Consider the following 144179-nt stretch of genomic DNA (forward strand, 5'->3'; position numbering starts at 1 on the left):
CTGGTTCACGACTGCCACCCTCTGGTTCATCACAGCACCTCTGGTTCACCACTGCCACCCTCTGTTTAACCACTGTCACCCTCTGGTTCAGCACTGCCACCCTCTGGTTTACCACTGCCACTCTCTGGTTCACCACTGCCACCCTCTGGTTCACCCATGCCACCCTCTGGTTCACCACTGCCACCCTCGGGTTCACCCCTGCCACCATCTGGTTCATCACTGCCACCCTCTGGTTCACCCCTGCCACCCTCTGGTTCACCCCTGTCACCCTCTGGTTCAGCACTGCCACCCACTGGTTCAGCACTGTCACCCTCTGGTTCACCCCTGCCACCCTCTGGTTCATCACTGTCACCCTCTGGTTCATCACTGCCACCCTCTGGTTCACCACTGCCACCCTCTACCGAGACCTTTTGTGACGCAGCGGCAGCACAAAAGATGCGCCATGGTGCTGGGTATTAACAACGTGACGCATCTGAGAGATGCGTCACGTTGTAAAGCCCTGCGCCATCAGGAGGCGTTCCGGCACAGGGGAGGGCGTTCCTGCACAGGAACGTCTCCTAAAAGTGGCTGAGTGAAATCTACAAGATTTCACTCAGTCACTTTTAGCCAATGCTGCGTCAAAACCCTGCGCCTGCTTGAAGCAGGCGCATGGCTTGATGCAGCATTGGGGAGATAGGGTCCCCCAGAGAATTGCTGGAGCTGCGTCGCAAGCGCAACGCAGCTCCAGCAATGTGCTGCTTTTACGGCACAGATGCGTGACGCATCTGTGCGGTTTTTGCCACATGGTGCGCCGCATTGTAAATGCGGCGCACTATGGGTGGCGGAGCTGCGGCGCACAATAACTGGCCCATCCCTGGGGATGTGCCAGTTATTGTAAATCTGCCCCTATACATTTAGTCAACGAGGGAGTACTTACTGATTAGACAGTAGAAAGTACTCCAGTTGAGTAGAGGTATTGCACAAAAAGGTGGCATCTTCGTGGACAAACACGCAGAGCGGGATTCATTCTGCCCCCTGTTAGACTCGTTTTTTGTACCCTTCTGCCCTCCGTTAGACTCGTTTTCCCTTGTTTTTCTGCCCTTCTGCCCTCTGTTAGACTAGTTTTTCCCTTGTTTTTCTGCCCTTCTGCCCCCTGTTAGACTCGTTTTTTGTGCCCCTGTGCCCTCTGTTAGACTCATTTTTTCCTTGTTTTTCTGCCCTTCTGCCCTCTGTTAGACTCGTTTTTTGTGCCCTTCTGCCCTCTGTTATTCCCTTGTTTGTGTGCCCTTCTGCCCTCTGTTAGACTCGTTTTTGTGCCTTTCTGCCCTGTTAGACTAGTTTTTTTGCCCTTCTGCCCTCTGTTAGACTCGTTTTTCTCTTGTTTTTCTGCCCTTCTTTCCTCTGTTAGACTGTTTTTTGTGCCCTTCTGCCCTCTGTTAGACTCGTTTTCCCCTTGTTTTTCTGCCCTTCTGCCCTTTGTTAGACTGCTTTTTGTGCCTTTCTGCCCTCTGCATCACCACATCATCACTCAGCGCTACCCCAGCTTCACTCAGCACCACCACATTATCACTCAGCACCACCACATTATCACTCAGCACCACCACAGCACCACTCAGCACCACCACAGCATCACTCAGCACCACCACAGCATCACTCAGCACCACCACAGCACTACTCAGCACCACCACAGCACCATTCAGTGCCACCACAACATCACTCAGCACCACCACAGCATCACTCAGCACCACCACATTATCTCTCAGCACCACCACAGCACCACTCAGCACCACCACAGCATCACTCAGCACCACCACAGCATCACTCAGCACCACCACAGCACCACTCAGCACCACCACAGCATCACTCAGCACCACCACAGCACCACTCAGCACCACCACAGCACCACTCAGCGCCACCACAGCATCACTCAGCGCCACCACATTATCACTCAGCACCACCACAGCACCACTCAGCACCACCACAGCATCACTCAGCACCACCACAGCACCAATCAGCACCACCACAGCACCACTCAGCACCACCACAGCATCACTCAGCAGCACCACAGCAGCACTCAGCACCACCACATTATCACTCAGCACCACCACAGCATCACTCAGCACCACCACAGCACCACTCAGCACCACCCCAGCATCAGTCAGCACCATCCCAGTATCACTCAGCACCACCACAGCACCACTCAGCATCACCACAGCACCACTCAGCACCACCACAGCACCACTCAGCGCCACCCCAGCATCAATCTGCGCAACCATTCAACAACTCGTTCAAATATGTTCTCTCAATGTTTTAAACTTTATTACAAATGTCACAAAATATGTTAATATTTCACTTCTGTTCTTGGATTTTCGTCACAATAAAATACACTGAACATAATCTTCACAAAAGCTATTTACAAAAGTTTAAGCTATTGCCATTATAAATTAAAATCACCTTTATTTAAGTATTAATTATTTAAAAAAATTAAAAGCCATTGTAATTTGTAATATCAATACAGCTAAGTCATGTAAATACAAAACATGTTGCATTACAAATGCTATAGGTGTCACATTTGCGAAAGTTATAACTATTGGCATTGTAAATGACAAAGCTATTAATTTAGCTATTTTTAAAACCAACACATAAATAAAAAAATTGTCATTTACAAGACCAATAGCTCAAACTTTCCTAATGCGAGACCTATTGCATTGCAAATGCTTGTTTTTATATCTGTCAGTGCTTCCTGTTGAGGTTTAATTTTCGTGACAGTCGCCTCATTGCCTACTTGTAACTATTCTCAGACCCTGCTTCAAGGGTCAGAGCAGGGTCAGAGAATAGTTGCAAGTAGGCAACGAGGCGCCAGAAAGCACTTACAGGCTTACAGCAGCAGGTGCCCAAGTTGAAGTTAATTTCTTTGAAACCCTTTTGTAAAAGGTTACAAAAAATTAGCTTCAACTTTTGCACCTGCTGCTGTAACCCTGTATGTGCTTGGCTGAAAATTCCTCCCCGCTGATTTGCAGGTTTTACCTCGATTTCACGAGATTCGCGGATCGCGAAATCACGGAAAATCCGCAAATTCCACAAGCGGAACAAATTTTCAGCCCATGCTTAGTCGCAACACTAGTGGACCATTCTGTATTTTCTGGCCATGAGAGGTGAGGAAACCCCGTTCCTTCCAAAGCCGCCCAAAACTGTGGGCCAAGCCGAAGGCGTAATTGGCTGTCTGTGTAAATGTTGACCGCTAACCCTTCACTCAGTTCACAGGCTCGCAGTAACGCCACCAGTTCAGCAGCTTGAGCTGACCGATAGAGAACTCGAGAAGTCTCAACTACTGTTTTCAACGTAGTGATTGCATATGCAGCTGTTGTTGTGCCATCTGCTAGTATGCTTTATAATCACAATGATAAACTCAGCTTTGTCATTTAAAACCTATAATTAGGAAGCAACTAATATATAAAAATAATGACATAAAACAGCATTGTTTTAATTAGTTTCCTTTATTTTCTTTTTCTATCTTTTCCTTTCAACAGAACCCCTGACGAAGGAACATAGTTCCGAAATGCATTGGGTTATGATGTAAATGTATTTTGCCATGTAAATGTATTTTGCATATCGTTTGAAACACAAAGTAATGCAATAAAAAAATGTAAATGTAAAACTGATTATCGAAAGCTTATTGTTTGAAATTCCTTGTATACATGATTAAAATGTTTTAAAAGGAACAACACTACTTGTAGTTGCATGTCAGAGTCCTAGCTGCCCTCTGGGGCTAGGCCACTTACACATCTGCTAGTTTGAAGCAAGACCCATCCACATATACTTCCCCTTAGGGGTCAGATAGAGGAATGTCTGTGAGGTCAACTCTACCCTTCGTTTCTTCTTCCGTTCGAAATATGCAATCATGTACATCACTTATGTTTTCATTCGAAGGGAGTGGTAGCAATGTGGGAGTATTTAGGGTGCACATCGCATAATCTTAATATGTGGGGCGAAGAGCGTTAGTTCATAACCAGTGAGGCGCGCACTCGTAAGGTGCTGTGTCTTAGTTCTGTTTAGCAATACATCCACAGCATGCGGCACCATCACCGTTAGGCTAGAATTCAAGACGAGTCCTTCTGACTGTCGGATGGCCACCGCAACAGCTGCCGTGGCCCTCAGACAGCTTGGAATTGCTCTGGCCACATTATCCAATGTGGCCGACAAGTAAGCGCAAGGTCTTTGCTTACCACCGAATTCTTGGGTCAGCACAGAGAGTGAACAGCCAGGAGTACCCAAGACGGGTGCAGAACAAAGAGCAGATTTCAGAGAAGTAAAAGAATACTGACATTCATCGGTCCAGGGGAGGGGTTCATGCACATTCTTAGTTGTTAGGTGTAACAAAGGTTTAGCAAGAAGAGAAAAATTAGGTATCCATTGGCGACAGTAAGAGGTTATGCCAAGAAAAGCATGAACATCTCGTTGGGTGCAAGGAACAGACATGTTAGAGATAGTGTTAATACGTTCAGGAGTCAATAGCCTACCCTCCTTCGACAGTAGATGACCTAAGTAGGTCACCTCCTGTCGACAGTATTGAAACTTAGACAAGGACACCTTATTACCCTACACTGCCAAGTGATGCAACAATTTAACAGTAGCCTCCTTACACCCGTCTTCCGTGTTGGACGCTGTCAACAAGTCGTCCACGTACTGTAAGAGCACGTTACCATCAGGTAGGACTAGGTCGTCCAACAGAGCTTTAAGGGCTTGACTATAAATGCTCAGACTCTCTGTATAGCCTTGGGGAGCACGACAGAATCTAAAGCTTTGCCCAGATAATGAGAATCCGAAGATCTGCCTGCTGTCAGGATGAATAGGAATGCTAAAGAAGGCGTTCTTTAGATCGATGACCGAAAAATACTGCGCAGTGGGCGGGATCATGGTAAGGATGGTGGTGATGTCAGTCACTACGGGGTACTGTGGTACTACGATCTTGTTGACTTCTCCCAAATCGATCACAAAACAATATGCATCACCAGCTCCTTGCGGTCCCGATTCAGGTGATTTTTTTCAAGATCGGAAGAATCGGGCTGTTACACACATTCGCAGCTGTCTCTTCAACCACCCCTTTATCAATCAAATCCTGTATGATAGAAAGCAAAGCTCGCTCGCCTGCCGGTGAAATTTTATACTGCGGTATATGGGGAAATTTAGCTCCCTGCTTCAGTGTAATATGGACGGGTGGGATGTCCAACTTACTGACATGCGCATCCCCTGTTGCCCATAACGAGGCAGGGATGCCATTGAACTCAGGCGGGAGGCGCTCATTTTTAGCAAAACATTGTTTCATACCGTCTGCATAGGGCTGTATAGTTAAATAAGCACCATCTGGGGAGCAATAGATTTTTGCATTCAACCTTTTCAACATATCCAAGCCTAATAAGTTCTCCCCACAATGCGAAGATAACAGGAAAGGGGTATCAATGGTAGCAGAACCAATCGTGAAGTGAAGAGGTTTAGAGATGGGACTTACCACTGGGACTCCTGAAAATCCCACTGATACATTATTTTGCCCGGACAGAGCCGCCCCTGGAACCAATGATCGAGCAACCGAACTATTCATTGCCCCTGTGCCAATTAGAAAATTCACAGAAGTCCCCAGCAGCTTTCCCTTCACATAGGGTCCTTGCTGATTAACTGGGATCGACACCTGGCCCCTGCTCTGTCCCTGACTGTCCTATGGGTGGTCATAGCCACCGTGCTCACCTAAAGCATAATCCTCATTGTAGTACTGTCTTCCCTGGTTGTTATCAAAATGGTTTCTTTCAGACTTACCTTGAGCCGCCTCCTCCCTGTGCATGTCACTCATATCCGGGCCGCTTCGTCCTCAGCCTCGTCCCCTCACCGCTCCGTTCTGGGCAAGTAGTAACGGACACTGAGCTTTCCAATGTCCTTCCTGTTTACAATACGCACACCGATTTATTCCCAGCGACTGGCCCGAGCCTGCGCCTGAGCCTTGGCCTGTGCCTCGGCCTGCCCCCTCTCCCCTGGATACTGGCCCTCTTACTCCTCTCCCTCCTTGTCCCCGAACGACTTGCTGTAACAATACCCGAGTCTTGAGGTCTTTTGCCTTCTTTTCAACTTTATCTTTACTTTCATTTTCCCTGTGCTCATAGTATTGGGCCATACTCAGTATCACAGAAGGAGTAGATGTGGTCCAAGTACTCTCGGCTGCCTGCAAGCGACAGAAACTTCGGGAGCCAAATTGGTTACAAACCTATTTACAAACAACCGTACTCCACCTTCTGTTGCCAAATCCTGTCCGCTGAAATCAATGAAAACCCCCTCGAACCGGATAAAGAAGTCAGAGACACTCTCGTCCTTCTTTTGTCTGCAAGCGGTCAATTTATCCCAGTCAACTTTTCGAGGGGGAATGAGTGTGTGCATATAGGCAATGATTTTTGCTGGCAGAGTGATTATTTCGTTTCTAGGTTTATCTCCGGGTTTTCGATCCCGGTCCCAACCCTTTAATTCATCCCAGGTCCCCCCTAGTTCAACAGAGTGATCAGTGTCGTGCACCTGTCGCCATATATCAACCGGTACCAGCAACTCGAAGAATAGTACTATGTCTGCTAAGGTCATTACTGCCGAGGCCGCAGCCTCAGTCAGTTCTTTGTAATAGGCCGTTGGGTTTTTCCGGGGATTGGGTAATTGCGATTTCAAGGCAAGAACCTCTCTCTCTTCCAAGGGGTATACACCCATTGTTCTTGAAAACGAGCATCTGCACGAGCTCGTACAACTTGATTAGCATTATCACGTAGTTCAGGGATCTCAGGATGAAAAATAGGATGTACCTCTCTCATGGGGTGCTGAGATGTCCAATTGGGAATTTTAGTAAACATTCTGCCTCGATACTTTACCAAGGTCTCTACGTTTTTATATACCTTTGTAGGATCCATGTTGAACTTATGGGTCCAATCTCGAATATTATACAGTATTTGGGGAGCCATCCCATCCTGGAAGCACACTTCCCAGGCTTCATTCAAATAGCAAGACATTTGATATAGGGCATGCTGTTGCATAACTGGTTCAAGATCTTTTATGGTACTCCATAAATCAGCTACTGTATACATATTATCTCGCATCCATCTGGCTGCCTGATCCGCTACCGCTTCTTTCTCCCTATATTCTACGGAGGCCCTAGTAAATAACCGTCTCGCCTGCATACCACCATCTTCTTTTGATGACCGAGGCACCCCAGCCCCGGGAGTCGTACTAGCCGAGTCGGAGGTCCAAATGGGACTCGGGGCTGCTAGTACTATCTGAGACATGGTCGGGGGTGACCGTACATCTGGGATAAGAGTAGCCGTGGCTCTCGATGAGGTAGGAGTGGCACGGTTGGTACCTAGGGGAACGAGAGACACATCTGCCTCCAGGGCGGACGCCGTAGGAGCTGTGACCGGTTGAAGGGGCAGAGCAAGATACACCCGCTGGGGCGCCTACGGGGGTGGTGGTCGTACATCCAATAAATCCTTTATCTCATCCTCTGCCTCATTCCGAGTCACATAACTTCCATCCACTTGTAACCTAAACTGTCTATCTGCATACTCGATGTTTCGTTTGGTTCTATTTTTGTCATGAGCAATGGCTTTCTGGGTTACAGTTTGCCCTTGCTGCATCTTTATTAATTTCTCAGACCGGATGCGTCTTCGTTTTGCCTCTTTCTGCCATTTGTTAAGGGTGTCAAACATGGACTGCCTGCTTCGTTTGGCGAACAGGCGTTCCTGCAAATACTGAATCTTTTTCTCATCAAAAGACTCTGTCTTTGGCCACTGGAGTTCTACATTATCTTTAGTTTATTTATGCCATAATGTATTGAATAAGAGGGGTCCAATTCCATGCTTGCAGTACATATCATGGATAGAAGTTCCCTCTGGAGGAGCGGGCTGGCTTTCATCCAACCTGGTACCTCCCCGTCCAAAACAGCCGCAGCATAGCTTACTAAAGCACGGCATTGCTCTTGGCTTTTCTAAACCGTTTAGCTGAGAAGAAAGGGTATTAGAAATTACAGCATTATTGTTTACAATACTCTCATACACATGGCCATGTTATACACTCAAATCCACTCATACACTCATAGCATATTTATAGTTCCATATTAACATAAAACAATACAACCAACTTCGTTTTTTAAACAAGAGGTGGGGCCCGTCGACTCCCACCTATGGAGAACTCTTCCCAAATTCTCAAAAGGTCTCAAAGAGAAACAAACAGTCTTGTCCTTAGACTGCCTAGAGATTACCACACAAGTTCCTCTAAACCACAGACCGACCTACGGATCATCCGACGGCATTCATGGTTCACCTCCCTGACTATTCCGGCTAAGCCCGCTTTTTCAAGCGCTGCTTCAGATCTGTCAGAGTGCTACCCAATCTCAGCCGCCAGCGTTTCCGAGAGCAGTCCGGCCGGGTGTATACTTCTCCACAAGTTACACCAAGGCGTCCGGTCCAAATCTCTAGTTATTTCGAAATCCAAAACAGGAGCACTACTGCCCCGTCAGACCCCCTTATGCGAGTTCTCTGTGACTAAAAGTCACCAAATTCCAAATTCGAATCAAAAAGATATCCAACATGAAACAAGACGAATCACTCACCTGGTGCACTCAGGTCCAATTGGGCGCTCTCTACTGCCAACTCCTATGGACCAACGTGGTCCGTTTTCGGGTTACACCCAAAGGAGTCCGGCGTGGGGTCATGAGCAGCGGGGGCTCTCCCGATCGGGAGAGCGGAGCGGACCCCAATTCTTTGGTCGTTCCTTTCCCCTCAATCAAGATCACCCTTTTCAAAGTCCCTGATTACAGAGGGACGACCCCAACGCGGAGTCCCGGCGGAGTCGCCAACTGAAGACCCGAAAATATTATTACTACCCAACATATAACATACTTACAAATAACTCATATACCAATTACCAATAATTAGTCAGTCGGCAGTGTAGAAGGTCCAATCGTTTAATATAACAAACAAACTCTGCCAGAGGAGCTCCTTGCGACCTAACCGCACGAGGGCCGCCAAGAAGACTGCTGGCACATTATCAGCAACCCACATATATACTGTTGCAATTCGAAAACCGTTACCTAAGATGGAAAAATACAAGCTGTACAGGTTGGTGCAAAGGAAAGACCATATATGGAACACAATCCCTCCTCAGTATAGTTCAGCTCATTATAACAAGGTCGAGAGGGTAACTCCCTTCTGCTAACTTCGTTGGAGCCCATACAGCATTTCCTGGGAATGTGCTTGCCTTTGCTACCCCCACCTATAACCTTGACAGGCCTAACGTGCAGAAGCAGCCGATCGCTACAGTTGTACTATTTCACAGGGGAACATGTCTCATAGAGACGAAAAGGGGGGGGGGGTTGTGTCAATGCTGGAAGCAAACTAGGCTACAAAATGGCGCTGGTCTAGCCAAGCAGTATCTACGTGTTAATAGACAAACCGCGTTATGGGAATACACGGTCATACTTAAGCGATTATGTGTGCAGGAACTAATATTGGATAACCATATTAGTAAGACAGCTGCACCACGCTAATTACAAATGACAGTTATACGTTTAACTGGGCCCAGATCAATTTTTGGTTCCTAAGATATGTATAAAAAGCCAGAGTTGGATCCCTTCCCCTGAACCTTTAAGAGAACCCCAGGCAAGTCATGTAGTCGGGGGAATTTCCCATCCCCAACCAGCCTCCCAAGAAACCCTGGCCATATTCCCATGTAGTAACAGATTTACTAACCTTTCAGACCACCAAGACCCACCTGCCACTACCCCTAGCAATAGGACTCAGACACACAGTGTGGTCATGGAAGGCAGAGAGAGTGGTATATACTACAACACTCAGGGCCCAGACGAAGCAGGCGAAGCCAGTGAGAGCCGTAAAGCTCCAGGTGATAGTGCCAGGCAACCTAGTAGGCCCACTGAAGATTTTTTTTACCAAAGATCAGTGTCCACTCAGCTAATCGCCCTGATGAAAGACATTAGTGTCCTTAAAGTGTCTTTTGGTAGCCTTACTGACTCTCTAAGCAAGGTGTATTTAGCTGTGGAGCAGGTTAAATCCTCACTGGGAACCTACCCTAGACATAGTCCCTCTGTAAAACAGGACGTGGGTTCTAGTAATCAGCAAGCGCCATATAGCAAAGCTCAAACATCGCACAGCTCAAGTGCAAGTTGACTAACTAGTGTTCCAACCATGGGTAGTACTAGCAGGAGCCACCCGCAGCCTGCCAGGGAGTGTAGAATTGTGCCTATGCCAAGGCTTCTATCGTATCTTGCTATGGCACCCACACCCTCCGCAATCATTTACCTTTTCCGGAGGTGGTGGACAGAGAGTGGTAGGCTGTGCAAGTAGCATGCCAGGTGTGAACAATATTATGTGCATGATTAACGTTCCCAAGTATTCTGGAAAAATCTCTAGAGACGATGCGGGCTCCCTCCTAAACAAGTGCATTCAGTGGATTTACCACGGTAGGGGTTGTCGGTCCCTAATAAGGGGATGACATAATTACAGCTAAGAAAATTTCTCCCCCTCATACCTCCCTAGACTATATTGCCCTGACACTAACTCACCACCATTTGGTGAAAAACCTTGTAAATTTCGATATCCGTACCCAACACCTCAGCCGTTCCAACAACAGATTTAAATATAATCCCCCAGAGTTGGATATATATCCCAGTCCATCACCATTAAATGGAGGTAGATTGAAGGTTACCCTCACTCGCTGGTGCCCCCGGGAAGCACATAACACAAACATCTGCCAGCGAGTGCGAAAATCTTGTGGAACCAACCCTTCACCAACTGTGATAAGAAACATACCCACAACATCTCCCCCACTGTCAGGAAGGACAGAAATAAGATTTCACCTTGTCTCATCTCACCTAGGCTAGCTGTAATATCATGGAACATAGCGGGGCTGAGGTCAAAGGTCACATCTCTTGACGGGCACACCTGCATTGAGCAATAAGATATCTGCCTCTTTCAGGAATCATGGCTGGTGGACTCTCTTAGTTGCAAGGTTATTTAAACTACAATATTCCAGCTACCAGTGGGGGAAAAGTCACCCGTCTGGGGGATTAACAATCTTGGTTTGTCAAGCCATCAGTTTTAACATCCAGGAACTCCAGACTCAGAGCAATGATATTCTTGCCATTCTGTTGAAGACAGGTCCGCAATGTAACATTGACATCTACAATGTCAATGCGAGGGGACTCAGTGGGGGGAAGAGGTCTGAACCTTTAATGGCTCTTGACGATCTTCTAGACCTGCATTCCTGGGATTCCCTAGTGTTAGTTGCGGGTCATTTTAACTCGACCTTGGAGCCTCTTGGTAATGAGGAGCATGATCTTGCAAGGGAGAAAGATGCCCAGTTGTGTATCCCAAGACTGGAATTAGTCCCTATTAAAAAATGGTCAGACGTGGCCATTCAAACTAAATCCATTTGGTTAGAAAAAGGGCTATGAGCGCCGAATGGGAGAAATGTTTCAGGCAGACATGGGGCAAATATATTCAATAATGGCCATAGTGCAAGCCGTATAGATTATTTATTAATCAATCTAAAGCTATGGAATGCCCTTCAAGACAAGGTTTGTGAGGGAATGTCTAGAGAGTGATCATAACCCGCTATGCCCGACCCTAGAATTACAAGCACAGTGGGAACCTATACAGCCATTTAATGCACTTATAACTCTTGATTTGGTCCCCACAAATGACATATGGCGACTGAAATGGGCAAAGATATTAGAGAAGCCCGAATTGTTAGCCACTATTGCTAAGGACACTGATCTCAGGATATCTGAGCTAGAGACCTGTTCCATTAACCCCGATTTCTCTGAGGTTATAACCGCAACTCATAATACATTTTTTGCCCAGTTATGCTCTTATTTCTTCAAGTAATATAGGGCCAAGAGCTTCCAACAAAAGAAATCAAGCCAATGGTTTAACGAGGAATGTAGATTGGCACGTACAGTTCTGAGGGAAGCGATCAAAGCAGGGGATCCAGGCAGTGTACAGACAGCCAGGAGAAACTGCAGGAGGACCTAGGAAAATGCTAAGAATCAATGGGATGAAAATAGATTGCAGGACCTTAGAAAGGAATGCACTACTAACAGCTCCAACCAATTTTGGAATATAGTAAAATGGGACAAAGGAGGACAGCCATTACCACCACAAAATCAGGTAGCTCAGTACCAATGGGTTAATCACTTTGAACCCCAATATGCATGTAGCACAGATGAGGGAGACCCTCCTGAGCCTCCACATTTATTTTATTAGAACACAGCCTTTGTTTTGAGTGATGTCAATGCTGCCCTAGGTGCAGTAATGGGGGGAAGAGCTCCAGGCCTAGATGGCATCACCGCTGACATCTTCCTCTAAGATAAGCCCAAGTGGAGCCAGTAGATTGTGCTACTGGCAAATGCAATCCCTCTAGGTGCCCCAGTCCCTGGCTCCTTGAAAGGGGACGTGATGTTTCCCTTGTACAAAAAAAGGGGATAAATCCCTTCCAGGCAACTGTGGGCCCATCAGCCTAATAGACTCTATACAAAAGGTGATAGGCTGGCTGGTATTAAACAAGATCCAAGACTGGATAGATGAGCAGAATATTTTATCTCTACTACAGGCAGGTTTTCAGGATCACATCAGCACCATTGACCAGGTGTTTTGATTCATTCTAATACACTGGCGGATTGTGGTCTTAGGCAAGAGCAGCTTGAATGCTGCCTTTCTCGACCTCAAGTCAGCCTTTGACCTGATTTCTCACAGCAAACTTTGGGCAGTGCTGCAGGAGCTAGGGATGTCACCAGAGCTACTTTCCCTCATTGCTCGTCTCCACGAGGGTAATTTTGCCCAAATACTTTGGGGCTCTCAGGGGACTGTCACCAATCCTTTCCCATAGGGAAAGCAGTGTACCAAGGCTGTGTTATGACCCCTACAATTTTCTCCCTTTTTATCAATGGGATCGCCAAGTTTCTAATATCTGTTCCTACTGACGCCCCAGTTTTATCAGGTACAAAAATCCCTATTTTAATCTTCGCTGACGACACACTAATCATCTCACAAACCCCTAGCGGTCTTCAGCGTGCTCTGCTACTTTTTGAGGAGTTTCATCTCCTACGGGGTTTGGAAATTAATGTATCTAAAACTATATTAATGACCTTCAATCACCAAATGAACATTCAGAAGAGGCATACTTGTGAATAACCGACCCCTGGAACAAGTTAGCGCCTTCACTTATTTAGGTGTTATTTTGCAAAATGATATGAGGTGGAATCGCCAGCTCGATATGGCCACATTGAAACATCAGCAACTATCAGGCACCTTACAAACCAAGTTCATCATCTCTTTCACCAAGCCAGTTAACCCGGTGTTGTAGATCTACAGAGCGAAAGTTGTGAGCTTTGTTCTATACAGGGTGGAGCTCCGGGGGTACGAAATTCTTTCCCAGTTAACCATCGCTGAAAATAGAATATTACGAAAGATTACCAGTCTCCGGCAAAGCACCCTCGTCCGTCCACTGCTGCAGGCCTTAGTGATTTAATTAAGGCAGATTGCTTCCACAAAATCAGTTGGTTATGAGAGGTAAGAGCCTCCCTAGTTAGTATTGGCATGTGTACCTTGGGGGAAAAAACATCAAGTGCCCTATTTCCTTCAAAGGAGATCGTAAAGGAAAAATATTGGGAAGTGGTATCTCAAAACGTGTTAAAAAACACTGACATGTCAACACTGATGGGAGGGATCTTAGATGTCAAACCCCAGCCAAGTTTGGAGCATTATTGGTATCTAATATCTAAACTGCACGACCGGAAGCTGTACTTCCAATTCAGGGTGGGCTCACTGCCAATAAGATCATACACAGCAAAATGGGTCATAATAGGTAACAGCACATGTCCATCTTATCAGGCCCACACAGAGTCGCTGTCCCACCAACTGTTTGTCTGCCAGCATACGCAGCACTCCACCAAGTGTGCCTCATGCCAACCTGCAAGTCATTGGGTATCAGATGGAGCAGTGCTGCTTTAAGAATATTGCGCACAGATACAGCACCCTGTATTGCTATCGCAGTAGCCAAAGCTTTTAGCTGGTAGTGGGTTATTAGATCATATACACTCCCTGCAAATTGAAGTATCTAAAATATTTTTATTTGTGCCTGTGTTAATGAAATCGGCTATTTATTTAATACATACCATATTAATGACTAGAATAGTTTGTATTTATAAATCTCCCATAGGTCACTTTAGGTATCATCGTTTTATCATGTGCCATGAATTGCGATTGGTTTTTTTTTGTCTTATCTGTTTTAGTCTTGTTTATCACATCAATGTTTTACTATTGTTCATGGCAGTTTACACAAACCTCTAAGATGTTTTTAACGTCTTATATTTATTGTGTTTTATGTTTGAAAATTCTTAAATTTTTTAAGTAAATGTGTTTTTATGGCACAACTGTTGAATAAAGCTTTTTGGATTGGATTGTTCTTAAGTCCAGTGACCTCAGATATAAAGAAATGTATATCTGTCATAAGTGGTGCTAGCAAGAGCTTACACAGGCGGCAATGGCAGGCCTTTTGTCACAATTTGAATGGTCTCCCATGGGTGGCATAATACATGCTACAGCCCATTGGGTACCCTAGCGCACCTATGCCCTGGGTACCTTGGTACCATTTACTAAGGACTTACAAGGGTACACCAGTAGACAATCTGGAGTGTATCTAAGTACTCACCATGTCCAATTTAGGGAAGACCATTTAAGGGCGTGCAACAGAGGGACACTAAGTAATTTTACTCAGGGCTACTACAAACAGTATGAATCCACTCCCCATTGGCCAGAGGGAGATACCTCGTTAGCACCCACGGAGTTCAAATTTTCAGTCTAACAGTTTCAATTTGAATCTACCAGTGTGCCTCACTATCATCACTTTCTTGATCAATTTAGGGAAGAAGCACAGAGACTGGGGTCCTGATTAGCAGGATCCCAGTCAGGCTAGTCAGTACAACATTATGACACCAGCAAAAAGTTGGTATGAACATGAAATCAGATTCTACTTTCCTACACTAGGAGTTTTTAGAGATGGTTGCACTAGAGTGGTGGTGGGCTGACCAGACCGATGGCCACTGTAGGTACCGCACCTTTGCCCACGCAGAAGCTGGGGAACCTGCACAACTCTATGACTGTGCGGGAATGGGTGTGACTGGAAGCCCCTTCCGTAGCCGCGAAAGAAGCAAAAGGCTGATTGAAGCTGTGGCACGAGAATCCTTAAAGAGTTCAAGTGCTGAAACTACCTTATTGCCAAAGCGATGAGTGCCAACAAAGGGCATGTCCATCAGGGCAGATTGGACATCCCCCAAACAGTCAGTCGTCCTCAGACAGGCGTGGTGCCTAAGCACCACTGTCATGGAAACCTCTCTGCCTAGCAAGTCGGTCATGTCAAGTCCGCATCAAATAGTGAACTTTGCAGCATCTCTTTCACTGGGACTGCCTGAGAGAGTACAGACCAGGCCCCCTCTGGGACATGTGGCAGCACTTGCAAAAGCGTATCCCACAAAGTGTGTGAATATTGGCGGAAACGGTGCACAGTATTAAGGGTTCTATAAGTGTGTTTGTCAAGCGCCCTGGCTTCCCTCTCAGCCTTTAGTTGGGTTAAAATGTGTTCCTTAAAAAGCCTCCAATCTATCTCCTTTTTTTAAGAAATTGGGGCCTATATAAAAGGTACATGCAGTCTAGGGAGCAAGCAACAGTTTTATTGTTATTTAACCATGGTATCTTGTGGCCAGACATACACCTGAGGCAGTCCTCAATCATGTCCTTGTTAAAGTTCCATTTCTCATCACACCATACTGAAATGCATCTATTTTTTTCATTTTGCTTTCCATTTCACCACAGCCCCTTACAGGGCATAGGTGCACACAGCATTAATTTTCTAAGGATGATTCTACTGACACTTGTCCATCCCTGATCACCACATGTGTCTCCATAGATGATGCACATAAAGCAAACAGTTACATCTGTATGTGGATGTTTTCTTTCCTGATTGTAAATGTATATTGTGTAATATATCTTTATTGATTATGCATCATAATCATATAAGATAATGAATGAAAACCACATGAAGGCATTAAAACATGCAGGCCACCATATTGACCTCAGATCACACAATCTGAAAGTAGTAAGCAAACAATGTAAAGCAAAAACAGGACAACCTGTATATCAAGGCATTGCAAAATAAAAGCTTGTAATTAAATTCCAATGTAGAGCACCTTTTAAATAAGAAGAGACTACCAGCATCACAGCATAATCAGGTAGTAGATGTAGATGTAAAAAAAGGCAGGTTGGAATTAACTAAACCCCCCTGGATTTTAAAAGTGTTTTTAAATATATTTTGAGCCGACAATTCGTAAAAATCTGAAAAATAAAACCAAATGTATCAGGGTTTGAAGGTAACAACCATCACAGGGACAAACTAAAAGTGAATGGGGATTAAACTGACCCGGAGAACAGATCAGTGTGTGGATGGAGCCCAGGCAAAACTATGAAAGCAATAAACTGTCCAAAGAATGTCTAATAACTGTAAGATAGGGTTCAATGCCTGATACAGTTTTCAGAAGCAAAGGGGATCTATAAGGGTGTTTCTCAAGTGCCCTGGTTTCCCTCTCATCCTTTAGTTGGTTTAAAAAGTGTTCCCTAACAAAGCCTCCGATCTCCTTTTTCAAGGAATTGTGGCCTATAAAAAAGGTCCACGCAGTCTAGAGAGCAAGCAACAGTTTTAATGTTATTTAAAAAAAAAATCTTTTTATTAAGATATTCAAAACAAAGCATCAGGTGGCAAGTAATACAATCACAAAAGTTATTCATACACTTTCATATTTACGAATACACATCAAGGATTTTGCTCAGGGATCATTGAGATTCCAACACTACTGTATTTTCATTTACAGTTGGAGGAGTACATATTTACCCTCTGTAGCTATTCCACGCACCACAGATTATCTCCCACTTCCCAGGTCGACCCCATGCCACGTACACTGACCTGTCTCTGAACATGCCCCAGTCTAAATATTCCATCCATTTCCCCACCTGCGGCACTTGGTTGGCACCCCACAACTGTGCGATATTACGCTTAACTATCATGCATGCCAGAGTCACCCATTGCTTCCCATGAGCATTCAGATCAGTCGGCTCCCAGACATTCAGGACACAACGCCGGGTCTCCAACAACAATTTCACTCCCAACACCTCTCGAATCTTGTCATGTATCTTGACCCAGTAGTTCTGTATTTCAGTACAGTGCCATAAAACATGCATGAACGTTCCGTTCTCCTCACAACCTCTCCTACACATCCCATCTTCCGCCAAGCCCATCCGCACCATCCGAGGTCCTGTGATGTAAGACCGGTGTAGAATCTTCCATTGCACCAACCTAAGTCTCATTTGAATGGCGACTACTTTCAGAGAAGAGACCGCCTCCCTCCAGTCTTCATCATCCAGCACTAGACCATCAGCACCCCATTGCTCTCTAATTTTTACCTGCGTATCCTCAGTGTGGTTGATCAGTTTTTTATAACACAGCAAAATAGTTTTGTTTGGGGGATGGCCGTCTAGTACCCGGTCCTCCAGCGGGGAAGCCTCCGGGGGCACCGTACCTTGGGGAATATTTGCCTGCAAGTCATGTCTGACCTGGAGATACCGGTACCTCTCACTCTCTTGCAGCTTAGAACTTTTTTGCAGGGCTTCAAACGTGAGAACTCCGTCTTTCCCCCACATATCTTTGACCTGTGAGATCCCGATAAGATCCCACCTGTCAAAGCCCTTCGCCTTCCACAGGCTACCCAGACCCTCCGAACTCCACAACGGGGTAGCTAATGTAATTCTCCCGTCCCACTTAAGATATCGATTAGCCGCATTCCACACATGAACTGCGTTGGCTGCTGGCCTGACAAGGGGGGGGCGGTTCTTTCTGGCATAGACGGCTCTCATATAGTCTCCGCCAGGCATCTGACCTTGATCCATCGCATATCCAGGGTCCCTGGGTGATCCATAGACCGTATGGTTGATCACCGCCAACTGGGAGGCCCAATAGTATTTCCGGAGGTCTGGCCACCTGATCGCTCCATCATACCAGGGCAAGGTGAGTTTGGGAAATGCAATTTGCGGTCTGCCATCCCAGAGAAACTGCAGCTGGAGGGACTCTATTTCCTTGAAATATGAGGGGGGCACATGGTCCATTGTATTTTGAAGAGCGTACAGAAAACTGGGGACGGCCATCATTTTGAACAGTACTGCGCGACCCTAGAGGGAAAGCGGCAATGTTTCCATCTCGCCACATCCCTACGGAGTCTGGCTATCAGTGGCCCCAAATTATTATCGTATAATAGCTTTGGGTCCATGGTTACATATATTCCCAGATACCGAAATCCTACCGACGCTATCTGTAATGGGCAGGAGCTCGGAATAGTCGGGGGTTCACCGCTAATAATAAATAGCACTGACTTCCCCCAATTGATAGTGAAGCCCGAATATCTTCCAAATATGGCCAGGACGTCAAGAAAACTAATCAGGGACTCCCTAGGGGTCCTTAGATAGAGCAGAATGTCGTCCGCGTAAAGCGAGATTTTATCTTCCCATTCGGGCGTCCACCGCAACCCTAGAATCGTCCTGTCCCAATGGACCCACTCCGCCAGCGGCTCAAGTGCCAATGCAAACAGCAATGGGGAAAGGGGACATCCCTGTTGAGTGCCCCTTCCCAAAGGGAAGTCAGCGGATTTGGAGTTATTCCCCACTACTCTGGCGAGGGGACCTGTATACAAGAGGCGGACCCAATCGACAAACTCCTTTCCAATACCCATATTTCCCAAGACCGCAAACAGATAGGGCAACTCAACTCTATCAAAAGCAATGGTGGCATCCAATTATAACAGGACAGCCGGTTTGTGTATATGTGACGCACCAGCCAGAATCCCATGTAGCTCCGTATATTAAGGACTGTGTTACGACGGGGCATGAAGCCAGACTGATCCGGATGGATAAGGGTCGCAATGACCTTGACAAGTCTGGTCGCCAGCAATTTTGATAGCACCTTCGGCACAGCGTTCAAAAGTGAGATTGGCCGATAGGAAGAGCACATCGTCCGAGGCTTACCTTCCTTATGTATAACGATTATATTGGCTACCCGTTGATCATATGGAGCCGACTCCTCTGCTTGCTCACAATGAACATATCATGGAGAAACAGCGCTAGCTTATTTGCATTCAATTTATATAATTCTATGGGGATTCCGTTCGGGCCCGTGGCCTTCCCAGAATGTACCCCTCTAATAGCCTGTGCAACCTCTCGTTCGTGAAGGGGGAATCTAGATATGTACTGTCTTCCTCCGAGAGTGCAGGCATTTGAATATCTTGTATCATATCTGCATTATCGGCCTTAGTATACGCATCCGCAGCTGTATACACTGAGCTATAGTAAGCAGAGAATTCCTCTACTATCTGCTGCGGATCTGTAAGTCTACCTAAGCCCTCTGCCTGCAACTCTGGCGCCAGCCAAGATCCCCACTCCCCTTTCTCTAGCCACGCGATCAATTTTCCGGCTTTGTCGCCGTGTACATAAACCCTGCTCTGGGTGTCTGCTTGTTGCTCCTTAGCCCTATCTCTCGCCAGGTTCCTATATTCGTCTCGGAGGAGCCTCAGACGATGCAACCCCTCTGGGGTTTCATCCCTTGACTCCTCCCCCTCCAGGGCCGTCTGTTCTGCCTCTACTCTGTCTACCTCTGCCCGACCCCTTCTCCTCTTTCCTGAGATTAGTGATAACACTTCCCCTCGGACAATAGTTTTGTATGCCTCCCACAGGGACCACTTTGACTCCACCGTTCCCACAATATTCTGGAAATACTGTTCCGTGATCTGCATAATCTCCTTCTTGGTGGTGGGGTCTCTCAGGTGCCATGCACTTATGGGGGCAATCCTACCCACATCTCTCTGTCCCACCTCTACACTAAGCCAGATCTGTGAGTGATTGGGTATTCCTCTGCCCAAATGTCGCACCTCTCGGATCCCAGCCACTTGTGACGTCGGCACCAAAATATAGTCAATTCTTGAGAGAGAGTGGTGTGCAGCAGAAGCGTGTGTGTAATGTGTTTCCCCTGGGTTTCTCAGTCACCACCCATCCGCAAGCCCAGTGGTTTCTGCAAAATCTGATAACAACCTACGTGACGGTGGCAGGATGCGGGCGGGGTGTCTATCAACTTCGCCATTCATCATCGCATTGTAGTCACCTCCCACAATCAACATCCCCACAGGTAAAGTCAAAAAAATTCTGCACAGGTCACGTAAGGTGTCTGCCTGCAGGGCCGGCGGGACATATACAGACAAGCAGGTAACAGTTCTCCCTTTCCACAACACCGAAACGCCAATGTATCTGCCTCTATTATCCTCCCATGTGGCCTGAATGGTCAGAGGGAAGGAGTTCCTCACTAGGATCCCCACCACCCTGGACCCCGTGGTAAATCCAGCATGTGCTACTAACTTGTATCCCCCTTGTGCAGCGCCATACAGCGATTACCAATCAGATGTATCTCCGGCTAAAACCCCTCATCCGGGGAGTGCCTCCTGATCAACTGGCTGACCATCCCTCTTTTTATCTTATCCCCTAGGTCATTTCCATTCCAACTGAGCGTGGCAATCCCCAACCCCTGTCTACCAGAAGACATTGAAATGATATGTCATATCCAGGTCACCTGATGCAAGAAACAAACAACAAAAACAAAATGCTGAAAATGATGCACATATTAAATTCACACTTTCAAAAAAATGTTGAATTCTCAAACACCCCTTAACTTTCACTCCACCTCCCCCTCCCTGCACCCCTGCCTGTAGCTTGCGCTCATCCCCAACTAGCAGTGTGCCTGTCCTTCCCAACACCGCCCCTGCATAGTTCAGTCCCTAAAGGCATTTTTTCTCAACTAAACGGCATCGGGGAAGTGTTACTCACCCGCCCCACCACCCGCATAGCGCATACAATACTTCAGGCCCGCTCAGTCACCATGTTCAATAATTATTGTTCCTCCGCCTCCTCTCTAGGTTGGCTCTCTGTCTCTGTCTCATGTACACTATCCAACCATTCCACTGCCACTTCGGGATTGTCGAAAAACCAGGCCTTCCCATTATGCTCCACACGAAGGCGGGCCGGAAACGTCATGCCATACTTCATGCCCTTGTCTCGCAGTCTCCTCTTCACTGACAGGAAACCCTGTCTCTGTTTTTGCAGTGTTTGTGTAAAATCCGGAAAGAAAGTAAGAGTCGCGTTTTGAAAGCGCAGTGGGGGCCCCGATCTAGCCGCCTGAAGAATCACATCTCGGTCCCTAAAGTTCAGGACCCTGGCAACCATAGGACGGGGAGGCACCCCAGGCCTGGGGCTGCACCCCGGGACCCTGTGTGCGTGTTCAACTGTAAAAAAATTGCTGAGTCCTTTTGGTTTGAGGTGGTTGAGTTCAATATTTTCAACAAACAGCTCAGGCGTTTGGCCCTCTGACTTCTCAGGTAGGCCTAGAATGTGAACATTGTTCCTCCGTGCTCTACCTTCAAACTTGCCCAGCTTATGATCCGTGAGGGCTCACAGGGCCCGATGTAGGTGGCAAATACCGGTCGGAAACGGCCGAATTCAGCCGTTTCCGACCGGTATTTGGCATCTTGAGATGTAGGGGGCCAGATTTGACAGATTCTGTAAATTTACCGAATCGGTAAATTTACAGAATCTGTAAAATACCGAATCGGTATTTATACCGATTCGGTAAATCACAGATGTAGGTGGGACTCTTCTGAGTCCCAAAGGCCCTACAAATTCGGTATTTTACCACCCAATCCAATTGGGTGTTAAAATACCGAATACAGGTGTGCATGCACATGTGTGCATACACACCTAGCCATGTGACAGACAGACATGCCCTTAGGGCATGTCTGTGTGCCACATGGCGCACATGCCTATTTTTGGGGTGCCAGAGGGTGTCAAAGTGACACCCCCTGCACCCTTGCAAAATTCAGAATTTACCGATTCTGTAATTACAGAATCGGTATTGCCCATTGATTCCTATGGGCTTCAAGGCCCATAGGAATCAATGGGCAATACCGATTCGGTATTTACCGATTCAGTAAATACCGAATCTTAACGATTCGGTATTTACAGAATCTGTAATACCTACATCTCCCCCCTTCATATTTACCGACTCTTAAATACCGAATCGGTAAAATACGGTATTTAAGAGTCGGTAAATATGAATAACCTACATCTGGCCCTTAATTCCTTAAGTTCCCGCACTTCCTGCTGTAACAGATTCACATCATCAATGAGACTAACTGTCTTTACCTCCAATGACTTTACTTTCTCACTCGTCTTTGTGAGATCCGCTCTTATCAGCCCCACTTCAGTTGTGACAGTGTCAAGCTTGGTGTCCAGAGCATCCATTTTCTGGCCCAGGGAAGTTTGGACTCCATTAATGGCCACCATGAGATCCGTCAATGTTGGCTCTTCCAAAGCTGGAGCGCCCTCTTCACCCCCAACTTGCGTTCATTTCGACTCAACTGGGGATCCCTTAGGCAAGGTGTAACGATCTAACCTATTAGATTGTACATTCCTGGACCCTTTGGATGTTTGGGGCAGAGCTCTGTCCTGATCTGTTTTCGTCGCCATCTTGTCGCTTTCGCCCCTGCAACACCTCTACCATCTTGCGGGCCTTGCGTAGAGTCTCCACCCTGCTGCGACCCTCGGTAACAGGTCTTCACTAGACTCACCCCTCTGATTCTCCACCGGGCCTCACCACGTCACCCCGACCGCTACACGTCTTGCCAGCTATACAGCCACCGGGAACAGTGAGCAACCTCCCAGGGTCACTGCCTCGCCATCAACATCAGCTCTTTGGTCACAATACCCGGCTAGCCCCATTTCGGTTGCCCATCACGCAGGTCCACTGCTTCATTGCTCAAGATCTATTGCAGGCCTGGCCCTGGACCCCCACCAAAGTTTTGGCCAACCTTGCGGAAGCTTCTTTTTGGAGTCTCCTTATGCTTCCTGGCGTTTCACAGCTCTCTGTGCCACCGCACCTAGCCTCAGCCGTATTCACTCCCAGGTGTCCCTCAGGTATGGGATGCTTCCTAGGCACCTCCCGCTGCCTGTTGCAGCATACAGCAGCTCAGCCTTGTCAATGGATCCCCTCCTCAATAATCCGGCAGGCACCACTCATGTATGGCCCTTAGCTTTCACTTCTCCCAGCACTTGGAGATCTCCCCTGGGGCGACACTCTCTCGTCCTCCACCAACCTCGGGGGCTACTCCCCCCCCTGGCCGGCCTCACTACGTTCACGGAGGCGCTTCGTGTACCGCGTCGGCCAGAATAGCCCCACAGTTTTCTCTTGTGCGTCGCAGTTCTGGGGGCAGTTTCAATCTTCCGCAGCTTTATGTGCTGCGTTCCTGCACAGGGAGGCACATCTTCCTGGGCCACACAGGCGTTGCATCGTATTCCGGGATCCTCAGACACACGGCAAATGTCTCTCTGCCGATCGGGCCAGACCGGGACCTCTCAGCCCCACGTCCCCGTTGTTGACGCACTACTGGGCGGGTCACAATCTACTCAAGGCCCCGGCCTGGACACCCGACCAGGCCCCGAACTGTCCCATGACGCTGCTTTGCCGCCGAACCTCGGAGGTGTGTCGTTCCAGCACTACTGGGCACCGCTGCACCACCGACACACGGGAGTGGGGCGCAGGAGCAGGATAGTATTCAGGATATCGTGGCGGGAGAGGGAGATCGGCGGAGCCGACTCCCTAAGCGGCCATCTTGGTCGCTGGCGTGGCTCCTCCAGTTTTAATGTTACTTAACCATGGTATCTTCTGGCGATACATACATCTGAAGCAGTCCTCAAACACGTCCTTGTTAAAGTTACATTTCTCATCACACCATACTGAAATGCATAGTAGCAATGGGGCCAAGTTAAAATGATTCTCCATAAAATCAAATCCCAGTTCTTCGTGGATATAAAAAGGTGCACTTTTTATACCCAGGCCCTATAGTTTTCTACAGAATTGGTCTTCTTCCCCCTGCATAAACTTGCAGTTACGGTCCCCCAAATTGCAGCAAAGAGTGTCAATACTGGGAGGCATTTCATTCTGTAGATTTACAATAGGGGCAAAATGGGTTTACTACCTATCGAATAGGAGAGTCTATATAACATGATGTCTTTAGGGAGGCCCGATTTATATGCTAATCCCAGTACCATAGATTGCTCTGACCGCAAATGGGTTGTAGTGGCTTTTATGGATAAGATGGGAGCGGACCGTGAGGATTCTGCAATATCGAAACTCTCAGTGCGACATGCAATCTTAGTGAAAACTTCAGCAATTTACTCCCGCAATTAGATTTGTTTACTCATGGCTGGTTTAAGGATTCAGAATTGCCACTTTGTGACTGTTACAATGTCTCAGTTAATGACACCTTACACATTGTTATGACTTTTTTGAAATATAATAAACTACGACAGGTGTTTGTGACCATTTTTAAAATCAATGAATATTACTAAAGTTAGACTGGCTTTACTGTATCTACAGTTTTAAAAGTCCCTTACAGTTTGCTTTTTTCTTGTATGTTATCTCTCGGGGTTTTAAAGCAAGTGTGAATATGTGCATGTCAATTTTTGCTCCTTTTAACTGACTTGTTGTTATGTTGGTGTGGTTTAACTTTGGAATAGATACACTGTATTGTTATTAACTTTTTTTATTAATAACTTAACTAACCACACTAAATTATAATGACTTTCTTGGTACTAATTCAAACTGCAACAGTGCCAAGTTTCACTAATGTTTTCTAGTTTGTTTGCTTTTAGATGCACAAAAGGGCAGACCACTCACATTACTGCTAGACAGAAGGCCTGTGCATGTGGCTTGTGACCACACAGTAACACAAGACGTTAGTCCTCCAATTTATTCAGCTTGTGCAGCTTTGTGCCACTGCCAACTGACAGCTTCAAGATGGCCCCAAAGAAAGGTGCTGACAATAAAGTGGCCACTGAGAAGAGGCAGCTTCTCACCACTGGTGTGTCAGCCCAAACATTTTCCAGACAATACTGTGTGCCTGACATACCAGCCTCCTGGGAACAAACTGGGATCTGCACTCCAGCATCAACGGCCCCACCTCAACCTATGCCCAAGTCCATGTTTGGTATAGAGGCAGCCACTACAATCAGGGCAATGCTGACGAGCAGTGATGTTGAGTTGAATTTGTTTCTTTTACTAAGTAATACCCAATCCTTGCTGGAAACTCAGCTAAGTGGACAACAACAGCCACAGCCAGCAATAGTAGATCTTTCTGCAGTAGGAGCAGAACAGGAAACTGAGCTTCCTGCTCAGTAAGTAGAATCCCCTCTTTCAGAAGATCCATTGGTTTCCAGTTCTCCAGCAAGAAAAAGGAAGTGTATTCCAACATCTTCTCCAAGCCCTCTTCTAATAATCCGTATGTAGTTTAGAACCCGACTTAGTCTGAGACACGCCTCGATAGGCAAGAGAAAAGGAATGTTCCTTAAAGATTTAGGGACATATGTAGGTAAATATATTTTACCGTTTCCTAAATACCGAATTTTACCGATTTGGTATTACGGAATCGGTAAATGAGATGTAGCAAAAAATTCGGTAACATTTACCGATTCGGAAAAATTCGGAATTTTTTTCCGAATTGGTATTTACCGAATCGGTAAATACGGATTCGGTAAATACCAAATCGGAGATTCAAAATACAAGCAATTGAGGATTCAACCAAACATGTGCATCCACCCCACCCCACAAGCAGGAAGTGGCCACACCAATTCAGGTGCAGACAATTAGAACCTTCTGGAGAGCTGTGAGCAACTGAGCCACTGGCGGAACTGTGCTGAGCAGGACTGCAGGATGGCATCCCAAGAATCACAGAGGGAAGGAGCAGACAGGAAAAGAAAGATGAAGTTCAGTACAAGTGAGCTTCAGGTGCTTGTGGAGGAGGTGGTGAAACACCACACCCAGCTTTTTGGGAAACAGTCCCTGCAGGTAGCAGAGGCTGTGAAAAGGAAGACCTGACTGGCAATCCAGGGGGAGGAATGAGAAGGGCACTGCCCTCACTGACCTGGAGCAGCTGGTGGAGTCGATCCTGGAGACCGAGAGTGTGTCTGGGATCGGGGATGCAGACAGCTCAGCCAGAACTGCCACAAAACAAGGTAAGGAGCATGCCCAGCAATCCTCCGCCCTTCCCTGTTCCCCCTTCCCCAATGTGGCTGCGTGACTCGCACTCCAGTACAGGTTTTGGTATACACCAGCAATGCATCATGGGAGATGTAGTCATTGAAACACCCATCATGACAGTCATCACACAAAACAATAAGGCATGCCACACACATGAGCCAGAAGCAGTAGAGGATATTGAGATAGTGTGACAGGATTGTAATTTAATACTGAAATACAGGGTTGCAGGACCACTGAGTTAATGTCCATATCTGTCCACCGGAGAGTCATCGTGCAGGACTGCACAGAAGAAGGAGGGAAGGGCACCCTGTAAGGGAAGGACTGAGGATGCCTGCACGAATGCAGGCCATAGCACTCAAACACCACCCGCACCAACACCACAGGCAGCTGCACCACGAGAGCCAGCCACAATAGCAGAGCCAGCACTGCTGATTGAATCACCACAGCAGGACTCACAAGGACAGTCAGCCTCATCAGCTTCAATATGACTGGAAGTGGTAAGGCCCAGGAGGCATGCTGTACCCACTCTCCATGTCATGGAGTCATCCTCTGAGGACACAAGTGAGGGTGACACGCCAACTGCTCCACTGGAGGAAACCAATGCTGGGCTGCAGTTGACCTCCAAGGGTGTGCATACAGGTGCAAGGCGCCACAGGGTCCGGGAGCACAGCACAACTAGGCAGGGTGACGGGGTCTTCGGAGGGCTGGATGCACTATGGTTAAAGTGCAGCGCCTGCAGGGGAAGGCCATACAATCAGTGCAAAGACAAATGCGAAACTTAAACCAAAACATGGGCAATATTGACAGGGGCATCAGCTCTATGGCGGAGGGCATCAGGGAACTGGCAGAGGGAATGTGGGACATGTCCCAGTCTTTGATGGTACTCTGCGACAAACTGGATGAGAACAGGGCAAAAAGGCACAGGGAGAGGCAGTACATGCAGCAGCACACAAAGGCGGTGAACCGTCTGGCAACTGCCACTTCCCTGCTCTGCAGGCGCTCTGTGGCAATGCAGGAGGGGCTTGTGCACTGCTGCACTGATGTCTCCAGGGGGATGGGGAAGGTGACATCCGCAATGGAACTGCTGCTGACCACCCAGTCAGCCTACGCTGGTGCTCTAGGTGTGAGGGAGAGTGAAGAGACCACCAGAAGGAGCAGCAATACCCCACCTGTTCCAGACACCCAGAGGAGCAGCAGGCGGCATGCTGCCAGCCCAGGCTCAACTTCCAGTCAGGACAGCCAGCTGCAGGCATCCAGAACTGTTGTGCGTGGGCACAGACATTAATGCTGCACACACCTTAATGAACAAATTTAGGGTGAAGTAACCTATGACTACCTATTAAGGTTGTCACCAATTGGACTGGCATGGTGTGCCATTTGTTAATTGTCGGTGTGCCCAGTTATTAAACTATGTCATGCACATGCAACGCCTGGCTGTGTCTCCTTACTAACTTAAAAATAGATGCGTGTGATCTCTGCCAGCCCTTAGTCTCCCATCTGTTGCTGGCACTACTCCTGCTGCGTAGCGCTCTGGCTGTTCAGGTTCATCATCAATGTCCTCATGATAAGTTATATCAACTTCTGTACCTTTCTTTGTGGCAAGTTTGTGCAGCATAGCACAGGTTGCAATGATTTTACAGCATATGATGGGTGTGTACTGGCGTGCACCTCTACTTTTGTGGAGGCAGTGGAACCTGCTTTTCAAAAGTCCAAAGGTGCTCTCCACAACGTTGCATGTTGATTTGTGTGCTACATTGTAACGTCTCTCACTCCGGGTTGATGGGTTCAGGTAGGGAGTGAGGACAAAGGACCGCACAGCATAAGCGCTATCGCCTAGGTGGGAAAGAGAGTGCCATTAGTTACATACAAAAGAACACATTCAGCTGCAGTATCTATCAGGTTGTGTCACAGTGATTTACCTAGCAGGTATCCTTCCCCAAATTCTCCAGCAGCCAGATGTGTGTGTGGATCCCACTGTTCTGGAATATGTATTAGTCGTGGGTGTTCCCAGGAAATGTGGCCACTATGTCAGTGATTATTTTGCCAGCGTCGCAGAATACCTGCAATTTTATTGAGTGTGTGGACTTTCTGTTCCTGTAGATGTACTCAGTGGCTGCAGGAGGGCAGATTGGAATGTGTGTCCCATCAATACAGCCTATGACGTGCGGGAACTGTGCCATCTGATAAAAGTCTGTCTTGGTTTTCTGCAGTTCCGTCTGTGTGTTTGGGAAGTTTATGTAGTGGTGCATTCTCTGCATCATAACATCAAGGAACATTCTAAAGAAACAGGATAGGCAACTCTGAGACACCCCGCCTACCACAGCTATCACCCCCTGGTAACTGTCAGATGCAAGGAGATGTAGGCAACAGAGCACCTGCACATGCGGTGGTATGGCATGCACCCTTGGTGTTGGGTGATCCAGGAGTGGGTGCAGGTCCCTTATCAAGTCCAGGATGGTGTGGGGGAGTAGCCTGTACCTTTCATGGATCTCTGTCTCAGTAAGCTGGAAGAGTGTGATCCGCTGTCTGTAGCCTTGCTCCTCCCTTCTCCAGATCCTCTCTCCTGCTGCCTGTAGCCATAGCCGCCTTGCAATGACGTAGAAAGCCGCCATAGTGATCACACTGCTGCATTTTGGGATTGATTATATGCCATGTGGCTGATTACCACCTGCTTCCAGTTAGTGTTAATTACCGACTCTTAAATACCGAATTTCATGAAATTCGGTCTTTCAGATTTTACCTACGTATCTTTTCTCATTTTACCGTTTCTTATTTACCGACTCGGTAAATACCGATTCGGTAATTTTGAATTCGGTAATGATGAATCAGTATTTACCGATTCATATTTACCGAATTCTTATTTTTGCACTCCTACATCTCGAAGGCCTAAATACCGGTCGGTAATGGCTAATTTACCAATTTTAGGCCGTTACCGACCGGTATTGAGCTACCTACATATTGCCCTTAGAGCTATGGATAAAGAAGAGGATCATGACTAGCCAGTCATCATCATGGATGTTATCCCATCCCCAAAGGAGACTGGCATTACCCCTTCTCAACCTGCTCCGAGAGATGAGGCACTGATACCACCACCACTGCCAGCTTCCATGTTTGCAAGGCCCCTGTGACCTGCATCCACAACTGCCTCAGTAGAAGTACATACTTCAAACTGGCAGTCAGCAACATGCCCACCTTCCTCCCTTTTTTCGGGCATTAGCAATGGCACTGGTGGCCCAATGAGAAAATTCACCTCCCCCAGTTCGAGACTTCTTTACAGTTAGAAAGCAGGAAGATGACATTACCACATGGTCCATTTGACATGCAAGTATTTGAAGAAGTAAGCCTGGTACACACTATGGTACTGGATGCCAAACAACCAATATGAAAAAACATCACACAATCCGCTGGGAGACGCACCTTAAAAAATTGTTGCAGGTGGTGTTGGTGAAGGTGATGAATCTACTCCGATCATGGTGGGAGGTGAATGTGATGAGGAACAAGAGGTTGACATCCCTACACAAAGCAACCTTGTCTTCACCAGTTCACTAGTATTGCCCACATCAGTAACACCGAAATGGCACAAGACTCAGTCAGATGGAGACACCACAGCAACAGCATACAGTGACTGCCCCAAGACGAACATTGAGCCTACCAACTTCTTCTCTCCAGAGGTTGCCTACATAAATGTCACCAGAAAAGAAACAATACCAGGCTACTATTGCTTCCATGTTTAGGCAGGAGGGGCAGCAGAAACAGAACCACCCAACAGCACATTTGTACAACGGGAAGCTGGCTAAAATGTTAGCACTGGACCTCTTCCCTTTTTCTTTTGTGAAAGAAGTGGTTTTCTAGAATTTGTGGCAGCCGTCTGCCAGAAATGGAAGGTTTCCAGCCAGATCTATTTTGCCAGAGTTGCTTTTTGATTGCTCCAACACGATGTGTGATTTGGTTGGACAAGCTTTGCAGCAGAGTGCTGTTCTCATTATCCACCTAACAACAGACCTGTGGAACAGTTGCCAAGCCACTGATTACATGTGTATCTCTGCACATTGGATATTTTTCATGGGTGCTGGAGAAATGATATCTTCAGGTTTTGATGCTGATTACATTTTTACCGGCACTCAGAAGCATGCAACAGTAACCGTGTTCACCATGGTGAAATGCCATACAGCCGGTAATGTTGTGGAAGACATTAACAGCAAAACACACAAGATGATGGACGGAATGTTGCACAATGGCAAAACATTCACCCCACGTCACAGAAAAGGGTTTAATCCATCGTTATTTTGCTCACCAAGCCACCCCAGTTCAGACATGGCCATATGCAAATCAGTATTGGCCCTGTGCCTAATGGGAACAGTCCAGCCCGAACTGCCGAGCCATGTTTTCCCTGGACCGGAATCAAGCATTCTAGGACCAGTTTCTGGATTTCAGCTGTCTTCAGCCAGGATAGCTTGACTCCAGTGGCGTAGTGAGCATGGGACCCACGTCTGGGCATACCCTTCCGACATAGGGTGAATAGCAAAACACACAAGATGATGCACAGGGTCAAAACTGATTTGCATATGGCCATGTCTGAATTCCGTCCATCATCTTGTGTGTTTTGCTGTTCACCCTATGTGGGAAGGGTATGCCCAGACGTGGGTCCCTTGCTCACTACGCCCCTTGAGTCAAGCTATCCTGGCTGAAGACGACTGATAGCCAGAAACCGGTCCTAGGATGCTTGATTCCGGTCCAGGGAAGACATGGCTTGGCAGTTCGGGCTGGACTGCTCCCATGAAGCACAGGGTCAAGACTGATTTGCATATGGCCATGTCTGAACTGGGGTGGCTTGGTGAGCAAAATAACGATGGATTAAACACAGATCTGTGACTGGGGGGTGAACGTTTTGCCATTGTGCAACATTCCGTCCATCATCTTGTGTATTTTGTGGAAGACATTAACAGCATCGTTTTTGAATGTCTGCAACCCAGATGCCATCACATTAGATTTGTTGCAACGGACAATGGCAATGATATAGTTAAGGCCATGGCAGATGGTCCTGTATTTGATGCACTGCATCAATATCATTGTACTGAACTTTTTCTGTATTTTATTTAATATCAATAGTGAAGCAATTGTAGATAAATAGTTATGATAAAAGACTTACTTATTTATGCAGTCACATATATGTTAAACATAGAATAATGTAACTGTATGTTAAACATAGAATAATGTAACTGTAAGTAATATGTACATTTGTTAAGCAGAACTAACGAATATCTATATCTTTAAGAAATCTTAAGTCTGGAAGCAGTTGATGATTATTCAGCACGATCATAAAGTGCCGATTAAAGCCCTTATACAGGAGGTGCCAACACATTGGAAATCTCTCTATTACATGTTGCAACTCCTGTTTGAGTAGCACAGACTGATCAATGATATTGTCATTCAAAGAGGGGATGCAACTTGGAAAATCATGCTCATCATTGAGATGGATAAATGGGGCCTAGTCAAATGCCTGACAAAAAGGCTGCTTCCTTTTTGAGGTTTTCACATGGGAAGATAGCAAGGATGACAGTATGATGGGCCAATCTATTCTGTTATTGCTTCTGCTACAGGACCCGCTAAAGAATGTGTATGAAATGGACGCAGGTGTGGACGAAAAGAAAGATGTGTATGAGTTGGTTGTGAGAAGTTGTCCTGGTATATAATGTCCACCAGTGAAAGTGGGCACCCTGTACCAGTCCAAACAACCTTTATGGTGATTAGGTCAAAGACAACCTTTTAGAAAGCTTTCCTAGAGGTAGCTGTGGAGAGCAGCCTTCAGGCTAAGTCTCAAAGGAATGTAAAGCAGCTTGTTTTACCAGATCAGAAACGTCTCAATGACCAAATGAAAGGAGAACCACACAAGTGTTATATAAAATATATGTATTTATTACTAAACACTCTCTACTAACCTCTTTATGAGATTTGAGCACAAGGCACACAATATTGAATCAATAGAACAACAGTAAACAGCACAATGCACAGCGAGTTCCTGGGGGAGACCGAACCATATACTAAAAAATTGTATCACAACAACGACTTCACTAGACACAGTGCCTAGATAACGTAGAATCGCTGGGACCCCAGGAACCACCAAAAGTAGTGACACAGGGAATCCACGGAGGATGGGTGCAGTGTGAGAACACAGAAGCTAGCTCCGTACAACTCTATGGGAAAGTCCCACTTGGAAAATTACAGTTTTAGGACACTTCGGAGAGGACTTCAAGCAAACCCTTTGGAACATAGAATGTTCTAAGGCCAGCACCCTTTTGAGTATCGAATGCGAAGAAGTGCTGCTGCCGGGAAGATGAAAAGTTTAAAGTGGATTCTAAGCCTGGATCTGAGTTGAGAAGAACCAGAAAGCAGAGGGGATAGAGTCTGGGTCACTTCAGGGTGACCAGGGGCTCGGTAGACAAATGCCCACCAATGTTGGGTGCTTCAGGTGAGAAGATAGGATACTTGACTCTCCAGCCACGGGGATCAGGAGATATTGATGATGACCAAAGGTGAGCTGTCCCACAAAGGATGTCGGATGCTGGGGGGTCAGTGTCCGGATTGAACACCAACAAGCCTTAGCAACGGCAGCCCACGCAGGCAGGGGAAACAAGTTACGGTGAGTGCCAGCATGGTCCGGAGGACTCTCAAAGCTATGGAGAGTTCGGGCACATCTGGAGCAACCAGGGAAGCCCAACTAAATTGAAAGAGACCCTCCCTAGGACCCACAGGCCAGTGGACCAGGGATCGTGAAGGGACCTCAATGTAAATTATGAAGTACAAGCCCACGGAGCACTTGTAAAAAGGAGGCCAGAAATCTTTGGTGGAAATACTGCTCGGGTCAGGACTACATGTAGTCCAATGCACAGCCTCAGGAATCACCGAAAAGCATATGCGCTGCAAAAGTACATGGTGCACAGGGGTTCGGGTTGCACAGTCCCCACGAGGGATACTGGTCGCAGGATTGCTGAGAGAGCAGATTAACCTCAGATATGCTCGGGAACCCACCTCCTGTGTTGCAGAACTCTTCTGAGTGCTCAGGAGCTCGGGAGATGCAAACCGGTCAGATGCATTATGGTGCCTGCTTATGTAGGGGGGTAACTCCTTTACTCCAAGGGAGATTCTTCTGTCATCCAGCGAAGTGTAGACCGTCAAAGTAAGTAGTTTCTGCTTGCGGAGTTTGGTCCAGGTAAAATCCACAGTCCTGTAGTCAGGGTTTCTACTTTACCCAAGGAGGGGGTTGGGTAAACTCTGGGCACCCACCTATGGAAGGGTCAGGACAGAGGGGTGGCTACACCCATGTCCTTTGTCCAGTTTCACACCAGAGCAAGAGCAAATGGCTCCTGCAACCGATTTGACCTGGACTATGCACAGGGACACCAAATGTGCCCCCAGTGCAGACTATATGGCACTCTCAGAGTGCACCACTCAGCCCCAATACACTAAAGCCTGTTTGGGAGGTGGTCACACCTCCCTGTGACATGAAACCTATTGTCAGGCCTTCCTCTGCTCAAGCTTGGCTCAGCAGCAGGAGGGCAGACTCGTGTCTGTGGCTTGCAGCATCCATTTTGTGATGCCCAGGTCGAGAAAGCTGGTACGAGGTGTACCGGTGTTTCACATAAGTCCCTCTAGAAGGGTGAAATCATACCTCCCCCTCCAGTTACTGGCGGGGAGGTATGATTCCAAGGAGTTTGACATCAAACACAACATGTTTCTAAGCAGCCATTTTAAAGTTAGCATTTACCGCGAGGTTATAATGCACTTAAATATATATGGTTGGCTGCATCACAGAACACCCCGGAAAATAGGTTCCGAAGGCTGTAGATGGGCTAGGCTCATGCTGGGGCACCCTCTCACATAAAACCTAGCACCGTGCCTTCAGGATTGATAAGGCCTGCCATAGGAGGTGACTGATCGGTATATATGTGCAGTAATTATGAATAGATATAGGTAACCTATATCTAAGTAAGGGGTGCATGCACCACCTTACACAGGCTGCAGTAGCAGACCTGTGGTGTCATATTGAATGGCCTCTCAGGCATGGCACAATACATGCTTCAGCCACTAGGAGGCCTCTGTGGTACCTATGTCCTGGGTACATGATGCACCATAGACTAGGGACTGATAAGGGTACCCCAATACTCAACCTGGAGTGTACCTAAAGTACATTCAATTAATTTACAGGAGAAAACAAATTAACTGGGGTCCTGAATAGAAGGATCCCAGTCAGTTTAAGTCAAAAACAGTGATACCTCAGCAAAAAGTGGGGGTAACTATAAGAAGCAGATCCTACTCTCATACACAACCCCCCAAAAGTGGGACGTTAAACTAACCTTAACCAGTTGAGTCTTCATCTTCTAAGTGGAAATATCTTGAGAGTCCATATGCATTTGCATGGTTACTTCCGGGTCTTTGTTCCACTGTATAGTCCATCCCATGTAGGGAAATGAACCACCTCAAAAGTTTGGGGATTTTACCCTCATCTGTTTTAGCCATAAGAGGGCCTTATGGTCTGTCTGAACAATGAAGTGAGTGCCAAATAAGAATGGCCTCAGCTTCTCCAAGGCCCAAACCACAGTAAAGGCTTCCCTCTCAACAAATGACCAATATTTCTCTCTGGGAGTCAGTTTCTGATAATAAAAGCTACTGGCTGATCCTGACCCTCTTCATTAAGTTGTAATAACACAGCCCCTACCCCCAACTCAGATGCATCAGTTTGAACAATTAATTTTTGGAATAGTCAGGACTTTGCAGAATGGGAGCAGTGCACATATCCTGCTTCAGTTCATCAAATGCCTTTTGACAGCTAACTCTCCACGGACCTTTTTTAGGCATTCTTTTGGAAGTTAAGTCATTCAAAGGGGTCACTATGGATTCATATCCTTTGATAAACCTGTAATTACCAGTCAGGCCCAAGAAAGCTCTGACCTAAGTTTGGGCAGTTGGAGCAACCCAGTTCATGATGGTCTGCATTTTGCTCTGCAATGATTGAACCTGACCTCCAACCCACAAGGTGACCTAGGTATACAACCTTACTCTGCCCTATCTGTCACTTGGTGGCCTTGATAGTGAGGCCTGTTTTCTGCAGGGCCTCCAAAACATTTCTCAGGTAGACCACGTGATCCTTCCAGGTGGAGCTAACGACAGCAATATCATCTAGATAAGTTGCACTATAGGATTCCAGGCCTGTAAGATCTTTGTTCACAACCTTTGAAAAGTGTCAGGTGCATTCTTCAAGTCAAAGGGCATCACCACAAATTGGTAGTGCCCACTAGGGGTTGAGAATGTTGTTTTTGGCTTTGCATCCTTAGCTGTCAGGTCAAATGTACTCAGAAACTTGGCTGAGGCCAAAGTATCTATAAGTTCATCTGCCCTGGGTATTTGATGGGCATCAGTTCTTGTGATTGCATTGAGACCCATGTATTCAAAACAGAACCTCATCTCTCTCTTACCACCGTGGGTGTGAGGTTTTGGTACCAAGACTTCTGGACTAGCCCAAGGGCTATCTGAGAGCTCAATTACTCCCAGCTCCAACATTTTCTGGACTTCAGTCATGATGTAGTCGCTGACATGGTCAGGGTGCCTGTGAATCCTATTATTCACAGGCAGACTGTCACCTGTGTCCACTTCATGAGTGCACCTGGTATTCTGACTTGGAGTCAGTGAAAACATATGTCTGTACTGATTGAGGACTTTCCTACAATCAGTTTGCTGTCGGTCAGCGAGGCTGCCTGCCAAGGCTACACCATTAACCAAACCATCATCAGAGTTCTGTGAGAGCAGGTCAGGGAGTGGATCCCTCTCTTCCTCCTGACCCTCATCAGTAGCCATGAGCAAGCCCATGTCTGCCCTGTCAACATATGGTTGAGCCTGTTCACAAGGAGCATCCTATGGGGGCTCCTGGGAGTTCCAAGGTCCACCAGGTAGGTCACCACTCCCTTCTGGTCAATGATTGTATGAGGGCCACTCCACTTGTCTTGGAGGGGGGTTGCTGGGGCCACAGGCTCCAACACCCATACTTTCTGTCCTGGCTGATAAACAGTCAACACAGCCTTTTGGTCATGCCAGTCCTTTTTCAATTCCCTGCTAGCCTCAGGCTTTTGGATGCCTTCTTCATGTATTCAGCCATCCTGGAGCAGAAACCAAGTACATAGTCCACAATATCCTGCTTATGGGGTTTGAGAGCTAACTACCATCCCTCCTTCACTAGTCATAAAGGAACCCTAACTGGATGTCCAAATAGAAGTTCAAAAGTGCTGTAAACAACCCCTTCTGGGGAACCTCTCTGTAGGCTAAGAGAAGGCAGGGCAAAAGAATGTTCCATCTACACCTGAACTTTTCAGGAAGACCTTTAATCATGCCCTTGAGGGTTTTGTCGAATCTTTCAACTAACCCATTGCTTTGTGGGTGATAAGGGGTGGTAAATGTGTATTTGACTCCACTCTCCTTCCACATAGCAGTCAAGTAACCAGAAATAACATGTGTATCTCTGTCTGATACTACCTCCTTAGGAAAACCCACCCTGGAAAATCTGCCCAGGAGGGCTCTTGCCACAACAGGAGATGTGATAGTCCTAAGTGGAATTGCCTCTGGATACCTAGTGGCATGGTCCACCACCACTAGTATGACTCTGTGCCGAGACGCTGTTTGAGGATCCATGGGACGAACAATGTCACTCCCCACCTTCTCAAAGGGAGCCCCCACCATAGGTAGTGGTATCAGGGGGGCTTTGTAGTACCACCTGCCTCACCACTGGCTTGACAAGTGGTACAGGAGTGACAAAACTCCTTTGTGTCCTCTGACATGTGAGGCCAATGAAAGTCAGGAACAAGTCTGTCCCAGGTCTTGTTTTGGGCTACCGGTCCTGCTAATGGGATATCATTTGTCAGTGTCAATAGGAAGCCCCTAAACTTCAGAGGTATAACCAACCTCCTGGTGGCACCAGGTTTGGGGTCTCTACCCTCTGAGTATAAGAGTACTTCATAATAATAATAATAGGCACATTTATAAAGTGCATGGTTACGCTTGGCCAGTGTTTTCCCGCACTGCGGTGCAACTGCCCTGATTTCCACATCCTGACCTAGCCAGTCCTGACTATCCCGGGGGAAAGAGATGTGTTTTCAGATTTTTCCAAACGGTGCCCTCCAAAGTCTCTACCCGGACGCTCAGTGGGCGTCTGTTTCATTGCTATGCACTCAAAAAGCAGAAAGAGCGTCCACCTACCTAGCTCTCTGAGTAGCGGGAACACACACCAGGCCGGTCCCCCCTAGTAGATCCTGTGGGACCCATTGGCACTTCCAGCAGCCTCAGGAGCAGCTAGCTGTCTGAGGGGTTCAGGAGAGGGGCAGCTCAGTTGCTCCTGGCTCAGATCTGCCCTGGAAAGGCCCCCTGTCCACAAGAACTCAACCTGATCAGGTTCAAGTTCCTCTGAGACAGTTCCATCTTCAGGACTTAAATCATCTCCCTCAAGAGACTGATCTGTATTCTGAGACAGGGAGAAGACACTGCCTTTCCCCTATTGCTCCTTCTCTTGGAAGGCACCTGGTCCATTATTCCAGGATTCAGGGCCTGTTCAGTGGAAGACATTTTTGCCTGTGACCTAGTCATGGCAAACACATCTGCAGGGATGGCCAGCATTTCTGCATGTGTCCTGAGTTCCACTTCAGCCCATGCTGAAGTTTCTAAATCATTGCTCAATAAGCATTCAACAGGGAGGTCTACAGTTACCACAACCTTCTTATAGCCAGTTACCCCTCCCTGGGTAAAATTAACAACTGCCAAGGAATGGTCTGTCCTGACATTGCTTGCATTGGTCACTTGGTACATCTCACCAAGTATGATTTGTTCAGGGGCCACAAGATCTTTTGTCACCATTGTGACACCTGCACCTGTGTCCCTGAATGCCATGGCCTCCTTAGCATTGATCAAAGGCTGCTGTCTGTATTTGCCTACATTACTGGGACTGACAAATGAGGAGGCAATATCCAAGCCTCCATCACAGACTAACACAGCCTGAGTTGGAACTCTGACTAAGCCAGAACCCATCTCAGATCCCAGGGCTAAACCTACTACACCCTTATTCTGTGTACCACCACTTTGAGCTGAATTAGGGGGAACTGTTGCCTTAGGGGCAGTGGCGGTTGGAGTAGATTCCTTGGCATTTGGACAATCAAAATCCTTTGTCCAATGGGTCTTATGCTTACAGATATAGCACCAAGGTTTCTTTTTGACTTTACCCTTGTTTCATTGTGACTCCCCCCAGATGAAGACTTTTGGGGCACTTGTGAAGTCTTCTGGTCTTTACATTTCTCCCACCCTTATCTGAGGTTTTAGAATTTTGCTTCTTAGAGTCACCACCTTGGTTCTGAGCTTTCTGCTTCCCCTGGTTCTGACCCATTTGTCTGCCTTCTTTCCCAATTCTTGGGGAGAGGTCGGATCAGAGTCCATCAGGTACTGATGCAACAACTGATTTTGATAATTATTAAGGACCTGTTCCCTCTTGATTAAATTGTACAGTAAGTATGGGCGAAATTTGCGCATTCGCGTTCCGCGAATTTGCGTGAAAGCGAATCTGCGGTCCGAAAAATCCGCAAATTTGTGCGAACTTGTGAATTTTTTTATTTTGGCGGGTTCGCAGGGTTTTTTTTAAGCACGGCTACCGCGAACTTACCCATGTTGTCGTTTTTGGGCGCCACCATCTTGTTCGCGGGAGGAAAACAACTCGGCAAACTCAGAATCAAGGTAAGTCAACGCAGCGCGCGCGAGATTGAATTTTTGAAGCGCAAACAAGCAAAAAAAATTCTCAAACTTGGGAATTGCGGATTGTTTGGCAATTTCGCGTGATTCGCCAAAAATCTGTACTTTACAGGCCCTCTCTAGTGCAGTTATCCATTTGTGGATGTCATCCTCACTGTGATAGGGAGGGTCTATCTTGTTCAGGTTCCTAAGATCATGAGAATACTCTCTAGTTCTAGGGACACTGTTGTGCCACCATGGGACTCTAGTCCCAATCCTCTGGAAACTCTCTGAAGTTCTAGGGATTCCCTGTCTAAGGCCAATTGTCCCTACTTGAGCCTGAGTTTGATTCTCTCGTACTCTAATAATTGGCACTACTTATCAGAAGAAGATTCTCTTCTGAGAGAAGCAGAGGTCCCTTCAGAAGTACCTGGATGATTAGACTCCACAGAGGGAGAGCTTGATCTTCTAGGCAAACTTTGTACTCTCCCTGGTGGAGTAGAGAGAGGGCCACTGGGGCCTTCTACTCCACCTAAAGCAAGAGTTGGATTCTCCAGGTTGGAATTTTTTTGATCCTCCTGGCCAGGGTTAAAGTCGAGATCAAAGAAGTGTTCACTTCCTGGTCTCTCCTCACCTACTGTTCCACCCACTCTTTCTACTTCTTCAGACACTGGGGTCTTTCTGAGGTCATCTAAGAGCAACATCTCAATGAGACGTTGGGTGCTTGCACTTGTCCTTGTCCTCAGCGTCCTAGATGTACACATATTTCTCAATTCTTGAAATGAGAGATGGTCATACCTAATTGGCAGAGAGCCACTGGCCTCTCCTTTAGAAGACATACTAGTGTTATTTGGTGTAGGCACCTACCTAACCTAGTGGGAACGAAACTCTCTTGAGTTGGAGAAAGGGTGTGCAAGGCCCTTGACTTATCCAACTCCAAGTTCAGTAGAACTTATGTATTCTAGTCTTGATGTATTATAAGTACCTAATACCTTTAGTGGTTTTCAGTTAATCACTTAATGAGATTTATCTGGTAAAATATTAGCAAGTGTGAATCCCAATTGCCGCACACCAATGTGAGAAGTTCGTCTAGTATATGTTGTCCACTAGGTAAATTGGGCACCCTGTACCAGTTCAAACAACCCTTATGGAAGAAAGCTACGGTAAAAGCTCTGCTCAAAGAGCCACACTTGGATCCGGCAAATTTGGGCAACTATCGCCCTATCTCGCTGCTTCCAGCAATCTGCAAAATCACAGAGAAAATAGTCAACCATACCCTTTCCACGTTTCTGGAATCCAGTCTCCTCCTCCACCCTTCTCAAACAGGTTTTCGCTGATGCCAGGGCACCAATACCGCCTTACTGGCAGTTGTGGAGGAAGCAAGGAAGATTCTTGACTCGGGAGCCACAGCCGGCATAATACCCCTTGACCTAAGCACGGCCTTCGACACAGTGAACCACCAGATCCTGGCTCACTGCCTCAAGAATTTAGGAGTGTCCGGCAAGGTGCTATTATGGCTCAAATCCTTTTTGGAGGATAGGTGTTTTCATGTGTTCTCAGGTGACGCCCTGTCTAAACCTGTCCCTCTCAAATGTGGAGTCCCACAGGGCTCAGCTTTGAGCCCAACCCTTTTTAAAGTCTATATGCATTCATTGGCAGAGACGGTTGCCCCCTATGGGATCCATATAGTTACATATGCCGATTACACCCAGTTGGTGGTGGCTCTCATACCAATCATATGTCCTAGGATCTTCACCACTGCCTTGAGGAAGTCACTAATTGGATGAGTCTTTCTCAACTAAAACTCAACTGTGACAAGACTGAGATTATGCTACTTGGTAACCAGCCAAACTTTAAAGCCAACACCATGTGGCCTGCCTGTATGGCCCCAGCACCTACATCGAAAACAGAAATAAAAAGCCGGGGTGCTTGGCTGGACCAAGATTTTTCATTCAAAGTTCAAGCCAGGAGAACTACAGCACACTGTTTGGGCTTACTAAGAATGACTCGCAAAGTTTTGCCACTACTACCAAAGCAAGCTAAAAAAAACTCTGGTCCAAGCTCTTATCCTATGAAAGATAGACTATAGCAATTCCCTTTACCTGGGTGCCCTTCTCCATGTAATCTCAAAATTGCAGACCTTGCAGAACTCTGCTGCAAGGCTGCCTATGGCAACCCAGAAACAAAGCTCTGCAAAACCGGCACTACACATCTTCCATTGGTTACCGGTGCAGGAAAGAATCCACTTCAAGGCCCTGTGTGTCGCCCATAAGTCTCTAGGTGGCAATGGGCCTCCCAATATAAAATCCTTTATCCGCCCTTACAAGGCCTCCAGAAGCCTTCGCTCAGATGAGATGTACCTCGCAGTGGTACCAAGGATAAAGAAGGCCAGAAGTGGAGGACGCCACTTTTCATATAATGCCTCCAAGTTGTGGAACAGCTTGCTGTTGCAGCTGCGGAGACAACTTAACCACTTAGCTTTTCGTAAACAACTCAAAACCTGGCTCTTCCTTAGAAGGCATTCCCTACTCTAGTGACTATACAGCGCTGGGATGCTACCTGGTAGCCATGCTCAATAGAAAAATCCCTCCTATTCTATTCCATTCTTCTTAGGTGATTAGGTCAAGGACAACCTTTATAAAAATTAGCTATCCTGTGGAGAGCAGCCTTCAGGCAAAGTCTCGAAGTAATGTAAAGCAGCTTGTTTTACCAGATCAGAACCTCCTGAATGACCAAATGAAAGGAGAACCACACAAGTGTTATATAAAATATATGTATTTATTACTGAGCACTCTCTACTAACCTCTTCATGAGATTGGAGCATAGGGCACAAAATACTGAATCAATAGAACAACAGTAAATAGCACAATACACAGCGGGCTCCAGGGTGAGACCAAACCATATACTAAAATAATTGTATAACAACAATGACTTCACTAGAATCAGTGCCTAAAGCACGTAGAATCACTAGGACCCCAAGGAACCACCCGAAGGAGTGACACAGGGAACCCATGGAGGACGGGTGCAGTGTGAGAACACAGACGCAAGCGCCGTACAACTCTATGGGAAAGTCGCAGTTGGAAAATTACAGTTTAAGGACACTTCGGAGAGGACTTCAAGCAAACCCTTTGTAACATTGAAGGTTCTAAGGCCAGCCCCTTGTGAGTACCAAGGTACCCGTGTTACCGATCCCAGAGGAGCCGGGTACATAGGGGTCAAGTGGTGTTGGAAACCCTCGTTGTTTTAAATGGCGTGATGTGAAGAAGTGCTGCTAACGGGAAGATGAAAAGTGTCTGGTGGAATCTAAGCCTGGTTCCAAGGTGAGAAGAACCTGAAAGCAGAGGGGACAGATTCTGGGTCACATCAGGATGACCAGGGGCTCAGTAGATGAATGCCCACCGATGTTGGGTGCTTCAGGTAAGAAGATAGGATGCTTGACTCTGCAGCCACGGGGACCAGGAGATGTCAACGATGACCGAAGTCCGGAGGTGAGCTGTCCCACAAAGGATGTCGAAGGCTGGGGGTTCAGTCTCTGGATTGAACACCAACAAGCCACGGCAACGGCAACCCATGCGGGTAGAGGAAACAAGTTACGGTGAGGACCAGCAAGGTCTTGGGGACTCTCTAAGTATGGAGAGTCAGGGAACATCTGGAGCAACCAGGTAAGCCCAAGGAAATTCAAAGTGACCCTCGCTAGGACCCACAGGCCAACAGACCTGGGATTGTCAAGGGACCTCAAGCTGAATTTTGAAGTACCAGCCCACAGAGCTCCGTGGAGTGGAGGCCGGAAGTCTTTGGTGGAAATACTGCTTGGGTCACAACTACTTTTAGTCCTATGCACATCCTGAGGGATCGCTGGAAAACATATGCAGCTGCAAAAGTACACGGTGCACAGGTTTTCGGGTTGCACGGTCCCCAAGAGGGATACTGGTCTTAGGATTGCTGAGAGAGCAGATCGACCTCAGAGATGCTCGGGAATCCACCTCCTGTGTTGCAGAACTCTTCGGAGTCCTCAGGAGCTCTGGAGAAGCAAACCGGTCAGATGTGTTAAGGTGCCTGCTTCTGTAAGGGAGTAACCCCTTTACTCCAAGGGAGATTCTTCTGTCATCCAGCGAAGTGCAGACCGTCAAAGTAAGTGGTTTCTGCTTGCAGAGTTTAGCTGAGGTAAAATCCAAAGTCCTGTAGCCAGGGTTCCTACTTTATACCCAAGGAAGGGGTTGGACACACTCTGGGTACCCACCTATGGGAGGGTCAGGAAAGAAGGGTGGCTACACTCATGTCCTTTGTCCAGTTTCATGACAGAGCAGGAGCAAATGGCTCCTGCAACCGGTTTGAGCTGGATTATGCACAGGGACACCAAATGTGCCCCCAGTGCAGACTTTATGGCACTCTCAGAGTGCACTACCCAGCCCCAATACACTAAAGCCTGTCTGGGAGGTGGTCACACCTCCCTGTGACATGAAACCTATTGTCAGCCCTTCCTCCGCTCGAGCTTGGCTCAGCAGCAGGAGGGCAGCCTCGGGTCCGTGGCTGACAGCATCCATTTTGTGATGTCCAGGTCAAGAAAGCTGGTACCGGGTGTACAGGTGTTTCACATAAGTCCCTCTAGAAGGGTGGAATCATACCTCCCCACCAGTTAGTGGCAGGGAGGTATGATTCCAATTTGTTTGACACCTACCACAACATGTTTCTAAGCAGCCGTTTTAAAGTTAGCATTCACCACGAGGTTATAATACACTTAAATATATATGGTTGACTGCATCAGAGGCAACCCCAGAAAATAGGTTCTGAAGGCTGCAGAGGGGCCCTGCTCATGCAGGGGCACCCTCTCACATACAACCCAGCACCCTGCCTTCAGGATTGATAAGGCCTGTTATAGGGGTGACAGATAGGTTTATAAATGCAGTGATTTAGAATAGATATAGGTAACCTATATCTAAGTAAGGCATGCACCACCTTACACAAGCTGCAGTAGCAGACCTGTGGTCTAATTTTGAATGGCCTCTCAGGGGTGGCACAATGCATGCTTCAGGCCTCTGGGGTACCTATGCCCTGGGTAAATGGTGTACGAAATGCTAGGGACTGATAAGGGTACCCCAGTATCCAATCTGGAGTGTACCTAACGTACATGCAATCAATTTAGAGGAGAAAGCAGATAGATTGGGGTCCTGACTAGCAGGATCCCAGGCAGTCTTAGTTGAAAACAGTGATACAGCAGCAAAAAGTGGGGGTAACTATAAGAAGCAGATCCTACTCCACTACATTGGTGGACACCGTTATCCTTCCCTTGGCTGATAATACAAGGCTGCAAAGAGACATGTTCTCATCCAAACAGTACATCTGTGCCACAGTTCTTCAGCCACAGTACAAACAATTACTGGCCACTTACATTACATTTTCAGAAGGGGATGTTTCACAATACATAACATGGCGTGCTGAGTAAGCCAGCAACCTGGAAGACCAACAACTGGAAATGAGAGGCCCACTCCTGAGCAAAAGTGCTGGGGTGCAGACGTCAACTTCCATAGAGGGCAGTGCGGTTAGCTCACAGCAGCCAACACCAGCAACAAGAAAATGAACAACAACCACAACCACTGGAGTATCAGCCCTTACATCTGCAATGGCTTGGCTTCAAGTGGTAGGTCTTCAGTCCCGTGCATAAGCAATTGCAAAATAATTCGAGCCAGTTTCAGCACCAATGACCATTCAGAGGATGGTCCAGGACGATCCGAAAGACACAACAGAGGTCTATCTGGATCAACACCCATTGGTGTATTGGTATGAGAAGAGTCGCCACTGGCCAGTGCTCATCAAGCTGGCAATAAATTATCTGGCTTGTCCAGCAGCCAGTGGTGTATTCTGAGCGTGTATTCAGTGCATATGGTGCAGATGTTCTATTGAGAAGGACCAGTCTCTTGCCTGAAAATATGAAGATGTTGACCATAGTTAAAATAAACCAAGCTTTAAACCACTGAATTACACCATACCTGAAGGAACACAGGAGGAGGATGAGGGTGATTGGTCAGACTCAGGTCATAGTAGTGTGTCAGCGGACCAACTTCTAGGTGAACCACAGAGTTTGAGGACATAATCTACTTCCCTGACTGAGTATGTCTGGGCCATCATAGAACTTTATGTCACTGTTCTGATTCACCCCCCCCCCTCAAAAAAATGGATAAAGCTAGAGAAACAATATATATTTTGTTTTTTTGTGTCTGACTGACTTATGCAGCCCAGCCGTTTTAGGTACCTGTATGGGCAGATTGGAGTTGACCCAGTTCGCAGGGACGAAGTCTCCCCCAATTCCCTTTAAGGACATTGGACAGAGAATACCTGCCAACATCCGGTGCCTAGCCTTTTTTTCTTCCCCTAGCAGGACTGCTCCAGATTATTTGGTTTACAAGACTACCCAATGTGTATTGCATGTATCAAAGAAGAACGACAATTGTGTACAACCGTGCTTTGATTAGAACAGGTAACTATGGCACCAATGAGTAATATATGAATGATTGTGAGTGATGATTTATGTATTGTATTGTATTGTAATTGCATTTATGTAGTGCTTACTACCCCTGACGAGGCATCAAAGCACTTTTTTGGTGAGTAGCACGCTATTCCGGGACACAAATAGGATTAGTGTTGAATTAGTAGAGTGAAATATTAAAGCAATTTGAGGGGTGGCTATGTGGTGGCAGAAAGTGAGGGAGGGTGTTCAACTACATATTGTAATCTTGATTGTGATGATTTGCAATGTGTGTGGCCTGACGGGCGCTCATTTTTCCTGAAGATGATTATCCCTTCCCCTTTGACACTTAGAATGATTAGCTTCCCGGGTCCACTCCTTTGTTTTCTGGTTCACACTCTTCAAAAACAAGACCAAGCTGTTTAGGTAACAAACACAATACTACTAAAAAAAATGATTCAATGCTTTCCTTCTTGTTTATTAATAGAAGTGCACTACATGTCAATCTCTCTCATTTGGGTCGGGAATCAGAATGGAGTTGGACAGGTTCATAACTCAGAGGAAGAAGGATGATGGGAGGATTCAGTGTGGAACTACCCCAACAGAGTGGAGGCCGACATGATTTGCAGGTGGCAAAGTGGATGTGTTACGGTGAGGGTGGACATGGGGGGGAGTTTTAACAATGTAAAAGAAAAACACTTACCTTGCCGCCGGTGCCTAACCTTGGACTCTGCTCCTTGCTACTGCTCTTCTCATGGGACAGGAAGCAAGGAACAGCCAGGCTCCCCTGACCAATCACAATGCTGCAATGCAACAAATTGACTGGTAAGCACCCAGGCTCCCCTGACCATTCGGAACCCTGCAATGCAGTGTTGTGATTGGTAAGCACCCAGGCTCCCGACCAATCCGAATGCTGCATTGCAGCATTGTGATTTGTTTTGAGCATCCTGCTTCGACGCTCAACCCGGGAAGCAGCCTGGGCTTGTTCTCCACACAGGCTGTAATGCAGCCTGCATTGAGAATGGGGAAAGTGCACATCACTGGTTTGGGTGGCCCAAAAGAGCTGACCAAACAGTCATTGCGCACTTAGGAGTAGGCAAACCACTTCTCCCCTGCCCCGTGAGCAGAGCAGAAGCCTGCCAAGGAAACATGAAATGATAGTAACCTGAAGTTATTATTATTTTAGAATTCCCTTCCTTTCCACTGCTCGAAAGCAGTGGGGCAACGCTCTGCTGCCATAGCGGAGGAGCCACCACTGCCTCCACAACAGCCAGAAGAAGGAAGTTATCAACTTCAAGGAGCCCAACATCATGATGACTGTAAGAGGTCTACTCAGCTCTGTGGATTGGTGAAAGGTGGGTTAATTTGGGAAATACAATGCTGCTGAGTGTGTGTGCTGACTCAAATTTGAAACTCTCCTAATATGTGGTTAGGTGGGGGGGCCTGTTTTAATTAACTGGAGACAGACGTGTGATGCCACATCATTACATCCTGCACGTGCTTGGTTAAAGGTTATGATGACAGTTGTAAGATTGATCAGCCCGGTTCATGCATCCACTTTTCTGTGATTGGTTGTAAATTGCTCTCACTTCTCAGTTAATCAATCGCAAATGAGTCATAAAAAGAATGATTGCAGCAGACGATGCTCTTGCTTTGCCTCTGAGTCTCCTTGGTACATTCCTCAAGAAGCTTACCTTCTGTCCTACTCCTTTACTTTACAATATCATTTTGTTTTACAATCTGAAGGCCTTCTTTTTTCCTGCACAAAAGCCGAAAGCTCCATAACACTCCTGATTACCTTACCGGACCACTTCAGCCAGGTACTCAAGATTAATGGACAATCTGAGAAGAATGCAGCTGCACCCCCAATTTGACAAGACAGTATCATTTTTCTTTTAAGAATCATGTTTTAGAACTGTGAGGGTTCACTTCACTTCAATTTGTATTTTTCAAACCTAGAAAACAGAACATTCAGATATATAATATCAATGTGGGTCACTGAGGCTGAAGGACTGTTTACAATGCATTTTACTGAACTTTGTGATACTGATTCATTCATTTCCTTCCACAGCCGATTTATAATGTGCTGCTCATCGATTAGATGAATATTGTCATTGTGTAGTGTTTGTCTTTTTCATACATTTCCACAGCCGATTTATAATGTGCTGCTCATCGCCTAGATAAATATTGTCATTGTGTAGTGTTTGTCTTTTTCATACATTTCCCAAATTCCCTTTGCCATCCATTCATAGAACCCCTCACCCTATTCATCCAGGCTGTGTGATTTATGGAGGTGTGATGTAATGTACAACAAAATGGATAACACTCATGTGAAGCAGATATGGTGAAAGTGACAAAAACACTGCGGGATCTTCTATTACCTGAGCACACTGGTCCCATTTATCCACCCACTCATAATTTAAATATAGAAGAACATCATTCATCAGCATCCTCAGTCAGGCCTTGTGTTGCATAAACGCTTTACCTTGTCCACTCTGTACTTTGAGTCCACTTTTCCTTACTCAAGGATTACGCAACTTTAAATTGAATTAAATATTAGCTCTCTCTTGATCAAAAGAATTACTATCGCTATATTACTATCTGTTATATTATCAGGTATTCTATGTTGGATGATGGTGGTTACAGTCCGGTCCCAATCTTTGTAAAGCTATGATATAATATATAAACCACTAACTCTGTGTTTTTCTTTCAATTTAGCTGCCTGTGATGGATAATCCTTTCAATTAATCCTACAGTTGAAGCTCACCTAGTTTGGAGTGGGACCTCCCTTGTGATGCCTTCCCTGTTAGCACACTAGCCTGCTAGTGCTACCACCACCATTAAGAACGGTTCTTTGGGAAGCCTAGCACTACCAGTACTGTTCCACCTTTAGGGAGCTCACCAAGGGGGTTCCACAGGGCTCATGCCTAAGCCCCACATTATTTAATGTGTACGTGGCCCCCCTTGCTGACATTGTGAGAGCATACGGGTTCACTCCTGTGTCGTATGCTGACGACACCCAGCTCTTGTTTCCCTTACAGACTCTTACCCCGGAAATTAAGAACTCCTTTGCTGAGGGAATGCGAGCGGTATCCACCTGGATGGCTTCCAACTGCCTCCAGTGTAATGTCGGCAAGACAGAAGTCATGCTCTTCGGGAAAGCCAATCTCCTATGGTCACCGGCTTGGTGGCCCCTAGAACTAGGACCTGTTCCCTGCCCAAAGCAATCAGTGAAAAATCTGGGAGTAAGACTGGATCAAGACCTGGTTCTAAAAGAACACGTGAACCTAGTGACAGGATCCTGGTTCCGGACAATCGGTCTCCTAAGAAGGGCTTTTCTCCTCTTATCAGACGCCTACAGAAAGACCCTTGTCCAGGCCCTTGTAATAAGTCGATTGGACTATTGCAATCGTCTTTTTATCTCAGCAAATGAATACGTGCTCAACCGTCTTCAAGTGGCCCAAAACACTGCGGCCAGGCTGGTCCTCAATGTGCCTTCGAGAACACCTTCTAGGCCTCTACTTGAACAGCTCCATTGGTTGCCCATACGTCAGCGAATCAACTTTAAAATCTGCTGTATCATACATAAGAGTCTCCACGGATCAGGTCCCCAATACCTGACTCAGAAATTCCAAATCCATAAACTGGAACGTCTCTTGCGTTCAAGCAACCAATCCTTACTAAAAATTCCCCCCATTAAGAAGGCCAGACAGGGCGGCTGAGCACTCTCATACATAGGACCCTCCATCTGGAATAAACTCCCTATTGGTATGAGACAAAATGCCAATCTTCTATCATTCCGGAAAGCACTCAAGACATATCTCTTCTGTGAGAAATAGCTCCCCATTTGCACCTTCTAAAGGCACTACATCTGGCACCATCAACGACCCTGGCAACATCAGCGACTCAAGCGCGGAGATACCCCTTCGGGGGTCGAGTCCGGCGCTATATAAGCAAATAAATAAAATAAATAAAAATAAATAAGGTTGTGGAAGATTGAGAGAGGTAGTAGCCATGGTTTCATCTATGCAGATTGCAGATAACAGAATCATGGAGTGAAGTGAACTACTTTAGTTATTAAGTAACTAACTTTTACTGCAGATAAATATTAGTTTTTTAGGCTGTTGTAGGCAATATAGGTCATGGCAGCACCCCCCCCAATGGTCAAGATAATTACAGAGGGTAGAAAGACAAGAGTGTATAACTAACTATAACTTACTGGTTTACATTTTGATACGCGGATTAAAAAAAACAGGCTAGAGAAAAGCCAGCAGTGTAAAGTAAAAGTAAGACACAGAAAACAACATTAGGCATAAAGTATGATAAAATAATGTTTCCCTCTATTTGTTAACAACAAAAAAAGTCTAATCCCACAACAGATCCACCCCTGTCTCCAAACAAAATGCCACATCCCCAACCACTGTTCAATGTCTAACGAAAACTGTCCAACAAAGTCCACTCCCAGTTCCAATTCCCTTCCCAATTCCCACATTCTTCACCCACAACAAAAGTCCCTCCCACCAAAACAGGAATTTAAGAAAGAGAATCATCTATGTGGGTGTAGAGATGGTCATAGCTCTACTCCATTCAGGCCATCCTGTTTTTACATTGGTCTATCTGCTTCAGGAGGCAGTGTCGGAAATGGTGGTCTGAGAGGTATGGGGGTAGCAGTGGCATTTAGCATCCCTGATACCTGGTATAAGTGGGGCTGGCAGCAATCTGTTGGATGGGATGCTGGAGTCTGCAGCTGGCTCAAGGAACTTGGGCCCAGGGCAGAGGCAGACGTTTCTACCTCTCCTCCAGGGCAACCAGCTGGCAGTATACTGCCTGGATAGTCTTCCGACTCTGCTGACACAGTCGGGTTGCTATTTTCTGCCATGTCAGTGGTGGTGGACCAGCAGGAGTAGCTTTTTCAAAGTAAAAAACAAAAAGAAAAAAGACAAATTATAAACTATGCTTTGTGCCAATACTTTATCAAAATTAAATAGTGGTACAGTAGCAGTTCATTGCTGGTCCCCTAGGGCCACTGGAATTTGATGTGATTAGGAGAGTCAAAGGGACATTTTTTACTCACACATGCCTCACATAAAGAGCACTGACTGCCTGGTTGAAAAGAATTAAAGCAGAATAGCACCAGAATAAAAAAAAATGGAGTGTTTTTCTTTTTTTAAGGGTTTCCGAGTAAAAATCCAAATTGACACTTTGTGTGGAAAAATAAAAATAAATTCCCTCTCATTAATGCATGGGGTATTATACACAGTGAAGAATAAGCATGGGCGTAAAATCCGCTCCGCTCGCGGATTTTTCGGATTTTCGGCAAATCCGCAATCCGCGAACGCTCGCGAATTTGTCGAAAATCCGTGAATCCGCTCGCGGCGGATTTTTTGCTTGGTTGCGGCGCGCGGCGTGGTGCACGGCGTTCACTTTCCGTCATTTAGCGTTTGCCGAGTTGTTTTTCTTTGCGAGTGACGCGCCATTTTAGATCTTGCTGCGTGTTCCCGCGGGAGTTTGGTGCCCGCGAATACGTACTCGCGGCTTGCCACCTTGCACAGCACACCTCGCGAGAGTTCGCAATTGCGAACACGTAGTTGCGGCGGAAAGGAACAATCTCGCACTTGCGAAATAGAGATTTTGCAATTTCGCACAAGAAAATCACCAGCAAACAGGATAAACCTTCAGAAAATTATGATTTTTATCAGAATCACTCCTCAGGTTGACATTTGCATGGCCTTTTTTTTGCAAGGAGTCCATTTTGGGGGGGGGGGAGGAAGGAAGTGCCCCACAGTCTCCAACTTCCTGTTCCTGTCCAGCTGGCTCCTCCCAGTGCTTTGTCCATCTCCTGGTCACTTTCATTTGGATCTGGAGCTGGAAGGATTACTTTTTGTGGGTGCTGCTGGATATTTGGATTTGAGGCCTTTTTGACTGTCTTTGGATCACTTTTGGATTAGAAATCAACTTTCACAAGTAAGTTTGTTTGGGGCATTACAGTTGCTGCAAGTAAAATTTTGGAACTTTTTCAGAACATTAAATAAATTATATTGTGGGTAGCCACAGTATCCAGTAGGACCAGGGTTGGTTAGGGGTGCATGATACAACTGTTTTGTTGAATTTAAACACCATTTAGGCCATGGATGGGCTGGGATTGTGCTGATTTTTGTCCTTTTTTTGGGCCTGCTGGTGGGGCCCTTTGCCCAGGGGTGGTGAGTGTTGCATGGGCCTAGTCTTTCTGTGGGGTGTCTTCTTAAATTTAAACATAATTGAGGCCATGGATGGGCTGGGATTGTGCTTATTTTATTGTTTTTTGTCGTTTTTGGGGGGCTGCTGGTGTGGCCTTTTGCCCAGGGGTGGTGGTGCATGGACTGAGTGTGCCTGTGGTGTGGTCTCACTCTCTTTAATGTAAACATCATGGATGGCATTGGATTGTGGTGATTTCTGGCTGTTTTTCTGTTTTTTGGGGGTGTACTGTTGATGTGGACTGGCCATGTGGGTGGTGGTGGTGGCCATCTTGAGTGCTGGCTGGTACAGGCAACATGTGCCTGGGGTGTAAGGGGCCATTTTGAGGAGAGGCAGTGTCTGAGGCCTGCACTTATTTTGCCTACTTTTCATCCATTATGCCCAGGGGTAGTGAGTGTTGCATGGGCCTAGTGTTTCTGAGGGGTGTCTTCTTGAATTTAAACACCATTGAGGCCATGGATGGGCTGGGATTGTGCTGATTTTATTGTTTTTGTCGTTTTTTTGGGCCTGCTGGTGGGGCCCTTTGCCCAGGGGTGGTGAGTGTTGCATGGGCCTAGTCTTTCTGTGGGGTGTCTTCTTGAATTTAAACATAATAGAGGCCATGGATGGGCTGGGATTGTGCTTATTTTATTGTTTTTTGTCGTTTTTGGGGGGCTGCTGGTGTGGCCTTTTGCCCAGGGGTGGTGGTGCATGGACTGAGTGTGCCTGTGGTGTGGTCTCACTCTCTTTAATGTAAACATCATGAATGGCATTGGATTGTGGTGATTTCTGGCTGTTTTTCTGTTTTTTGGGGGTGTACTGTTGATGTGGACTGGTCATGTGGGTGGTGGTGGTGGCCATCTTGAGTGCTGGCTGCTACAGGCAACATGTGCTTGGGGTGTAAGGGGCCATTTTGAGGAGAGGCAGTGTCTGAGGCCTGCACTTATTTTGCCTACTTTTCATCCATTATGCCCAGGGGTAGTGAGTGTTGCATGGGCCTAGTGTGTTTCTGAGGGGTGTCTTCTTGAATTTAAACACCATTGAGGCCATGGATGGGCTGGGATTGTGCTGATTTTATTGTTTTTTGTCGTTTTTTTGGGCCTGCTGGTGGGGCCCTTTGCCCAGGGGTGGTGAGTGTTGCATGGGCCTAGTCTTTCTGTGGGGTGTCTTCTTGAATTTAAACATAATAGAGGCCATGGATGGGCTGGGATTGTGCTTATTTTATTGTTTTTTGTCGTTTTTGGGGGGCTGCTGGTGTGGCCTTTTGCCCAGGGGTGGTGGTGCATGGACTGAGTGTGCCTGTGGTGTGGTCTCACTCTCTTTAATGTAAACATCATGAATGGCATTGGATTGTGGTGATTTCTGGCTGTTTTTCTGTTTTTTGGGGGTGTACTGTTGATGTGGACTGGTCATGTGGGTGGTGGTGGTGGCCATCTTGAGTGCTGGCTGCTACAGGCAACATGTGCTTGGGGTGTAAGGGGCCATTTTGAGGAGAGGCAGTGTCTGAGGCCTGCACTTATTTTGCCTACTTTTCATCCATTATGCCCAGGGGTAGTGAGTGTTGCATGGGCCTAGTGTGTTTCTGAGGGGTGTCTTCTTGAATTTAAACACCATTGAGGCCATGGATGGGCTGGGATTGTGCTGATTTTATTGTTTTTTGTCGTTTTTTTGGGCCTGCTGGTGGGGCCCTTTGCCCAGGGGTGGTGAGTGTTGCATGGGCCTAGTCTTTCTGTGGGGTGTCTTCTTGAATTTAAACATAATAGAGGCCATGGATGGGCTGGGATTGTGCTTATTTTATTGTTTTTTGTCGTTTTTGGGGGGCTGCTGGTGTGGCCTTTTGCCCAGGGGTGGTGGTGCATGGACTGAGTGTGCCTGTGGTGTGGTCTCACTCTCTTTAATGTAAACATCATGGATGGCATTGGATTGTGGTGATTTCTGGCTGTTTTTCTGTTTTTTGGGGGTGTACTGTTGATGTGGACTGGTCATGTGGGTGGTGGTGGTGGCCATCTTGAGTGCTGGCTGCTACAGGCAACATGTGCTTGGGGTGTAAGAAGGGGCCATTTTGAGGAGAGGCAGTGTCTGAGGCCTGCACTTATTTTGCCTACTTTTCATCCATTATGCCCAGGGGTAGTGAGTGTTGCATGGGCCTAGTGTTTCTGAGGGGTGTCTTCTTGAATTTAAACACCATTGAGGCCATGGATGGGCTGGGATTGTGCTGATTTTATTGTTTTTTGTCGTTTTTTTGGGCCTGCTGGTGGGGCCCTTTGCCCAGGGGTGGTGAGTGTTGCATGGGCCTAGTCTTTCTGTGGGGTGTCTTCTTGAATTTAAACATAATTGAGGCCATGGATGGGCTGGGATTGGGCTTATTTTATTGTTTTTTGTCGTTTTTGGGGGGCTGCTGGTGTGGCCTTTTGCCCAGGGGTGGTGGGTGGTGCATGGACTGAGTGTGCCTGTGGTGTGGTCTCACTCTCTTTAATGTAAACATCATGGATGGCGTTGGATTGTGGTGATTTCTGGCTGTTTTTCTGTTTTTTGGGGGTGTACTGTTGATGTGGACTGGCCATGTGGGTGGTGGTGGTGGCCATCTTGAGTGCTGGCTGGTACAGGCAACATGTGCCTGGGGTGTAAGGGGCCATTTTGAGGAGAGGCAGTGTCTGAGGCCTGCACTTATTTTGCCGACTTTTCATCCATTATGCCCAGGGGTAGTGAGTGTTGCATGGGCCTAGTGTTTCTGAGGGGTGTCTTCTTGAATTTAAACACCATTGAGGCCATGGATGGGCTGGGATTGTGCTGATTTTATTGTTTTTTGTCGTTTTTTTGGGCCTGCTGGTGGGGCCCTTTGCCCAGGGGTGGTGAGTGTTGCATGGGCCTAGTCTTTCTGTGGGGTGTCTTCTTGAATTTAAACATAATTGAGGCCATGGATGGGCTGGGATTGGGCTTATTTTATTGTTTTTTGTCGTTTTTGGGGGGCTGCTGGTGTGGCCTTTTGCCCAGGGGTGGTGGGTGGTGCATGGACTGAGTGTGCCTGTGGTGTGGTCTCACTCTCTTTAATGTAAACATCATGGATGGCGTTGGATTGTGGTGATTTCTGGCTGTTTTTCTGTTTTTTGGGGGTGTACTGTTGATGTGGACTGGCCATGTGGGTGGTGGTGGTGGCCATCTTGAGTGCTGGCTGGTACAGGCAACATGTGCCTGGGGTGTAAGGGGCCATTTTGAGGAGAGGCAGTGTCTGAGGCCTGCACTTATTTTGCCTACTTTTCATCCATTATGCCCAGGGGTAGTGAGTGTTGCATACTTGCATGTCCGTAGTCTTTCTGTGGGGTGTCTTCAATGTAAACATCAAGGATGGCATGGGATTGTGCTCATTTTTCTGTGTTTTGTCGAATTTTTGGGGTGTATAACTGAACTGATGTTCCTCTGTCTTCCATTGCTTTTAGGTGCACAAGAAGACTCAAGAGAACCACCAGTGCCAGGAAGAAGTCCTGCAGCGGTGTGTGCAGCATAACGTCACGCGACGTCACGTCTGGACACAGAACCCTCTGCAACTCGTGCAACTGCTGCCTGCTGACCTGCTCTGAAGAGGATGGCCCCAAAAAAAGTAACCCGTAGCTCCTCTAGCAAGAAAGGTGCCAGTAAGGAGCAGAAGAAGCAAGTTACCAAGGAGACTGGTGTGCCGCCCGCCCCTTTTTTTGGGAGTAAAAAAATAAGTATGCCTGCAGCAGCAGCAGCGGGATCTGCTGGGGACCAAGCTGGCAGCACCCCCCCCCCGCTCCATTGGGCTCAGTGCCACCACCACCACCACGCCAACTTAAGTCCAAGCCCTTGAGTGCTGCAGAGGCAGCCAGTATAGTTCTTCAATCACCATCGACCAGTGATGTTGGCTCATCGCAAGAAAGCAGCAGCAATGTCCCTCAATCAACACAGGTTGTTGTAGCTCATCTGACGAGTGTTGAACAACCACAGCCGCAACAACAATCACATGTGCAAGTACAAGCCCAAGTACATGTGGAAGGAGAGGCAGCGCAAGGAGATGCGCAAGCAGAGGTGCATGGAGGGTCACAAGTGCCCACAATAGTTGTTCCTCCCGAAGTAGGGGCACATCAGGAAATCGACAACCAAGGCGAGGTATCATTTGAGGAAGCCACTCCTCCTGATGATCCTTCATTGTCTTCCACAACCCTAGCAAGGAAGAGATCAAGGGTGGTGTCTACATCCTCTTCAAGCACACCTCCTTCTGATGATACGGATCAAACTTGGGAACCAGCACCACAGCCGTCTGAGAGTGAGGCACACCATGATCCAACAAAGGTACTTAAGCGTAAAAGGAAGCTCGTCCAAAGTCTCAGAGTTATGGAGTGTGATGAGGCTCAACAAGAAGTGGCGGATACTGCTGCTGATGAAGACTCTGCCAACGACGACCCAGTCATCATAAAGGTCACTGCAGCCCCAGCGGGCATGCAGCAAACAGACATTTTGACCCTAGCCCGAAGAGCTGCTGCGCGTGATGATGATGATGATGTTGTCGATGAGGAGGCAGTGGAAACACCACAATCATTGGAGTTAAGTAGTACACCAACTCGTCCCGCTTCCATATTTCTTTCTGGCAAGAAGAGACCTCCGTCAACCTCGACCTTAATTAGTGGCGGTGAAAGTGGAAAACGTACAAAAGTTGGGCAATCCAGATCCTCCACTTCATCTGGCATTAGCTTCATGACCACCACCACCAGTATCGCCGCCTCCTCCAGGTCCCACAGACACTTCAAGTCCCCAGTTTGGGACTTCTTTACTGTTTGTCCCAAAAATCCAAAGTTTGCCATTTGTACCCTTTGTAAGCTTGCAGTTAGTCGTGGTAAGTCAGGTACCAACTATGGTACCGGCGGCCAGAGTGGTCATCTTGAGAGAAAGCACGCTGTCAAATGGTTTGCGCACCTAGATGCGATCAAGAAAGGCCAAAATCAAGGAAACGTTGATGTTTCATCTGATGATGACGAGCAGGAAGAAGACGTGTCAAACACTTCCCTTACACCCAGTACCCCTGTCAGCAGCACACCCAATGTGAGGCACACTAAGAGTGTTGGAGCGAGTGAGACACCAACGCACAAAAGTTCACCAGCGAGCAAAATTGGGTCAACGAAGTCATTATCAGCCCGTAAATGCTTGGTCCAGGGCAACATTAGAACAATGCTTACTTCAGACGTGCCATATGAACGCAACCACCCACTGACGCGTCTGTATAACACTAAGCTGGCTAAAATGCTAGCTGTGGACCTTCTACCTTTTTCTTTTGTAGAAGCGGTAGGTTTTCTTGAATTAGTTGCAACGCTCTGCCCTAAATGGAAGGTTCCGAGCCGGTTCTATTTTGCCAGAGTTGCGGTTCCAGCACTACATGAAGATGTGCTGCAGGCGATTGGGGCAGCTTTGCAGAAGAGTGCTGTTCACACAATACATCTGACAACAGACATGTGGACCAGTGGCCCAGGCGATGATTACATGTGCATCACTGCACACTGGGTCTCTTTTTCAGGTGTTAAAGCAAAGCTAAACGCAGGTGTTGACCCGGACCAAGTTTTCAAAGCTGCTCGGAAACATGCAACACTAGCCATGTTTGGCTTGGAGAAAAGTCACACAGCAGAAAACCTTTTGGAAGAGTTTGACAAAAAGGTCTTGACAATGCTATCCCCCCTAAAACGCAAGATTGGTTATGTTTCCACGGATAATGGCGCCAATGTAGTTAAGGCCATGTTCATTGGTGACCATGTTAGAGTGCCGTGTTTGGCGCACTGTATCAACCTGGTAGTTCAAAAATTCTTGAGTGATAAAGAGAGTCCAGCGTTCGAGGTAATGGCCACCTGCCGCAAAATGTGCAACCATTTCAGCCATTCTTTTAAGGCCCGGAAGCATCTGCGGAGACTGCTACTTCAACGTAGAATGCCAGTGAAAGCACTCATCCAGGAGGTGGCAACACGTTGGAACTCAACCTTCTACATGCTTGAGCGTCTGTATGAGCAGTATACGGTACTCGATCACTATTTCTTGACAGAGGCTACATCTCAGAAGGAGGACCTGCGGATGAGTAAGGCGCAATGGGACATAGTTAAAAGCCTGACAGACATGATTCGTCCTTTTGAGTTCTTCACGCGTGCAGTCAGCCAGGAGGACTGTAATTTGGGAAAAGCTATCCCATTGTTGTGCATACTGGAGCACCAACTGATGGCGGTTTCTTCTGAGTTTGAAAAAGATGAAAAAAAAAAAAAACATTTCATTTTGTCTGAGAAATTATTACATCGCCTACGTGGTGATGAACGTCTTCAAAACATCAACTCAGATCAGCATTACATTTGTGCTACTATTCTGGATTCACGCTACAAAAAGGCGCTGGCAGACAACGCATTCTTTCCTTTCGCTGATGCAGATGTTCAAAAGTACAAACATTGGTTAGCCTGGTCAGCCAAGAGGTTTGAAAAAGAACGGCAGGTTATTGAAGGAGAAGCCAGTACATCAGCATCAGCATCAGCAGGCCATCCGCAGTCACAAGAATCCACTTCTGCACCTGTGGCTGGGGCACAAGTGACCTCTCAGCCGTTAAAGACACCGGCAACTGGATCATCTGCACCACACACAATGACAACACTAACAGTGGCTGGGGAGGAGGATTGGCTAAGTTTGATGGGGTATGGTTCTCGAACAAAATGTCACAGGCACAGCAAAAAGTAAGCAAAGTGGAGGAACAGTTGATGACCTTGAGTCGATGGTGCAGGACTATCTGAATGACTCAACAGAGGTCTTCCTTAATGATGAGCCATTGCAGTATTGGCATGGCAAAAAACAATTGTGGCCACAGCTCTTCAACCTGGCTATAAACTATTTGTCTTGCCCACTCGCAAGTGTGTCTTCTGAACGTGTTTTCAGTGCTGCTGGTGGCATTGTAACTCCCAAACGGAGCCGCCTCTCGCCCAAAAATGTGGAGCGGCTGACAATGATCAAGATGAATCAGCACCTCATACCACCAGATTACAAAGTACGAGAAAGCACGCCGCATGAAGACGAGGAGGACAGCAACGTAGATGAGGGGATTTTTTCTCTGTTTGGTGCCACTGACCTCATCCAGCCTGAATTCGCAGAGTATGATGACGAAATCTTGTTCTTATTCCCTGACACCGAGCCCTGAAAATGAGACAATCAATCAAGAACTTTCTTTTTCGTCCTTATTCACTTTTATTCCTGTGTGCTTTGTGTCTCTCTTTCTTTGTTTTGCACAGTTAATTTAATTCAAACTTTAATCACCTAATCCCAAAAACAAGACCATCATCAGAACTGTCTTCACTTGTTTGCTTATTGATTTGAAGGTGCCGCAGTCTACATTCCTCAGGTTCACAAGTTCTGAAGAACATGCTCCTCTATCCTCCTCCTCCAGACTGCGATTTCCCTCCAAGCAGAGTGCTGGATTACGCCCAATGAAGAAAGACTCAGCACTTGTGGGGGTGTTGTACTTCTTTGCGGGTGAGTTGACGGATTTGGGCCCATTGCTGTGAAGCTCTAATAATGGACAAAAGTGTTTTGGACCAAATATGAGGTGGAAATTTCTTGCCGTTTTTGCTGACTTGCTTGCCTTTGAGGTGCTCTTTGGCGGGGTTCCGGGGGTTTGTGTGTAATTTTTGGTGTCTGTCGAAGCACTGCTGCGACAGTCTAATCTTGATTGCATTTGCTTTTCAGGAAATCCGTGGTGGAAAACAGGAGTTATGATGATTGATGATGATGACCTAGCTGAACAGCGCCGCATTTGGAACGAAGGCCGAGGGATATTGTAAGTATGAGATTTAGCTTTTTCGCTGTTTGGGGGTGTTGTCGGGTGGTTTTTTGCGGGTGGGTTGGCGGGTCTTGCCTGGGGCATTCCTGGGAAGGTCTAATACCGGATAGAAGTGTTTTGGACAAAATCCATAAGGAACAGCCTTTTTGTTGCCATTTCTTCAGACATCTTGCTCAATGTAGCGTTTTGGGGGGCTTCCTGCTGTTCGTGGGTGGGTTGCGGCCGGGGTCTCTGTCGAAGCACTGCTGCGACAGTCTAATCTTGATTGCATTTGCTTTTCAGGAAATCCGTGGTGGAAAACAGGAGTTATGATGATTGATGATGATGACGACCTAGCTGCACAGCGCCGCGTTTGGACCGAAGGCCGAGAGACATTGTAAGTATGAGATTTAGCTTTTTCGCTGTTTGGGGGTGTTGTGTCGGGTGTTTTTTTGCGGGTGGGTTGGCGGGTCTTGCCTGGGGCATTCCTGGGAAGGTCTAATACCGGCTAGAAGTTTGTTGGACAAAATCCATAAGGAAACACCAGTTTTGGCACTTTTTGTAAGTTAGGGTTCGTTAGGGTTAGCCCTAGCAGCAGGATTGCATGTGTTTAGGGGGGTTCTATTGCAACGCGGTTCTGTTGTTGTAGAGCACTGTTGGAGCGATGCTGGCTATGGATACTTTTGCTTGCTTGCAAGTGGTTTGAATACAATCCACGGTCTGTATTTGGGCCTACTGTTACTTTCAAAGTACGTTTTGTAACCATTTTTCTGCTAGGCATCGTTTTTGGAGATATGATTGGGGTTCTTCTACATTTTTGCGACTGGCTTTAGTAAGGGTCTTGGTGGGAGCATTGCTGGGAAGGTCAAATTTTGTTCTAAAACACAGTAGTACACCCACCTTGAGGGGAAAGATCCGCTATAATATTTTGGCCATACTTATTGATCCTTAAAAAGGTGACTCAGACAGAGCACGCAATTTCAAAAATATTGTACTGTCTATTAGGGAAATCAAAGTGTCACTTTTTGAACCACACAGCGTACATACCTTTTATTTATTTATCAGTGGTATTGTAATAGCACTTCCTGTTTTCCGTTCAATAATTACAGGCCGGGTTTCAGTCAACATCCGCCAGGCAGGCAGTGGACAGGGTGTCTCTTCTGTCAGTGGTCACCACATTGATGGACGAAGCGTCAGCTGGAATGGAGGAGTGCCGCCAATAAGAGGAATTGTTTGCTGCATGCAACTTACTTACCAATTTCAACAGGACAACTCCAACAACATACGCAATACAGATACAGTATCCATTGTTGTCTTTTATTCTATGAGTGTGACTGCATGTGCTTACCTTTAGTTTGTAACCAAAGATTGTCTGTATCTTCAATTATTGTTTGTCCATGCTCTGCTTTTTTTTTCTTCTCTCAACAAATCCTACCCAAAAAGAAACCCCCATTCCCATCCATTTTACAAACCCTAACCCTCTTCCCCCGGGCTGTGTTGTTTTGCTTGATGTCTGACTAAAATGACATCAATAATTCCACACACTTGCTGGGGAGGATAAGGTCATAGCAGCAACAGGCTGGTGAAGGAATACGAGGATATCTTCTAGACTTACTCAGCTTCAGTACTATATCTTCTAGTAGTAGTAGCCAATGTCAAATAAATTCAACGCAAGTACTAGTTATACTTGCAAGCAAATACTTTACCATTTGTTAGGCTACATTATGGCACTGTTCTAGTGTACTGTCACCTGCTATTTTCTCGATCGTACCGTAACCGTTGTAATGCTACAGTAAGGAGGACAAACAAGGTTTCGTTTTCTTTTTTTCCATAGGCATGCAACTGCCACTGTGTCACACCACTAGTACCACCGCAATGAGGAAATGTCACCCGCCCAGGATTGACAACGTTAATCCCCATTTCACCTGGAGCCAGCCCTGGGCCTAGCCCTAATTTCTAACACAAATTACAGGTAAGATAAGCGTTTGGTGGGAGGTAGTATAATGGAGTATTATTTCGGAGTAGACAAGAGATTGACGGTTGTACTACTAAAGTCCTACGACTGTTCAGGAAAACAAAGTTACTGTTACACCCCCGCCCCCCACCCACCAGACTGAAAAGCAGTAAAAAACAGGTATGGTCAGATAAAGTTGAAAAATATATTTATTTAGCCCTAACAAAATAATCTCCCTCACCCACCCTAACCCCAACGATTGTCTCTGAAACGTCCCAAAACGATCCCAACTCCCAAATCCCACCCCCCAAAAGTCTATAAAAAAAGGGCAAGGGACACTCCACTACTGGAGGGTGCTGGTGCTGGTGCATGATGCGGCATGGGCATCATACTCCTTGCGGAGGGTGGCAAGCTCGGAGCGGAGGCCCTTAACCAAGTTCTTATACCTCAGGACCTCCTGCTCCAGGTTGGACATGCGGACTCGTAGGCGGCGTTGGCGTTCCTTGCAGCTCCTGTGGGGGGCAGCTGGTATTTCGGTTGCTTGGCGGTGGCGGTCGTCTTTCTTAGCCCGGCTCGGTCCCGCTGGCTTAGTCACGGAGGAGGATGCAGTGGTCACAGTCGAGGATGTTGCCCCGCTCGACTGCGTGTCCTCCTCCTCCTCCAGGGCCACCAGCCGCCGATACTCGGCGACTGTGGCCTCCAGCCTCCGTTGCCGGGCCAATCTAGCCTGCTCCCTCCTTGTTGTTGATTTGGAAGGAGCAACTATATGAAGAAAGAAAGACATAGTCTGTAACCAATGCTCCTTATTAATAACACAAAGTGATTGAGCCGAAAGTTGGGTCACAGAGTACAAGTAGCAAATTGAAAGCACAGTACATAACTATTGAGGACAGTATCTATGTAACCTCCCACTTCTGCATCCTTGCTCTAACAGTAGTGGTAGTTTAATGAACTAATTCTACGACCACTATGGACTTCCATTACAGTCGACTATGACAGTACACCAGTCTTATTCTTCTTCTTCTCTCTTGTTTAGGGAAATGGGTACGTTATCTTATGCAAGCCGGCAGAATGACATGGACACAGCACAGTGAAGTTGCACCCGAGAAAAAAAGTTGCACACCATGATGAGTGAGACAGACTTGCGTTACTGTACCGGTCCAGTACATGCAGGTGGTGAAGCTATTACTTTTCTATTACGGGTGGCACTGAGAATACTCTGTTACAAGGGCTACTGCTTAATTAATTTACCTTTCACCCTACAGTGCAAATGAGTACTAGAAAAGGAAACTGAAGAAGCTAACTAATTTGATTATCTATCACTTCACATGGGACGTATTTAATGACAGATGAGATGACTTTAGGTGCTTTGCTTAATATTGAGTGAACAGTGATACACCCACACATGAATGACGTACTACAAGTAAACTAAAGTTATTAAGAGAGGTACGGAGTGTCCACCGTAATAACCAGATATATGCTGTGAATGCAAACGCAATACAAAGTACTGCTACTATTCATGGTAGTATTGGACACATTTACAATTTCTTTTCCTTGCCTTCCCTGCACTGGGACGGACGTGCGGGTGCGGTGGTACATGCTCTTCAAGGTAACACTTACTTCACCTGGCGACCATCTACTCTCTCTAGATACACATGTGCTATCTAAGCGTCAGAGAATACCATGCTCCAGGCATCCATTCAGTCAAAGTATACGCACACATACAGTTTCTGTTTCACCCACCCAGGCTGCTGTCCTTCCACCCATCCTTGCTTCATCATTGACCCAGCCATGCACCATACCATATTCTTTCCTTCCCAGCCACCTCTGGGTCCAAGCAAACACATATCGTTCTTCTTTGCCAGCCATCATACAAGTTCGCGTCCCACTTACTTACACCCTTCTTTCGCTTTTCGTTCATCCCATCCATCACGTTCGTCTAAGAACTTATTGGGATTCTTCTCACCAAAAACTTCACAGCTAAGTCGAAGTACATTTCGAGGAGGCTACTACCTGGTTGATTTGTAATTGTAATACACCCGTGCAGAAAGCACACTATGCAGTCTTCAATCTCAATAAGTAAGGAATATATAGCTTACCTGTTTCCGCCACCACCGTTTGATCCCCCACAGGAACGGCCGCCAGCTCTTCTACCGCCGCCTCCTCCCCAGAGGCCTCCGAGTCCTGGTCCAACACAGCCACCTCCGCGCTGGCCCCGTCACCAGATGTTACACCTACAAAGTACATTTAAGAATGTTAGAATACACCACTCACTACTATATAATATTTGGTCTAGGAGAAATGTTAAAAAAACAGAATACAATGTAATAATTTGTGACTGTCTACTCCATAGTAAAAATGTCCCATTTTCCAGGGAAGGCTGTTGTCTTGCTGCACTTTTATGCACAACTGATGAATGCTTGCTTTTGATTTTTAACACGCACCACTTTTTCTCCTAACAGACAGAAGCTTGACTCCTGAGTCCTAAGAACACGACCAGGATCAAGTTCAAACTAGGTGAGAGTTCGGCTCGACCACAAGAAATGTGTCCAATTAATCGTCAGCACTAACCACTTTTCCGTTTACAGTTAAATAGTTTTATGACAAAGTAGATTTTAATAAATGTGTTTACTTTTAATAAAGCTTTTAAACTTAAATAGACTCTGTGGTTTTTGTTCCTCTAGACTAGAGTGGATGAGCTAAAGGTTTTGGAATTTTTGCAAGCATGAGTGCCTCTGACACTTCTTGACTGTGCTGTGACTCCGTACTACTCTCTTGTCCTGCGTACGATAATCTAGAGATCATTGGGGATCTATAATCGGTGACTTCGGGAGCTGAATGACTCTGCCACACTATCTAGTCAGTAAGGAGACAGTGCATAGAGGTATTGCTGAATATAATGGGAGTCCAATGGAATTGCCAAATGTCCAATCTTAGTTAGCTACACAGACAGACTAATAAGAATAGTCTAGTAATACCACAGGGAGTCATATTCGAGGCAGGATAAGAATTTATATCCAGTCTACAAGAAGATCAAAGACGATTTAGAAAAAATCGAATGAGGAACGCTAGGAAAAAATAGGTACTGTTTATTAAAATGTAAACTTACTGGGGCCAGCAAAGGAGCCCTCGCCTGCCCGATCCTGGCCTGCATCCTCAGCACCCTCCTCCTGTGTCCTCTTGCCCTTGGGGGGAGCTGATGTACAACATGAAAGAAAGAAAAACCAGAAAACATGGATGAGATTTTTCAACCAAATCAAACATTTCAAAAGAACAATAACAACATATTTTGGAAAAATAGCAAATAGATAGACAACTATTCCACGGGATCTATCTCATGTGGTATACTACGTTATTCGTATTGCCTGATTTGCGGAACGTTGACTTAGAAAGTTCCTATGTAACTCAATAAACAGACTACTAAAGAGGTTTGCCTAGGCCTGGCACTGCAGGCAGCAGTGCGCAACACGTGACAGACAAAGTCCATCCTGCTTGCAGATCAGTGAATACTCAAACTATCAATCCACCCGCCACCACCGCCACTATTTCTTCTTATAGCCATGTGACTGTCTAAAGGAAGGACTGGACTTCAGTCTGTTGGGGCTGATTTAGAAGTCCCTTGCGGAAGTTGCGGCTGATTTTCCTCCATTGTTGCGTGCCTTTTCTGACGCAGCGGCAGAACAAAAGACTCGCCATGGTGTTGGTGCGGCGTATATATTAAAAAAAAAAACACAAATGGGCATATGGGCGATGCATCACGTTGTAAAGCCCTGCGCCATCAGGGGGCGTTCCGGCGCAAGGGAGGGCGTACCTGCGCAGGAACGAATCCTAAAAGTGGCTGAGGGAAATCTACAAGATGTCAATCAGTCACTTTTAGGACAATGATGCATGACTCAAACCCTGCGTGCTTGAAGCCGACGTACGGCTTGATGCAGCATTGGGGAGATAGGGTACCCCAGAGCATTGCTGGAGCTGCGCCATCGTTGGCACGCAACTCCAGCAATGCGCTGCCTTTACGGCACAGATGCGTAAGGCTTCTGTGACGTTTTGGGCCAATGGGTGGTGGTGGCATGGCACACAATTACTGCCGCATCCCTGCTACTTTGCAGGGATGCGCCGGTAATTGAAAATATGACCCTTACTGTCTAGCATTACGCAGTTCTTTTCTTTACAGTACACTCATACATAATTTCTCAGGCCAATGAAATGCTTCTGAACACAACATACAAAACAAAGAAGCATAGTAGCAAGCAAGGCTACTGAGAAGGAGAGCAGTGCACCTGAAATGCATAGAAGATTTTGAAATATAATTTACCTCAATGTAATCGGCAGCATTATTGCTCTTGGTAAAGAACAAAGATTTGCAAATAACAGAGCAGGATAAAACAGAGTAGTAAATGTACTACTACTACTACTCACCAAGCCCGGGGACCTCTACGCCGAGCGCGTCCAGCAAGTCCCGCTCCCGGTCCATGACATCGGTCCAGCGGTGGGTGGCCTGGTTATATGTGCGCCGGACCCCAGAGATCTTGTACATGGCCCGGCACACCTTCTCCCACCGCTTGCGACGCTCCCGGATGCCATAGCCGGTCGCGATCTTGCCGCCTCCCAGGATCGTCTTGGGGAGGCGGCGCTGGACGTGGAAGATCAGTGCCGCCACTTCCTCCGCGCTGAAGATCTCCCTCGGGACCACTTGCTCCCCCCTTAAACGCCCGCACGGGAGCCGGGCACGGGGTGCGGGACCCTTCCCCTTCTCAGGGTGCTTCCCGGCTCCCTTTACCATGGTCTGGGCAGAAATAAACTTAAATGATAAAGAAGAAATAGAATAGTGAAGAAGAAAAGAGTTTAAAAAAGTAGTTTAAAAGTAACTAAAAGCTGCAGAAAACACAAAAATATAGAGCTAGAAAAATAGAGGGATAGATAATAAGTAAAATTAGATCAAAAAAACTTCAAACAAGCAAAGGATGGCAGAGATTGAGAGAGGATAGAGAAAGCATGCCCAGAACCATAGCAATGAATGAGAAACAAGATGGCCGCGCCTGTTCACGACCGCGTGGGTAAGTTCGCGCGAGATTTTCCTTGCGAGTACGCGCAAAATTGTACTAGCGAGCAGCACACTTTGCGAGATTACACATAGCGGGCGGAAACGGAATTACGTCACGCCAACAAGATGGCCGCGCCCGTGTACGACCGATAGGGTAACTTGGCAAACGTATAGCTAGAAGCGCCTCGCGAACACGCGCAAGATCACGCGAACATACACGTCGCAACGAAAACAATTTTGTATTCGCACGTATTCGCGGCTTCCGAAATCGATCTCGCACGGATTCGCGCCCCAAAAAACGCGCGAAATTGCAGAAAAAACGATTTTAGCTAAACTGAAAGCAATGAGCAGGTGCAAAAGTTCAAACTTAACATTAGTAACATTCAAGGTAGTGCTTCCTGATGGGCCCCTCCAGAGTTTGCAACTATTCTATGACCCTGCTGTGACCCAAACAGCAGGCTCATAGAATAGCACCATAAAGGTCCTGTGAAAAAAAAATTTCACTGCAACAAAAAGCAAATTACAGATAAGGAAGGAAGCAGGTGCCAGCCAGACTGGAACTTTCAAAATTACTGACACATTAATGAAACACAAATTAATTGATGGCAGTTGAAGAAGGGCAGGTGTGCTTGCTTTTTTCAACCACCATAATCTACAGTGATAAATAAACCTAATAGGTGCCAGTGAGGATGTACTAGAGGGTGGCATGGGTGTCCCAGAGGGTGGCAGTGGTGAAACAGAGGGTGCTGTGAACCTGTGATGATAAACCAGACGTAGAAACAACATAGTCGCGGCCGTTGCGAGCCGAAAAGTAAGTTCGCAATTGCGAACTTGTCCCAAAATCGGCGCGAACACGCGCCAACACAAAAAACGGAAAAATCCGCAAATCCGCTAGAGTTCGTGGATCTTCGCGGATTGCGAATCCGTAAATACGCAAGTTCGCGGATTGCCAATCCGCAAAATCCGCCCATGCTTAGTGAAGAATAAGTTGCTGTGAAAAATCATAGGATGCATGCTAGCCAATGCGTTGGGTACTTTGCTACTCTCTGCAATCTGCAGTTGGGGCAGCTGTAATGGATAATTATCTTATTTTAATTCCAATGGCCCTGCTCTTCCCCAAATGCCTTTCAAATTTTACCATGACTCCAAAGAGGCAGATGAATAATAAATAAGATACTACGTCACATATAAAATGCGGGTATCCCATCTGCCGTAAGTAGACAGTTGGAAAAATTATGCGCTGCACTACAGGAAAAGGAACAGGATATATAGATAGTATTTGGCACGTCCACCACACTTGAAATCAGGCACTTAGTCCCACTTTACCCTCTGGCCTCACGCACCACCATAAACTATTTCTAGCAAATTAATTCTTTGGCAGTAAAGAAAGGAAACTTATATAACTCTACTGCAGGGTAAGTTAGAGGGTATACGCTAGGAAGGAAGAGGTTGTGCCAGTGGTTTTACTGATCATCATCATGTGCCTAATCTTTGGCTGATTCAGTCACTTTAGTTGACCAATGTTAAAAGTAAAAAAATTGAACAGGCTTAACTCTGTTACGGAGACCATGAAATATATGTATGAATCACTTCACATAGCCATAGAAATGTGGTATATGCCAAGAATGGATGTTTTCAATTTTTTGGTAGGTTGGGATAGAACATAGGAAAGAATAAAGGAGTGAAGTTCATACAGGTTTACAATGCATTAATAACTTTGCAAATTAACTGAAGCAGATGCACATTGCACAGCCAACACTGCAGTCACGATGCTGCACTTAGGTCCTAGGTGGCAAAATGCAATGGGCAGGAAGGTCGTTGATGAATGATGATGGGTGGGATACATATCTGCCTTATTTAACGAACAAAGTGAGTCATGGGAGTAGACCAAATATTAAAATATCCCCCACTTTGTACCATGGCTTTGTTAAAACCAAATAAGTTAAGAAGGCAAGCATGCCCATCTCCAGAAAAGTTCCCTTGTTTCTTCATCCAATCAATTATTCATTCATCCTTCCAATCTTCTGAATTCACCCGTTGATTGCCACCATGCATTAGGCTTTAAATCCCTTATCCAGTCTTTCACCAACATTTCCAATCCAAATATCCATCCATTCAGTATCCACCCTTTCCAATCATCCTTTCTGCCATCCATCCATTTACACACTACACACCCATGCATCCTTTCACTCATATATCTTTCACCCATTCTTCCATTAAACTTTCTGTCTTTTCCCATTTCTAACAACCCACATTTTTAGAGTTCATTATGCGAGCTTTTACTCAGTTGCCGATAGAATAGGCCATGAGAACTCAACCACTAATGTAGCTGATCAAGCGGGGGTTCACAAGTCATTAGTCTCAAGATGCTCTTGTAGTGAGTGGGTTATTAATTGTCAACAAGCAAGCAGTGTGACTTACCACCACCTGTCCTTGCTGCTGCTTTGTCTTCCCCCTGCCTCCCCAGCATAACTGGCCCAGACCCTTGTGGTCTGTGCAACTAGAAAAAAATCATTCCACATTTTTTAGATGCCAGATATGCCTCCCCTTATTTTGCTTAATCAAAAAAATACAGCCCTTATACATAATTGCATGTCAGTCTGCAGTATCTGCTATCAAAAATATCACTTTGGGCATTTTGTTGGTTGACAGTGTTAGAACAGCCAGCAAGTCTAGTCAACTAAAAAAGTTTTGTAATGGAGGGGCAGAGTTAAAGCCTATTATGATGAATCTGAGTCATTGAAGCGTGTGGTGTTGGTTTGCAAATGCAATGGGATCTCATACTTTCCTGCCATGCTGCACTGGAAACTGCTGTTATTCTGTATAAATGAATTACAACACAACATTGGGGGTGTTCCCATGACCATGGCCACTCTCTTGTTAACTGTTAGAGCATGAGCAAGAAAAAGAAAGCCTTCTCAACAAACATAAGTGGGGAATACTACTAGCTTACTTTGGTCTGCAATCTTCACAGCAGACATTACAGTGCAAAAAAACTTTTCTTTGTCTTACCGTGCCACAAAATATATAGGGGAGAGGGAAAGCTTACTAACGGAGCAGAAGAAAACTAGAGACTAGTACAGACAGCAGAAAGTCAGACACAAAAAAGACATGAAATATGGAAAAAAGGATAATGCAGGGGTAACTAGAATTTTAAATAAAATGGATAGGGGAGTTGGGAAAAAAGAGACAGTATAAAAAAAAATAAGACAAAGGTAAAGTAGTACAATAGTGGGCAGAGGTAAAAGATAGGGAATAATAATAATAAATAATAGGACTTCCTGGGATTACCAAAACCTTCTGTAGCGGTGCTGGAGGCTAGTGCCTCCTTGCCGGCGTCGCCTCTGAGTGTCCCTCGGACTTTGGGTGCTGCTATAAGAAATAAAGAATATAAAAAATAGAGATTAGTGTACGGTTGATCTTTCTAAAAACTTTTTGACAGGCAAATGAAGTAACATTGTACTTTTCTAGATCAAACATGAAAATAAACTAGGTCAGAAACAGCACAACCCAATTGCAATTATTAAGAGTAATGTAAATCTCCAGATTCTTAGATTACGCAATCAATCTATGTTACAGATACAGAATATGATAATGACATAAACAGATCTCAGAATAAATCAGAACAAGATGACTGAATCTGAATGTTTTAGCATGAAGTTTTCTTTATTCCTTGTTCAAATTGAAGCGTGAAAAGCAGCCAACACATGTTTCGTCTGTACAACATAGGTATTCAGACTTTCTCAAGGCTAGAAGGCGGTAGAAGTATCAAGTGGTGATTACAATCGTTCAGAGGTACATGGTCGATGCCATTAATATAGCGAAGTATAAAAAAGGCTGACACAGCGAGGACCCAATGTAAACAGCGTAGCGGAGATGGAGTTCTCGTAGAGTAAATAATTATTTGATGAAGGATCCCCTCCAGCATCAGAGCTTGTGGTTTAAGAGTAGAAACTCGCGGTGTCAGCCTTTTTGATAATTCGCTATAATAATGGTATCGAACATGTACCTCCGAACGATTGTAATCACCACTTGATACTTCTACCACCTTCTAGCCTTGAGAAAGTCTAAATACCTACGTTGTACAGACGAAACACATGTTGGCTGCTTCTCAAGCTTCGATTTGAACAAGGAATAAAGAAATCTTAATAATTGCAATTGGGTTGTGCTGTTTCTGACCTAGTTTATTTTCGTATTTGTACAGGCTGATCGTTCTGATCTACCCCGGACACTCTTTGGTAGTGAGTGACACTGGTTCCTCTAGCACCCCTGCTGTTTGTACAGCACTTCCTAAATAATTGCCCTTATTATAAGGTTATCTACTTGTGCATATTTTTATGTTCGGTTCTTTCCTTTGAGGGAACGCCACTACCAGTCTATTTTCACTTTTCTAGATCAGATTCAACTATTGAATAAGCCATACTAAATCTAAAATCCCTATTCCATAATTCCTTAATAAAAACTGCATTTAAAACTAATGCATTACAATGAATGATCTTTGATTCTTTTCTCATTTCTCAACTCCTTTAGTGCCAAACTAAGTTTCCCTTTTTTACAATGCGTAGCTGCATAGTGCAAATCACTGTAAGATTGCTTAGGACTGTACAAGCTACTTAAAGAAGGTCCCTGAGAGTGCTAACTCACCGATATTACTAATTCACTATCTTGATGGCAGGAGGACAGGTGAGTCTGCAATGGCATCTTAAATAATTAGCCATAAGCATGCGACGACCAGTATGATTACATAACGCTAAGTGCCTGGCTATCTCAAACTGGATCACATATTATTTTTAACGTAAACTTAACTTACCTCTGAGTGTGAGCAGCATGCTATTCGGAATTTCTTTTAGCATTGTACACCACAAACACAAAAAATAATTACTCACCAAGCCCTGCAACCTCCACGCCTAGCAGATCCAGTAGGTACTTATCACTGTAGACAATATTCGCCCAGCGGTGCATCAGCTGCTGTTAGGTACACTGGACGTGTTTGATGTGGTGCACACACCGGCACACCCTCCCCCAATGCAGCCGACGCTCCAGCAGGGGTAACCACTGTGAGGCCTGCTGCCTGCTGCCTGCTGCCAGCATGGAGGGAAGATGGCGCTGCATAAAAAGAACTAGTGCTGCCACCCCACCTCAAGAATCAATTGCACAGGGCTGCACTACTTGGCAGCGCCGACAATCGCATGGTGTGCTGCTGATCATTGGGGCCTTGGGATACTGCTCCCCTGCTTGCTCTGCCATGGTGTGGGGTGGGGGGAAAAAAGAAATGAAATAGGAAAAGGAAAAGGAAGGAAGAACTAAGGAAGTAGAGGGAGAACCTAGTCACAAAAAAGTGTCAAAAACGTAAAATACACAAACTGATATAATACATAAAAATGAGGGGGTGGATTAGTTAGATAGAGAGAGGATTGAAAAACTAAAGAGAGATTGAAAAAATAGGCCCAGCAAAATCCCCAGAACAGAAAACAAAATGGCCACGCCCATGCACACTATGTTATGCCGTTTGCACGCAGTTTACAGCATGAGAATGTTTTTACGCTGTGTAAAACATAAAAACATCACTTGAATGGGCATGTCGAGCAGCTCACAGAACTCCGTCAAACAAAGCTGAGTTTTTGCAGCACTTCATGCAACTCCGTGTAGTGCAGCTTTATTCAAGCCTAGACTTAAGTACCTCCCACCCTCCACACATCCTGTGAGTCCATGGGTGTACCTAAAGAGAAGTGCAGAGAAAATACTCATGGGTAGGGAGCGGGGGCTCTGACCAGGACAATGGGAACCAATTTCAGTATAATTAAGTTTACTGATAACTAATAGTTTCAATGCCCGCCACCCTTGTCCCGGTCAAACACCATATGAGGATTTCACAAACTTCAAACAGAAAATTCTGCACCACCCTTTGATGCTATTACAGTTTATTACAACAACAATTTACTGTATTGCTGTTTTAACGACCTTTACACCAACATTATCAGATGTTTCATTCATCACAGCCAACCTGTAATACTTTATGGATGTATGATGGTAGGCCCAGGGTCGCTCTCTACATATTTCATGAATGGACACTCCAACTACATCCGCCTATGAAGCAGAAACAGTTCTAGTAGATCGACCTTGGATCTGAGAAGGCAGAAGTTCTCCACAGACTTATATGTGAAAATTTGCCTGCCTAATCCATCTACTTATAGTTTCTCACATTCCCAAAAACAAAATGCCTATGACTGTCAAAAATCACTGGAGTACTGCAAATAACACAAGGTAACCTTTCTCAAATCAAGTGATGAAAGATCGTGGGGCTGGTCATCCCTCTGAAAGACGCGCAAAAGGATTTCCTGTTCTAGATTAAACTTGGAGTTGACTTTGGAAATGAATTTAGGGCCTGGTCATGGAACCACTCTGTCTGGTAATATCTTAAGGTAAAGGTATTATATCACTAAGGACTCAAGCTCTCCAATTCTTTGTTGCTGAAATGATTGCCAGCCAAAAGGCAATCTTCACCATCAACTAAATCATCAGAGCCGATTCTAAGGGTTCAAAAGGTTCACACTGCAAGCCTCTTAAGTCAGTGTGTTAGTACCAAGATGGAATCCTGTCAGACAGTATCAGCTTATTTAGATAAAAACTTTTCAGCTACCCACAGGCCAAAGGGGTTAAAGGCGCTAACTCTTCATCAATCTCCTGAAGCACCTTAGTAGCTGCCCACTGAAGCACTAGAGTTGATGGAGTCCATTCATTAAGAAAACCTTCTCTTAAAAATTTAAAAATCTGATAATGATCTACTGAAGTGAGATCTATGGATTTAAAAGAACATTATCTCAAAAGAGAATTCCAATGATTTCTACCAGAAGCCCACGTAGAATCTTTTCTTGACTGCTGAGGTTCCTTTGGAACTTGAGAGGAGCAACCCATCCCACATCATGAAGATTTTGCTTTTAAAGCTACAGGTCACTAGACAAAGGTCTCACAATTGGCTCATAAACATTTCCAGAAACCATAATGAGGATAGGATAACTGGAAACCTGAGGAACATGCCCCTGGTTAAGCTCATGAGTAGTGAGAACTCCTTCTCGACCAAAAAGGAGTCACAAGGATCACCAACACCCTCTCCCCCAAATCTTCTAAACACCCTCAGGAGGAGGGGAATCAAGGGTAAAGCAAATAGGAGACCCTGGAGCCAGGAAATTGCTTAGGCATCCACCTCTCACGCCTCTGGGCAGTTGACTTCTGAGCAAAACAGTGGTGCAAATATGTCTATCCATGGATACCAAAACAGTTAACATATCTGCCCAAATTGTGGAATCATCAGATGGTAAAAAAAATGAGGAAAGCATTGCGGCTCAGGCTGTGGATGTGAAACTTCAGTTCCACCTGAATGTGGACTGCCATCTAAGACAGTAAACCAGATTTAACAATATTGCAAATTTGTGTCACAAGCAATTTAGGAGAAGATATTTTGTCTTTCCATGTTCATTCAGGTAGCACTGAACCACCTAAGTGTTTATGCAGACTACCAAATTCTGTCCTTCCAGCCAAAACTAAAAAAATGGATCTACTTTCAGTACTGCAGTCAGTACTCTCTAATTGGATGAGTGACATCTTTCAACTTCGGAACATACCCTTTGCATTCCCGTCTGATAGGGTTGTACACAACCCCTACAGAATGGCATCTATCATCAAATGAAGAAGAAGAGGAAATGGAATCTTCTTCTCAAAGTTGGTAGTGTGTAACCGCCAAGTGAGGTCCAAAAGTATTTCCTGAGTCACCTGAATCTTCAACTTTGAATTCCCTAAGGCTGGATCCCAGTGATCACTATGGTCTTCAAGTTCCACCTAGACCTCATAACTACAGCTGTTGTTGACACCATGAGTCCCTGGACTCTCAACCAATATATTGTTGTTGCTGAAAAGTGAGCTGGTAGAGTTCAAAGATTACTTTGAAGCAATTTGATCCTGTTCCTGAGGGTAAACAGAGGTCCCTTTTGTGTATCGACTAGTTCTATAAACTGTCTGGTCTGAGCTGGCAACAGGTTTGATTTCCGGCTGTTCAATTTGAACCCCAATTGGCAAAGAAGTCCTTTTGTTGCCGTCACTGCCTCTTGCGCCTTTGAAAAGGAGGGAGCACAAATTAGCCAGTCCTCTAGGCATGGAAAGATAGACATTTCTTTAAGTTGTATAACAGCAATGACTGGAGGCAATTCATTTGTGAAGGTTCTTGAGGATTCTGATAATCTGAATGGCAGTGCCTGGAACTGAAAATACCTCCCTTGCACACAAGACTTCAGAAAGTGTTGACCCTCAGGATGGACGGACACATGGAAGCAGGCATCTTCCAGATCCAGCCTCGCCAAGAAGTCTTCTCACCTGATCAATGGTATGATCAACTGTAATGTGATCCTTTAAAATAACCAAATGTACCCACTTGCTTAATGTTTTGAGGCTGAACACTGGTCAACATTAGCCATCTGCTTTCAAAACTAAGAAAAAGATTGAATAGAATCATCCCTCTTCTTCTTGATGAGCCAGGACAAGAATAATTGCATGTTTGAGAAACAACTTATGTATGCCTAACAGCATAATTTCCCTCTTTCTGACGTTGGAGAAGAGATGTGTCACATGGAATACTGAAATCGGAAGACACTGCTTGAAAGGGATTTGGTAACCCTCCAGAATAATCAAGAGCACTTAATGATCTGTCACATATTAATTCTATTGTGGTAGGATGGATTTCAGTGTGGTCCCCACTGCCATGTATTTATCAAAAATGTCATAGAATATGCCGTTCCTATCCAAAACCCAGTTGGGACTATTTGTGCACCTACGTAAATAAGTGGTCGGTGAGAATGTTTTCTTATTGAAGAAAAAGCACTCACCCACCCCAGGAAGTGGTGTGCATCATCATCGGGGAGCTCCTCATTGGGCCACCGCTGCAATTCCCAAAGGGCCCCTAAGAAGGTACTCTTTGCCAGAGTTTCTGTCATAGATGAAGCTCTATGTAGGTAAAGAACTGATATGAAAAGTGTGGATTAGTGAGGAAGGATAGTTACAATTAACTAAGGAACCCCACAGAGAGTGATTTTATTCTGGGGGTTCTTGTTAGTGCATTTCTGCAAAATGGAATATGTAGGGAAATAAGGTTCCTTACTATTCTCTAGAGTTGGTTTACTTGGTGACCATAACTCAGTTTAAAGTGTGTACCAAAAGTAATAATTTGCCACATGTGCATTCTAAGAGGTAATCCAAAATATAAAACCAATCTACAAAAATAAGGAATAAAATAAACATGTCATAAAAAATATGGGAAAAAATATCACAGACCAGAGACCAATATAATCTTCTCAAATTTGGATAAAGATCATCAGTCAAAACCATCCCACAGTAAGTGTTACACCAGTGTACTGCCCAACACATAACTGATATCCATACCAGTTGACATATGTCCAAATCACACCTGTATAGGTCCTCAGAAACTGAGTAGTGACTCTGCTAAGTTGTTTGAGTGCCTGGGAAGGGTACAGTGCAAGGATGGAGCAGTACTGTGCATTGCATTTATGGTTAGTGCATGGACAGATCACATGTATGCCTAGAGGAATACATTAATGAGAGGTGTAGTGCTGTACAGTGCATGTGTCAATAAAGCATGTTCTGAGTGTATGTATGCTTGCGTTGAGTACAATATGAAGGGTGAAGTGTTGTGCAGCGTGCACATAGTGAGTGTGTGTATTAGCAGTGCCTGTGTTTGTAAATAGCACACCTTGGTTAAATATAGAAAAGTTATAGTGCTGAACAGTACACACTGACTGAGTGTGTGTGCCTAATGTATGGGTACATGTAAGAGTACAATGCATGGTGGAACAGTGGTGGACAGAAAGTGTGCTAAGAAATTATACAATGAGTGAGTGTGCTTGCAATCGTACATTGTATGGAGGATTCCATTTTGGGAAGCCAAGGCCTGCCTGAAAAAGCATCAGGAGAGGTATACCACCAGAAATATTTGTGTATTGCTGCATTCCTGTGTGCTGGGTGGCAACACACTGAAGGAAAAGGAAGAGACTCTGTTACATTTCAGTCTGTTTTTTTATTCATCACACGGAAGAGGTGTGGACACATCTCAGAAAGGGAGATGTAGCTCATAAGAGAATATGAATATGGCTGGGGGTCTGGGATTTACCTTTTGAGGCACATATCACTGTTGCCGACATCCAAATGTGAAATTTGATCATTCTCATGAATAGTATTGTAGACATCCAGCTTCGGAGTCGTGCCTGCTGTGGAAGACATCTTTCATGAAGGAATATGAAAAAGAGAAGTGCCCACTTCAAAAGCAGAATTGCAACATAAAACTTTAGTCACTCAGGTCCTAAATCACAAATGTTATCAGGAACAGGACCATAAGAAATGGAGATTGAATCTCCAAACATTGGTCATCTGCCAAACAGTCAGATGGGCTGTTTGATAGGAGGAAGGTCTGCAAGACTTCTGCCTGTTATCAGGACTGGAGGGGGGGTAAGGCCTGCTAGTTTCCCTGCTGGGTGAGGGACCATCACTCAGAGAAACTAACACCGCCTGTCCTGCAGGTTTGCGTAACAAAAAAAACAAGAAAACATATGGATTCTGAAGTTTGTACTGAACAAATGACATTTTTATGTAAATATTGTTTCAAGGAACAGTGGTCCCTAACAAGCAAAATGATGATTTCGAATAAATATAGATCAACAATTGAAGTCTATATAAACTGTCCAGCCGGACAGGGTTTAATAACACAATTGTTGAATTCGTCAATCAATTAAATACAATAACAAAAGTGGGACACAGCCTGTGTCCTACTACTGTATAACATACAATTGTGACACATATGGACATAAGTGAGGCAAAAGCAGGCAGTCTGCATATATTCCAAATTTTTCAGACAATTATTTGCACAAGGTACACTGTTGTGATTTAACTAGTATTCAAATCAAATCATCCAGTGCGAGGTGTCGACAGCGTTTCGATCCCCTTAGGGTATAACGGGATCATCATCAGGACATTCAAATTACATGCCTTTTCATACGTAATGGTATTAGAAGTGGCGTTATTGCCGGTTAGATTAAATGCAGCTAGACCGCAACCGCAAGTCTGCTGGGGAGGGGGAACACAGTAGTCCCGAAAAATGTTGCCGGTGCAGGTCCACAATGGGGTTCCGGGTGACGCACAGAGTCGATGCTCACACGAGCATCGACTCTATGCGTCACCCGGAACCCCATTGTGGACCTGCACCGGCAACATCTGCTACACGAATTCCCGCCTAAGTTAGACCATTTAGAAACTTTGCCAGGGGTATAATATAAGTCAGCCATATAATGTTGGGTCCTCAGACTGCCAGTTATCAATGTCTGATTGGCCATTTCGAGGGAGGCAAACAAGTCTGTACGTTCTTGCCCAAACTTTCTGTCCCACTGTTTTGGACAATCTGTTGGACAATCATATCATCTGGCAGATTGGATAACAGCGTTTGATAAATTAACCCAATCCTTGCCCTTTTCTCTATAGATCCAACTAAAGGGATTTTCTGAAACTTTTCGGGTCCTTCTGACATAAATTTAGATAAATAGCTCCTAATTTGTAAGTACTTAAAAACGTGTCTAGTTTGGAGCCCATATCTTCCCTGGAGATCGGAGAAAGAAAATTTGACCTTCATGGAAGAAATCCCCCAAAACTCTAATTCCTGGATTAACCCACCTAAAAAAATTAGGATCCTGAAATATTAAAGGTAAAAGGCCATGGACTGACAAAGGGGTGTGTGTATTGATAGTTGGGATCCCAAATCGCCACCAGATTTTCCTCCAGACAGAATAAGCTAATTGGATGATTTTGAATTTAGCTTTCTTATAATAACTTGGCTTCTCAGACATTTATGAGCAGCTTCGCCAAGTAATGTCTCATAAATCGTAGGTCTAGCAAATTCAGGCACTGTACAACTATCCCATGAAATTAACACTTCAATGTGTTGTAACAATGCATCCCAGTGATAGAGCATTAAAGATGGTAAACCCAAACCACCCCTTAATCTAGGAAGTATCAACCACTTAGATGCTCTTCTGGGTTTATGGTACCCCCAGAGAAATCTCAAACAGGCCCTTTCTGCACTAAGGATGCACTTCGTTGGGAATTCATTGGGGATGGTCCTGAATAAGTATAGGAATTTAGGGAATATTGACATTTTGAGAACGTTGGAACGGCCATGAAGTGAAAGATGTAAATGGTCCAATATCTCCAGTGTTTGGTTTACCTTTTTGATAATTGGCAAGATGTTAATTTCTGGTATCTTCTCTACTGTCGCAGTAATCTTAATGCCCAAATAGGTGTCAACTGAAGTTGTTGAAAGTCCTGCTGGTTTTAAAAAATCAGAGTGTATGACTTGGGTTTTGTCAGCATTGAGGCGATAAGTAGAAACTAACCCAAAAAGTTTGGTAGATCGAAGACAGTCGGGAGAGTGAACCCTGTATCCTTCATGAAAATGGCAACGTCACTGGCCTAAGCACATGTTTTATAAGCCCGTTGTTAACCGTAACTGCCTGTATCCTCGGATTACGATCTAATTTGCTCAAAAAGGGGTCAATGTATAAAGAGAATAGGAGCGGGGAGCAGGGGCAACCCTGACGAGTTCCTCTGCTAATGGGAAAGAGACGTGACTCATGTCCCAAAATATGAACGGAGGCCTTAGGAGAGATATATAGGGCTTGTATAGCTCTAATAAATTCTTGTGGGAACCTCTTAAGTCTCAACAGTTGCCAGAGGAAGTCCCAAGAGACTCTGTTGAATGCATCAAGGTAAAAAAGAGGAGTGTCAATGACAAATAGCAATTTGTAAAAGCAGAATACAGCAATATTTTGGGGAAGTGCTTGCTGCTAAGTTTATCCAATATAGAACTGATATCTATGAGTACAGGGAAAATACTGGCAGGTTGTTGGCCAAGAGACTGCAATACAAGGGGTTGGCAAGTCGGATCTGCTGTATTAACGATAAAAACGCCCTACGCTGGATCAACCAGATAAAGTGCTTGGGGAGTTTTAAAAGTTTTACGAGACATTTTATTCTCCAGATAAGGATCCTGAAGTTGCCCCAGGGGAGGGTTACCTGGATGACTATATAACAGCGAAGGTTCCATTACAGCAGCTAGATGTCTTTTCTTCTCCGATATCAAAGGAAGAGATAGAATTAGCGATAACTTCATTGGCTGCGGGGAAGGCTGCCGGGCCAGACTCACTACCCCTGGAATTCTATGGAACATTCAGCAGTATTCTTTATGAGGAGCTCGAGTCCCTGTTTTTATTGGCTCAGGGTGGTCAGACACCAGATTCTTGGCATAAAACTACCATTGAAGACAAAGGACAAACCTGAGCTTACTCCTTCATCCTATCGGCTGATCTCCCTAATATGTGCTGACATTAAAATCTAGGCTAAAATGATGGCATCTAGACTGGGAAGGGTCATCACTCCTCTAGTTTCTACTCGCCAGCAAGGTTTTATACCTAGCCGTGTCACCTCTGATCATATGAGGTGGGCAATCGCTTTATTTGATTGGGATCTTGCCTGTAAACAACCCTTTGTGAATTTTTAAGGGGTGTTTACATTTCTATTTCCTAACTATAACCTTTGGAGTGAGAATGTGATTGGCTGTATAGGTCTGTGAGTGGGTATGTGAGAGGCTGTATGGGTCTGTAACTGGGTGTGGGAGTGGTTTTGTAGGTGTGTGAGTGGGTGTGTGAATGGCTGTGTGAGTCAGTGAGTAGGTGTATGAGTGGCAGTATGGGTCTGTGAGAGGATAAGTAAGTGGCTGTATAGGTCTATGAGTGTGTGTGTGAGTAACTGTATGTGTTGGTGAGTGGGTGTGTGAGTGGCATCATGGGTCTGTGAGTTACTGTTTGGGTGTGTGACCAGTTTTGTGAGTGACTGTATGGGTCTTTGAGTGGGAGTGGTATTTTGCTCTATGGGTCTGTGAATGGGAGTGTGAGTGGCTATGTGGATCTGTAAGTGGGTGTGTGAGTGACTATATGGGTATGTGAGTAGCTTTCTGGATGTGTGAGTGGTTTGTGGATCTGTGGGTAGGTGTGTGAGTAGTTAATAGGTGTGTGAGTGGCTGTGTCTGCCTCCAGTGGCTGCTTCTGACTTGGGCAGTGTAAAGACTGGACTGGACTTTCTGCAATATATTCTGGTGAGTTTTTCCTAGAGCATGAGGTAGAGCTTGCCCCCTGTTCAAGAAGTCTCAGGAATAGCAAATTCTTCAAGTTCTTCTGCCCTCAGCACTGGGAACTGTGTGTTTTGTGCTGCAACAGAAGAAAAAGCAACCTAACGCCGTCTACGCCGCCGCTGTCAACTCTGTGTCCTGAGGGCACAGCAGAGGGTGCCGACACAATGCAGCACTGCGACCCTGGTCTCACCGGCGATGCCTGCTGATGCCGTAACCGAGATGCTGCTTGCACCACAACCTGTGGCGACCGCACTCCTCATTGCCTCCTTCAAAATGCTGCCTTGGAATCCCCCACAAAGATGCCCACACCAAAATCGACACGTCTGCTGGCAAAGTGGTTTGAGAGCACCGCTCGTAAAGTTACATGATGCACCATGCACCGTGACCTGCCAGTACCGCGATGAGCATGCAACACTTTGCACCACAACCCTGGTTTCACCGAAGATGCCATCTGACGCCGCTACCGAGCCGCTGCTAACAGCGCAAACGGAGGGCATTGCACACTGCACTGCTACACTTTGCACAGCATCACCCAATGCCTACCGAAGCCAGCGCTCCTGACTTCAACTGCGAGGAGTTCAATCTGCAACGCGTGTGACTTCAAGGGCCCAACAACTCCGGCACCGACCTCCGGAACCAACGCCTGCAGATGCAGTGCTTTTGAAAACTCAATGAGAAGTCACCGACGCCCTGCAGTTCTAAAGGTACTGTTTTGCGGGTCTTCCCGATAACATAGCTGGCCCACGATGCCCCTGTCAGCCAGAACTGTTTGGATTTGTCTGTTCACAACGCTGTGATAGCCCCAGAGGGAGCTAGCAACATCAAGGAACAGTTTTTCAAGGTTATTATGAAAACTGAAGATTTCTAAGTACTGTATTGTAGATTTTTTATTTTTTTTGTTATTGTCTTAAGTATATAAAATATTGGATATTTTTTTTAACTGGTGTGATATCCTTTTGTAGTGCTTACCCTATTTTACTATTGGTTATGTGCAAATGCTTTACACACTGCCTCTAAGATAAGCCTGACTGCTCGTGCCAAGCTACCAAGGGGTGAGCAGGGGTTATTTTAGGAGTGTAACTCCCTAATCCTGGCTAGATGAAAGGTCCCCACTTGGACAAGGTGCAAACCATTGCCAACTAGAGGCCCCCATTTCGAATATTGGTTGTCAGCGGTGGGGATAGGACTTGTGTTTGCACTTGACTCACAGTGATTGGTGTGCACTACTACCATATCGCAGACCATTACGTGCCACCTACTGGTTCTTTTTCTTTTTGGCCTATTTTCGATCTCACCAGTTTTGAACTTGCCACTTCATCATGCCTGAATCAAGAGCATAATCAAGTGCATCCTTGGAAGTTCACTTTGAGGATGATAGGTTGGAATCCTACAACATGAAAGAGTTGAAGGCCACTAGCAATAAACTAAAAGTCCACGTCAGAGGCCTCACCAGGAAGGAGGAGCTACAAAAGGCACTGAGAGCCTGGGTAGTGGCCAGACATGCCAGTGGGCAGTCTGGATATCTTAATGGGAGAGGCGGAGGAGCCTATTTCTAGGGTGGATGTGCTTTTGGGAGGGAGGATCCCTCCAGACCAGGCAGCAGCGGTTTGTCTCCAGAGGAGCTAGAGGACAGTTGGGAAACCAGGAAGCTTGAATCAGAAAAACTCAGGATGGACAGTGAGAGGTAAGAGAAGAGAATAGCCATGGAGAAAAGGAAGATTCTCTTAGATCATGACCGTAGTCTTAAGGAGCTGGAGCTAATGAGAAAGCCCAGCTCAGATGGTGGCAGCAACTCATCAGTGCAGTCAGATTGAATTGTGCATATCCCTTAGAATGTAGGCAAGGAATTGAAGAAGGGGGATTACACACAAAGGTAGTTTTGGGTTTATGAGGCATAGACACACATGAATGAGGTCCCTGAGAAGAAATGGGGGGCAGGATTGTTGCCTTTTTTTCCCAGAAGTAGCAATGGAAACTTTGAGAGCTTTGGGTAAGGGATGTAACCTCATCTATGCTGACATGAAGGAGGCCCTTCTCCCCAGGTATGGTCTCACTCCTGAAAAGTATAGTCATCAGTTTAGGTCCAGTAAGAGGTCTGATGCCAACACTTGGTTGGAATGTGTAGATTCATTTTACAGGTCACTGGATGGCGGTGTGAAGGGCAGTAATGTAACAGATTTTCAAGAGCTCGACAATTTGATTTCATGGGGACACTTGTCTGATCTATGTTTTGCAGATCTGCACCAGCATTTGGTTGATAGTTAGATAACTGACACCAGGAGCTTGCTATGGAGGCAGACCGCTGGATGAGTAACCTGGTCCACAAGAAAGTGTTTGGGGGAGACTCAGCCAAAGGTTGGCAGGATCCCCAGCAGAAAAGTGGGGGGGACAAGGGTGAAGCACAGGAGTTCTCTAAAGGGCCCCAAACTAAAACCCAGAATAAAGGTTCCCATGCCCAGGAGATACGAAAGCAGTGGTCTCTTCACAAAAGTCTGCTGAGACCAGCCCCCGCAAGTGAAGGGGGACCCCAAGTGTCCCAAGGAGGCACAGATTCCCACAGGTGGGCAGTCCAAGGTGTTGGCTAGTGTAGCACTTGGGGAGGATGGATGCGCACAGGATGGTTGGGATATCGCAGAAATGACCCTCGCCTAACCGGGGGAAAGTGAGATGGTCCCAGGAAACCAGGTTCCCTCTAATACAAAGAAATAAAGCACCTGGGTGACCATCAATGGAAAAAGGATAGAGACTCTCAGAGATACTGGAGCCAGTGACATCAGTCCAGTTCACCTGGTCTCTGAAAAGAAGGTAGTCCCAGTGGCATTCCACCAAGTAGTTGCTGTGGACAACTCAGAGCACCAGTGTATGATGGCGCAGGTTCCTTTTGAAGGGGGGTCCCAGGTCCCTTGAGGGTGGTTGTGAGCCCTACCATGCCTGTAGATTGTCTGCTAGGGAACGACCTGGAGCAGTCCTTGTGGAAGGATGCAGAGTTCAGGTCTCACTCACTTGGAGATGCTTGGGTTGCCAGAGTGTGCATGCTGGTGATCAGTCTGAATCACATTGGATCTACTGGGGGAACGGTTTCCTATATAGTGTGCCTAAGGTTGCTTAGCCTGGGTCAGCCAGTGTGCTAGTGGTACCCCAGCACTTCAGGACCTTCCTAAAGGGTCTGGCTCATGATGTGCCTTTGGGAGGACAATTGGGGTGGGTCAAGACCATTGACAGGCTTGTCGCCCACTTCTTTTGACCCCAAAAGCGAAGGCAGTCGGATGGACATTGTAGGTCTTGCCAAACTTGCCAGGCAAGTGGTAAGAGTGGGAGGAAGGTCAAAGCTCCTCTCCAACCTTTTCCAGTTGTTGGAACACCCTTTGAAAGGGTGTGGATGGACAGTGTGGGGCCACTGGATCCAAAGACAGCCATGGGCAACAAGTATATCCTGGTCTTGGTGGACCATGCCACCCGGTATCCGGAGGCAATCATTCTCAGGACAATGACACACCAGTGGTGGGCCGCCGTTAATGGGGATCTTTTCCTGATTGGGATTTCCCAGAGAGATGGCTTCTGACAAGGGGACCAATTACATATCCAAGTATATGACATCCCTGTGGAAGGAGTGTGGTGTAACCTACAAGTTCACTAGTCCTTACCACCCCAAAGGTAACGGTCTGGTAGAGAGATTCAACCAGACCTTGAAGGGCATGAGTAAGGGTCTAACAGAAGCCATGAGGTGTAATTGGGACGTCCTCTTGCCATGCCTTCTCTTTGCATACAGGAAGGTGCCACAAAAGTCTCTTGTGTTCAGTCCCTTTGAGCTTCTGTATGGTCACCCTATGAGAGGACTTCTGAGTTTGGTGAAGAAACTACCCAGAATGTGTTTAGTTACATGCTTTCCTTCAGAAACTAAACTGCCTGTTTGAGGAAACTCGCTCAGGCGAACCTAGAAGCAAGCCAGGAAGAAATGAAGACGTGGTATGACCAGAATGCCACTCTGGTTGAATTTGAACCTAGGCAAAAAGTGTGGGTCAAGGCCCAGTGGAACCTTGTGCCTTGCAGGACAAGTGGACTGGGCTGTTTGAGGTGATGGTGCGCAAAAGTGATGTCACCTACCTGGTGGATTTGTGGACTCTAAGGAACCCTCTGAGGGTCCTGCATGCGAACCGCCTCAAGCCCCACTTCGAGAGGTCTGAGGTGAGCATGATCTTGGCAACAGATGATGGGGTGGAAGAGGAGAGTGAACCTCTCCCTGACCTTCTGTCCACCAAGGAGCACGATGGGTCAGTGGAACGTGTGATCTTCTCCCATGTACTGACGACAGAGCAGCAGAGCGAATGTCACAAGTTGAAGGGACGGTTTGCCCCACAGTACTCTCTGACCCCAGGTGTTACTCACTGGTGTACCATGACGTGGATACTGGTCGCAGCCCTCCTGTAAAAAACAAGATTAACAGGTTGACTGACCAGGTCAGGGCCAGCATCAAAGAAGAGGTCTCTAAGATATTGGTGTTAGGGGTGATCGAGCCCTCCAACAGTCCTTGGGCCAGCCCAGTAGCTTGGTCCCAAAGGGTGTTGTACCCGGTGCCACTCCAGAACTGCGGTTTTGTGTGGACTACCATGGGCTCAATGCCATCACCAGGACTGATGCACACCCCATTCCTAGAGCTGATAAGTTCATTGATCGGTTGGGAGCTGCCAATTTCCTCGGCACATTTGATTTAATGCCTGGGTACTGGCAGATTGCCTTAACCAATGGGACCAAAAAGAGGTCAGCATTCTAAACCCCAGAAGGACATTACTAGTTCCGGACGATACCCTTTGCGTTGAAGAATGCCCCTGCCCCCTTTCAGACGTTGGTCAACCAGGTGTTGGCTGGACTGGAGGATTTCAGTGCTGCATACCTGGATGACATTGCAGTGTTCAGTTCCAGCTGGGAAGAACACTTGCAGCACCTCGGTGAGGTGTTGAGGGCTCTGCAGAAGGCAGGCCTCACGATCAAGGCCAATAAGTGACAGATCAGGCAGGGGTCTGTGGTGTACTTTGAACACCAGGTAGGAAGCAGCCAGGTGGAACCCCTACAGCCCAAGATTGACACCAATCTGGTTAGGGAGTCCTCCAAGACCCAGACAGAGGTGAGAGCCTTTTTAGGTTTCACTGGTTACTACAGGAGGTTTGTTAAGGGCTATGGCACCATTTTTGCCCCTTAACAGAGCTGACTTCCAGAAAGAAGCCCAAGTAGGTGATCCGGACTGAGTCCTGCCAGAAAGCTTTTAATGCCCTGAAGGCTGCCATGTGCACGGCGCCCGTGCTCAAGGCACCTGACTTCTCCAGGGAGTTTGTCGTGCAGAACAACGCTTCAGAGCATGTTATGGGAGTGGTGCTCTCACAATTGAACAAGGAGGCCCTAGACAAGCCTGTAGTCTTCCCTAGCAGGGGACTGCTCCACAGGGAACAGAGGTGGAGTGCCATATAAGGGAAAATGTTGCTGTGGTCTGGGCGGTTTCCCCTGTTGTTTTGCTTCCTGACCACCCGGTTTTGAATCTGTTTTTGCTGGTTTAGTGTCTTTGTGCACGTTTTCACTGCTGTTCAGTGTTAAAGTGCTCCTGTTGTAAATTATGTTATGCTTTGGTGTTTTCATGATCGGCATATTTGATTTACTGGTGAGGCCCTAGTAATGTACACTGAGAGTGCCAGAGCTCGTAAATCAAATGCTACTAGTGGGTTAGCAAGACTGGTTCTGCCACCCACAGATGTAGCCCTGAAAAGACCTGCTACCGCAGCATATGCACGCAGTTTGTAACTGCCATGTCGACTTGGCAAGTGCACCCACTTGCCAGGCCCCAACCTTCCATTTTCCTACATGCCAGTCACCCCTAAGGTAGGCCCACGGTACCCCTGTGGGCAGGTTGCTGTGTATGTTAGAGGTTGGACATGTACTGATGTGTGTGACATGCCCTGGTGGTGAATTACAGTGGATTTCGATTTTCACCATTGCAAGGCTGCCTGTTCCCATAGGAAAGAATGGGGAGTATCATTATAACAACAAGATGTAAACAAAAAGTTTAGTATGCCTGAACTCAGAATGTTAAAATGCATCTTTTAGTGGGGGTGATTTTTAAATTCTGTGTTTAAAAATATCACTTTTAGAAAGCAGGTATTTTCATTCCTAACGATCCAGTGGGCCTCTGCTAGGTTTGTGTGTTTGGCTTTTGGTTGACAGGGACTGGAGAGGGGCAGCGGCTCCAGAAGTCTGAAGGGTCAAGGCTGGGCTGAATAGACCTGAGTTGCATTTAGAGTAGTGGGAGGAGATTTCCTTGCACCTGAATGGACCAGGTCTGCCTTGCACAATACCGTCTCCACCCCCTGCCAGGAAGCGACACTAGTGAGGACAGAACTGGTTTTGACTGTGTACAGACACTCTCTGACTTCAGAGAGCAAAGGATATGGTGGCATAGATATTGGTGCCCAGATCCCAGAACTTTAGAACTCTTTTGGACCAAGTAGACTGCCAAGAAGAAGAGCTGGAGAAGCTGTGAGGAGGAACTACCACTTTGCAGAGTGCTTTGCTGTGTTGACCTGCAGTGGCTGCTTCTGTCTTGGGCAGTGAAAGAACTAGACTGAACTTTCTGCAATCTATTCTTGTGAGTTTCTCCAAGGACTTGAGGTAGAGCTTGCCCCCTGTTCGTGAAGTCTCAGAAACAGTAAAAACTTCAAGTTCTACCCTCAGCACTGGGAACTGTGTTTTGTGCTGCAAAAGAAGAAAAAGCAACCCAATGCCATCTACGACGCTGCTGCCAACTCCATGTCCTGAAGGCATCACAGAGGGCCCTGCTGCAACGCCACACCATGACCCTGGTCTCACCGACGATGCCTGCTGATGCCACCACTGAGCCGCTGCTCGTACCATGACCAGTGGGCTCCTCACTCCCCATTGCATCACTTCACAATGCCGCCTTGGTTTCCTCAATGATGCCGCTCCATGCCAAAATCAAAGCCACTGCTTGCACAGTAGTTCGAGGGCACCGCTCATAAAGTTCCACAACGCACTACCTTCTTCCCGCACCGCAGCCTTGGCCTACCAACATGGCGCCATCAACTCCAGTTTGTCAGACTAAGACAGCGCTTCAGCAGCAACAATGCTGCTGCTTCCACCGTGACCTGCCAGCACCGTAACGAGTACCGCATCACTTCGCACCCCAACCCTGGTCGCACCGACGCCTCCATCTGACGCCGCCACGGAGCCACTGCTCGCACCGCGACCTGAGGGCATCGCATGCCGCACCACTGCACTTCGCACTCCATCAAACAATGCCTGCTGACACCAGAGCTCCTGACTTTTACTGCGAGGCATTCAATCAGCAAGGGGTGTGACTTCAAGGGTCTGATGACTCCTACACCAACCTCCGGTACACGGCATACATCATCTGCTGGCACAAGATAAGATGCGCCACTGTAAACACGCTAAATTATCTGCTGTGGTCCGACATAGAACACATGGATTTCTCTGAGGCGAGAAATCATCTTTGGGTAGCCTTGGAAGTCACTAAACATTCTGATCTTTGGGACTCACAATTTGGTCACCCCAACTTCAAAAAAATAGTTTGAAAAAATGTAAAATTACTCTCATTACTGGAGGATAAGGCGGTTTTCTCAAAAAGATCTCACACATGGATGACTCTCAACTCCTACAAATCACTGACTCCACAAACATACTTTAATCAGGGCTATCGCAAAGCTATAAAATTGAGTTTATTAAAGTACAGATTAGGGATTCTTCCATGTACTGTGCACCTACCACCATGGCTGAGGCAACATGGACAAGATACTTGCAGGCTGTGTAACTTCAACAATGGCGACATCCTTCATGTAATCTGCCTGTGTGATGAGCTGCGCCAAGCTCGGCAACAGTTCCTCAAAGAACAATTCAAGCAGAAAGGCATCCGCACCAGAAGGTAAGCGATGCTGGCCTGCTTCAACCCATCAAACACCAAACTAAATTGCAGATTTGCAACATTTCTGATGGTGGTCAAACGGAGAATGCTAAAAACAGTGAAAAACGCTCTACAAAATCCGCCGACCTAAGCTGACTAGTAGATGGGCAAAAGGACTAAGCGGAACAATATCAAAGATGTTCATTTAGCACCAGGGGGACAATTTGTGCAACAAGCAGAGTTCATGTGGAAAACACAACAAATGGTCAAGCTGGGCAAGAGCAAGCGAAAACTGAGATAAGCACTTTCCAGCAGCCAGTGTATAAATGCTTGTCTTTGATCTGCTCCATTGAACTATCAGTTTAAACTGTAATGACTTTCTCACTCTTTGACTTTTTATTGGTTTTAAACAAGGATGTTTTTACAATTTTTGAACATTTTATTGCAATGGTTTTAATTAACTATGCAAAATAAATAAACTTGTAAACTTGTAAACTTGAACCGACCTCCAGAACCAAACCCTGCAGACGCCATGCTTTTGGAAGGTCAACGAGAGGTCACTGGCGTCCTGAATACCAATGCTGTGGGGCCCCTTTCCAATTTAATTTGTATTTTTGCCACCAGGAAAATGATGGTCCCTTGGCCATGCTGGGTCAAGGATGGGGGTCCGTATGACCCCTCCAATTAACTGTTCAAGGTCTGGGGAGGTGGTGGTTCCTGGGGCTCCTATGAGCTCTATAAGGGGGTCTGCATGGCTCCTTTTGCACGAGGGAGAAAGGGGGCCCCAGGGCCATTGAAGGCCACAGGAGGGGGCCCTGGGACCCCTCTGCATATTATACAATAAACCCAGAGAAGGTGGTGGTCCCCAGGACTTAACCTGCGCATGGGGAGGGGATGCATGCACCTCCTCCCCTTTTGCTTAACTTATTTTTCCCCGGGACCTGGCCCACCTGGGGGCCAATGTCTACACAAGTGCAGGAGACCATGCTTATTTATTTAAAAAATGTTACAGGAATTTGTGACTCTTTTGTGATGTTTGCAGCAAAAGTTTTTGTAATGCTCTAAATGCTTTTTGGTCCTGATGGGATCCCTGGGGAGGGCCAGCACCAGGTCTTGGGTAACAGGGTATTTCTACCCTGACCCCTTTTCTTATTTTTTACGTTTTTGTTTGGGACATCAGCCAAGTCGGCAGCCAATCATATCTCTGTACAAGGTCAACAAGATTCTTGGAGGGTCCACTCCTCTAGAAATACAAATTAGTTTTTCCTTTAAAATCTCCCAAACGACTGAATAGATTGATATCAAATAACAAAAAAGGCTGTTTCTGGACCAAGAGATAGCTTTCTGACAAACTTAGTGTAATTCCATTAAGCGGTTCAACTGCAGTCAAGTCATATCTAAAATCCCTTTGTGAAACTGGATGGGAAAAACCTGTTTTGGGACGCCCTTTTCGTGGCCTGCACTTGACGAATCCTTGAAAGCAACCTCATAACGTGCGTTACAACATATTCCACTGCATCAAACCACATAAAAAACAAAGCAATAGACAGTGGAACATACCTGGATCAGGATCTTTGAACTGCCCAAAACCAAGATTCGCCCACAAAAGGAGTAAAAATATCTGAGACCATGTGGTACATACATGACCCACAAGACAGAAAAAAGTAAACAATACAATACTGATGGCATGGGGCCTACAACCAGTAATTGACCATTACCCATTGATTCAGCGGGTTACCAACCTCAGATATTCAAACACCATATACTCACCTGGGCCCATTAACACACACACCTTCACATAGGCTAGTAAATACCACTGGGGGTCAAGTTTATGAATGCTTTTTATAAGATTAGTTACCTGACTCTCTTAACTAATCTTTCACTGATCAAAAAGTTCTTTCTTCTGGTCAATGGACCTATTAGTTGGAACTAGTTGATGGTGAAATTACATAGATTTCTATTTCTTCTCATTTGTAATAACCACAGACTCAGGAAAGTTTTAAATATTTTATCTAGTAAATTCATGTGAGCCAAACAAGAAATACAGTACAAACTCCGTTTCCAAAGGAAGGAATAATCAATTATTTCATTAATCAGTCACCTAATTTAAACAAGTTTTTGCAATGACAGTACTCAGAAGAGAGAGAAAATAGAGAGATCAGTACAATGACATACTACACAGAACTATATTTACCTAGAATGATGTGGAAACCAACCCTTTGGCCAAGGAACTGGAAGGATCCCCTGAGATAGAATCAGGTGACAAAGACTTCAGAACAGGTTTCAGGATAGGATTCTAGACAGCATAGGTGACCTCTTCTAGATCCAACGCCTGCGTCGCACCCCTCTCTGACACTATCGTCCTTCCCGATTCTTCCGCAATCTTCTTCTAATCAATTACCTCCTCAATTCTTGCACGATCTTCTTCTAATTATTTGCTAAAATTCTAAATCTGAAAAAAAATCTTCTTCTGCATTCACTCAGCTCTCGGAAAGCATACCAGTGTCTCAGCATCTCAGCATCACTTCATGAGTCATGGCTAACTAAACTACCTCAATTAGACCTTTCATTGCTCATGTACCACCCATTAATGTTTCAACTTTATGAAACTCCTAATTCTGATTGGACAAGCAAGGGGGATGATCATCACACCATGTTTAGTTTTAATAATTTTCTTTGGTTCTTTGTTTAATGTTCCCGCCCCTTAATTATTATTCCAAAGCTTTATTTCCCACCCATATTCACATCTTTATAAGGCAAATATATTCTTTTGATGTTCGTTTTCATTCAGCTTTCAGAATGTCCATCAGGTTCCCAGGAACTTTAGCAATGATGGCCATGGACGTGTTTCAAATAACGACATCATGGTTTCTCATCTTGTTATTACTGCCCCGTACAAAAGTCACGTGTGACGTGGACTTCTGTTTCACTCAGAGGCCCAAATACAAACTAATAGAGAGGTCAGAAAGAAACATATTAATATAAAAAAAAATGATCTCACTTTATACCACCTATCTCTACTCTAATCCCATTTACTTATAAAAGCTCTCCCAGCATTTGTATAATCTGGCATACCTAGAGCTGGAGCTTCACATAAACAGTTTCGAAATTTCACAAAAGCTTTCATGCTTTCATCATTCCAAACTACCTGGTCATTTGCCAATTCTCTTTGTCATCTGTATTAGTGGCTTGGCCAACAAAGAGAAACCTACAATCCACTGCCTACAATACCCCCACAGAAACATTCTGATTTCGCTCTGGGTTTGTGGTAACTGCATTTGTTTTATTATCTTTATTATTTTGGGGTCACTTTTCTCACTCCTCTTTCTATTTGATATCCCAAATATTTGACTCCATTTCGACAAAATTGTAGTTACTCTGGAGACACTTTGTGCTCTCCGTCAGCCAAATATTCAACAAGGCATTTAAACAGTAACGCAATCATCTTGGGACTTTGATGCAATAAACAAGTCGTAGATATACTGGATTGAAACTGAATTTCTGGGCATTACTAATGTTTTGAGACACTTTTTCAAAATTTGATTGAAGATTGAAGGATTTTCTGTATACCCTTGAGGAACTCGATTCGATACAAAAAATGTAAATGAAAAGAGATACTGGCTGTCTGGGTGTAAAGGAATAGGGAAAATGCTTGACATAAATTAATTACAGTAAACCATCCAGCATTCCATGGTATTTGATACAGAATCACTGCTGGATTTCGCACTATTCGACAACAAGGCACAACAATCTTATGAATTTTTGGTAAATCCTGCAATATCCGGTATTACTCACTAGGCTTCTTAATGCCAATTATGGATGAATTACAAGGACTGCTCATTATTTCTTTTAAAATGCCCTGTTTAACCATTCGATCAATTTCTGCTCCAACACCTGCTTTAACTTCTTGGCTCATTTTGTATTGTGTAGTATTTGGGTAGACTGTACCTTCCTTTACAGTCACTTTTACTGGGTTTAAATTTGCCATCAGCCCTACTTCTTTTCCAGTGATATCCCCTACCTCTGGATTTACAGTTGTTTTTAGTTCATCTGGGAAATCATCTTTTGTCATCATGGATTACGTCTCGTCTACTTCTGTGCCTTGTTTTGCCAGCATTATTTTATAGACGCTGCCTTCATCAGGGGTCTGAATCGCAACACCATCCTTTGTGTAATAAATTGTGCAATTCATTTTGCATGATAAATCTCTTCCTAACAAGTTTACTGGACTGGAATCGCACACCGCAAATTTGTGCATCTCTCAGAAATTTCCGATGCGCCCCTCCATTGGGTTCTGTGATTGGGGTTCTAATCTGCTTGTTTGAAACAGCTACTACTTGGATGGCTTCTCACAAAAGGGGTAGGTTTAGGATGTCTGCTGTTCTCACAGTAAAACGGGTAGCCCCAGTGTCCAACAAAAAGGTAATATCATTTCCTTCTACCTTCCCATCAATATATAGACCTGATTGATCTACCGGTAAGGATACACCAAGTACGCTCTCCTCTTCCTCCCCCCTCAGGCACCGTCATTGATTTTCCTCGTCAAGGTGACTGTTCTGCAAAGGAAACTGTGAAGTTACAACATTTTGCTAACCACTTTCTCCTGGAAATCCGGTGTACGCACATTACCTTGCTCTGCTCACAAAATGTGGCATAGGGGCAGGTGGCAACTGACGCTGCTGATTAACAGCCGTCTGCGGTTTACTCATTATCACCTCATTCTGTGTCTGTGGATTTAAGTTTTGATTGGGGCCATTATTATTCTGAATATTTTTACACTTGTTTTTCAATGCCCCAATTTACCGCACCAATGACAAGGAAATTTCTTCTTTGCTTCCTCCCTACTCATTTGTCCTCTTTGTTTTCTCCCATTGTTATCATTCTGTCCCAGGGTTTCAAATAATGACATCATGGTTTCTCTGCTTTTTATTACTGCGCCTATGTGAAAGTCATGAGTGACGTGGACTTCTGTTTCATTCGGAGGCCCAAAAACGAACTAATAGAGAGGTCAGAAAGAAACATATTAATTTCAAAATAAAATGATCTCACTATATACCATCTATATCTACTCTAATCTCATTTACTTATAAAAGCTCTCCCAGCATTAACAATTAGCAAATAACTTGTTTTAGTTTAAGTAAAGCAGATGCTTAGCATGTAAGCTTTCAAGCAGCCATTTTTAGAGCAACTGCGCAGGTGCAGAAATTTCCCTCCAAGCAAAAGAGCGTCATTATGCGTAGATGCAATTGACGCATGGGCAGTACAGTTTCCCATGTTTAGCAGCTATTTTATGTTCCATTCGGTTTACTTGTTAGTAAAATACATAGGCAAGCTTCGTCTTGCTAAAATATGGAATGTGGTGCATATTAGTTTACACAAATACATAATTAATACAGCCTTACAGGTTATATGAGAGGATTGCATCCAAGCAAGTCTCTTTGACACGAGTCCTTGCTCCATCACCATGAGGTTCGTGCTCCGTGTGCCATCTGACCAAATTCTAAGAACTTGGATTTCAACTCATACTTTAAATGGGTCTTGAAAAGTCATTTCCATAATCACATGCCCATGCCACCTGAAGAACATAGGAATGGCATTTAGAAGAATATAAACCTGCATTGGGGAACATCGTGGAAACATCCAATACAGGAGACTAACAACCCATATGAGTAATCTCTCCCAGACTGAAAAACCTGCAGAAAATGAAATGGATTGGGACATCCTAGAAACCTTTGACTGCATCGGAAACGACAAGAGAAAAGATGGATATATCAAAGACCTACAAAGTGGGTCTGAATGACAATATTCCCTGGTTAGCATTGTGCAAGTAAACATTTGACAAACTGAGATAAATCTTGACTTGTCACGCAAGCTATATCCATGATACCGCAGTCCAAGTAAAAAGCTAAGCTGAGAATAGAAGCAAAAGTACCAACACTATCAGGATACAGAAAAGTTTTCTCAAGAATCCCAGTCCGTGGACTTCATGATGAAATAGGCACCTTTATAAAAGAGATATTATGAGTGGTTTGCAGAGACCCCTCTTGAAGGGAATAGTGGAGTACACTTAGAAGAAACACGATTTCCCTGACAGACCACTTATCATATGGACCAAATCACATTACAACTTTGTGGTAAAATACACCATTTCTAAAAAAACAGACCTAAACCATCATGTTTAAAAGATCTCTATATAATACCAGAATGTAGTACCGAGCCAAAGAACATATATACAATTTGTTATGAATACAAGTTTTTAACTAGCATGTCTGCCTCAAATATATGAGGTTAACGACGACAAGCAACAGACTGCTAGTCTAATCCTTCATTTATTACTGCTCCTCTTTACCGCATACTGTGACCTCCTTCATTCCCCGCTTATACCTGTTTTATTGTATTACCCTCCATGGTGAAATTGTCCTGGAATCTGCAATTATTCCTGTTTTTTTTGTCTTTTTTCACTCCTACTTGATGCCGATTTTGCATTTATGTCCTTCCTTCCATCCTAATGTAAAGCGCTCTGATATCCTTCAGGATCTTGTTCGCGCTATATAAAACTTTATAAATAAATAAATAAAATGGACCAATAGCTTTCTATCGCCCAGCAGGGTAAAAAAGAACTTGAGGACACCATGACTTGAGTTGGGAGGGGGGTATTTCTCTTTCTCAACTGTTGTTTTTCGTTCCCTTGTTTCTGATTGTGGTTATTATTCTACCTCTAATCTCACTGCTGTACACAGTAATTCACCTCACTTGCAGTGAAGGTGATGTTAAAGTAAAGTGATAAAATCGATTCATTGTAACAAAAAGAGTCGGTGAGATTTAAAAGTATAGATATGACAAATGTTTATCATATCCTCTGATGCAGTGCTTTCCAAAAAATAAGTAAAAATAAATAAATAAGGGCCCAGCATCGCTACAAATGCAGCATCCCAACAAATGTCCTCTGTCTTCAGGACAGGGAGGAAGCTCCGGACATTTGCTGCTCTTCCTATACCAAGTAAGTGACTAATGCACCCAGCAGTGGGCCATTTTGGATATTAACAGGACAAACCCGTTCAAAGTTCTTAAAGTACTTAAATCTATTTGTAAAATGATTTCTTTAATATAACGAGTAAAGAAAGGATCTCCAAAGTCCTCGTCTGCTACTCATGAGGCATCAGGTGCCCCACAAAAAGCTACTTTAAGTTTTTTTATCTAACCACAATGTCGAATATTAACAAACCTACCAGCGTAAGATGTAAATTCAAAGGGACTGTGAGACAGGCACCAGATAACATGATCACATTCAAACAGTAAACTCTTGTAACAAAACGACCCCACACCTCATTGATTTGTGCCAGAAGCAAATTCACAATGTCTAATAAACAACAGGCAAACCTAGACAATACCTTTTAATCATTACACTGCACCCCTTTAAAAGAAAAGATGTGTTTTGAATGAAATACCCCATTCCAGAGTTTTGCGAGAATCATGTAATAGGAATGTCCACAGTCTAATGACTGGTCTAACTTAAGAGAAACTTTGTAAAACATAATATTCGTTGAAATTCGATTAACTCAAGCAATACTATTATTCACCCTCATAAGACACGTGTGGAGCAACAGAGAGCATTTATGCATGCTAGAACCATCACTGATCGGGGAACGATCGATAAGTCTGTAAAGGGGGAGATATAAAAAAATGGTGTACATCTCTTCTGTTTTCTTTTTTTCCCAGTTGTCGGCCAGTATACCTGCAACCTAGGTTAATTTGAAAAACAACAAAAGGAATGTAAGTGAATGTGCTAACTTGAGTAACAAGATTAATAGGGATCTGATCACCTAAGGTCCTGATGGAGGCCACCGACCCCTAGAGCCAATTTCTGACCAAAACATGTTGACCACCTCACTTGACGGCTAGGATAAGTAATTCATCCCAGAATGCTGCACACTGTTTATAGCCTTCCCCTATTCCTTGACATTTATAATTAAACTAGTTTTTGGTATAGGAGGTAATTTTAACAAAATTGCACGGATCCCACCAGTATTACTCACCGAACGCTCTCCCTCCAGTTGGAGGCATCACTCAATGGGATACTGAGTACCCAGGTGTGGAGCCTGATGATGATGCCACGCACAGAACTGCACCAGCAGAGATGATACATTCCACTGGAGGCAAATATGGTTTGAAGGTTCCTGGGACAACCCCAGAGACACTCAAGGAAAGTATCCGGTTGGGTCTACTCTCTTTTGATTTTATTGAGCATATCAGATCAGCAGATTAGATCACTGCATAGACAGATATTTATTAAAAGTGATCATTTTTATAAACCTTCATTACTTGCCCTCCCAAGGACAAAGCAGTTAGTAAACTAATAGGCAAGTCAGTACATATGTGAACCCTAAACATGGCCTAGGTTCTTATTATACATAGAGCACCTTTTTAGGTCTATTAAATCATACACAAGAGGTGCTTGTACAGAACCCATCCTGAACGCAAGTAATTAAAAGTATGCTCATGAGTGATAATGCAGAAAATGGAGGTTCTGTGAAATCAAATATTTGCCCAGATCACACAATTTCAACAAGAAGGGAATCTGGTATTGATTCAAGATTATCTGGTTTCACATTTGAAACTGAGGTACCAGATGAGTGAGACTCTCTCCTTCTCTCTATCTCTATCACACACATTTACATCAGAGGTCACTGTTTTGTGTTTCATTCTTGGCTCAGGGCGAGTAAACCCAACAGAGAGATAGCAGACCCAATTTAGGGCACCAATATCCAACTACCAAGAAGAGAATACATTTATTTGGTGAGTGTCACACCCCTACAGCCCCTCCCCCCGGAGCTACGCCTCTGACAAGAGTGTTGGAGGGAGCAGGGTCCAGCGGGAAGCCCTACTGGAAGAACTCCCTGTGTGAGGTGTGTGGATTAGGCTGTGCACTGATCAGGCCATCTATTTGCATGATTGTTTTTGGTGACCCCTATATGCCAGGAGATGTCTGCTGTAGACATGCAGGATCTGCTATGCCTGTACCAACCTGATACCGTGTCCTTGTAAGCACGAGGGGGCCACTGGTAAAGTTACTACTTCAAGGAATGCCAAGAATTGTGATTGGTTGGGCCGGGGTGCTTGTGCTGGAAGAGCCTGCACCCTTATAACCATGTACAGTGGCAACCCTTTATGCCAGGAGAGGGTGCCGGTACCAGAGGTGCCGGTATGGGAGCAGCCAAAGGATTTGAGCCACTGCCCAAAGGAGAGACTGCAGCTATGATCCATGGTTGGACACTTACTGTGAAGAACCTGCCCCCAACTCCCCACTGAGGATTCGCAGAGATGCTGTGGATGATATCGCACCCGCGCTGGCTTCAGTTGAATGCTGAAGAAAGGTTTCCTTTCATTCCTTCCCTGCAACCTCCCTCCCAATGTTGAGCAAAGTAAACTTACTGTGTCTTTGCAAGCAGGGAGCAGATCCAACGTCTAGGAGGGCTCCAGCAGTGCTGCTCAGGAGATCGAGCCTGAGCTGGGGGGTTCTACCATGTGGGCCGCAAGCCGCCCCACCTCTCCAAACTAAGCAGGATTTATGAGTGAGCATTTCAAATGGTTGTGCTTCATCACTAAACTCTTCTGTGCTGCAAGAAGGGGTAAAATGTGAACTGGGCCAATTGGGCCCCGGGGAAACTCACTGCTAACAGTGCTGCTGCACAATAGAGACTTTTGACTAGCTGTCTGATTTATATTTAGGCTGGCAGCCCACCATTCCAACATGGGGATGGAATAAATTATGCCGTCCCTATGGTGGAGAGGCTGCCCTCCAAATTTATAGATGACTGCCAAGCAGGCCGTCATATATAAAGTATGGCAGGAACCATCATCACAGCAATTACTGTCAATGCAATGTACTGTGTGCTGCAGGGCTACATTGGAAGGATGCAGCCCTGCAGCAAACAGTATTCTTTTTTCTTTTAAAAAAGAAAATACTGAAACAGGACTTTCTTTTTGAAAAGAAAGAAAGTAATACTCCCCGTGCCATAGGAGTTTTCTCCCATGACAAGGGGTAGCATTAAAATGGTTTTAATTTTCCTTTGGCAGTAAGGAACACTAAAAAATAACTAAATGTCCACTCAACTGAATTAAGAGGGTGTACATGTAGCCATTTCTCTGATGGCCCTAACTCCCCACTGCCATCACAGAAGTTTGGCCAGGTCAGTGAGAGAGTAGTCGCCACCCTGGCCAAACTTAAGTATGCCTGTAAAGAGCACTATATTGATGGAGAGGGAAATCCATTGCGACAGAGTACCCTATTTATCTATATATATTAATCAGACCCTAAGTTCCTTTAGAGTCAGAAGAGAGAGCTCTTGAGTGTGGTCTAATAGTTTGCTTTCCTTGATGCGGCCACCAGAGAATGGGGAATAACATTAAACATTTTACATGAAGGAGAGTGAGACAGGATTCCACCTGACAACTAGTAGAGCCTTTGCCTCAAGGCAGATTGTATTGTTGCATTTGAATGTTGCATTTCTTTGCATGTGCCAAGTTAGAAATGAAATATTACCTTGTCCTATAAAAGCAAATATTTGGCTGAAAATTGATTTACTCTCCATACTGTTTTCACTTTGAGTTATGAGTTGTGTTTACTGACCTGTATCTGCATACCCCCAAGAGAGCCTTGACTTCTCAACCACACCTATCACTGTGAAGCCCACACCTCTCTGGAGTCCGACATTCTTTATCTTATTTATAGATGTTTTGACTAAAAATAAGTTTTCTCCCTGATGAAGGCTAGACATTTGTAAAACACACTGACACACTTTTAGGCAGTAAATTAGCAGTGAATTTGGGTGTCCACTTGTTCACACAACAAAAGACTTAAAAAATTGACAGTAAGCACCAAGAAACAGAAGATGCTCTCATGTTAGCATGCATAGCCAAGGTAATAAATAGAAAACTAACAGTAATGTGCATCTACCCCCTCTAATCCTTTTTGGACTCGGCTTAAAATTAGCAATAGGTCCTCAAATGGCAGACTTACTTATCCACAGGCCAATTGGGAACACTTGAATAAGAAGGGCAACTGTGCATCTCAAATCACCTGGCAAACAGTAGAAATGCAGGGTAGCCTACAGTGTATATAGTTGTTGAGGAAAGGATAGTGATAATTCAGCTGTACTTTGTCATTTATTACACTGTAGACTGCCGAGTTATTAGCACTATTTATTTATCTGTGATTTATTTCCCTTTATTCATTCTGGTCGTGCTCAGGCACTTTGTGATTTTAGAAGATTTAAGCTTCAGTTTATCTTTCAGATGTCTGTTATTTATTTTATGCATTGGGCATCCAGGCTTTTTTAGTACCATAAAACTTCTCACTTGATGACCCCTGCCCTGAGTGCTCCACATGCAATGATATCTGGATCCCTTACTTACTTACTTACTTATGCCTACTACCCCTCCTGGGGTATAGGATATCAACCAGGACTCTCAGGTCATATCTGTCCTCAGCGTATCTTTCAATCTAACTCCAGGTTTAACCCATCACCTTGGCACCAGGTGTTTCTTGGCCTTCCTCTTTTATTTTTCCCTTGAGGTTTCCAGGTCAGGGCTTGCCTGGTGATGTTTGATGCAGATTCGCAGTGGGTGTGAGCTATCCATCCTCAATGTCTTTTCATGATTTCTTCATGATCAGGGAGTTTGAAAGTCTGCTACATTAGGTCATTGTTGCAGATGGTGAGTGGCCAGTGGATTTGGAGGATTTTCCTCAGACAGGTGTGGATGTTGGTCTGTACTTTGTTGGTGGTGGTCACTGGTGTCCTCCAAGTTTCTTCTCCATACAGAAGGAACAATTTTATGTTGGTGTTAAAAAGCCTGATCTTGGTTTGCAGCATTAGGACCTTGGAGCTTCAGATCTTCTTTAGCTGAATGAAGGTAGCCTTTGCTTTGCTAATTCTTACCCGGATGTCGGCGTCTAGTCTGCCCCGCTTGCCTATAATACTGCACAGGTAGGTGACGTCCTCATCCTCTTCCAATGCATCACCCGCAAGAGTGACTGTTGTTGTACTGGTCATGTTAGCCTTCAGGATCTTTGTTTTTTTCCCCTGTGAATGTTGTGCTTATTTTCTGCTGAAGTGTCTGCCACATTTGCAGTCTTCTATTGCTGCTGCAGATGGTTATGGGAAAATAGCGCTAAGTTGTCTGCAAAGTCCAAATCATCGATGTCCAAGTTGTCCACTGGATCCCATTTCTTCGCCTTGCTGTGTATGTGCGCTGTATGAAACCTTCTCCTGTGTATGATTTAATAAACTATAATGTTGTCCATGTAAAATAGCAACCCAGGCCATCCACAGGGTGCACACAAGTGACTTGCCTCTGAGTTTACTATTGCGATTGTTGTCAATGTGGATGAAAGGTAGCATGAATGTTTTATAAATTCATGTTTCAAAAATATCAATAAAAAAACACTTCTCAATGGTATGTAACCTTTACAACGAAACTTTTACAACGACCTACCATTACAACGCAACTTTTACAATGCAAACTATTACAACGCATTGCTCTGGGGGGCGCTCTAGGATAGGGAATAGGTTAATTTACTATCCAATAACCTTCCCTACTATCCACGGGGACTGGAGTTGGAATAGTAAATTAAACTATTTACTATCCAGCACCCCAAAGCGCTATGCGTTGTAATGGTATGCGTGGTAAAAACCGCGTTGTAAAGGTAGGCGTTGTAAAAGTATGCGTTGTAACGTCATACATCCCTTCTCAATACACTAATGTAATTTAATGTACTGAGGTGAAACGCATTGGCATGTTAACAAAATACCCTTTTTGAATTTTGAAGACTTTATCATATTTTCAAATGTTTGTTGCAAGATGCCTTTAAAAATTAAAGTGTTACTACAGGTAAGTGGTGCAGGAAACCTTAGTTACTTCCTTTCCTTAACTACTGTTAATCTTAAAACAAATGCTTGCCCTTATATTTACCATCTTTTTAATGTTAGGGCTGATTTGAGTAAACAGCAGCCCAGTGCTGCTGTTGAACTGGGAGGGGCTGCACCTAAAAGTCAGGAGGGCCGCATGCAGCCCAAGAGTCATACTATGTGTATCACTACTTTAGTCACTTCTGATGCTTGTTTTGTGGGGCTATCAGATTTGGAGTCACCCCTGCTGTGCCTGACTGTCTTCTGGAGGAACAACAGAACAGAGAAATAGGTCCTTCAAAATCTTTGGTGTCTAAAGAAGGGGAGCTCAAGGCCTCCAAAATTGTCAACTATCATGCTGCCAGTCAGGCTGTATGTCAAGGAGGAGAAGCTATGCAAGATTTTTACCTGTGACCAGGGCAGAGGTTTAAGGTTGTCCAGTCTCCCTGCTGTGTGAGAGGACACCCAAGGCATCCTGCTACGAAACCTGGAGCATCAATGCTAGCCTGCTTGCCAAGACCAGTGTGCCCTGAGAGGAAGAGGAGAGTGTTTCGAGGGAGCGATGTCCAGCAAAGGATCCAGGTTGGTGAATCCCAATGGTGATGTGTGGAGAAATGGCTCCTGTACTGATCAGGTCATCACTCGTGGGCCGGTAAAAGACAGCAACTCTCAATGCCAGAGGAGTTCACTGTGAAAAGTGCATTATTGACGCACCTATCGGGCCATATCCCACATGTAGAGTAAAGTCAGTGATGCCGTATGCCAGAAGGGACTGCAATGAAGAGTGCATCACTGTTCTGATTATTGGGTCATAGCCAGTGTGGGAGGTAAAGTTAGTGACCTTGTAAAACCAGGGGGGGAGTGCCATGAAGAGCAAGGCCCATGAACTGGTTATTGTTATTGTTATTGTTAGTTCCGGCTTTTATAGCGCCAACTCACCGGCAGGTCTCAGGGCGCTTGTGACCGAAGGGCAACAACTACATCATTATCGGAAAGAAGGGAGCAACAGGAAGTTTAAGCTGAGCTTAGCGCATCCCTAAACAGGAAGGTTTTCAAACTTTTTCTGAAGCGAAGGAGATTACCTTCTTTTCGGAGGGTCTCAGGAAGTTTATTCCAAAATTTTGGGATCAGAGCAGAAAAGGATCTCCCCCCTTTTGTGGCCAGCCTAAACCGGGGGCACACCAACAGCTGTGCGTCTGAGGACCTTAATCTCCGTTCTGGTTTGTATATCTCCAACCTTTCCTTTATGTAAGCGGGAGCTTGCCCGTAGATTGCCTTATGGGCTATACATAAACTTTTAAAAACAGATCTTTGCCCAATAGGCAACCAATGAAGGTTCTGCAGCAATGGAGAAGCATGGGATCTTCTTGGAAGTTTAAAAATAAGACGTGCGGCGTCGTTTAGGACCACCTGCAATCTACTGATCAAGGACTTTGGAAGGCCCAAGTAAAGGGCATTTCCGTAGTCCAGCCTTGAGATTATCGTGGCAGAGACTACAGTGCGAAGCATAGACTGGGATAGGAGAGGGACTAACTTTCGCAGTTGTCTAATTAGCCCATTGCAGGTGCCGACTATAGAGGAGATCTGGCTACACATTGACAGTTCGCTGTCAATCTTAATCCCCAGGCTTTTCACCTTGTCCACTGGTGTAGGTGTTGGACCTAATTCCTGGGGCCAGTACAAATCACTCCATGGGGAACCTATAGATGATACAACTAGAACCTCTGTTTTTTCAGGGTTGATTTTCAGAAGGTTCATAGTCATCCAATTCACTGTGAATCTTAGAACATCTTGCGCATAAGTCTGCGCCAGCGCTGTGTTCTCTATGCTCAGCAACAGTTGGGTGTCGTCAGCGTAATTGAATACGCGACATCCCATCTTTGCCAAGGAGCTTATCAGTGGTTGCAGGTATAGGTTGAAGAGGAGTGGAGACAATGCGGAGCCTTGAGGGACCCCGCATGTCAGATTTCCCACCTCCGATACCTTATCCCCCAACTGAATCCTCTGTGTTCTCCCTACTAAGAAAGATTCCAGCCACCTATAGGCCGTGTCTCGAATCCCGAAACTAGCCAATCTGTCCAGGAGCAGGGTATGGCTGACAGTATCGAACGCCGCCGACAGATCTAAAAGTATCAGGGCGCTCGGTTTCTTACTGTCAGCCATCCCTCTAAGCTCATCCAGCACCGAGAGCATCACCAGCTCGGTGCTGTGATGTGCACGAAACCCCGCCTGCAGATCGTGGAGAGAATGATGTGACTCCAGGAACGCGGACAGGGACTTCAGTACATGTTGCTCAAGGATTTTTGCCAGGAACGGGAGTTGAGAGATGGGCCTATAATTTTTCAGAATCTTAGGGTTTGCTCCTGACTTCTTCACTAGCGGCTTCACTCGAGCTTCTTTGAAGCTAGCTGGTAGCCGTCCTGTGTTTAGTGAGTTATTCAGGAGAGAGAGGATGTGGTCTTCCAAGGTAGGGCGTGCTAAACGAAAGACACTAGGGGGGCAGGGGTCTGCCGGGGAGCCAGATTTAACTTTATTCATGAGTTGCTCAAGACTCATCGCATCCATCGGTGGAAAATTTGAGATGTGGGTTTGGATTTCCATAGAAATCTGGACATCCTGCAGCTTGATGGACTCAGTCACAGAACCATTCCCAATGTCCTGTAAGATGGTCTCTACCTTCTCTAGAAAGTAGTTTTGGAAAGTATCGCAGCTGATTGCTACTTCCATATTTTCGGATTTTTTGCTCAGTTCAGTTAATATTTTGAAGGTTTCCTTCTGGACATTTTCAGCTTGTTTTATACGCTTTTCATAGTATTTAGCTTTAGTGTCCAGGATGAGCTTTTTATGGATGTTGAGCAAGGATTTATATTGCTCTCGACTTTCCTCATTTTTCTGTCTCCGCCAATTTCGTTCTATATTTCTAAGTTTCCGCCTATGCTCCCTTAGGTCAGATGTAAACCATGGAGCTCCCCTTCCAGCTTCTTTTACCCTTTGCTGCTTTTCTGGTACAATCCGATCAATTGCTCTGATCAGATTGCTAGTAATGTCCCCATACTCCTGGTCGAGGTCAGTATTAGGGGCAATTGGGTAAGCCAGTGCCGAAAGGGTAGAGGACAAAGTTTGTAAGTCAACTTTCTTCCATTGACGGACCTTCTTCATTTTGGGTGGCAGTTGTATCGGCTTTGCATTGATGGGTACCTCACAGTAGATTAAGTGGTGGTCTGACCAAATGCAGGGTGAAACACTCAGGAGTGCTACTTTGGGATCTAGCGTCCAAATGAGATCAAGGATATGTCCTTTTATATGTGTAGGGGTTTCTATCAGCTGTCGAAAACCCAATGAGAACATGGTGGTCTCCAGAAAGCGAGCTGCTGGTTCTTTTACTTCCCTATCCCAGTGGAAGTTGAAATCTCCGGTTACTACTATATTTTTATATCGAGAGCAAATGTCCGATATAGTAGCCATAAACAAATCGTTAAAACCTGGATTTGAATTAGGTGGACGATACACTGTAAGGATCACTAGACACAGATTGTCAAACTCGATCTTTACTGCAAGTGTGTCAGCTAGATCCACAGTTTCTGCCAATATTTTAGTTACGATTAGAGATTTCTTGAAGATAATCGCTACTCCCCCCCCTCGGGCATTATTAGCACGATTGTGCCATACTATATCATACTCACTCGGGACAGCTGCTATGATGTCAGGTAATGAGCTATCCCCGAGCCAGGTCTCCGCGAGGGTAAGGACATCAATATCCTCAGTTTGGAGTAGAGTAAAAATCTCCAGATTATGTCTCTGTAATGACCGTGTATTTAGGCAGGTCAGCTTTAAAGAGCGTGACTGAGTTTCTGGTATCACTGTGGGTGATTTTAAAATGGACATGGCATCCAGTGAGGCTATAATAGCTGGGTCCAGGGACAGTCCCCCCTTATCTAATTGATACAGTTCTTCCGAAGAATAGAAGCATCTCTGACCAGAGACCCATGCCCCCATGCCCGGTCGTGCGCGGACGGGCGCAGACGGGCTGGACTCTGGCGTGACTCCGGCGTGCTCACGCAGCGCGTGAACGCTGCGCGTCGGCATGGCCGCCCTAAATACCTGTGGATGAGGCACTAGCGCGTCAACAATGATGGCGCCACCGAGCGTCCAGTACTTCCCCTAGAATGGCCGCCGGTGAGGAGGGGTGAAAACGGACCCGCAAAGTGCGGTGCTTTATTTCCTTTTAACGTGCAGGTAAGAGGGATTGAGTCAGCCAAGTTAAAAACAGGGAGAATTAAAAGAAAAGTACAAATGAAATACAAAACGGGTATTATTAAAAATAAGGTGCTGCTCTGCCAGCACGATGTTGTTCCTCTAGCGTGGTCGCTGATTAGGCGCTGCAATGCTGAGTAGCGCGCCCTGTCTGGTCAAGGCAGATCCCTTGATTTGCCCGCCCTAAATACCTGTGGATGAGGCACTAGCGCGTCAACAATGATGGCGCCACCGAGCGTCCAGTACTTCCCCTAGAATGGCCGCCGGTGAGGAGGGGTGAAAACGGACCCGCAAAGTGCGGTGCTTTATTTCCTTTTAACGTGCAGGTAAGAGGGATTGAGTCAGCCAAGTTAAAAACAGGGAGAATTAAAAGAAAAGTACAAATGAAATACAAAACGGGTATTATTAAAAATAAGGTGCTGCTCTGCCAGCACGATGTTGTTCCTCTAGCGTGGTCGCTGATTAGGCGCTGCAATGCTGAGTAGCGCGCCCTGTCTGGTCAAGGTTTCATAGGTGTGAAGAGGTAAGGCCCCAATGGTGACCTACAAGTTCCTGTGCCAAGACTGAAGCATCACAACCTGTCCCACCATCTGTTTCCTGCAAGAGGGATCAGAGGAACTTACCATGATACTGGAGGGAGCGCTGCAGACAACCAGCTGCAGCCCCTGCAAAGTTAAGAGTGTTACTCACTGCCGGCAGCTGGTTCAAACTTCCATGAGGTCGGAGTGTGGAATGCTCCCAGGGACTATGGTGCAAGGGTGCCTACATTGGCACATGAATGCCATGAGAGCACAAGCGCAGGGAGAAGGCAGGACTATGCCTGCCACTTCTTAGTAGATATGGTGGAGTTCTGCTCTCTTTCATACACACAACACAGCCCAAGAGCTTCACTTGTTGTACTGTATTATATGAACATTTTATCAATCTTTCCCTGGTCTTGATTCAGAGATTGCTCACATCTCAGTGTCAATAAAACAAGTGTTAGCTTGGGAGATGTTAGTCATTCCAAAATGTTTGTCAAGCATTCACTACTTAAAGCAGAGGGACAGAAAAATATACTTGCCATGTGATAAGCACTGCCAAACTTGTCAACATGCCTCTTGCTTGACAGCTCTATCAAATATTAATGGATTTAAGGCAGGAGGCTAGAGGGATAAAGAAGTATGAGTATTAATTGCCAGGCAATCCTCAATGCCCACAAAGCAATAACATTCCTCACATGAGGCAGACGTAGATGGTTTTCTCTGCTGCACCAGACGCCCATCTGTAATCAGGCGCCCTTGGTAGCAGCCCGGTTCCCTCATGACTAGGGACTGCCCTGGTCGCACTGGAACCTGTGACCTGCAGGTAACCAGACAGGACTCATATTGAAACTTGTGACCTGCATGTTAAAGACATGTTAACAGAAAGCACATAAACCACTGATTGAAACCATGGATCCAAAAGACAAGTGCAGCCTATTGAAGTATGTGCATTGACCCCTGTGGTATATTCTGGCTGCAGAACCTCTGGTTTGCAGGAAAGATGCAGAGATCTGCAGGAGGCACATTAACCCCTTCATTTATCCTAATTTGATCAGAACGTGTGACTTTCAGCACCTACAGAATGTACTACACTAAGGTTACTGATTTAAAGATCTATCCTAGTGGGATCAGTGACCTGTGACATACACAAACCTTTGTACAACCACTTGAGCAATGTTAGTGGCATGAGACCTTGTTATCAGCAGCTTTTGCTCAGATCAATGCAACAAAGCAGACACCCGTTGACCTATCAGATCTGGTCTTGATGTTGCTACCGAGAAAGAGGTTTTCTACAACTGTTCACATTACTCTCAAGTATTTTTCTTAATTAAATCTATGACTAAAGGTTGACACTGGTTTAGGTCTACTTTATGGTACAATGATTGAGGAATGATGGTGGAATAATTTAAAATAAGTTCTCGTTGGTGTAACATATGTCTCTGACCTCTTTCTTCCATGTGTGATTACAGCAGCTGACACCCTCATCTGCAACAGGTTTGTCTGCTCCGGTTCGCAGCCGTGCACTGAAGGAATGATCAGCTGCTCCGAAAGCAAAACGCAGTGCTTCACCCACAAGCAGGACACGCCGCTGGGTGAGTTGACTATTTTTTATGGGGCACCAGGACAAAGCAAGGATGAGATGCCAACAAAGGCACATATATAGTTCAATCACAATGGTTGAAAGTGTTGGCAAGTGTGAAAGTTACTTGGTAAAGCACATTTAGCCCATACGACAAAGCATGTGTCATTGAATGGAACTGATATTGCATTTATATAGCACTTATTACACCTGATGATGCATTGAGGACCTTTGGAGTAAGTAGCACACTACCAGGGAGCCCAAAGTTAGTGGTTAATCCACTGGTTATTGGGATTAGTATTATGGTCTTAAAGAAATCATTCCATGCGTTTACTCCAGTTTCTTTATGGTACATTCATGACTTCGGTGTGATGATTAAAGAGGATTATGTGAGAAGCAAATTGTTGGTGAAAAGATAAGATATTGTCAGGTTGCAGGGATATGGTTTCAAAGAAAGAGAGCCTAAGACAGGCATGCCATTTAGAGTAGTCTATATATAAAAGAGGCATAAAGACGATAGAAAGAAACATGAGGTACATTCAAAATAAATAATGGAGGAAACAATGTCAAGTTTAAGTAAATGTCAATTTTTCATGCAAGGTTTGAGAAGTATACCAGGGAGATTTGTGTGATAGTATGCAATCTGTGGATGTAAACCTGTAGAATGAAACCATTTTTTAGTTGTACTCCAATGAATGTAGCTTTTAAAACTAAAACGTGTTCTACAGACACTTTAACCTTCACACAGGTGGGAGATACTTGCTTCGGATCAAAAAGCCACACCAGTGCTTGTTGAGACCCTTTTTTCGAGTGATTGACAAGCAGAGAAACATTTAAGCACATTACAGTTCCAGTAATTCTTTCTTGACAACATAATTAAGACAGCTCTTGTGCACATCATCCCACTGTAGATGTGATAAATACTTGCAAACTCAGAAAGGACACCTGTGTTTTCCTACTACAGAAGTGCATTCAATACTATGAAGTATTTTTATACTTTTGCTTGCAAATCACTTTACACTGTGTATAAACTACACATGTAAACATATGTTATGTAAACACCCGCCAACTTAATGTATAACAAGGCAAACATGTTGCAGTAATCATCAATAGTAAACTCAGGGCGTCATTTTTCTGACCCTTTCATTATTTGGTTCCTGAGGGTGTTGGATGGTGCTGTTCACTGCCTCTGCATGAAGAGCACCAGGTGCTATACACTAGACACCAAGGAACACAAAATCTACTACTGTTGACACCATGACACTTCATGATCTTCCTTGCCCTGTATTGGAGTGTGCCTGATCCTCAACAGTGGGAGGTAATAATGAATATTAACCAACTAGGTGGGGCAAATTAAATGCTGGTTGCTGAGCAGGTCCAAGGGCACAGCTCCAACAGAGGCAGTGAAAAGTCCTTAGAAATCTAGACTTGGGACATTGGTATTTCCACAGCATCCCAGACAGCGGTCTAGATGTGTTTGCCCTTCCACATTGTGAGAATCTGTGAGAGTGGACAATGGCCATGTGCAAAGAAACGTAGCTCCAATAACAACTGCAAATCTGAAGAAGTTTTCACCTGTACGCTTTAATTATATCCCAACATCCCCTGGCTGTGTTTGAGTATACCTAGTGATCATCAAAGATTCATTACAGATCCCTCAATGGAATGGTTCTTAGACTGTGGGATATGGTTGACTGCTGAAGAGTGGTTCATGAATTCTGACATCTAACAGGCTGCTAAAAGTAGCCTGGTTTGTGTGATTCGATTGGCTGATGGAAAGTGTTTCACCTATCCAAGGAGTTGATTGATGCATGAAATTAAAGACTGGAAGTTAATAAACACTGGCATCCGGTTGGGTGGTGGAAAATGATCTCTAAGATCTTTAAGATCTGATTGGCTCTGGATCTATTTGTCAGGTTTGTGGCACTGATAGCTTTTAAAAATGTCTCTCCTTTTAGAAATCGTGCTTGGTGGTTGCATAAGCCCGGAGAACTGCATAGAAATGAAGAAAAACATACCATCAATCTTCTGCTGCTCTGATACCCTTTGCAACTTAATCAACTCAACCAACCCAATCAACCCAATCAACCCAATCAACCCAATCAACCCAATCAAACCAATCAAAAAACCACGCAGACCTCCCAAGAAGCAGAAGCGTCCATAAGCAGAAGGGGGACCCCTACTATGTCGAAGAACTTTAATACGTGTGGGGGGAGGGCAGGAGGGGCAATAGCTGGCTACTAGGGAGAGGACCTAATTGTTGGGCTTTGGCATATGTCCCTGAAGGAAAGCAATGGTCATAAATCCTGGAGTGAGCCTCTGTGTGTAAGGGTCACTATGCATAGGTTGAGGAGGGTGGGGAGACAGACACAATGGTTCTGGTGAGTAGGGGTCATACTGCCCACCAAAAACTTTTTTTATAATGTCAAATTTATTTTTTCCCCATCACAACTTTGGGAATGGTGTGAGTTCTCTGTTTTGTTTTAGATTCCAGAAGACCCCTCTCATGAAAAATAGCCACCATTTTCAGTTGGAAATGGCACCAAAGTCCTTATCATCATCCTAAGCATTTCACACACACAGTTTATTCCAGTGTCTAGATAAACATGTTGAAATAAAGTCTTCATAGTGTAAATACCAGTCCCATGTTTTCCTGGCTGGTTGATTTGGTATATGGCTTCAGCCTACACAATGAGCAAAATGAACAAAATGTCACAGGCAACAATACAAGCAAACGCAATTTTTCGAGATCATCCGAGGTTTATGTTTTTTCCTAATGTGGGAATTGGAATATTGGCATATATCAATGCTTTGTTATTTTACTAATGTATGTATGATATTTGATTAAGGAGGACTTATAGATGCAGAATCAAGGTTTGAGCAAATGTATGACTTGAATATCCTATGTATGGGTTTGTGACACTTTTACAACAAAGCATTCTTGACCATCTTTAAACGGTCTCATATTTTAAGGTTGATCCACCTTAGGTGCACTTAAAAATAAAAAAATAGCCAACTCAATAAAGAGAAGATCGACAGTCTGGGGACAGAGAGAAGAATTAAACTGGAAACAACAAGAATAAAATGGGATCGAACATTTAACAGAAGACATCTATTAACAGAATTGAGGGGGGTAAATATCTATGGTTACATTGTCTTTATCGCAGGAGGCCAAACACAAGGTTACAAGCTTATTAAATACCATTTATATACGGTTATTTTGTTTGTGCCTGTCATTTAGTGTTTTGTGAATCTTGCAAAAGAATCTGGCACTCCCAGAGTTAGGCAGTGTCCTCCTTGTGTAGAATAGAAGCTCTAGGTTCAATTTTTATAAGAAGTTTATTAGCCTGTGTCTAAGAGCTCTCATTATATCGGGTGGAGTCAGAATCAGAGCATATCATCATTTTAATTCGGGGCGGATTTTCCATTATGGCTCCTGGGCAGCACCGCCCTGAAATGCTTCCCTTCACATTCCCTTACAAATATTGAATATATCGATTTTTTTAGAGATACAATTGTATCTCTAAAGAAATCAATCTATTTATATCTGGGCTGCATGTCCTGGGGTGCCTGCCCGCATTTGTCTGAATCAGGAGATAGATGCTGGCAGTAAATAAACTTTCTGAACTAGGATGCACGACACAGGGCTTACTGTTCCAAAGGCCTTCATAATTAGTCATTGCCAATGTAGTCTATGGCAGTATTTTCTATAGGCCATTGATGCTGTCAGTGTCATGGTTTGGAGCATTGGAGTCTACCTCCCTGCGTGAGAGCAGCTGCCCGTCATTCACAGTCATAGATCCCACCCTTTCCCATTGGTCACACATAGGAGTGGATGCAAACACCGGTGCACATGCGTTTTGGTGCCTTGTCCATGGTAATGGTAAGTGTTTTAATGCTAATCTTCTATTATGTATTTTGTCCTGAGACTCCTCACCACGCTAACCTCCCCCACTGTGACACCCCAGACCTTGGCTGTACGTCTCTTGCTCAGTTAGAAGAGGAGCTGCAGCATTTGTTTCCTAGTGAAATGGATACAAAAGGCGAGCAGGCCAGTGTTCTTAATCCCTTGTGAAGTTGATACAGATATCCGAGTCAATGGCAAAGATGAGATATATGCTTACAAGATTCAATTATCTGATGTATGACATTTAAATTGGCTTGATATATATGCCCTTAACAACATTAACGCCAATGCATTGATTTATGAACAATGCATGTTAAAAAAGTTAAAGCAATGCATGTTAGCAATTCAGTTCCTCTTTTATTTAAAGGTTAACTTAATATTGCCTCCCTGCATTGAGAGTTAGGTATGTAATCATGTTGTGTTTTTTTCAGTATTTTCTTCCATGCACACTTTGAGTTGTGCAGGTGTTTATGAGCGGCTTTGATTGAGAGCTCTGACACTGACCCTGAAGACAAAGCCAAGTGCCTGCCACTGGGTTGGCCTCTCTGCAGAGCACACAGAAATATGGTCATGTATTCCAGTTGTAATTGCAATTTTTAAAAAATGTGTGTGAAGGGTGTGCAAAGATGGCAACATATTCACAGGGCAAAAGCAAAATCAAAATAAATTGCGTAAATGTGTGTGAGTGCAGTGTATGTTTGGACATGGTGATGTGAGGGAGATGCAAGGAAGGGCATTTGGCGTGAAAAGAGGGTGCTGAAGAGGAAAGAGAGGTGGTTGAAGATGTGCACATCTTTTAAAAAAAAAATCCTCTGGAGGAGGAGCCTGAATGGACTCCACGTTTGTCCATTAAGCTCAATACATAAAAGTCATACCAAACATTTATGCCCCACCACTTTCAAATATCAACAGCTCCCACTGCTTTTATTTGAAGTAGGGCCAAAAGCCTAATTGCATTGATCACAGCAGGCCTCAGTCCACCCCGCTAGCTCATCAGTTAATTTTGCAAGGAAGAGCGTTACTGTTCCTTCTTGCCTAAGAAGGAGGTCAGGCAGAACTTCATTTGCATTCCAGTCACAAAGCTCTTGGATACTCTTCGGGTGACAAATTCATGCTTTACAAATCCAAATAACGTACCAAAGAGATTTTTTTACCTGCTACATTTTCTGGCTACTAAAGTCCGATGTGGTGCTACCGCTCCCAGCAAAAAACCAGGAGCAGCTGCAGCGGGCTGCCTCTCTGATTATCTCATAATTGGGGCCAAAGTGGTATGCTGCACAGCCGGTGCATCAGAGGATTTGAAATATTAGTTTGGGAGGGGTAGAACGCCAGCTTGATAAAACAATGTCTTACTAGCTTGAAACACATTATTATGTAACAGGTTGTTCCTTCAATGGCCATACATTTCAATTATTGGTATACATCCTTAAATTTCAAAAATGGGTGACAGAAAAGATTTATTCTAAACAAAAATTATTCAAAAAATACTTTATTTTTCTTTTTTCATTTCATATAAATACTTTTTTTTAAGTTAGAAATTTCATAAAAAGTGCATCTATTTATTTAGAGGAAAAAGATTTTTACTTCATATTTAAAGTCAGAAATAACACAAATAGATCATAAATGTAAATAACAAAAAAACCATATCATTAGAAAGATACCCCTTGATATCAACCATACCAGTCAACCTACTCACATACTAACATTCATACCACAATCAGATCACATCCTAAAATGAAGAAAAGGAACTGGGTTATAGTTGGCAAGATCGCAATGCCATTGTTAGGGTCCCAAGATGTAATTTTCGGCCCTTGCAACAGGTCTACGCGCGTTTCGGCGGCTCTAGGCCACCTTCATCAGGACCTTTTTCATCACGTTTGATTTGTACAGATACCAAGGGATCTGAAAAAGATATATAAAAAAAGTCTGTCACCACAACAGCATAACCATATAGTGATTGATTCATAAAAATTCATTCACTGTTCAGTTTAAACACAGGAGCTCAACAACGTGACCATAAACTACTAAATATACACATTTCAGGTCGTGTCTTCACATAAAAATAGTGTCAAATATCGCGTTCTCATGGGTCAAAGCAGTAATGACATTCTGCAAAAGAGATTTTAACACTGTATACAAACACATCGTAGCACACAATACATAAATATCAATCTACTTACAATGCAACTCAAGTATATCCTATCGCCTGAGATCATGTAGGTGGAGTCATGCCTAGGAATGAAACAGACTCACAGCATCTGCATGAAAGGTTAAAAAAGACTTTAATTTGAATTACTAAAGGGGAACTGACTGAGGCTCATATGTTTTCCATGTTGGAAAACTTACCGATAACACCGCCCACGGTGGTGTCAGTAATCGTCAATAATTCAAGGCTTAATGTCAGCAGATGGCAAGTACTTCATCTCATCCAAATAACTACAAAAAAAAATTTTATACAACGATGTAGTGAACGGAGACTGGGCTCTTCAAGGGTAATGAATTAATCTATATGTTATACGAGACTACACCTTTTTAATGATGTCGATATTTTAAAGTCCAAATTTATGTGGCCAAGAAGGTGGTTGGATTTGATTTTTCACAGTCTTCGAGACACGCACCCTTTTTAATGATGTCGATATTTTAAAACTCAAATTTATGCGGCCGGCGAGAGAGTTGGGTTTGGTTTATTCATAGTCTAAAGTAAAGAGGAAAATCAGAAATCCTGAATTAGACCAAAAAATTCACTTAACAGTTGTATCCCAAAGGTGGTAACTACGCGATTATGTTAAGTGCGATCTTACTTATATAGGCGATGTAAGTCCATTCCATAGAGTGCAGGTATTCCAAGATTCTAGGACCCTGAAATATGTGAACAATATATAAATATGTTACTCAAAAAAAAGGGGGACGACATGGGATTTGTAAACGATATCTAATTATCTCAATTTAGAGACAGCATGGGGAGGGTAGCACGTATTCCAGCGTGTAATATCCACATTTAAGTAAAGGATACCTGAGTGGTAAAAAAGTACCCTAATTTCACAGACAAAGTTAATGGGGCATATGTGAGATCAACCGGTTACAAGATGGATCGAATATTCTCAGCTCTAGGCACGAAGATATAAGAGCAAACAAAGAGTAAGTTTCCTGTTAATTATTATTAAAGAAATTACCCCGATAACGTAGTGCGACTGCACAAGGACCATCGAGCTTCACACGCAACCCGTCAGACTCCCTTACCTTGCAAATTGTAAAAACACGCCGCCGCCTCTCACCATTGCCGGAAAACTCGACAAACATTAGAGGGGATTAGATGTACCGTTTTAAACTGTCTTACGGGGCCATAAATCACGCGATATCTCGCAAGATGTGAGTGTAATGAAAAACGCCTCTCGCAGTGGACATGAACAGAGGACTACGGGGCATGCTCCATCTTACTAGGGGAACACACTAAAGGCGAGTGGATCCTCAGAGTAAAAACAGAGGAGGACGTCTCTCGTAATAAACATCAACAGTGGACTAAGAATGCATTAACCATCTAGCTAAAGGGAAACACTCTAATCGGGTTGTGCCCCAAAGAAAGGGGGGGGGGGAGATTATTTGAAAGAATTTTTGTTTTATAAACCAAATAGGAGGAAAACCTAGATGGGAAATAATAACCCAAAATTATCGGAATTCTCTTATTACGGACCATACATTGGCTGGCCCAAACGTGCGATGTACATGAAAGGGGACAGTATTCCTGCGTGTAGCGACTGGTGATATAAAATTCAATAATATTAAGGGCACCTCAAAGATGAATCAATTGTCAAGGAATGTTTTCTCAAAAATTACCAGTGAGTGTCCCAAAATGGGTATACAGTGAATCGAGAGGAGATGTAATTACTTGGTCACGTACCAAGATAGTTCCTCATTCAAACCTCGTTTAACACTATCCAGGAGATATATCCAAAAAGTTTCACGCTTTTTGCGAGTGATTTCATTTGATTGACCCATTTTAGGTACTACCTTTTCCAAAATAGACCATTTAATCTCATGTTCCGTATGGGATTTCTCTAGACAGTGTTGGACTAGAGGGGCTGATAACTTTTTGGTCCTGATGGCAGACTTATGTTCACTGAACCGGACGCGGAACTCGCGGCCCGTCTCACCCACATAAGCCAAACCACAGCCACAGAAGAGAATATACACGATGTTGCTACTGCGACAATTCGTCAAAATCGCAGTTTGATCTGTTTTTCATTGTATGTAATCACTTCAGATGTAATGGCTGAATCACAGGCGTGGCATGAGCCACATCTGTGATTGCCCAGAACCACTGGTAGGCCTGTGACAGAGAGCTGGTTGCTGGTTGAGGAATTTTTTGTTATTTGTCTGGTATGAACCAGCATATCCCTCAGGTTTCTATTCCTTCTGTAAGCAAGCATAGGGAGAGGTAGTGGAGAAACGCTCTCATCAGTGTTCAAAATTCTCCAATTTTTATTGATGATATTCCGGATCTTAAAATTCAATGTAGAATGGTTAATCACACATGTAATCCGATTTTGTCTAACACGTGTGTTACCCTGTAGGAGTGCAGTTCTGTCATAATATTTAGCTCTTTTGTAGGCATGTCGCACGAGGCGGTGCGGATAACCCCTTTTAAGCAGCCTCTCCTGGAGTGCATCTCCATGTTTATGGAATGAGTTAATATCCGTACAATTACGGCGAATTCGTAAAAATTCACCGAAGGGAATAGATTCCCTTTGGCAGTTCGGATGATAACTATTGTACTCTAAGATGGTATTCTTAGCAGTGCTTTTCCTGAATAGGCTAACTGTTAAATGCCCGTCGGTGCCTTCAATGCTAATGTCTAAGAAATCTACTTTACGAGTACTGAAGTTCATAGTGAACCTCAGATTGGTATATCTCGCATTAAGCCAGAGAAAAAATGCCTGTAGTAGTTCTTCCGGTCCACTCCAAATAAAGAAAATGTCATCGATAAAACGCTTCCAAACAAAAATATTTTCAAAAAATGGGGCCAGTTCATTATAAATGTTTTTAAGCTCCCATTCTCCCATAAAAGTGTTAGCCACACTCGGGGCACACGAAGCCCCCATTGAGGTACCCTTGATTTGTTTAAAGACACTCCCATTGTACTCAAAAAAGTTGTTCATTAACACAATCTCCAAACATTGAAGAATGAAGGCATCAGGGCGGTCAGACGGGTATCTCAGCAAAAGGTCTGATACCGCCTGTAACGCTCGACATTGAGGGATGTTGGTATATAATGCTTCAATGTCGAGCGTCACAAGAATGTCTCCATCAGGGTTGAATGGCAAGCCCTCTATCTTGTTAATTATATCACCGGTGTCACGGATATAGGAGGCATATTTTTGGGTTAGAGGACACAAAAACCTATCCACATACTTCGACAGTGGTTCCGTGCAGGATCCAATAGTCGAAATTATGGGTCGCATGGGTGGATTAGTTTCTGATTTGTGCGTCTTAGGGAGACCATACAAAACAGAAGTGGTAGGGGTGGCTTTGTTTAAGAAAACATACTCATCCTCACAGATATAACCATCCGTGAAAGCCACTTGAGTTATTTCTTGGATGTATCTATTAAGTCTTTCCAATTCCTTCCGCTGAGCAGGTCTATAGTGCTCAGTCACAGCCAACATTTCCAGCATTTTGTCGTCATAACTAGCTTTGTCAAACACAGTAATTCCCCCGCCTTTATCGCAAGGCTTGATGACTATTGAGGGATTGGATTTTAATTCATTCAAAGATGTTGTTTCCAAGTTAGAGAGATTAGACTGAGGTTTATAAGGGTTCTTTATGACCCGCGCAATGTCTCGAAGGACATTCTGTTAAAAAATGCGTACCTCTGTACCCACCATATCCAATGTCGGAGTAAAGGTCGATGGTGGTTTACATCTAGACAGATTGTTGTCTTCCTCATTAGGTGGGCGGTCAGTGAAAAATTTGTTCAGTCTAACTTTGCGAAAAAAGGCAAACAAATCTTCATGTAGTTTAAATTTGTTTAAGTTGATACTTGGGACAAATGACATACCTCTACTTAGTACTTTTATGTCCTCAGGTTTTAGAATCGTTGAGGACAAATTGTAGATGGGTAAAATTTGTGCGGATACAGACGTAGAGGCCTCCAAGCCTCCTACCACCAATACTGCTGGTTGCGAGTCCTCACGTATTGTTGTGGAGGTTGAGGGCTCATTTGGGCATGGGCTCCTTGGTCTTGCCATCGAACATTCCTCCCTCTGTATTGGCCCCGGGGTAAAAAACCCCTTCCATTAAATGGACGTTGATTTGATCTACCCCTGAAGGGCCCAGAATTCGATTGGCCATAATTCAAATCCTGATAGTTGTCTCCTTCTGAACCAGAAGAACCTGAATCCGAAAAATTGGTGTACTTCCTCCCTGAGTAGCCATTGTAGTTGGACTTATGATTACCTTGTGCTCCCTCCTGATAGTAACTAGGGGTAAGGTAAGGATAAATCTTTTCTTTAGTAAACCACCTTACATCTTTCTTTAGCTTATCCATCTTTTTATTAGTGAGGTAGGTTTCAAAATCCTTCATCTCCGTTTTAATTTTCTCAAGGCAGTTCTTTCCCTCCTCTACAGCTACAGGAGGGAAAGAACTGCCTTGAGAAAATTAAAACGGAGATGAAGGATTTTGAAACCTACCTCACTAATAAAAAGATGGATAAGCGAAAGAAAGATGTAAGGTGGTTTACTAAAGAAAAGATTTATCCTTACCTTACCCCTAGTTACTATCAGGAGGGAGCACAAGGTAATCATAATTCCAACTACAATGGCTACTCAGGGAGGAAGTACACCAATTTTTCGGATTCAGGTTCTTCTGGTACAGAAGGAGACAACTATCAGGATATGAATTATGGCCAATCGAATTATGGGCCCTTCAGGGGTAGATCAAATCAACGTCCATTTAATGGAAGGGGTTTTTTACCCCGGGGCCAATACAGAGGGAGGAATGTTCGATGGCAAGACCAAGGAGCCCATGCCCAAATGAGCCCTCAACCTCCACAACAATACGTGAGGACTCGCAACCAGCAGTATTGGTGGTAGGAGGCTTGGAGGCCTCTACGTCTGTATCCGCACAAAATTTACCCATCTACAATTTGTCCTCAACGATTCTAAAACCTGAGGACATAAAAGTACTAAGTAGAGGTTTGTCATTTGTCCCAAGTATCCACTTAAACAAATTTAAACTACATGAAGATTTGTTTGCCTTTTTTCGCAAAGTTAGACTGAACAAATTTTTCACTGACCGCCCACCTAATGAGGAAGACAACAATCTGTCTAGATGTAAACCACCATCGACCTTTACTCCGACATTGGATATGGTGGGTACAGAGGTACGCATTTTTGAACAGAATGTCCTTCGAGACATTGCGCGGGTCATAAAGAACCCTTATAAAACCTCAGTCTAATCTCTCTAACTTGGAAACAACATCTTTGAATGAATTAAAATCCAATCCCTCAATAGTCATCAAGCCTTGCGATAAAGGCGGGGGAATTACTGTGTTTGACAAAGCTAGTTATGACGACAAAATGCTGGAAATGTTGGCTGTGACTGAGCACTATAGACCTGCTCAGCGGAAGGAATTGGAAAGACTTAATAGATACATCCAAGAAATAACCCAAGTGGCTTTCACGGATGGTTATATCTGTGAGGATGAGTATGTTTTCTTAAACAAAGCCACCCCTACCACTTCTGTTTTGTATGGTCTCCCTAAGACGCACAAATCAGAAACTAATCCACCCATGCGACCCGTAATTTCGACTATTGGATCCTGCACGGAACCACTGTCGAAGTATGTGGATAGGTTTTTGTGTCCTCTAACCCAAAAATATGCCTCCTATATCCGTGACACCGGTGATATAATTAACAAGATAGAGGGCTTGCCATTCAACCCTGATGGAGACATTCTTGTGACGCTCGACATTGAAGCATTATATACCAACATCCCTCAATGTCAAGCGTTACAGGTGGTATCAGACCTTTTGCTGAGATACCCGTCTGACCGCCCTGATGCCTTCATTCTTCAATGTTTGGAGATTGTGTTAATGAACAACTTTTTTGAGTACAATGGGAGTGTCTTTAAACAAATCAAGGGTACCTCAATGGGGGCTTCGTGTGCCCCGAGTGTGGCTAACACTTTTATGGGAGAATGGGAGCTTGAAAACATTTATAATGAACTGGCCCCATTTTTTGAAAATATTTTTGTTTGGAAGCGTTTTATCGATGACATTTTCTTTATTTGGAGTGGACCGGAAGAACTACTACAGGCATTTTTTCTCTGGCTTAATGCGAGTGATACCAATCTGAGGTTCACTATGAACTTCAGTACTCGTAAAGTAGATTTCTTAGACATTAGCATTGAAGGCACCGACGGGCATTTAACAGTTAGCCTATTCAGGAAAAGCACTGCTAAGAATACCATCTTAGAGTACAATAGTTATCATCCAAACTGCCAAAGGGAATCTATTCCCTTCGGTGAATTTTTACGAATTCGACGTAATTGTACGGATATTAACTCATTCCATAAACATGGAGATGCACACAAGTGTTATATAAAATATATGTATTTATTACTGAGCACTCTCTACTAACCTCTTCATGAGATTGGAGCATAGGGCACAAAATACTGAATCAATAGAACAACAGTAAATAGCACAATACACAGCGGGCTCCAGGGTGAGACCAAACCATATACTAAAATAATTGTATAACAACAATGACTTCACTAGAATCAGTGCCTAAAGCACGTAGAATCACTAGGACCTCAAGGAACCACCCGAAGGAGTGACACAGGGAACCCATGGAGGACGGGTGCAGTGTGAGAACACAGACGCAAGCGCCGTACAACTCTATGGGAAAGTCGCAGTTGGAAAATTACAGTTTAAGGACACTTCGGAGAGGACTTCAAGCAAACCCTTTGTAACATTGAAGGTTCTAAGGCCAGCCCCTTGTGAGTACCAAGGTACCCGTGTTACCGATCCCAGAGGAGCCGGGTACATAGGGGTCAAGTGGTGTTGGAAACCCTCGTTGTTTTAAATGGCGTGATGTGAAGAAGTGCTGCTAACGGGAAGATGAAAAGTGTCTGGTGGAATCTAAGCCTGGTTCCAAGGTGAGAAGAACCTGAAAGCAGAGGGGACAGATTCTGGGTCACATCAGGATGACCAGGGGCTCAGTAGATGAATGCCCACCGATGTTGGGTGCTTCAGGTAAGAAGATAGGATGCTTGACTCTGCAGCCACGGGGACCAGGAGATGTCAACGATGACCGAAGTCCGGAGGTGAGCTGTCCCACAAAGGATGTCGAAGGCTGGGGGTTCAGTCTCTGGATTGAACACCAACAAGCCACGGCAACGGCAACCCATGCGGGTAGAGGAAACAAGTTACGGTGAGGACCAGCAAGGTCTTGGGCACTCTCTAAGTATGGAGAGTCAGGGAACATCTGGAGCAACCAGGTAATCCCAAGGAAATTCAAAGTGACCCTCGCTAGGACCCACAGGCCAACAGACCTGGGATTGTCAAGGGACCTCAAGCTGAATTTTGAAGTACCAGCCCACAGAGCTCCGTGGAGTGGAGGCCGGAAGTCTTTGGTCGAAATACTGCTTGGGTCACAACTACTTTTAGTCCTATGCACATCCTGAGGGATCGCTGGAAAACATATGCAGCTGCAAAAGTACACGGTGCACAGGTTTTCGGGTTGCACGGTCCCCAAGAGGGATACTGGTCTTAGGATTGCTGAGAGAGCAGATCGGCCTCAGAGATGCTCGGGAATCCACCTCCTGTGTTGCAGAACTCTTCGGAGTCCTCAGGAGCTCTGGAGAAGCAAACCGGTCAGATGTGTTAAGGTGCCTGCTTCTGCAAGGGAGTAACCCCTTTACTCCAAGGGAGATTCTTCTGTCATCCAGCGAAGTGCAGACCGTCAAAGTAAGTGGTTTCTGCTTGCAGAGTTTAGCTGAGGTAAAATCCAAAGTCCTGTAGCCAGGGTTCCTACTTTATACCCAAGGAAGGGGATGGACACACTCTGGGTACCCACCTATGGGAGGGTCAGGAAAGAAGGGTGGCTACACTCATGTCCTTTGTCCAGTTTCATGACAGAGCAGGAGCAAATGGCTCCTGCAACCGGTTTGAGCTGGATTATGCACAGGGACACCAAATGTGCCCCCAGTGCAGACTTTATGGCACTCTCAGAGTGCACTACCCAGCCCCAATACACTAAAGCCTGTCTGGGAGGTGGTCACACCTCCCTGTGACATGAAACCTATTGTCAGCCCTTCCTCCGCTCGAGCTTGGCTCAGCAGCAGGAGGGCAGCCTCGGGTCCGTGGCTGACAGCATCCATTTTGTGATGTCCAGGTCAAGAAAGCTGGTACCGGGTGTACAGGTGTTTCACATAAGTCCCTCTAGAAGGGTGGAATCATACCTCCCCACCAGTTAGTGGCAGGGAGGTATGATTCCAATTTGTTTGACACCTACCACGACATGTTTCTAAGCAGCCGTTTTAAAGTTAGCATTCACCACGAGGTTATAATACACTTAAATATATATGGTTGACTGCATCACAGACAACCCCAGAAAATAGGTTCTGAAGGCTGCAGAGGGGCCCTGCTCATGCAGGGGCACCCTCTCACATACAACCCAGCACCCTGCCTTCAGGATTGATAAGGCCTGTTATAGGGGTGACAGATAGGTTTATAAATGCAGTGATTTAGAATAGATATAGGTAACCTATATCTAAGTAAGGCATGCACCACCTTACACAAGCTGCAGTAGCAGACCTGTGGTCTAATTTTGAATGGCCTCTCAGGGGTGGCACAATGCATGCTTCAGGCCTCTGGGGTACCTATGCCCTGGGTAAATGGTGTACGAAATGCTAGGGACTGATAAGGGTACCCCAGTATCCAATCTGGAGTGTACCTAAAGTACATGCAATCAATTTAGAGGAGAAAGCAGATAGATTGGGGTCCTGACTAGCAGGATCCCAGGCAGTCTTAGTTGAAAACAGTGATACAGCAGCAAAAAGTGGGGGTAACTATAAGAAGCAGATCCTACTCCACTACATTGGTGGACACCGTTATCCTTCCCTTGGCTGATAATACAAGGCTGCAAAGAGACATGTTCTCATCCAAACAGTACATCTGTGCCACAGTTCTTCAGCCACAGTACAAACAATTACTGGCCACTTACATTACATTTTCAGAAGGGGATGTTTCACAATACATAACATGGCGTGCTGAGTAAGCCAGCAACCTGGAAGACCAACAACTGGAAATGAGAGGCCCACTCCTGAGCAAAAGTGCTGGGGTGCAGACGTCAACTTCCATAGAGGGCAGTGCGGTTAGCTCACAGCAGCCAACACCAGCAACAAGAAAATGAACAACAACCGCAACCACTGGAGTATCAGCCCTTACCTCTGCAATGGCTTGGCTTCAAGTGGTAGGTCTTCAGTCCCGTGCATAAGCAATTGCAAAATAATTTGAGCCAGTTTCAGCACCAATGACCATTCAGAGGAAGGTCCAGGACGATCCGAAAGACACAACAGAGGTCTATCTGGATCAACACCCATTGGTGTATTGGTATGAGAAGAGTCGCCACTGGCCAGTGCTCATCAAGCTGGCAATAAATTATCTGGCTTGTCCAGCAGCCAGTGGTGTATTCTGAGCGTGTATTCAGTGCATATGGTGCAGATGTTCTATTGAGAAGGACCAGTCTCTTGCCTGAAAATATGAAGATGTTCACCATAGTTAAAATAAACCAAGCTTTAAACCACTGAATTACACCATACCTGAAGGAACACAGGAGGAGGATGAGGGTGATTGGTCAGACTCAGGTCATAGTAGTGTGTCAGCGGACCAACTTCTAGGTGAACCACAGAGTTTGAGGACATAATCTACTTCCTGACTGAGTATGTCTGGGCCATCATAGAACTTTATGTCACTGTTCTGATTCACCCCCCCCTCAAAGAAATGGATAAAGCTAGAGAAACAATATATATTTTGTTTTTTTGTGTCTGACTGACTTATGCAGCCCAGCCGTTTTAGGTACCTGTATGGGCAGATTGGAGTTGACCCAGTTCGCAGGGACGAAGTCTCCCCCAATTTTCTTTAAGGACATTGGACAGAGAATACCTGCCAACATCCGGTGCCTAGCCTTTTTTTCTTCCCCTAGCAGGACTGCTCCAGATTATTTGGATTACAAGACTACCCAATGTGTATTGCATGTATCAAAGAAGAACGACAATTGTGTACAACCGTGCTTTGATTAGAACAGGTAACTATGGCACCAATGAGTAATATATGAATGATTGTGAGTGATGATTTATGTATTGTATTGTATTGTAATTGCATTTATGTAGTGCTTACTACCCCTGACGAGGCATCAAAGCACTTTTTTGGTGAGTAGCACGCTATTCCGGGACACAAATAGGATTAGTGTTGAATTAGTAGAGTGAAATATTAAAGCAATTTGAGGGGTGGCTATGTGGTGGCAGAAAGTGAGGGAGGGTGTTCAACTACATATTGTAATCTTGATTGTGATGATTTGCAATGTGTGTGGCCTGACGGGCGCTCATTTTTCCTGAAGATGATTATCCCTTCCCCTTTCACACTTAGAATGATTAGCTTCCCGGGTCCACTCCTTTGTTTTCTGGTTCACACTCTTCAAAAACAAGACCAAGCTGTTTAGGTAACAAACACAATACTACTAAAAAAAATGATTCAATGCTTTCCTTCTTGTTTATTAATAGAAGTGCACTACATGTCAATCTCTCTCATTTGGGTCGGGAATCAGAATGGAGTTGGACAGGTTCATAACTCAGAGGAAGAAGGATGATGGGAGGATTCAGTGTGGAACTACCCCAACAGAGTGGAGGCCGACATGATTTGCAGGTGGCAAAGTGGATGTGTTACGGTGAGGGTGGACATGGGGGGGGAGTTTTAACAATGTAAAAGAAAAACACTTACCTTGCCGCCGGTGCCTAACCTTGGACTCTGCTCCTTGCTACTGCTCTTCTCATGGGACAGGAAGCAAGGAACAGCCAGGCTCCCCTGACCAATCACAATGCTGCAATGCAACAAATTGACTGGTAAGCACCCAGGCTCCCCTGACCATTCGGAACCCTGCAATGCAGCGTTGTGATTGGTAAGCACCCAGGCTCCCGACCAATCCGAATGCTGCATTGCAGCATTGTGATTTGTTTTGAGCATCCTGCTTCGACGCTCAACCCGGGAAGCAGGCCTGGGCTTGTTCTCCACACAGGCTGTAATGCAGCCTGCATTGAGAATGGGGAAAGTGCACATCACTGGTTTGGGTGGCCCAAAAGAGCTGACCAAACAGTCATTGCGCACTTAGGAGTAGGCAAACCACTTCTCCCCTGCCCCGTGAGCAGAGCAGAAGCCTGCCAAGGAAACATGAAATGATAGTAACCTGAAGTTATTATTATTTTAGAATTCCCTTCCTTTCCACTGCTCGAAAGCAGTGGGGCAACGCTCTGCCGCCATAGCGGAGGAGCCACCACTGCCTCCACAACAGCCAGAAGAAGGAAGTTATCAACTTCAAGGAGCCCAACATCATGATGACTGTAAGAGGTCTACTCAGGTCTGTGGATTGGTGAAAGGTGGGTTAATTTGGGAAATACAATGCTGCTGAGTGTGTGTGCTGACTCAAATTTGAAACTCTCCTAATATGTGGTTAGGTGGGGGGGCCTGTTTTAATTAACTGGAGACAGACGTGTGATGCCACATCATTACATCCTGCACGTGCTTGGTTAAAGGTTATGATGACAGTTGTAAGATTGATCAGCCCGGTTCATGCATCCACTTTTCTGTGATTGGTTGTAAATTGCTCTCACTTCTCAGTTAATCAATCGCAAATGAGTCATAAAAAGAATGATTGCAGCAGACGATGCTCTTGCTTTGCCTCTGAGTCTCCTTGGTACATTCCTCAAGAAGCTTACCTTCTGTCCTACTCCTTTACTTTACAATATCATTTTGTTTTACAATCTGAAGGCCTTCTTTTTTCCTGCACAAAAGCCGAAAGCTCCATAACACTCCTGATTACCTTACCGGACCACTTCAGCCAGGTACTCAAGATTAATGGACAATCTGAGAAGAATGCAGCTGCACCCCCAATTTGACAAGACAGTATCATTTTTCTTTTAAGAATCATGTTTTAGAACTGTGAGGGTTCACTTCACTTCAATTTGTATTTTTCAAACCTAGAAAACAGAACATTCAGATACATAATATCAATGTGGGTCACTGAGGCTGAAGGACTGTTTACAATGCATTTTACTGAACTTTGTGATACTGATTCATTCATTTCCTTCCACAGCCGATTTATAATGTGCTGCTCATCGATTAGATGAATATTGTCATTGTGTAGTGTTTGTCTTTTTCATACATTTCCACAGCCGATTTATAATGTGCTGCTCATCGCCTAGATAAATATTGTCATTGTGTAGTGTTTGTCTTTTTCATACATTTCCCAAATTCCCTTTGCCATCCATTCATAGAACCCCTCACCCTATTCATCCAGGCTGTGTGATTTATGGAGGTGTGATGTAATGTACAACAAAATGGATAACACTCATGTGAAGCAGATATGGTGAAAGTGACAAAAACACTGCGGGATCTTCTATTACCTGAGCACACTGGTCCCATTTATCCACCCACTCATAATTTAAATATAGAAGAACATCATTCATCAGCATCCTCAGTCAGGCCTTGTGTTGCATAAACGCTTTACCTTGTCCACTCTGTACTTTGAGTCCACTTTTCCTTACTCAAGGATTACGCAACTTTAAATTGAATTAAATATTAGCTCTCTCTTGATCAAAAGAATTACTATCGCTATATTACTATCTGTTATATTATCAGGTATTCTATGTTGGATGATGGTGGTTACAGTCCGGTCCCAATCTTTGTAAAGCTATGATATAAAATATAAACCACTAACTCTGTGTTTTTCTTTCAATTTAGCTGCCTGTGATGGATAATCCTTTCAATTAATCCTACAGTTGAAGCTCACCTAGTTTGGAGTGGGACCTCCCTTGTGATGCCTTCCCTGTTAGCACACTAGCCTGCTAGTGCTACCACCACCATTAAGAACGGTTCTTTGGGAAGCCTAGCACTACCAGTACTGTTCCACCTTTAGGGAGCTCACCAAGGGGGTTCCACAGGGCTCATGCCTAAGCCCCACATTATTTAATGTGTACGTGGCCCCCCTTGCTGACATTGTGAGAGCATACGGGTTCACTCCTGTGTCGTATGCTGACGACACCCAGCTCTTGTTTCCCTTACAGACTCTTACCCCGGAAATTAAGAACTCCTTTGCTGAGGGAATGCGAGCGGTATCCACCTGGATGGCTTCCAACTGCCTCCAGTGTAATGTCGGCAAGACAGAAGTCATGCTCTTCGGGAAAGCCAATCTCCTATGGTCACCGGCTTGGTGGCCCCTAGAACTAGGACCTGTTCCCTGCCCAGAGCAATCAGTGAAAAATCTGGGAGTAAGACTGGATCAAGACCTGGTTCTAAAAGAACACGTGAACCTAGTGACAGGATCCTGGTTCCGGACAATCGGTCTCCTAAGAAGGGCTTTTCTCCTCTTATCAGACGCCTACAGAAAGACCCTTGTCCAGGCCCTTGTAATAAGTCGATTGGACTATTGCAATCGTCTTTTTATCTCAGCAAATGAATACGTGCTCAACCGTCTTCAAGTGGCCCAAAACACTGCGGCCAGGCTGGTCCTCAATGTGCCTTCGAGAACACCTTCTAGGCCTCTACTTGAACAGCTCCATTGGTTGCCCATACGTCAGCGAATCAACTTTAAAATCTGCTGTATCATACATAAGAGTCTCCACGGATCAGGTCCCCAATACCTGACTCAGAAATTCCAAATCCATAAACTGGAACGTCTCTTGCGTTCAAGCAACCAATCCTTACTAAAAATTCCCCCCATTAAGAAGGCCAGACAGGGCGGCTGAGCACTCTCATACATAGGACCCTCCATCTGGAATAAACTCCCTATTGGTATGAGACAAAATGCCAATCTTCTATCATTCCGGAAAGCACTCAAGACATATCTCTTCTATGAGAAATAGCTCCCCATTTGCACCTTCTAAAGGCACTACATCTGGCACCATCAACGACCCTGGCAACATCAGCGACTCAAGCGCGGAGATACCCCTTCGGGGGTCGAGTCCGGCGCTATATAAGCAAATAAATAAAATAAATAAGGTTGTGGAAGATTGAGAGAGGTAGTAGCCATGGTTTCATCTATGCAGATTGCAGATAACAGAATCATGGAGTGAAGTGAACTACTTTAGTTATTAAGTAACTAACTTTTACTGCAGATAAATATTAGTTTTTTAGGCTGTTGTAGGCAATATAGGTCATGGCAGCACCCCCCCCCCAATGGTCAAGATAATTACAGAGGGTAGAAAGACAAGAGTGTATAACTAACTATAACTTACTGGTTTACATTTTGATACGCGGATTAAAAAAAACAGGCTAGAAAAAAGCCAGCAGTGTAAAGTAAAAGTAAGACACAGAAAACAACATTAGGCATAAAGTATGATAAAATAATGTTTCCCTCTATTTGTTAACAACAAAAAAAGTCTAATCCCACAACAGATCCACCCCTGTCTCCAAACAAAATGCCACATCCCCAACCACTGTTCAATGTCTAACGAAAACTGTCCAACAAAGTCCACTCCCAGTTCCAATTCCCTTCCCAATTCCCACATTCTTCACCCACAACAAAAGTCCCTCCCACCAAAATAGGAATTTAAGAAAGAGAATCATCTATGTGGGTGTAGAGATGGTCATAGCTCTACTCCATTCAGGCCATCCTGTTTTTACATTGGTCTATCTGCTTCAGGAGGCAGTGTCGGAAATGGTGGTCTGAGAGGTATGGGGGTAGCAGTGGCATTTAGCATCCCTGATACCTGGTATAAGTGGGGCTGGCAGCAATCTGTTGGATGGGATGCTGGAGTCTGCAGCTGGCTCAAGGAACTTGGGCCCAGGGCAGAGGCAGACGTTTCTACCTCTCCTCCAGGGCAACCAGCTGGCAGTATACTGCCTGGATAGTCTTCCGACTCTGCCGACACAGTCGGGTTGCTATTTTCTGCCATGTCAGTGGTGGTGGACCAGCAGGAGTAGCTTTTTCAAAGTAAAAAACAAAAAGAAAAAAGACAAATTATAAACTATGCTTTGTGCCAATACTTTATCAAAATTAAATAGTGGTACAGTAGCAGTTCATTGCTGGTCCCCTAGGGCCACTGGAATTTGATGTGATTAGGAGAGTCAAAGGGACATTTTTTACTCACACATGCCTCACATAAAGAGCACTGACTGCCTGGTTGAAAAGAATTAAAGCAGAATAGCACCAGAATAAAAAAAAATGGAGTGTTTTTCTTTTTTTAAGGGTTTCCGAGTAAAAATCCAAATTGACACTTTGTGTGGAAAAATAAAAATAAATTCCCTCTCATTAATGCATGGGGTATTATACACAGTGAAGAATAAGTTGCTGTGAAAAATCATAGGATGCATGCTAGCCAATGCGTTGGGTACTTTGCTACTCTCTGCAATCTGCAGTTGGGGCAGCTGTAATGGATAATTATCTTATTTTAATTCCAATGGCCCTGCTCTTCCCCAAATGCCTTTCAAATTTTACCATGACTCCAAAGAGGCAGATGAATAATAAATAAGATACTACGTCACATATAAAATGCGGGTATCCCATCTGCCGTAAGTAGACAGTTGGAAAAATTATGCGCTGCACTACAGGAAAAGGAACAGGATATATAGATAGTATTTGGCACGTCCACCACACTTGAAATCAGGCACTTAGTCCCACTTTACCCTCTGGCCTCACGCACCACCATAAACTATTTCTAGCAAATTAATTCTTTGGCAGTAAAGAAAGGAAACTTATATAACTCTACTGCAGGGTAAGTTAGAGGGTATACGCTAGGAAGGAAGAGGTTGTGCCAGTGGTTTTACTGATCATCATCATGTGCCTAATCTTTGGCTGATTCAGTCACTTTAGTTGACCAATGTTAAAAGTAAAAAAATTGAACAGGCTTAACTCTGTTACGGAGACCATGAAATATATGTATGAATCACTTCACATAGCCATAGAAATGTGGTATATGCCAAGAATGGATGTTTTCAATTTTTTGGTAGGTTGGGATAGAACATAGGAAAGAATAAAGGAGTGAAGTTCATACAGGTTTACAATGCATTAATAACTTTGCAAATTAACTGAAGCAGATGCACATTGCACAGCCAACACTGCAGTCACGATGCTGCACTTAGGTCCTAGGTGGCAAAATGCAATGGGCAGGAAGGTCGTTGATGAATGATGATGGGTGGGATACATATCTGCCTTATTTAACGAACAAAGTGAGTCATGGGAGTAGACCAAATATTAAAATATCCCCCACTTTGTACCATGGCTTTGTTAAAACCAAATAAGTTAAGAAGGCAAGCATGCCCATCTCCAGAAAAGTTCCCTTGTTTCTTCATCCAATCAATTATTCATTCATCCTTCCAATCTTCTGAATTCACCCATTGATTGCCACCATGCATTAGGCTTTAAATCCCTTATCCAGTCTTTCACCAACATTTCCAATCCAAATATCCATCCATTCAGTATCCACCCTTTCCAATCATCCTTTCTGCCATCCATCCATTTACACACTACACACCCATGCATCCTTTCACTCATATATCTTTCACCCATTCTTCCATTAAACTTTCTGTCTTTTCCCATTTCTAACAACCCAACATTTTTAGAGTTCATTATGCGAGCTTTTACTCAGTTGCCGATAGAATAGGCCATGAGAACTCAACCACTAATGTAGCTGATCAAGCGGGGGTTCACAAGTCATTAGTCTCAAGATGCCCTTGTAGTGAGTGGGTTATTAATTGTCAACAAGCAAGCAGTGTGACTTACCACCACCTGTCCTTGCTGCTGCTTTGTCTTCCCCCTGCCTCCCCAGCATAACTGGCCCAGACCCTTGTGGTCTGTGCAACTAGAAAAAAATCATTCCACATTTTTTAGATGCCAGATATGCCTCCCCTTATTTTGCTTAATCAAAAAAATACAGCCCTTATACATAATTGCATGTCAGTCTGCAGTATCTGCTATCAAAAATATCACTTTGGGCATTTTGTTGGTTGACAGTGTTAGAACAGCCAGCAAGTCTAGTCAACTAAAAAAGTTTTGTAATGGAGGGGCAGAGTTAAAGCCTATTATGATGAATCTGAGTCATTGAAGCGTGTGGTGTTGGTTTGCAAATGCAATGGGATCTCATACCTTCCTGCCATGCTGCACTGGAAACTGCTGTTATTCTGTATAAATGAATTACAACACAACATTGGGGGTGTTCCCATGACCATGGCCACTCTCTTGTTAACTGTTAGAGCATGAGCAAGAAAAAGAAAGCCTTCTCAACAAACATAAGTGGGGAATACTACTAGCTTACTTTGGTCTGCAATCTTCACAGCAGACATTACAGTGCAAAAAAACTTTTCTTTGTCTTACCGTGCCACAAAATATATAGGGGAGAGGGAAAGCTTACTAACGGAGCAGAAGAAAACTAGAGACTAGTACAGACAGCAGAAAGTCAGACACAAAAAAGACATGAAATATGGAAAAAAGGATAATGCAGGGGTAACTAGAATTTTAAATAAAATGGATAGGGGAGTTGGGAAAAAAGAGACAGTATAAAAAAAAATAAGACAAAGGTAAAGTAGTACAATAGTGGGCAGAGGTAAAAGATAGGGAATAATAATAATAAATAATAGGACTTCCTGGGATTACCAAAACCTTCTGTAGCGGTGCTGGAGGCTAGTGCCTCCTTGCCGGCGTCGCCTCTGAGTGTCCCTCGGACTTTGGGTGCTGCTATAAGAAATAAAGAATATAAAAAATAGAGATTAGTGTACGGTTGATCTTTCTAAAAACTTTTTGACAGGCAAATGAAGTAACATTGTACTTTTCTAGATCAAACATGAAAATAAACTAGGTCAGAAACAGCACAACCCAATTACAATTATTAAGAGTAATGTAAATCTCCAGATTCTTAGATTACGCAATCAATCTATGTTACAGATACAGAATATGATAATGACATAAACAGATCTCAGAATAAATCAGAACAAGATGACTGAATCTGAATGTTTTAGCATGAAGTTTTCTTTATTCCTTGTTCAAATTGAAGCGTGAAAAGCAGCCAACACATGTTTCGTCTGTACAACATAGGTATTCAGACTTTCTCAAGGCTAGAAGGCGGTAGAAGTATCAAGTGGTGATTACAATCGTTCAGAGGTACATGGTCGATGCCATTAATATAGCGAAGTATAAAAAAGGCTGACACAGCGAGGACCCAATGTAAACAGCGTAGCGGAGATGGAGTTCTCGTAGAGTAAATAATTATTTGATGAAGGATCCCCTCCAGCATCAGAGCTTGTGGTTTAAGAGTAGAAACTCGCGGTGTCAGCCTTTTTGATAATTCGCTATAATAATGGTATCGAACATGTACCTCCGAACGATTGTAATCACCACTTGATACTTCTACCACCTTCTAGCCTTGAGAAAGTCTAAATACCTACGTTGTACAGACGAAACACATGTTGGCTGCTTCTCAAGCTTCGATTTGAACAAGGAATAAAGAAATCTTAATAATTGCAATTGGGTTGTGCTGTTTCTGACCTAGTTTATTTTCGTATTTGTACAGGCTGATCGTTCTGATCTACCCCGGACACTCTTTGGTAGTGAGTGACACTGGTTCCTCTAGCACCCCTGCTGTTTGTACAGCACTTCCTAAATAATTGCCCTTATTATAAGGTTATCTACTTGTGCATATTTTTATGTTCGGTTCTTTCCTTTGAGGGAACGCCACTACCAGTCTATTTTCACTTTTCTAGATCAGATTCAACTATTGAATAAGCCATACTAAATCTAAAATCCCTATTCCATAATTCCTTAATAAAAACTGCATTTAAAACTAATGCATTACAATGAATGATCGTTGATTCTTTTCTCATTTCTCAACTCCTTTAGTGCCAAACTAAGTTTCCCTTTTTTACAATGCGTAGCTGCATAGTGCAAATCACTGTAAGATTGCTTAGGACTGTACAAGCTACTTAAAGAAGGTCCCTGAGAGTGCTAACTCACCGATATTACTAATTCACTATCTTGATGGCAGGAGGACAGGTGAGTCTGCAATGGCATCTTAAATAATTAGCCATAAGCATGCGACGACCAGTATGATTACATAACGCTAAGTGCCTGGCTATCTCAAACTGGATCACATATTATTTTTAACGTAAACTTAACTTACCTCTGAGTGTGAGCAGCATGCTATTCGGAATTTCTTTTAGCATTGTACACCACAAACACAAAAAATAATTACTCACCAAGCCCTGCAACCTCCACGCCTAGCAGATCCAGTAGGTACTTATCACTGTAGACAATATTCGCCCAGCGGTGCATCAGCTGCTGTTAGGTACACTGGACGTGTTTGATGTGGTGCACACACCGGCACACCCTCCCCCAATGCAGCCGACGCTCCAGCGGGGGTAACCACTGTGAGGCCTGCTGCCTGCTGCCTGCTGCCAGCATGGAGGGAAGATGGCGCTGCATAAAAAGAACTAGTGCTGCCACCCCACCTCAAGAAACAATTGCACAGGGCTGCACTACTTGGCAGCGCCGACAATCGCATGGTGTGCTGCTGATCATTGGGGCCTTGGGATACTGCTCCCCTGCTTGCTCTGCCATGGTGTGGGGTGGGGGGAAAAAAGAAATGAAATAGGAAAAGGAAAAGGAAGGAAGAACTAAGGAAGTAGAGGGAGAACCTAGTCACAAAAAAGTGTAAAAAACGTAAAATACACAAACTGATATAATAAATAAAAATGAGGGGGTGGATTAGTTAGATAGAGAGAGGATTGAAAAACTAAAGAGAGATTGAAAAAATAGGCCCAGCAAAATCCCCAGAACAGAAAACAAAATGGCCACGCCCATGCACACTATGTTATGCCGTTTGCACGCAGTTTACAGCATGAGAATGTTTTTACGCTGTGTAAAACATAAAAACATCACTTGAATGGGCATGTCGAGCAGCTCACAGAACTCCGTCAAACAAAGCTGAGTTTTTGCAGCACTTCATGGAACTCCGTGTAGTGCAGCTTTATTCAAGCCTAGACTTAAGTACCTCCCACCCTCCACACATCCTGTGAGTCCATGGGTGTACCTAAAGAGAAGTGCAGAGAAAATACTCATGGGTAGGGAGCGGGGGCTCTGACCAGGACAATGGGAACCAATTTCAGTATAATTAAGTTTACTGATAACTAATAGTTTCAATGCCCGCCACCCTTGTCCCGGTCAAACACCATATGAGGATTTCACAAACTTCAAACAGGAAATTCTGCACCACCCTTTGATGCTATTACAGTTTATTACAACAACAATTTACTGTATTGCTGTTTTAACGACCTTTACACCAACATTATCAGATGTTTCATTCATCACAGCCAACCTGTAATACTTTATGGATGTATGATGGTAGGCCCAGGGTCGCTCTCTACATATTTCATGAATGGACACTCCAACTACATCCGCCTATGAAGCAGAAACAGTTCTAGTAGATCGACCTTGGATCTGAGAAGGCAGAAGTTCTCCACAGACTTATATGTGAAAATTTGCCTGCCTAATCCATCTACTTATAGTTTCTCACATTCCCAAAAACAAAATGCCTATGACTGTCAAAAATCACTGGAGTACTGCAAATAACACAAGGTAACCTTTCTCAAATCAAGTGATGAAAGATCGTGGGGCTGGTCATCCCTCTGAAAGACGCGCAAAAGGATTTCCTGTTCTAGATTAAACTTGGAGTTGACTTTGGAAATGAATTTAGGGCCTGGTCATGGAACCACTCTGTCTGGTAATATCTTAAGGTAAAGGTATTATATCACTAAGGACTCAAGCTCTCCAATTCTTTGTTGCTGAAATGATTGCCAGCCAAAAGGCAATCTTCACCATCAACTAAATCATCAGAGCCGATTCTAAGGGTTCAAAAGGTTCACACTGCAAGCCTCTTAAGTCAGTGTGTTAGTACCAAGATGGAATCCTGTCAGACAGTATCAGCTTATTTAGATAAAAACTTTTCAGCTACCCACAGGCCAAAGGGGTTAAAGGCGCTAACTCTTCATCAATCTCCTGAAGCACCTTAGTAGCTGCCCACTGAAGCACTAGAGTTGATGGAGTCCATTCATTAAGAAAACCTTCTCTTAAAAATTTAAAAATCTGATAATGATCTACTGAAGTGAGATCTATGGATTTAAAAGAACATTATCTCAAAAGAGAATTCCAATGATTTCTACCAGAAGCCCACGTAGAATCTTTTCTTGACTGCTGAGGTTCCTTTGGAACTTGAGAGGAGCAACCCATCCCACATCATGAAGATTTTGCTTTTAAAGCTACAGGTCACTAGACAAAGGTCTCACAATTGGCTCATAAACATTTCCAGAAACCATAATGAGGATAGGATAACTGGAAACCTGAGGAACATGCCCCTGGTTAAGCTCATGAGTAGTGAGAACTCCTTCTCGACCAAAAAGGAGTCACAAGGATCACCAACACCCTCTCCCCCAAATCTTCTAAACACCCTCAGGAGGAGGGGAATCAAGGGTAAAGCATATAGGAGACCCTGGAGCCAGGAAATTGCTTAGGCATCCACCTCTCACGCCTCTGGGCAGTTGACTTCTGAGCAAAACAGTGGTGCAAATATGTCTATCCATGGATACCAAAACAGTTAACATATCTGCCCAAATTGTGGAATCATCAGATGGTAAAAAAAATGAGGAAAGCATTGCGGCTCAGGCTGTGGATGTGAAACTTCAGTTCCACCTGAATGTGGACTGCCATCTAAGACAGTAAACCAGATTTAACAATATTGCAAATTTGTGTCACAACCAATTTAGGAGAAAATATTTTGTCTTTCCATGTTCATTCAGGTAGCACTGAACCACCTAAGTGTTTATGCAGACTACCAAATTCTGTCCTTCCAGCCAAAACTAAAAAAATGGATCTACTTTCAGTACTGCAGTCAGTACTCTCTAATTGGATGAGTGACATCTTTCAACTTCGGAACATACCCTTTGCATTCCCGTCTGATAGGGTTGTACACAACCCCTACAGAATGGCATCTATCATCAAATGAAGAAGAAGAGGAAATGGAATCTTCTTCTCAAAGTTGGTAGTGTGTAACCGCCAAGTGAGGTCCAAAAGTATTTCCTGAGTCACCTGAATCTTCAACTTTGAATTCCCTAAGGCTGGATCCCAGTGATCACTATGGTCTTCAAGTTCCACCTAGACCTCATAACTACAGCTGTTGTTGACACCATGAGTCCCTGGACTCTCAACCAACATATTGTTGTTGCTGAAAAGTGAGCTGGTAGAGTTCAAAGATTACTTTGAAGCAATTTGATCCTGTTCCTGAGGGTAAACAGAGGTCCCTTTTGTGTATCGACTAGTTCTATAAACTGTCTGGTCTGAGCTGGCAACAGGTTTGATTTCCGGCTGTTCAATTTGAACCCCAATTGGCAAAGAAGTCCTTTTGTTGCCGTCACTGCCTCTTGCGCCTTTGAAAAGGAGGGAGCACAAATTAGCCAGTCCTCTAGGCATGGAAAGATAGACATTTCTTTAAGTTGTATAACAGCAATGACTGGAGGCAATTCATTTGTGAAGGTTCTTGAGGATTCTGATAATCTGAATGGCAGTGCCTGGAACTGAAAATACCTCCCTTGCACACAAGACTTCAGAAAGTGTTGACCCTCAGGATGGACGGACACATGGAAGCAGGCATCTTCCAGATCCAGCCTCGCCAAGAAGTCTTCTCACCTGATCAATGGTATGATCAACTGTAATGTGATCCTTTAAAATAACCAAATGTACCCACTTGCTTAATGTTTTGAGGCTGAACACTGGTCAACATTAGCCATCTGCTTTCAAAACTAAGAAAAAGATTGAATAGAATCATCCCTCTTCTTCTTGATGAGCCAGGACAAGAATAATTGCATGTTTGAGAAACAACTTATGTATGCCTAACAGCATAATTTCCCTCTTTCTGACGTTGGAGAAGAGATGTGTCACATGGAATACTGAAATCGGAAGACACTGCTTGAAAGGGATTTGGTAACCCTCCAGAATAATCAAGAGCACTTAATGATCTGTCACATATTAATTCTATTGTGGTAGGATGGATTTCAGTGTGGTCCCCACTGCCATGTATTTATCAAAAATGTCATAGAATATGCCGTTCCTATCCAAAACCCAGTTGGGACTATTTGTGCACCTACGTAAATAAGTGGTCGGTGAGAATGTTTTCTTATTGAAGAAAAAGCACTCACCCACCCCAGGAAGTGGTGTGCATCATCATCGGGGAGCTCCTCATTGGGCCACCGCTGCAATTCCCAAAGGGCCCCTAAGAAGGTACTCTTTGCCAGAGTTTCTGTCATAGATGAAGCTCTATGTAGGTAAAGAACTGATATGAAAAGTGTAGATTAGTGAGGAAGGATAGTTACAATTAACTAAGGAACCCCACAGAGAGTGATTTTATTCTAGGGGTTCTTGTTAGTGCATTTCTGCAAAATGGAATATGTAGGGAAATAAGGTTCCTTGCTATTCTCTAGAGTTGGTTTACTTGGTGACCATAACTCAGTTTAAAGTGTGTACCAAAAGTAATAATTTGCCACATGTGCATTCTAAGAGGTAATCCAAAATATAAAACCAATCTACAAAAATAAGGAATAAAATAAACATGTCATAAAAAATATGGGAAAAAATATCACAGACCAGAGACCAATATAATCTTCTCAAATTTGGATAAAGATCATCAGTCAAAACCCTCCCACAGTAAGTGTTACACCAGTGTACTGCCCAACACATAACTGATATCCATACCAGTTGACATATGTCCAAATCACACCTGTATAGGTCCTCAGAAACTGAGTAGTGACTCTGCTAAGTTGTTTGAGTGCCTGGGAAGGGTACAGTGCAAGGATGGAGCAGTACTGTGCATTGCATTTATGGTTAGTGCATGGACAGATCACATGTATGCCTAGAGGAATACATTAATGAGAGGTGTAGTGCTGTACAGTGCATGTGTCAATAAAGCATGTTCTGAGTGTATGTATGCTTGCGTTGAGTACAATATGAAGGGTGAAGTGTTGTGCAGCGTGCACATAGTGAGTGTGTGTATTAGCAGTGCCTGTGTTTGTAAATAGCACACCTTGGTTAAATATAGAAAAGTTATAGTGCTGAACAGTACACACTGACTGAGTGTGTGTGCCTAATGTATGGGTACATGTAAGAGTACAATGCATGGTGGAACAGTGGTGGACAGAAAGTGTGCTAAGAAATTATACAATGAGTGAGTGTGCTTGCAATCGTACATTGTATGGAGGATTCCATTTTGGGAAGCCAAGGCCTGCCTGAAAAAGCATCAGGAGAGGTATACCACCAGAAATATTTGTGTATTGCTGCATTCCTGTGTGCTGGGTGGCAACACACTGAAGGAAAAGGAAGAGACTCTGTTACATTTCAGTCTGTTTTTTGATTCATCACACGGAAGAGGTGTGGACACATCTCAGAAAGGGAGATGTAGCTCATAAGAGAATATGAATATGGCTGGGGGTCTGGGATTTACCTTTTGATGCACATATCACTGTTGCCGACATCCAAATGTGAAATTTGATCATTCTCACGAATAGTATTGTAGACATCCAGCTTCGGAGTCGTGCCTGCTGTGGAAGACATCTTTCATGAAGGAATATGAAAAAGAGAAGTGCCCACTTCAAAAGCAGAATTGCAACATAAAACTTTAGTCACTCAGGTCCTAAATCACAAATGTTATCAGGAACAGGACCATAAGAAAGGGAGATTGAATCTCCAAACATTGGTCATCTGCCAAACAGTCAGATGGGCTGTTTGATAGGAGGAAGGTCTGCAAGACTTCTGCCTGTTATCAGGACTGGAGGGGGGGTAAGGCCTGCTAGTTTCCCTGCTGGGTGAGGGACCATCACTCAGAGAAACTAACACCGCCTGTCCTGCAGGTTTGCGTAACAAAAAAAACAAGAAAACATATGGATTCTGAAGTTTGTACTGAACAAATGACATTTTTATGTAAATATTGTTTCAAGGAACAGTGGTCCCTAACAAGCAAAATGATGATTTCCAATAAATATAGATCAACAATTGAAGTCTATATAAACTGTCCAGCCGGACAGGGTTTAATAACACAATTGTTGAATTCGTCAATCAATTAAATACAATAACAAAAGTGGGACACAGCCTGTGTCCTACTACTGTATAACATACAATTGTGACACATATGGACATAAGTGAGGCAAAAGCAGGCAGTCTGCATATATTCCAAATTTTTCAGACAATTATTTGCACAAGGTACACTGTTGTGATTTAACTAGTATTCAAATCAAATCATCCAGTGCGAGGTGTCGACAGCGTTTCGATCCCCTTAGGGTATAACGGGATCATCATCAGGACATTCAAATTACATGCCTTTTCATACGTAATGGTATTAGAAGTGGCGTTATTGCCGGTTAGATTAAATGCAGCTAGACCGCAACCGCAAGTCTGCTGGGGAGGGGGAACACAGTAGTCCCGAAAAATGTTGCCGGTGCAGGTCCACAATGGGGTTCCGGGTGACGCACAGAGTCGATGCTCACACGAGCATCGACTCTATGCGTCACCCGGAACCCCATTGTGGACCTGCACCGGCAACATCTGCTACACGAATTCCCGCCTGAGTTAGACCATTTAGAAACTTTGCCAGGGGTATAATATAAGTCAGACATATAATTTTGGGTCCTCAGACTGCCAGTTATCAATGTCTGATTGGCCATTTTGAGGGAGGCAAACACGTCTGTACGTTCTTGCCCAAACTTTCTGTCCCACTGTTTTGGACAATCTGTTGGACAATCATATCATCTGGCAGATTGGATAACAGCGTTTGATAAATTAACCCAATCCTTGCCCTTTTCTCTATAGATCCAACTAAAGGGATTTTCTGAAACTTTTCGGGTCCTTCTGACATAAATTTAGATAAATAGCTCCTAATTTGTAAGTACTTAAAAACGTGTCTAGTTTGGAGCCCATATCTTCCCTGGAGATCGGAGAAAGAGAAAATTTGACCTTCATGGAAGAAATCCCCCAAAACTCTAATTCCTGGATTAACCCACCTAAAAAAATTAGGATCCTGAAATATTAAAGGTAAAAGGCCATGGACTGACAAAGGGGTGTGTGTATTGATAGTTGGGATCCCAAATCGCCACCAGATTTTCCTCCAGACAGAATAAGCTAATTGGATGATTTTTAATTTAGCTTTCTTATAATAACTTGGCTTCTCAGACATTTATGAGCAGCTTCGCCAAGTAATGTCTCATAAATCTTAGGTCTAGCAAATTCAGGCACTGTACAACTATCCCATGAAATTAACACTTCAATGTGTTGTAACAATGCATCCCAGTGATAGAGCATTAAAGATGGTAAACCCAAACCACCCCTTAATCTAGGAAGTATCAACCACTTAGATGCTCTTCTGGGTTTATGGTACCCCCAGAGAAATCTCAAACAGGCCCTTTCTGCACTAAGGATGCACTTCGTTGGGAATTCAATGGGGATGGTCCTGAATAAGTATAGGAATTTAGGGAATATTGACATTTTGAGAACGTTGGAACGGCCATGAAGTGAAAGATGTAAATGGTCCAATATCTCCAGTGTTTGGTTTACCTTTTTGATAATTGGCAAGATGTTAATTTCTGGTATCTTCTCTACTGTCGCAGTAATCTTAATGCCCAAATAGGTGGCAACTGAAGTTGTTGAAAGTCCTGCTGGTTTTAAAAAATCAGAGTGTATGACTTGGGTTTTGTCAGCATTGAGGCGATAAGTAGAAACTAACCCAAAAAGTTTGGTAGATCGAAGACAGTCGGGAGAGTGAACCCTGTATCCTTCATGAAAATGGCAACGTCACTGTCCTAAGCACATGTTTTATAAGCCCGTTGTTAACCGTAACTGCCTGTATCCTCGGATTACGATCTAATTTGCTCAAAAAGGGGTCAATGTATAAAGAGAATAGGAGCGGGGAGCAGGGGCAACCCTGACGAGTTCCTCTGCTAATGGGAAAGAGACGTGACTCATGTCCCAAAATATGAATGGAGGCCTTAGGAGAGATATATAGGGCTTGTATAGCTCTAATAAATTCTTGTGGGAACCTCTTAAGTCTCAACAGTTGCCAGAGGAAGTCCCAAGAGACTCTGTTGAATGCATCAAGGCAAAAAAGAGGAGTGTCAATGACAAATAGCAATTTGTAAAAGCAGAATACAGCAATATTTTGGGGAAGTGCTTGCTGCTAAGTTTATCCAATATAGAACTGATATCTATGAGTACGGGGAAAATACTGGCAGGTTGTTGGCCAAGAGACTGCAATACAAGGGGTTGGCAAGTCGGATCTGCTGTATTAACGATAAAAACGCCCTACGCTGGATCAACCAGATAAAGTGCTTGGGGAGTTTTAAAAATTTTACGAGACATTTTATTCTCCAGATAAGGATCCTGAAGTTGCCCCAGGGGAGGGTTACCTGGATGACTATATAACAGCGAAGGTTCCATTACAGCAGCTAGAGAAGAGATAGAATTAGCGATAACTTCATTGGCTGCGGGGAAGGCTGCCGGGCCAGACTCACTACCCCTGGAATTCTATTGAACATTCAGCAGTATTCTTTATGAGGAGCTCGAGTCCCTGTTTTTATTGGCTCAGGGTGGTCAGACACCAGATTCTTGGCATAAAACTACCATTGAAGACTTTAAGAAAAAGGACAAACCTGAGCTTACTCCTTCATCCTATCGGCTGATCTCCCTAATATGTGCTGACATTAAAATCTAGGCTAAAATGATGGCATCTAGACTGGGAAGGGTCATCACTCCTCTAGTTTCTACTCGCCAGCAAGGTTTTATACCTAGCCGTGTCACCTCTGATCATATGAGGTGGGCAATCGCTTTATTTGATTGGGATCTTGCCTGTAAACAACCCTTTGTGAATTTTTAAGGGGTGTTTACATTTCTATTTCCTAACTATAACCTTTGAGAGTGAGAATGTGATTGGCTGTATAGGTCTGTGAGTGGGTATGTGAGAGGCTGTATGGGTCTGTAACTGGGTGTGGGAGTGGTTTTGTAGGTGTGTGAGTGGGTGTGTGAATGGCTGTGTGAGTCAGTGAGTAGGTGTATGAGTGGCAGTATGGGTCTGTGAGAGGATAAGTAAGTGGCTGTATAGGTCTATGAGTGTGTGTGTGAGTAACTGTATGTGTTGGTGAGTGGGTGTGTGAGTGGCATCATGGGTCTGTGAGTTACTGTTTGGGTGTGTGACCAGTTTTGTGAGTGACTGTATGGGTCTTTGAGTGGGAGTGGTATTTTGCTCTATGGGTCTGTGAATGGGAGTGTGAGTGGCTATGTGGATCTGTAAGTGGGTGTGTGAGTGACTATATGGGTATGTGAGTAGCTTTCTGGATGTGTGAGTGGTTTGTGGATCTGTGGGTAGGTGTGTGAGTAGTTAATAGGTGTGTGAGTGGCTGTGTCTGCCTCCAGTGGCTGCTTCTGACTTGGGCAGTGTAAAGACTGGACTGGACTTTCTGCAATATATTCTGGTGAGTTTTTCCTAGAGCATGAGGTAGAGCTTGCCCCCTGTTCAAGAAGTCTCAGGAATAGCAAATTCTTCTGCCCTCAGCACTGGGAACTGTGTGTTTTGTGCTGCAACAGAAGAAAAAGCAACCTAACGCCGTCTACGCCGCCGCTGTCAACTCTGTGTCCTGAGGGCACAGCAGAGGGTACCGACACAATGCAGCACTGTGACCCTGGTCTCACCGGCGATGCCTGCTGATGCCGTAACCGAGATGCTGCTTGCACCACAACCTGTGGCGACCGCACTCCTCATTGCCTCCTTCAAAATGCTGCCTTGGAATCCCCCACAAAGATGCCCACACCAAAATCGACACGTCTGCTGGCAAAGTGGTTTGAGAGCACCGCTCGTAAAGTTACATGATGCACCATGCACCGTGACCTGCCAGTACCGCGATGAGCATGCAACACTTTGCACCACAACCCTGGTTTCACCGAAGATGCCATCTGACGCCGCTACCGAGCCGCTGCTCACAGCGCAAACGGAGGGCATTGCACACTGCACTGCTACACTTTGCACAGCATCACCCAATGCCTACCGAAGCCAGCGCTCCTGACTTCAACTGCGAGGAGTTCAATCTGCAACGCGTGTGACTTCAAGGGCCCAACAACTCCGGCACCGACCTCCGGAACCAACGCCTGCAGATGCAGTGCTTTTGAAAACTCAATGAGAAGTCACCGACGCCCTGCAGTTCTAAAGGTACTGTTTTGCGGGTCTTCCCGATAACATAGCTGGCCCACGATGCCCCTGTCAGCCAGAACTGTTTGGATTTGTCTGTTCACAACGCTGTGATAGCCCCAGAGGGAGCTAGCAACATCAAGGAACAGTTTTTCAAGGTTATTATGAAAACTGAAGATTTCTAAGTACTGTATTGTAGATCTTTTATTTTTTTTGTTATTGTCTTAAGTATATAAAATATTGGATATTTTTTTTAACTGGTGTGATATCCTTTTGTAGTGCTTACCCTATTTTACTATTGGTTATGTGCAAATGCTTTACACACTGCCTCTAAGATAAGCCTGACTGCTCGTGCCAAGCTACCAAGGGGTGAGCAGGGGTTATTTTAGGAGTGTAACTCCCTAATCCTGGCTAGATGAAAGATCCCCACTTGGACAAGGTGCAAACCATTGCCAACTAGAGGCCCCCATTTCGAATATTGGTTGTCAGCGGTGGGGATAGGACTTGTGTTTGCACTTGACTCACAGTGATTGGTGTGCACTACTACCATATCGCAGACCATTACGTGCCACCTACTGGTTCTTTTTCTTTTTGGCCTATTTTCGATCTCACCAGTTTTGAACTTGCCACTTCATCATGCCTGAATCAAGAGCATAATCAAGTGCATCCTTGGAAGTTCACTTTGAGGATGATAGGTTGGAATCCTACAACATGAAAGAGTTGAAGGCCACTAGCAATAAACTAAAAGTCCACGTCAGAGGCCTCACCAGGAAGGAGGAGCTACAAAAGGCACTGAGAGCCTGGGTAGTGGCCAGACATGCCAGTGGGCAGTCTGGATATCTTAATGGGAGAGGCGGAGGAGCCTATTTCTAGGGTGGATGTGCTTTTGGGAGGGAGGATCCCTCCAGACCAGGCAGCAGC

Source organism: Lissotriton helveticus, chromosome 1_1 (genome assembly GCF_964261635.1).
Source record: "Lissotriton helveticus chromosome 1_1, aLisHel1.1, whole genome shotgun sequence".
Taxonomy (NCBI): Eukaryota; Metazoa; Chordata; class Amphibia; order Caudata; family Salamandridae; genus Lissotriton; species Lissotriton helveticus.